General features: G+C 44.2%; 1 protein-coding gene across 1 annotated transcript; it reads right to left on the bottom strand.

The window, feature by feature from the left end:
- Positions 1 to 65,023: 65,023 nt before the first annotated feature.
- LOC309568075 (nicotinamide N-methyltransferase-like) lies at positions 65,024 to 138,199 on the bottom strand. The gene is made up of 3 exons (XM_082273645.1): positions 137,915 to 138,199; positions 133,114 to 133,321; positions 65,024 to 65,471 (listed from the first exon to the last, which is right to left on the bottom strand). The coding sequence occupies exons 1-3, from the start codon at positions 138,063 to 138,065 to the stop codon at positions 65,054 to 65,056; spliced, it is 777 nt and encodes a 258-aa protein (XP_082129771.1). The 5' UTR covers positions 138,066 to 138,199; the 3' UTR covers positions 65,024 to 65,053.
- Between the last annotated feature and the right edge of the window lie 5,088 nt (positions 138,200 to 143,287).

Here is a 143,287-nt window from a genome sequence, read left to right as displayed (position 1 = left end):
CAATCCGGTGGAGCTAGAATCCCCAAACTTTACAATATATATATTTTTTTTAAGTAGAGACACCAGAGACACCAGAAGATTGCGGTCATTGCAATATTTTATGTCAAACTATATTTGCGCAGCGGTCTTTCAAATGCAATTCTTTCGAAAAAAATAAACAGTTCATAAAAACAGTAAATTTATCCCAATTTGTTTTGTATAATGTGAAAGATGATGTTATGCCGAGTAAATAGATACATAACCTGTCATGCTGTAAAATTGCGCACGCTCGTGGAATGGTGACAAACTGTGGCACTTAAAAATCTCCATAGGCAATGCTTTCAAAATTTTTACAGGTGACCTGTTTAGAGTTACAGAGGAAGCTCTGTGCTAAAATGATTGCTCTCACTCTAACGATCGAGGCGATACCTCATATGTGTGGTGTGAACAGCGCTTACATATGCGGGCGCAACTGTGTTTGCTTCTGCATGCGAGCACATAGGGATGGGGCACCTTAAAACTTTGTTTTTTCTTATTTATTTTATTTTTACTTTTTATTTTTACACTGTCCCTTTATTTATTTATCACTTTTATTCCTATTAAAAGGAATGTAAACATTCCTTGTAATAGAAATAAGCATGACAGGTCCACTTTATTAAGAGATCAGGGGTCAAAAAGAATCAAGATCTCTCATTTACCCTTAAAAGTACCTTAAAGAGATTTAAACTCTCTATTTGTCCTGTTTACCATTATCACTGATAGTGAAAGTAAAAGAAAATCCCAAATTTTGGGTTGTCAAGTAATAGAGGAGAAACTTTCTAAAAGGGACACTAGTTCTGGTGACCTAGGGTTCCCCATAGAAATTCCCTTAATTTGCAGGGATTTCCTCTCTCATTTCCTGCTTGGCTATGGGACAGGAAGTGAAAGGAAATCTCCTAAATGGAACACAGATGCCAAAAAAAAATTAAAAAAAAATCAGACTAGGGTTATAACCCTCCCTTGCTCTATCCAAAATGAAAAAAATAGTTTTGCCTCTAAGTCTACTTTAAGCCTAAGAACCAGAAGTGATGTCGGAAGGTCGCTCCGGTCCTCCAAGGGCATAGAGTGGAGTGCGGGGCTACCTCTGCCTAGCCATCGGCTGCACTGGATTGGTTCCGGGCTTACCAATGGCTCTGGTAAGGGGCACCTTTCTCGCCACCTATAAAAGTGATCCCTTGGGGAATCCACCGCCAGGATTACTTTTATCTGAAAGCCTGCTGCCTAAGGGAAAAAACAATACGGGGTTATGGCAGCTGGCTGCTGCCATAAGCCAGGTATTTAACATCAAATTATTGAGGTACTTTCCCAGTTAGGTGGTGGGCAAGAGGAAGTACAGCCAAAGCTCATTCGACTGTACTTCTTCTATGGATCACAGGAGTGCAGCTCATTCTGCACTCCTGTGACCCTCTTTCAGCAGACAGCAGGCTGAAGCCCACTGTTGGCTGACGTCGTAGAGCATGTCCAGGCTCAGGCTCAGGCAAGATCGTGACAATGAAGTCAGGATCTGCCTACATGCCTGGACAGGCACCCGGCTTAGCCATCCAGTGAACTGCTGAAAACCTAGCTGGCTGCTCCCGTCCCCTTCACAGCCCAGCACTCCATTGAGAGAGGTAGGAGCAGAGAAGAGAGCGGTAACCAACAGTCAGCAGCTCACTGCTCAGGGAGCCCTGAGAAGCCGTGTTTGATCGCTTGGTTCTCAGTGTTAGAGCCGGCGGGGGACAGATGCTGCATCCACCTAAATAAGTATTGTTTGGGGTAATAAAAAACTCTTACTTCTCTTTTAAAGTGGAGGTAGAAGTTATTTCAGTAAAGAAAAGAAAAGAAAACCTGATAAGGTTTGTGGTGCTAACCTGTCTCTTTGCACTGTCTATACAGTCTCAGCACTCTGTCTCCCTAAATGTCTGAAATTTGCGCAGACATTTAAAGTGGAACTTCATGTTAAAAATGTAAAATGAGCGAACGGGCAGGATTATTAATGCTGAAGAGACATACTTTGTCTCTTCTGCATTAAATTTACTTACTTGCCTGTTCCACCCATCCAGTGTAAGTGGCCAGCTATTGATAACTGAAACCTGGCCACCCAAAGATGATAGCAGCCAGTGAGAAGCTCTGGGATGTCACATCACTGGACTGAAGGAAAGTATAGTTCCAATTTAAGAAAAAATGTCATCAACAGCCAGATTTTTCTTTAATATTCTATGCTGGCTCACTGATAGATTTGGGCGAACAGTCAAGCTGAGCAAAAGTTTGGAGAAAACCTGAATTTGCAGGGTGGTCGGTGGAATGTTCACCTGCCAAGCACCCTACAATGCGCTGCATACTGCACAGTTCATTTTAAGCCCTGACTGGGCAAAGCTTTGCCCAATCAGGGCGCAGTGAATATCTGGTTATTAAGGAGCGGGCCAGGAAGCCGGCCGCGGCGTCCTTAACAACTGATGAGTTATAAGCTGTCAATGGGCTTCCCCGCTGACAGCTGAATGAAAAAAAAAAAACATTGCCGGCAATAGAAAAATGTTTATAAAAATGGTGTTTGGGCCCCCCCAATCTATACCAGGCCAGCCAACGCCAAAAAAACAAAACAAAAACAAATGGTGTGGGGTTCCCCCCAAAATCCAAACCAGACCCTAATCCTAGCATGCAGCATGGCAAGCCAGGAAAGGGGTGGGATGAGCAAACGCCCCCCCCCCCTCCTGAACCATATCAGGACACATGTCCTCAAAATATGGGGGTTGCTTTGGGGCAGGGGGGCTCTGCCCACACCCCAAAGCATCTTGCCCCCATGTTGATGGGGACAAGGGCCTCTTCCCCACATCTCTGGGCTGTGGTTGTGGGGATCTGTGGGTAGGGGGCTTATCTGAATCTTGATGCCTCATTTAACAAGGTAGCCCCCAGATCTCACCCCCCCCCTCTATGTGAATGAGTATTCGGTACATTGTACCCCTACCCATTTATCAAAAAAAAAGTGTCAAAAAGAAATAAAAACACAGACACAGTTTCTTGACAATTCCTTTTTTAAATCTAAAAAAAACACTGTCCCCCAATGTAGATCTCTCATCAATCACGATGCCCGGCCGGTGATGTCACATGGGGCGGTGCCATCAAGTGACGTTGCTAGATGGCCCTGCCCCTTACCTATACAAGAACTGGAAAACAGCAGGGTCTTCAGTCAGCGGTTAGTCTTTGTTGCGGGCGGAGCTTTTTTTTTTGCTTTTTTCCTGTTCAGTGGTGGCGGCAGGCATCTAGATTCATGATGGCTCTACATCAGGGGACAAAACTGTGTGTGTGTGTTTTTTTTTTCTTTTTGACACTTTTTTTGGTGACTAGGTAGGGAGTACTGCTCGCTCGCCCCCCCCCCCCCCTTTCCTGGCCCGCCATGCTGTATGCTCAGATAAGAGTCTGGTATGGATCTTGGGGGAACCCCATGCCGTTTTTTTTAAATACAATTTTAACATTTTCCATGTGCCATTTTACAGGCAGACTAAGGGTCCCCCCTGCCAGGCTGTAAAAAATATATTTTTTAAAAAACATTTTTGCGTTGATACATGTGCCCCAGTGAAGTACCTGGGCCGCCATTTCCTTTTTATGACCAATAACTTGCATACAAGCCTTCAAAGCCTTGGATATTTCAAGTACGGGTCCCATAGACTTTAATGGGGTTCGCAATTAGAGATGTCGCGAACATAAAATTTTCCATTCGCGAACGGCGAACGCGAATTTCTGCAAATGTTCGCGAACGGGCGAACTGCCATAGGCTTCAATAGGCAGGCGAATTTTAAAACCCACAGGGACTCTTTCTGGCCACAATAGTGATGGAAAAGTTATTTCAAGGGGACTAACACCTGGACTGTGGCATGCCGGAGGGGGATCCATGGCAAAACTCCCATGGAAAATTACGTAGTTGACAAAGAGTCTGGTTTTAATCCATAAAGGACATAAATCACCTAACATTCCTAAATTGTTTGGAATAACGTGCTTTAAAACATCCAGTGTGTGTATACGATCAGGTATGATGTTGTATCGATCAGGTAGTGTAAGGGTTACGCCCGCTTCACAGTGACAGACCAAACTCTGACAGACCAAACTCCCTGTTTAACGCACCGCAAACAACCGCAAACAGTCCATTTGCACAACCGCAAACTCCCCATTTGCACAAGGTTGGATACCAAGCTAGCCATGTCCATTCCTTGTCCTCACTGACGTCATTGAAGGTCTCTTCCTCCACCCAGCCACGTACAACACCAAGGGTCCCCGAAAGGTGACAACAAGCCCCCTGGGACGCCTGCTGTGGTTGGTCTTCCACTTCCTCAAACCCACCTTCCTCCTCTGAATCTGACACCTCTCTCTCTGCGTTGCCGCAGGTCCAGCAATCGACGACGACAAGGCTGCTTCTGGTGGTGATGGTGACCACAACTCTTCCTCTTCATGCTCTTCTACGGCCTGATTCAGCACTCTTCGCAGGGCACGCTCCAGAAAAAACGCATATAGGATGAGGTCGGTGATGTTGCCTTGGGTTTGACTGACCAGGTTTGTCACCTCCACAAAAGGACGCATGAGCCTACAGCCATTGTGCATGAGCGTTCAGAAATGCGGCCAAAAAATACCCAGCTCCGCAGAGGCTGTCCTCTTTTTTTAAATTAAAAAAAATCTGTTCTTACCAGTTTAATCTCTGTTTTGTCCCCTATCAGGGGCCGGTGTATGGAATAGATTTTAGGAACCGGGAGATTGAAAAAGATGGTTGGCCGGTCCTCTTACTTCCAATTTGGGGCACTGCACGTGCGCCGTGCAATATGCTGTGCCACCCTATATGAGTGGTGTGTTAAGTAGTACTACTCTTATCAGTTTAATCCCTGTTACGTCCCATATCAGGAGCCGGTGTATGGAATAGATTTTAGGAATCAAGAGATGTAAAAAGATGGTTGGTCGGTCTCCTTACTTCCAATTTGGGGCACTGCGCGTGCGCCGTGCAATGTACTGTGCCACCCTATATGAGTGGTGTGTTAAGTAGTACTATTCTTATCAATTTAATCCCTGTTACATCCCCTATCAGTGGCCGGTGTATGGAATAGATTTTAGGAACCAGGAGATGGAAAAAGATGGTTGGTCGGTCCTCTTACTTCCAATTTGGGGCACGGCGCGTGCGCCGTGCAATGTACTGTGCCACTCTATATGAGTGGTGTGCACACAGTACAGTCTGTGGGCCTGTGGCCTCTCACACACAGGCAGGCAACTGCAATATATATATATATATATATATATATATATATATATATATATATATATATATATAAAATCAAAAGCAGACTGATGTACCAGCCCTAAAAGGGGCTTTTTGGGGTGCTGTCAGGATGCTGTCCTTACAGCAGATGAGTCTTTGAGGACTGGAGTGGACACAGAACACTGGCCTAGCTATTAGCTATTAATTCAGCAGCAGCGGCACTCTCCCTGCTCTAACTAACACTGCAGCTTCAGAATATTAGTGATACTATGCGTGCAAGGTGCTGTGCCACCCTATATGAGTGGTGTGCACACAGTACAGTCTGTGGGCCTGTGGCCTCTCACACACGGGCAGGCAACTGCAATATATATATATATATATATATAGAGAGAGAGAGAGAGAGAGAAAAGCAGACTGATGTACCAGCCCTAAAAAGGGCTTTTTGGGGTGCTGTCAGGACGTTGTCCTTACAGCAGATGGGTCTTTGAGGACTGGAGTGGACACAGAACACTGGCCTAGCTATTAATTCAGCAGTAGCAGCAGCACTCTCCCTGCTCTAACTAATACTGCAGCTTCAGAATGAATCTAAAATGGATGCTGTCCTTGCTTTTTTATAGGAGGTCGGAGGGTCTGGGAGGGAGGGTATGCTGATTGGCTGGAATGTGTCTGCTGACTGTGAGGTACAGGGTCAAAGTTTGCTCAATGATGACGTATAGGGTGCGGACCAAACATCGCATATGTTCGCCCGCCGCGGCGAACGCGAACAAGCGATGTTCGCCGGCAAATAGTTCGGGACATCTCTACACGTGAGTAATCTTGAGCTATGCAGCCCGAAGAAATGTGGCATCTTCTCCACTTCCTGGTCCTTGCTCCCGCTTGGAAGTTTGCACAAATCGTGAGAGACCAGGTGGATCACATGATATCCACACGGGAGCCAGGAGCTAATACTTGTTGATACACCCCTTACCACCATCAAAGAAAGAGGACTTTAGGCAAGGGCAGCCAATACAAGAACAGGGTGTAACAAAAAAGTCACCCAGTTGGCAAGCTGGATTAGCTGCTGATTCCCACCAAGCTTGCCAGGGGCTCCACTCAGCTTCTTCTTCAGATGAAGTATGCAAATACTTGTTCTGGAGGGTTTAGTCCACTATTTTGTTTCTCACTTACTTCAGGTCTGAAACCTGATCCCATCACCACACTCACAACTGTTTTCAGGAACAAAGCCCACCTTATTAAATAAAGAATGTTCACACAGAGTGCTGTTTTAACTATTTACTGTAGAACTTCAGGTTAATGCCTTGGCACATAACTTCACAACCTTCACATAGTTACAGTGTTGAACAGTTCAGAGCCACCAACCCAAACTCTTAAGGTCCATTCATCCTCCCAAATGCTCTTTCATGAATCCCCAGCAATGGGTCCTCACACAGTGTGTCTTCTCTTGGCCTACCACCTTTCCTGGCTACAAACCTACACCTACATGAATTCAGTGATAGCCATGTCCCATCCATCTTATGCCCAATGCCTCTCCCACACCAGAAAATAAAGGGGTACAACACTCCACCCACTACATCATCAGGGGAGTGTTCTCTGTAAAAAGATTTATTACACCTGCTTACAAGCAACCCCTGGCTGGGAACACTATTATTGAAACTAGATAGTGATTGCAGATGCTTTCTTTAAAACAGGGATGAAATTGAGGACACTTTTTATCTGGGGACTGCCTCTTAAATCTGGGAACTGTCACTAAACCGGGGACATCTGGTAACCCAACTTTAAACATCCTGCAAGTAGAGAAAAATATCTGCTGATCTTGTGGGCTAACAGTGCATAGATGTTTGTGGACTCAACTAGGGATCGACTGATTATCGGCAATGCCGATATTTCGGGGGCCGATATGCACTTTCCCTGATATTTTGGAATTGGCCCCTGAGGTTATCGATGTGGGCGATATTCCAGGAAAGTGCTGTACCGGAGTGATGCCTGCAGCTAGAGGCATCACCCTGGTACCAGCGTCCATAGCTGACGGTCGGCTGTCTTGTAATGACAACCGATGCAGTTGAGAAGCCGCTCGGCTGTCATTACAAGGAGCAGGAGGGGACGCCCCCCCTCCCGCCGCCTTGCGTGGCTCGTCTGGGTCTCCTACCTCCAGCAACATACCTCCACGGCCGCCGAAGAGAAGACCCGATCAAAGCCGCATTCGGCTCTGATCGGGTCTCCATGTAAAAACCTGACATCATGACATCACTTCCGGGTATTCGTCGCCAGATTCAAAAAATGACAGCATTCAAAACAGTCAAACTCGACTGTTTTGAATGCTTTTAAGTGCAGAGGAGGGGTTTGGGGGTCTTTTAGACCCCCAAATCCCTCCACAACTGTACCTGTGAAAAAAAAAAAAAAAAAAAATGTAAATGTCCGAACATATCGGCCAATACCGATATCCGATGAGCAAAATATTGGTATCAGTATCGGCACTAAAAAAAAGATATTGGTCAATCACTAGTTTCAACCCTCCCGTTTTTTGCTAAACTAATCAACCGCTCAGTACCAGGACAAGGTCACCCAGTGCCTAGGGCGAAAATGCCAAACTGCACTTCCCAAGAGTAAAGAAGTGGGGAGACTTAACGCCATGCACAGGACCATTTGTAATGGTTGTGTCATGTGCTAAAATAGTGTCCCACTACAGCAAACTGAACAGTTTATTAGTGGTGCAAATTCTGTCCTGCAGAAACATATAGGGCTAACAGTAGCAATAGAAAGCAATTCCCTGGAATTGGTGAGGAAAAATGTCAGTATTGTCACTGGAAGGAAACAATTCCAATGTTGCTGGTGTCACAATAAGGAAAAATCATCCCTGTGTTGGCAGTGTGCCCATAAGGAAAAAAATATTGCAGTGTCAGTAATGTCAATCGAATGAAAAAAAGTCTTGGTTTTAATGATGTCACTGGAAGTGAAAAATGTCCCTGTGACAGCGATGTCGCTGGAAGTAAAAAATGTCCCTGTGTCAGTGGTGTCACTGAAGGGAAAAAATAATTGCTTCCGTGTCTTTGGTTTCAATCTGATATTGCATTTGCTGGCAGAAGGAGTGCTGACAACATCTCCCTCTCTGCTAGAGGTCATTCCATATTTAACAGATAAATGCTACCGACAGGCTGCTGTAAAACTTCTGTTACCCTAGGTAACCACTTGTATCTTCACAGTACTCTACTCCAGTCCACACCAATGTCTTCATACCCCAAAGTGTTTAAGACCCACTCATTAGACTTTGTTTGCCATTTACTTTCATTACACCTCATTCAGTAACCTCAGACCAAGCAAGGACAACATTTTTTAAATGTTTTACTTAGAAAAGTGAAAAAGGGCAATTACAGAGTCGAAAATTCAAAGGCATAACTCTTCTCTAATTTCCCAATTCTAGCTTCAGGCTGTGTGCTGTCTCGGCATACCTGCAAAGGTAGTGTCCCTGTAACACAGAGTCCATCAGAGGCATTCATCCAGTGGCTTGGGTCTTCGGGGCGAACCCCAGGTTCCAATGACATTACATCCAGGTAGTAGTAAGCGACATTCTTCTGCTCCTCGAAGGTGTCATTCTTTGTCTCACTCCCTTACAGGCATCGGTCTTAGCTCTCTACTAGGCTTTTTTCAGGAACATACTGTTAGAGGGAACCAAATCCCAAACCGCACCGACCCATCCCCAGTTCCGGACCACTTTGCCTTATTTATATCACTGGATTAGTAGGCTGGACCCAGAAAGAACCCCCCAAAAGACCAAAGAACCAGGAAAGGCATTAACTCCTACCCTCTCGTTTGGGACAGCACCTGACTCGCTATTTTTCAACCTGCTTACATGTTGCAACAAGGAAAAGGGGGGCCAGTTAAAGGGGGCAGGTCCAAGATGATAAAGTGGGGCATGGCTCTGTAGGAGTGTGGCTGGTGGAATAGTTGTATCAGCAAGTAAGGCACCTGCACTGAGGAGGTGTGTTCTCAGTGTTCAGGAATGCACTACATGCAGAGTTCAAGGTTCAGGAGTGTGCTATATACAGAGTACAGAGATCAAGAGTGTGCTACACGGAGTGTGCAGAGTTCAAAAGTGCACTATGTACAGAGTGAAGGTCTCCGGAGTGCGCTACTTATAGAGTGCAGGAGTGTGTTATGTATAAAGTGCAGGGTTCAGAAGTGTGCTATGTACAGAGTGCAGAGATCAGGAGTTAGCTACATACATACCTTCCAACTTTCAAACCTAAGAATGAGGGACATTTGAGGGCGGTAGAGACCTGCGGCAAATAGTTGGAGTGGCTGAACTTCACAGTGGGAGGGGCTTAAAGGGCACGGGTTAAACAAACCCCAGGCTTGGATATGTGCTGGGGGGAGCTTTGGGAAGAGAGAAGACTTGAGCTAGAAGATGGGGTGGGGAGTGGGGGTATTTTGGGAGGGGAGAACCTGTGCGGATATATTCTGGGGGTGCCTTAGCTGGGGTGTTTTTTTGAAAAGTGGATGGCTGCGCTGGACTGACCTGCTCGATAGAGGGTCTGTGGGTGGGTGGTAGGTGAGAGAGGGCCACTTTGGGAAATTAACTCCCAATCAATCTGGCCAAACTGGATGAAAAAAGGCAGTGGACCCTTGTTAAGGGGTCTGGGCTGCTACCTTAACATACGGCCTAGTGGTCAATTCCAAAGTTTCTAGTGGTAGTCGGTTAAAGGAGCGCCCAAAATCAGCAATAAGAATCCCACTTAGGGGGGGCGCATGCGCGGCGCGGAGCTGGAAGGTCACTAGTTTCTCGGCTCCGTCGGAGGGGAGAGAGACAGGCTGCTTTCCCGGGGCTAATTTAACAATTTTTGCAGAAAATCTTACCAGCACCCCCGTGGGAACATCCCGTGCATGCCGTCAGCTAAGAAAAGTAATCGGGGACGTCCTCCGAAACACTCCATCTCCTCCGCACTAAGGAGATCACCAAGATGACTAAAGATGGCGCCCAGGCCTGTCCTTCGCAGCATGCAGAGACCTCTTCACCGCCATCCTCCTCCACAAACCCCGCAGCAGATCGTGAGTACTCTAATGGCATTTCTAAAGCGGATCTTGATGCTAGTCTCACATCGATGTATAACAAATTGGCAGACAAGTTTCAAACTGAGATCCATAAATCGACCAACACTCTGTCACAGGAGATAGCTGCTTTGGGGGGTCGCACAGATTTATTGGAGGCAAAACATGATGAACTGGCCATTGCACATAATGATCTCAGGAAGGATTTTGAGCTCTTGTCTGACAATTACGGTTTACTACAATCTCAAGTTGAAGACTTGGACAATAGAAATCGAAGGAATAACCTGCGCCTCAGGGGTATTCCAGAAACAGTGACAGAGCTGACCCCCGCAGTGTCCAAACTTTTCAGTGAACTACTTCCAGATAAACCTGCTTCTGCCTTCCTGTGTGATAGAGTCCAAAGAGCCTTGCGCCCTAAGCCTCCCCCTGATAAGCCCCCAAGAGACGTGGTGTTATGTCTTAAAGATTTCCTGGTTAAGGAGGACATCCTGCGTGTTTCCAGGAACACTCCAAACATCATGTTAGAAGGTTCCAGGATTCAAATCTTCCCAGATATATCACAAGCCACTCTTGAGAAACGTCGCAGAATAAAGGAGGTCACCACCATTTTGCAGACAGCAAGGATTCGTTACAGATGGGGCTTTCCCTTCAAACTCACAGTACCACACAACGGTTCTGTCTATGTGGTCTATAATTTAGCTGAAGGAAAGGAACTGCTCATTAAACTGGGCCTGCTGGATGCAGCCCCTGAAGCCAGACCACAAGCCACTCCGAGACCCTCACCTGTGTGGTCCACCCCAGCAACGAGAAGGGATCAGCGCAGATGGCAAAACCCCTTCAGGGACGGTTCCTTTTAACCCTACACTTACAAAATAAGCTCTCTTATTCTATTTTTTTTTTTTTTTGTAATGGAGGCTTTGCTCTGCTATGCTAATGAGATTCAGCATGGGCCCTCTTCGCAACAGGGCAGCTTATCACTTGATGGTGAGGTCATGTTGTGTCAGTGGTGCCCTTCAATGCTCTATACTTTTGAATTATACTGCTGATGGTTTGAAATCAATAGAATTTTATGACTAAGGTTCACAGTGGCCTTTCTCTCCCCCCCCCAGCTGGTTTGTCCCCTATGTGCTATTTCGTGGGTGCCTGTGCCCTTAATGGGAGCAGTTTGGGGTCTTACCCCAGGTCCCTGGGGTTCCAGGGCGCTGGCCCCTACGAATGGCGTTTGGACTTAATTGTCCTCCGTTTGGTTGTATTTTTGATGGGTTTATATGCAATGCCCATCTCCCTGAGATATTTTTTTATCTCTAAGAGTCTATAGGACTCCTGCTTGTATTGTTTATTTTTTGGTACTACAAAATAGTTGTTTTTTGAAAAATAGAAAGTCATCCACTCAGATCGTTACAACAATTTTATCGGTTTTTCCGTCAATTGGCCTGTCTGTGGTCTCTTGTCCGAAGATTGCAATACTTCTCATATTTATGATATCTGTACAATGCTATGATCAGATGGTTGCACACGAGTTGTTTCATACTCTTTTTTTTTACAGGCACACTTAATGTCTTCCTTAGATTATTGGGTTCAAGTTCAAATTTCATTCCCACTAATCGTCCAGTCTGGTATATGCCTTCTCTTTATCAAAAATGGGTCTTAAAATAATTTCACACAACGTCCAGAGATTCAATTCCCCAAACAAAAGACACAAAGCATTTAGACACTACAAGAGACTGGGCGCTGATATTATCCTCTTGCAATAAACACACTTTGCCACAGACAAACACCCAAAATTTTTTGACAAGTCATTTAGACAATTTCAGTATTTCACTTTTCGTAGTAAAGCTAGAGGGGTTGCTATTTTCATCCGTAACAATATAATTTTTGATATCTCATCTACATATTGTGATCCAGAAAGTAGGTTCCTGATCCTCAAAGGTACCATAGCAGGTAAATTGATTACAGTTCCTTCTCTTTATGCCCCTAATGAAGCTCAGGCCACATTTTTTAAGCACTTCTTTGAGATACTTGGCAGATTTGATTCACCTCACATGGTGGTTGGGGGAGACTTCAACCTCTCTGCTCACCCATCACTGGACAGGAGTAGAGTTACGCCCTCCTCCAAGGCTTTTCCTAAAACTCTTACTCGAGTCCTTAGTGACTTTCAGTTAATTGACGCATGGCGAGCCCATAATGTTGGTATTAAGGAGTTCACTTTTTATTCCCACCCTCACGACAGCGCGGCTAGACTAGACTATGTGTTCTGCACCCCGGTCTTGATGGCTAATTCTTCAGATGCCAGGATACACATCTGTCCCTGGTCAGATCATAAAATCGTGTCATTCGAAGCATGTGGGGTGGGTATGAAAAACTCAACATTTAATTGGAGACTTAATGACTCCTTATTGAACGACCCTTCATTTACAGCTCAGATCTCTTCCTCATTGGATGAGTACTTTAACATTAATGAGAATGATGGCACTCCCACAACAACAGTTTGGATAGCACACAAGGCAGTGATTAGGGGTAAGATTATCGCCCTAGCATCAGCTAAAAATAAAACCAGACTAACCGATATAAAATCCCTTACTAAAGACTTACTAAAGACTTAGATAGATTATATAATTTGCATAATCATGCTCCCTCCTCTGACCTGATGGAACAGTTCTCCGCCAAAAGGCGTGCTCTAGATGAAATTCTATCCAATGACACAGAAAAGGCTCTTAGGTGGTCCAAAGCCAAATTTATGCTTAATAGTTATTCCATGTCCACAATGTTTTGCCAAAAAACTTACACACGATTCGAAGCCCACCCATGTTTATAAACTCAGAAGACCTGATGGAAAAATGGTTTCTCACCCCAAGGAGGTACTGGAGGTTTTTACTAATTTCTATAAGGATCTACTATCAGTGTCCTTTGATGTATCTCTGGCTGAGTTTGACTCTTGGATTGGGAAATTACAGATCCCCTCCCTCTCAGTTTCCCAGAGGGAGGAATTGGAGATACTGTGCACGGATGATGAGATTTTGCACCTGATAAAATCCTTGAAGTCATCCACAGCCCCGGGTCCAGACGGTTTCTCCTCCTCTTACTATAAATGCTTTGCCCCAATTCTGACCCCTAAATTAACCAAATTATTTAACCATGTCTTACAAGGCGGTAGCTTCCCAGAGGAGATGCTATATGCAAATATGTCCCTCATCCCTAAACCCGATAAAGACCATTCTCTCCCACACAACTTTAGGCCTATCTCGGTTATGAATAATGACCTGAAACTGTTTGGCCGCTTACTTGCCAATAGATTAGCTAAACACATCTCCCAATTGATTAGACCAGATCAAACCGGATTTATTCCAGGTAGGCAACTAACAGACAATATTAGGTTAGTCTCTAATATAATTCTGGACGCCAACATAAGCAAATCTCCCACTTGCCTAGTCAGTCTGGATATCCATAAGGCGTTTGATAGCGTCAGCTGGGCTTATTTAGATCATTTGCTTCCGAGATATGGTCTGGGCGATGGATTCATCCATGGCTTCAGAGCCCTGTATGAATCCCCACAGACGAGGGTCCGCCTTCCGGGATGCAATTCAGACTTCTTTCACCTGAAACGGGGTACTAGACAGGGATGCCCCCTTTCCCCTCTTCTGTTCGCCTTGGCAATTGAACCCCTAGCAACTTCCATTAGAAACAATACTAAGATTAGTGGCTATTGTAAAGAGGGGAAGGAGTTCAAACTCAGTCTTTATGCGGATGATGTTCTTCTTTTTTTATCCCACCCCCATATATCCATACCTCAACTATTAGTGGAGTTGCATCAATTTAGCTCTATCTCAGGACTGGGGGTCAATCTCTCTAAGTGTTCTCTCATGCCGATCAACCTACCAAATTGGATGCAGATCTCCATTAGAGAGAGTTTCTCATTTACATGGTGTTTGAGATCATTTAAATATTTGGGAGTGCATATCACTCCTCACTATGATTCCCTATTTTTGCAAAATTTCCCTAATATGTTTAAAAAAATAAAATTATTGCTAAAAACTTGGTCTACATACCATATCTCACTCCTGGGTAGAATCTTAGCAGTGAAGGTGATTATACTCCCCAAGTTGTTATTTCTTTTCCGTGCCCTCCCCATCAATGTTCCAAAAACACATATTACGTCTTTTCAAAGAGATATATCGAAGTTTGTCTGGTGTGGGAAAAAATCCAGATATAATAAACATGTTTTGCATGCCCCTCAGTCTCTTGGTGGTCTAGGTCTCCTGGACTTTTGGCTTTATTACCTCTCTGCTAAATTTCAACAACTAGCTCAATGGAGTTCCAGGGACGATGATATCCCTTGGCTAGGTTTTGAACGAGCCACGGTTGCCCCTTGCTCTCTGCAAGCCATACTCTGGGACAATCCGTGACCGCCTAGATACAATACATTTCCCAATAAAATTATCAATCATTTACTTCAACTTTGGTCCAGATTGAAATCCCCTCTTGAAATGATATCCCGGGTCTCTCCTCTGACTTCCTTCATGAATCATATTGACTCTCCCTCTTTCCCACTAGTTGAAACAGACTTGGATCTCTAGAGACCTAGTTTCCCTTAAGGCCATTTCAGTCTGCAACACACTCTGTTCCTTTGATCAACTTATCCAATTGCACAAGATTCCCAGATCAGAGTTGGACCACTATTTACTCATAAAGGAGTTTTATCGATCACAGGGCTCCACATCACTGAACCCACCATTCACTGTATTTGAAAACATTTGCACCTCTTCTCCCAGAGGAAAGGGTATTATATCCACATTATATTCCCATCTGGTTGGCGTCTCTCTTCCAGAGAAGCAGGCTTATATGATTAAATGGGAAAAGGACCTTAACTGTACTTTTTCAACTCTAGAATGGAATAATATGTTAAGTAATCTACGCAAATGTTCGCGTTCTAGTGCATGCAGGGAATCTCCACTTAAACTCTTTACCAGATGGTATCTAACCCCTTCCCTAATACACTCTTTTTATGATTCAGTTTCACCCTCTTGTTTCAGAGGATGTTCAGAGGAGGGTACTCTGCTTCATCTCTTTTGGAACTGCAAATATCTGCGGCCCATCTGGGATCAGGCTCAAAAACTTGTATCGAAAATAGCTGGTTCAAGCATTTCCCTCTCCCCAAACATTTGTCTACTATTTATGAAAGCTCCTGGTGTCCCATGCCAGACAGGGAGACTGATCCATACATTGATGTGCTCCATTCACTGGATGATAGCCCTTAACTGGAGATCAGACACTTTGGTGTGGTCTCAGATACTCTCCCGTATGGAAAGTATAAAGCTATCAGAAAAAGTTTTTCATTCTGTACAAAACTCGATGCCAGTAATTCAGGCCAAATGGACTGATTGGGATTCTAACGGTTGATATGATTATAGCCTAGGTTATGGGCACTACGTTCATGTAACTGAGTCATACAGCATCCCTTATCCTCTCCTGTTATATTATATTTTGGCTTAACAGATTTGTTATTGCTTTTAGGCCAACCTCGTTTTGTAATACCTTTCTTATATGGTTGTAACCACTGTATATCTCTGTTTTGATATCTGTTGAAAATGATCTGTAATGCTTTATATGACTTTCTAATAAAAATCTTCTGAAAACAAAAAAAGAATCCCACTTAGGTCAAAAGATCGTCGTTTTATTGGTAGCAGAACGTGTTAAAGCCAACGCGTTTTGGCGAAACAGAGACTCCCCCTTCTTCAGCGCGTAAATGTTGCCGTTTAGCTGGGATGTGGACTTTTGCTAGAAGGTGGGGGAGAGGGAATATGTGATGAGTGGGCACTTTGGGAGGACAGTGGACTTGTGCTAAGAGATAGGGTGGAAATGTAATGGGGGGTTGCTTTGAGAGAAAAGAGGACTTGTGCTAGAATGTGAGGTGAAGGGGTCAGATATGTGCTGGCTGGGGGGGGGGTTCTTTTTGAGGAAAATAGACTTGTGCTAGAAGGTGGGAGGTGGGCAGCTATGTGAGGAGAGCTCTTTGGGAGGGAAGAGGATTTGTGCTAGAAGGTGGGGTGGGTGTGGATTTCAAGGAGTGGTGAAATTATTGACCATCCTTAGTTGGCTGACTACAACTGGATTAGAACGATGATCCATTCATCCATCCATCCCAGAAGGGATTTCTCCCTAAAGCACTGTCAGACCTTCTGTTATAGAGGTCTATGTTTCCGGTAAGAGCCTTTGATATCCTCCTTTGGTGGTGTGCACAACATTGAGGGTTGGAGGCACATGATCGCTGTGATTGTTGCTAGGTGCACAATTAGAGCATGTTTGTTTCATGCATTTGGTTGTTCTTTCATCATCTTTGAATTTTCATGAACTTCTTCAATCACCCACAGTATTTACATTTATTTATATTTTATGAACTTTCCAAATCACTTATTTATTAATATATTACACTCAATTTTATATCAATGTTGTACTTTATATTTAATTTTTGGTTGTGGTAGTAGTTATATTATATGTTTGTAGCACCCTGCAGGTAGGTGCTAGGTAAATGTATAGTGGGCCTTGTCTGCTTAACAGCAAGGCTGTGATTTATTTGGTTAGGGTGTCATGGTTTCCAGGTGTGTTCGCTGAGGGGGAAGTCTCCCCACTGGCTCCTGTGAGAGGCTTCTCATAGGGCAGTGTGGGAAGCCCAATCAGGGGACACATCCCAGCTTGTAACTACCCCAGAAGGCAGATTAGGCTGCAAGGGATTCTGGGAGTGGGTATAAGTTAGGAGGGAAGTGGGTGGCACGGTGTCTTTGGCAGGAGCAGAGTCCCAGGAGGGAGAGTACGGCTGTCTCTCCTCCTGTCTGAGGAAGCGGATATCTCGGGGTATCACCTGAGTATCCAGAGAGTGCTGAGAGAGTGCTGAGGGGGATCCGGTGTGCTGAGAACCTGCGGAGAGCAAGAGGGGTCCAGTCCTAGGAAAGCTTACACAGGTCGTGAGTACTGAGGATTGCCCCTGGGGGGTCTGCCTAGAGATGGAAAGGGACCGCTCCGGAAGAGGTCCTGGGATCCAGAGTCAGCAAGTTACAAAGGGGGTACATAGTCAGTGGACCCTGAAGAGTTCAAGTTATAAAGGGGGTACATATTCAGTGGACCCTGAACAGTTCAAGTTACAAAGGGGGCACCTGCAGCTGGGCCTTGGATTTATTGAGTGTGTCAGTGCAAGGACAGCTATACAGAGTTCTACTTCATGCTACCTAAAGCTGGTCAAAGCGGGGGACAGTATTCAGTGATTTATACAGCACAACAGTGTCAGGAGTTCTACAGTTTTCAGTCCTGAATCTTCTGGATTAAAAGTCAAGGATTCAGCACTTCTGTGTTCTACAAAGTTTCTTAGCGATAGTGGGTGCCAGGTGGCGTCAAGGAAGAGCCAACGGCCATTTTCAGGAGTAAAAGTACCAAGTGTAATTAGTTCAAGCCTCAAGGAGTATCCCACTCATTCCCTTCTCCCATCCCATTTAAATCAAATAAAAAACAACAAACAAAGATGCCGGAGTTGTCGCTGATTCAGTTATCACACGAGATTTACTTGTAATCCCTAGACAGTCCCGGAAAATCCGGGACGGTTGGGGGGTATGTGCATACAGAGTGTAGGGATCTGGAGTGCGCTACATACAGAATACAGGTTTCAAAAACTGCTGTAACTGACTATAAAGTACGAGCTGAAATTAGGCTTCGACTTGTTATGGATTTAAATTTGCTAGTACAAGAAACACTCCCTTCCCCCCAGACTGACAATGCTGCTGTTCAAATGAGCCCCCTGAGCACCATCATCCAGAGTGGGGGGAACTTTAATACAGGAGGTGTGTTATTGGCCAGATCACTAGGTGAAAACAGAGGGAAAATGCCTAAAAAATAAGAAAACAAATGCAGCCATAACATCTAAGGATTGGTAATCTGCAATATATTACATTTTTGATTTTGGGTTTATTACCGCTTTAATTAATTCATACATACAACTGCTGGATATAAAGTATAGTGAGGATTCATCATTTGAAGCTTCAAAAAATTGTCTCCAAAGACCATTATTATTTAGCATCAAATCCATGGATGAGGTAGAATTTTTGGCACAGAATCAATCTTGTGATGTTGACAGGGTGAGTTTTGCTTCTTTTGTTTAAACATTACTAAGTACTTATCATTCAGTATATATTTATTTTTGATCAGCTAGGTAAATTCATTTTAATGTTGTTATTAAACTCACAGGCCGGTCACAAGGAATTCAGCTGACAGAGCTGTGAGCTGTGATTACCAAGTCTTTTTTTTTTTTAATAAAAAAACCTTTGCAATTCAACTAACTATTCATTATTATCTATTTTATTCTAGACTATATGAAGGTAACTTGTATTATTATTTAGTCTATGTAAATTGTTCAAGATGTTCAAAATTTCAGAACAAAAGACAGTACCTCAGTAAAGCAATAAAAAAACTTACTGGAGACCGGTGTCCTTCTCACGCTACAGATAGAGTTAGTAATAACTAATTATACAGTAAAAACATTTATGAAAATACTTTTTTTTAAGTTTGGATAGAGTAAGGAAGGGTTAGACCCTTTGTGAAGTTTTTATTGCTGTCTGTGCCCCTGCTGGGAATATTTATAAGTAGGGGGCTATTGGTCCCGGTGACCGTTGTCCCTGAGACATCCAATGGGGAAACCTGGTCCTATGACAACTCTTTAAGATTCAGGAAGATTTTCTTTTATTGTTACATCTGCAGGACAGGAAGTGAAGGAAAACCTCTCCAGCTAGACCCAAACAGTAAATATACTTTGATATGAGTTTTACCCATCTCTATCCAAAAAAAGTCTTTGCTTTCCATACTCTTTACCTATAAAAGAATTTTAAAATTGAAAAAACATAAGTATATAATAACACAAGAGATCCAAGTCACCTCTCATGGTAATATTTACTTGCAGCCATTGCCAAAGTGTGTGTAGACAGGAAGTGGCTTTATATGGGCTGCAGGAGATCAGCAGCACCATGTAAGCAGGAGTTCCATTTTACTGTGTGACCACTGTCCTCAGAAGATGTGTCCTCTGTGCTTGCCCACCCCTGTCCCTTCATATAGTGGGAAGGGGATCTAATGTGGTTTCCCGTCTGACACAGGAGGAGTCTTTCATCTGGAGGAGGGAAGGAGGGACTTTCTCAGTTTAGCACATCATCCTGCCTGCATGCCTGAGCTAAGAGCTGATGAAATCCAAGAAGTAAATGTTACATGAATCATCTGCCCTTACTCAAGATGGCCATGACTAGAATTGCTAGGGGAGTGTTTTTCAAAAGGATTTCTCAATAAAATAAAGCATGAAGGTATGGATAGTTGGGGTTTGCTTTGCTTTTGGTGTGAGGCCAGGTAGCCGGAGCGCTGTGTGTGAGGGCAGGCAGTGGGAGATGAGCGCTGGTAAATGGGAGCAAGAGGAGTTAGAGCTGTGTGTGGCTATGGGAGAGGATCACTGGAGCTGGGACTGTGAGTGTATTGGGGGCTCTACTGGCATTGTGAATAATGTGAACTGTGAGTTTCTGGGAGCACTGTGAGTAGCTGGGAGCACTGTGCATAACGAGTGCTGTGAGTAACTGGAAACATTGTGAATTGATGGAAGCATTCCGAGTACTAAGGGTTGTTTGAACCTGGTTGCATTGAAAGGACTGAGGTCTGTGAGTATGTGGGGCATTGGGAGTAACTGGGAGAACTGGAGTACTGATGGCTGTAACTCAGAGCATTGCAGGTAACTTGGAGCATTGCAGGTAACTTGGAGAACTGTGAGTACTTTGGAGTATAGTGAGTCAATTATAACATTGCAAGTAACTTTGAGTACTGTGGGTAATAATACTGGGGAGTAACTTGGAGCATTGTGAGTACTTGGAGTACTGTGAGCAATATGGAGTAGTGTTGAGCGAACACGGACTGTATTATTGGGGTCCGTACCGGATAATTGTATTTTTGTTACCCGGACACGGACCTGAAAATTTTACTGTATATTCGGGTTTAAAATCCGTGTTCGGTAATTTTATTTCCTGTTTTGTATGTAAAGGCGGGCTTTTAATGGCGCGGTTTCAACAGCCAATCAACAAGCGTTTAACTGGTGTGCCATAGAAGCCAACACAGCCATGCTTACTAATGGCATGGCTGTGATTGGCCAGCTGAAGCATGTGACCCAGGTCTTTATACGCTAGAGACAGAGCGCGCTGTGCGCTAGTCTGTTCTAGTGTAGAGAGAGAGCACACACAACAGTGCTGGCTGCTGCTGATTAGGGACAGAGAGGAAACAAAAAACATTGTGGCTGAAAAGAATGTAGGGACAGGTCGGAGTGTAGGCAGGGAAAGATAAAAAAGCATTTTAGGGACAGGCTGGAGAGAGTAGGCAGGGAGAGATTAGGAGACACAGGACAGAACAATCCTCCATTAGCGATCTACATTGATTTTGCTGTGTGGGGGGTGGTGCAGTGAACAATCTTTTTGCCCTCACTTGAGCCCACTGAGGAGGTCTGTTGTGTGCAGCGTTTAGCTATATTTTACTACACAGTGCTGTTCTAATCTGCTATTTTTTTTAAATCAGGCACAAACTTTATTAAAGATGTCAAACAAAACATCAACACACAAAAAAAAAAGAACAGAAATACAGAGTCCAGAACACGAACAGTACTCAAGTGCATGAAAAAGCTTGCAGTAATAGCATACATGTTTACCAACATAAATCCCCATATGCGACAGGAAAATATACAATAGTCCGACCCAGCTGCCCCGCACCCCCACCAGATACAACAACCACAAGCAGAGCAGACATCGATCTCTCGTGTAACAATGGTCCCCGGGCCTCACCTCACCCCCGCCAGAAGATTGTTCAGGACCAACTCCACCGGGGCAAGCCCCGGCACAGCCAGCCAAGGAGCCCACAGGCGGTCAAATGTACCCACGCTGCCCCTATGTTGATATATATACTTCTCTAATCTAAGTGTGTCACCCATAGCCGCAACCCATTCCTTAACCAGTGGGGCCCTTGGTGAAATCCATCGCCTCAGTATCAATTTCCTTGCCTGAAACAGAGCTCGCCCGATGGCCTGCAGGGCCAGCTCTGGGGCCTGAACTCCACCAAGAACACCCAACAGACAAACCTTAGGGTCCTCCGGTATCGTAACCCCGAAGGCCCCCGAGAGCGTCGAGAGTACTCCCTTCCAATAGACATGAAGTTTGGGGCAGCGCCAAAGAAGATGCATTAAGTCTCCGTGGTCCCGCATACATCGACCACAGGTGGGAGAATCTCTCCTCCCCATCCTGATCAGCCGGGCTGGTGTGTAATGAGTCCTGTACAAAATGTATAGTTGAGACAATCTCTGAGCCACATTCAGAGAGCTCAGCTGCACAGCCTGTAGAGCCTCCTCCCATTGTTCATCCTCAAATACCCCCACATCCGCCTCCCACCGGGGAACCACTCGAAGAGGGTGCCGATCCATGAAGGAGCTCATTTCTAATCTGCTATTTAAAAATTACAAATTTAAAGGGGAATTTTTTTTTTTCCCTTCATAGCCTGCTGCTGACCGTGACATAAAACATAAGACACTGCTGTGTTCACATCTGCTATTGATTGAAAAATCACCAATTAAAGTGAAAAATAATTATTCATTTTTTCATTCATACGTTACTGTGACATACAGCCTTTACACACAGTGCTTTTCTCATCTGCTATTTAAAAATTACAAATTTAAAGGGGAGTCTGTGTTTGTACGTGTGAGATACACCATTTTGTATACTTTTTTCTATTCCGCTATTCAATATACACCCTTTTGGGGTGAAAAAAATTAAATTGCGGCATAGTCTGTATCGGTACGTGTGAGATACACTTTTAAATTTGTTTGGCACATCTCCTTCCACCGCAGAGGATTGCAGGGCGCTTCAGTTTGCCTCCTGTTCCGAACTCCTCCTACTCCACTTCCTCATCCTCATCCTCCCTTTAGGGTACAAAAGATTGTAATCGGGGCCTAGTCTGTGTTTGTACGAGTGAGATACACCGTTTTATATACTTTTTTCTATTCCGCTATTCAATATACACCCTTTTGGGGTGAAAAATATGAAATTGCGGCATAGTCTGTATCGGTACGTGTGAGATACACCTTTTAAATTTGTTTGACGCATCTCCTTCCACCGCAGAGGATTGCAGGGCGCTTCAGTTTGCCTCCTGTTCCGAACTCCTCCTACTACTCTTCCTCATCCTCCCTTTAGGGTACAAAAAATTGTAATCGGGGCCTAGTCTGTGTTTGTACGTGTGAGCTACACCGTTTTATATACTTTTTTCTATTCCGCTATTCAATATACACCCTTTTGGGTGAAAAAAATGAAATTGCGGCATAGTCTGTTTCGGTACGTGTGAGATACACCTTTTAAATTTGTTTGACGCATCTCCTTCCACCGCAGAGGATTGCAGGGCACTTCAGTTTGCCTCCTGTTCCGAACTCCTCCTACTCCTCTTCCTCATCCTCATCCTCCCTTTAGGGTACAAAAAATTGTAATCGGGGCCTAGTCTGTGTTTTTAAGTGTGAGATACACCGTTTTATATACTTTTTTATATTCCGCTATTCAATATACACCCTTTGGGGTGAAAAAAATTAAATTGCCGCATAGTCTGTATCGGTACGTGTGAGATACACCTTTTAAATTTGTTTGACGCATCTCCTTCCACCGCAGAGGATTGCAGAGCACTTCAGTTTGCCTCCTGTTCCGAACTCCTCCTACTTCTCTTCCTCATCCTCCCTTTAGGGTACAAAAAATTATAATTGGGGCCTAGTCTGTGTTTGTACGTGTGAGATACACCGTTTTATATACTTTTTTTATTCCGCTATTCAATATACACCATTTTGGGGTGAAAAAAATGAAATTGCGGCATAGTCTGTATCGGTACGTGTGAGATACACCTTTTAAATTTGTTTGGCGCATCTCCTTCCACCGCAGAGGATTGCAGGGCGCTTCAGTTTGCCTCCTGTTCCGAACTCCTCCTACTCCTCTTCCTCGTCCTCATCCTCCCTTTAGGGTACAAAAAATTGTAATCGGGGCCTAGTCTGTGTTTGTAAGTGTGAGATACACCGTTTTATATACACATTTTATATTCCGCTATTCAATATACACCCTTTGGGGTGAAAAAAATTTAATTGCGGCATAGTCTGTATCGGTACGTGTGAGATACACCTTTTAAATTTGTTTGGCACATCTCCTTCCACCGCCGAGGATTGCAGGGTGCTTCAGTTTGCCTCCTTTTCCGAACTCCTCCTACTCCTCTTTCTCATCCTCCCTTTAGGGTACAAAAAATTGTAATCGGGGCCTAGTCTGTGTTTGCACGTGTGAGATACACCATTTTATATAGTTTTTTCTATTCCGCTATTCAATATACACCCTTTTGGGGTGAAAAAAATTAAATCGCGGCATAGTCTGTATCGGTACGTGTGAGATAAACCTTTTAAATTTGTTTGGCGCATTTCCTTCCACCGCCAAGGATTGTGGGCGCTTCAGTTTACCTCCTGTTCCGAACTCCTCCTACTCCTACTCCTCTTCCTCATCCTCCCTTTAGGGTACAAAAAATTGTAATCGGGGCCTAGTCTGTGTTTGTACGTGTGAGATACACCATTATCTATACTTTTTTCTATTCCGCTATTCAATATACACCCTTTTGGGGTGAAAAAAATGAAATTGCGGCATAGTCTGTATCGGTACGTGTGAGATACACCTTTTAAATTTGTTTGGCGCATCTCCTTCCACCGCAGAGGATTGGAGGGTGCTTCAGTTTGCCTCCTGTTCCGAACTCCTCCTACTCCTCTTCCTCATCCTCCCTTTAGGGTACAAAAAATTGTAATCGGGGCCTAGTCTGTGTTTGTACGTGTGATATACACCGTTTTATATACTTTTTTCTATTCTGCTTTTCAATATACACCCTTTTGGGTGAAAAAAATTAAATTGCGGCATAGTCTGTATCGGTACGTGTGAGATACACCTTTTAAATTTGTTTGGCGCATCTCCTTCCACCGCAGAGAATTGCAGGGCGCTTCAGTTTGCCTCCTGTTCCGAACTCCTCCTACTCCTCTTCCTCATCCTCCCTTTAGGGTACAAAAAATTGTAATCGGGGCCTAGTCTGTGTTTGTACGTGTGAGATACACCATTTTATATACTTTTTTCTATTCCGCTATTCAATATACACCCTTTTGGGGGTGAAAAAAATTAAATTGTGGCATAGTCTGTATCAGTACGTGTGAGATACACTTTTAAATTTGTTTGGTGCATCTCCTTCCACCGCAGAGGATTGCAGGGCGCTTCAGTTTGCCTCCTGTTCCGAACTCCTCCTACTCCTCTTCCTCATCCTCATCCTCCCTTTAGGGTACAAAAAATTGTAATCGGGGCCTAGTCTGTGTTTGTAAGTGTGAGATACACCGTTTTATATACACATTTTATATTCCGCTATTCAATATACACCCTTTGGGGTGAAAAAAATTTAATTGCGGCATAGTCTGTATCGGTACGTGTGAGATACACCTTTTAAATTTGTTTGGCACATCTCCTTCCACCGCCGAGGATTGCAGGGTGCTTCAGTTTGCCTCCTTTTCCGAACTCCTCCTACTCCTCTTTCTCATCCTCCCTTTAGGGTACAAAAAATTGTAATCGGGGCCTAGTCTGTGTTTGCACGTGTGAGATACACCATTTTATATAGTTTTTTCTATTCCGCTATTCAATATACACCCTTTTGGGGTGAAAAAAATTAAATTGCGGCATAGTCTGTATCGGTACGTGTGAGATAAACCTTTTAAATTTGTTTGGCGCATTTCCTTCCACCGCCAAGGATTGTGGGCGCTTCAGTTTACCTCCTGTTCCGAACTCCTCCTACTCCTACTCCTCTTCCTCATCCTCCCTTTAGGGTACAAAAAATTGTAATCGGGGCCTAGTCTGTGTTTGTACGTGTGAGATACACCATTATCTATACTTTTTTCTATTCCGCTATTCAATATACACCCTTTTGGGGTGAAAAAAATTAAATTGCGGCATAGTCTGTATCGGTACGTGTGAGATACACCTTTTAAATTTGTTTGGCGCATCTCCTTCCACCGCAGAGGATTGGAGGGTGCTTCAGTTTGCCTCCTGTTCCGAACTCCTCCTACTCCTCTTCCTCATCCTCCCTTTAGGGTACAAAAAATTGTAATCGGGGCCTAGTCTGTGTTTGTACGTGTGATATACACCGTTTTATATACTTTTTTCTATTCTGCTTTTCAATATACACCCTTTTGGGTGAAAAAAATTAAATTGCGGCATAGTCTGTATCGGTACGTGTGAGATACACCTTTTAAATTTGTTTGGCGCATCTCCTTCCACCGCAGAGAATTGCAGGGCGCTTCAGTTTGCCTCCTGTTCCGAACTCCTCCTACTCCTCTTCCTCATCCTCCCTTTAGGGTACAAAAAATTGTAATCGGGGCCTAGTCTGTGTTTGTACGTGTGAGATACACCATTTTATATACTTTTTTCTATTCCGCTATTCAATATACACCCTTTTGGGGGTGAAAAAAATTAAATTGTGGCATAGTCTGTATCAGTACGTGTGAGATACACTTTTAAATTTGTTTGGTGCATCTCCTTCCACCGCAGAGGATTGCAGGGCGCTTCAGTTTGCCTCCTGTTCCGAACTCCTCCTACTCCTCTTCCTCATCCTCATCCTCCCTTTAGGGTACAAAAAAATTGTAATCGGGGCCTAGTCTGTGTTTGTACGTGTGAGATACACCCTTTTATATACTTTTTTTTATTCCGCTATTCAATATACACCCTTTTGGGGTGAAAAAAATTAAATTGTGGCATAGTCTTTATCGGTACGTGTGAGATACACCTTTTAAATTTGTTTGGTGCATCTCCTTCCACGGAATGGAATGAAGATCATGCAGGTGACCTGAGTAGTTTGGAGGAAGAGGCAGTGGTCGCACAGAGCCACCAGCACAGCAGAAGAGGGAGCTGGGTGCAGAAGCGGAGCGGCCGTGCCCTAGACACTATGCCTGCTACTGCCCAACGCAGCAAGGGACCGAGCGCACCAAAGCCAGGTCAAAGAAGTTCTCTAGCATGGAAGTTCTTCAGACAATGTGCTGATGACAGGACACGAGTGGTTTGCACGCTGTGCAATCAGAGCCTAAAGCGAGGCATAAACCTTCTCAACCTGAGCACAACCTGCATGATCAGGCATCTAAGTGCAAAGCACGAGCTGCAGTGGAGTATACACCTTTAAAACCAAGAAAGGTCTCTGGCTCCTCCTGCTTCCTCTTCTGCTGCAGTCTCGGCCTCTTCATCCACCTCTGTAGTGATACTGGCACCTGCCACCCCGCAAACAGACGATCTGTCAGCAACACCACCACCTGGGTCACCAACCATCTGCACAATGTCCCGTGGAAGCATTCAGCTTTCCATCTCCCAAACACTTCAGAGGAAGAGGAAGTACAGCCCTACCCACCCGCGATCCCTGGCCCTGAATGCCAGCATTTCAAAATTCTTGGCCTTTGAAATGCTTTCATTCCGTCTGGTGGAGACGCACAGTTTTAAAAGCCTTATGTAGGTGGCTGTCCCACAGTACGTCGTGCCCAGCCGCCACTACTTTTCCAGGCAAGCCATCCCTTCCCTGCACAACCAAGTGGGGGAAAAAATCAGGTGTGCACTGCGCAACGCCATCTGTGGCAAGGTCCACCTAACTACCAATACGTGGACCAGTAAGCATGGTCAGGGGCGTTATATCTCCCTAACGGCACACTGGGTAAATGCAGTGGCGGCTGGGCCCGAGGCGGATAGCAATTTGGCGCATGTCCTTCCACCACCGAGGATTGCAGGGCGCTTCAGTTTGCCTCCTGTTCCTAACTCCTCCTACTCCGCTTCCTCATCCTCTACCACCTCCTCATCCGGTCAGCGTAACACCTTCACCACCAACTTCAGCACAGCCAGGGGTAAACGACAGCAAGCAGTTTTAAAACTTGCCTGTTTGGGGGAAAAACCACACACCGCGCAGGAGTTGTGGAGGAGCATGAAACAGCAGACCAATGAGTGGTTGCTGCCAGCGAGCCTCAAGCCCGGCCTGGTGGTGTGCGATAACGGGCGACATCTCATAGCAGCTCTGGGCCTAGCCGGTTTAATGCACATCCCTTGCCTGGCGCATGTCCTGAATTTGGTAAATTACCCCGATATGTCAGAGCTCCTGCAGAAAGTGCGGGCCGTCTGTGCGCACTTTCGGCATTCTCACCCTGCTGCTGCTCGCCTGTCAGCGCTGCAGCGTAACTTTGGCCTTCCCGCTCACCACCTCATATGTGAGGTGCCCACAAGGTGGAACTCCACCTTGCACATTCTGGAAAGACTGTGCGAGCAGCAGCAGGCCATAGTGGAGATTCAGCTGCAGCACGCACGCGAGTCGCTCTGCGGAACAGCACCACTTTACCACCAATAACTGGGCCTCCATGCGAGACCTGTGTGCCTTGTTGCGCTGTTTTGAGTACTCCACCAACATGGCCAGTGCCGATGACGCCGTTATCAGCTTAACTATCCCACTTCTATGCCTCCTTCAAAAAACGATTCGGGTGATGATGGAAGAGGATGTGGCACAGGAGGAGGAGGAGGAAGAGGGATCATTTCCAAGGCTTTCAGGGCAGTCATTCACAAGTGGCTCCGAGGGTGGGTTCCTGCCCCCACAAATGCCAGGGACACAATTGTCCAGCAGGGGCACAGTTCTGGAGGATGAGGAGGAGGAGATGGAGGAGGAGATGGAACCATGTTCACAGCAGGGTGGCACCTAGGCCAGCTCATGGCCATCACTGGTGCGTTGCTGGGGGGATACAGAGGACACAGACGATACACCTCCCACAGAGGACAGCCTTTCCTTGCCTCTGGGCAGCCTGGCACACATGAGCGATTACATGCTGCAGTATCTCTACAACAACCGCCGAGTTGCCCACATTCTAACTTGTGCTGATTACTGGGTGGCCACGCTGCTGGATCCCCGTTACAAGGACAACGTACCGCCCTTAATTCACTCACTGGAGCGTGATCGCAAGATGCGTGAGTACAAGCGTACGCTGGTAGACGCGATGCTGCTGGCATTCCCACCTAACAGCCGGGCCACAGTGGAAGCACAAGGCCAAGGCAGAGGAGGAGGAGGAGGAAGAGGTCGCCAACGCAACCAGGGCACCGCCAGCACCTCAGAAGGCAGGGTTAGCATGGCCAAAATGTGGAAAAGCTTTGTCAGCACACCACAACAAACAGCAGCACCAGCAGCTCATATGGAACGTCTTAGCAGGAGGTAGCATTTTACCAACATGGTGGAGCAGTATGTGTGCACTCGCCTACATGTAGTGAATGACGGGTCTGCCCCCTTCAACTTCTGGTTCTCCAAATTGGGCACATGGCCTGAGCTTGCCCTTTACGACTTGGAGGTGCTGGCGTGCCCTGCAGCCAGTGTATTATCTGAATGTGTATTTAGCACGGCCGGGGGCGTTATCACAGACAAGCGCAGCCGCCTGTCCAGAGACAATGTGGACAAGCTCATATTCATTAAAATGAACCAGGCATGGATCCCACAGGACTTTTCCGTACCTTGTGCAGAATAGAGATGGATACCGGCCTTACCCAGCCATTGTTATATTTTTGATCTTTCTCACTCTTTTGGGGTGTACCCTAATTTAAATTGACTAAAAAAAAAGCAGTGTTGGCTACCTCGTCCCCCTCGACCGTCGCTTCCACCTACCCCGCCACATCCACCGCCACCTCAACCTCCCTCCTACTCCATATGGGCCTCGTCCTTCACAGATGAAGAAAATTGTTTTATTTTTCTTTTTTTGTTGTAGCTTTAAGTTATTTCCCTATCCACATTTGTTTGCAGAGCACTTGCCATGCTCTTAACTACATTTTGCTGCCATTTGCAGCACTCTAGCCCTTTCCATTGGTTTTTTAGAGCCATTTTAGTGCCTGAAAGTTCGGGTCCCCATTGACTTCAATGGGGTTCGGTGTCCCGGTTAAGTTCGGAAAAAGTCCGGGTCACGGACCCGGACTTTTTTTTCAAGTTCAGCCGAACCCACCGAACACGGACATCCAGGTGTCCGCTCAACTCTAATTTGGAGTAATCTGCAATATTGTAAGTATAGAGAGTATTCTGTATATAGTGGGGACATTGCCAGTAACTTGCAGTATTGAGACTAACTTGGGTCACTGTAACCTGAGACAGCAATTTGGGGCACACGAGTCGGTGCAAGTAACTTGGAGCACTGTGTGTAAATGGGAAATTGTGTGTAACTTGGAGAACTATGTGTAACTGGGCCATTGTGAGTAATTTGGAGCACTGTGTGAAACTGGGCCATTGTGAGTAACTGGGGCACTGAGAGTAACTGGAGTATTGTGAGTACCTGAGGAATTGTAAGTACTCGGAGCAATGCAAGTACAGAGGCATTGTGACTGGGGCATTGTGTGTACTCAAAGCACTAGGAATACTCAGGCAGTGTGTGTAATCTGGGGGCACTATGAAAACTGAGTATTTTAAGGTATCATTGAGTACTGGGGCACTGTTGGTACTGAGGCTCTGGTTGTATAAAGGCACCCCAAGTGAGAGCAGGAGGAGGGGACAACGGGGACTACATGATACTGAACAGGAGGAGAAGAAGCAGTGTAACCAGGGAGCCACTTATCCTGAAGGATGAAGACATATCTCCTTTCACAGTTAGAAATGGTGGCATTGTAGAGCAATGTTACTATCATAGGGGAATATAATTATCCAGATGGAACTGCTCACTCTTCTAAATGTCTTTTGGGACAATTTTATGTTTCAGTTGGTGGATAGCCCAGCTAAAAACAAGGCTCTGCTTGACCTACTGATAGCGGATGTGGAAGTAAGGGATACCTTAGGAAACAGCGATCACAAGGCAATTACGTTCACTGTAAATCATAGGAAAAGCAGACATGAGAGTAGGACATGTACATCAAATTTAAAGAGAGCCAGCTTTACCAAGCTGTGCTCCACACTCCAGGACGTTAAATGGGAGAATTTTCTAAAAACAAAAAAACATGGAGGAAAAATGGGAATACTTTAAGAACATTTGAATTAATTCCATTAGCCAGTGTACTCCATTGGATAACAAATATAAAAGAACTAAGGTTAAACCTGGGTGGCTAAATTGTAGTGTGAAAAGGCACATTAAAGAAAAAAAAAACCTGTGTGGTTAATTCTAACGTAAAAAGTCACATTAAAGAAAAAAACTGTCCTTTAAAAAATATATGGCAGGGAGGACATTGCCAGTGTTCCAACACTTCAAAGTATGTAACAAGAAATGTAAGATCAGGGCAGCAAAAATAGATCACGAGAGACACATAGTAGCTAAAGGGAGTGAAAAGAATCCCAAATATTTTTCAAATATATAAATAATAAAAATGCAAAGTAAGAGCATATTAGCTCCATAAAGGATGGTCAGAATAAGGTTGCTTTAAGTGATAGGGAGAAAGCAAATGTAATAAATACATTCTTTTCCTCAGTATTCACTGAGGAAAAGAAGGGGTATAATAGACAAGATGATATTGTTAGCAAAAAAGCAAGGAGTGTACCATGGTGGCTAACAGAAGCCAGTGTTCTTAAAAGACTTGAAAAACCTAATGTGAACAAATCACCAGGGCCAGGTGGATTACATCTGAGAGTCCTTAAAGAATTTAGCCAGGTCATTGCCAGACCTTTATTCTTAATCTTTAAGGACAGCTTATGGATCACAATGGTACCAGCAGACTGGCAGAAAGCTAATGTGGTGCGAATATTCAAGAATGAGCCAAGATACATACCAGGAAACTACAGTCCAGTCAGCCTTACATCTATTGTTTGTAAATTTTTGGAGGCATTGATATAGGGCCATATCCAAGAATTTGCTAATGAAACTAGTATCATAAGTGGTAACCAGCATGGGTTTATGAAAGATTGTTCTTGCCAGACTATCCTTTTAATGTAATGGAAGTGAGATATAATCTGGATAAAGGAAAGGACTTCTTGCTTATTAACTATGGCAGCTACCACTGGGCTTGGTGCAATCATGTTTCCTGATTTGCTGTGATTTTGGGCTATTTGACCCAAGGTTGTCCCTCTGCCCCGGGCGACAGTAGTTTAAGGATGGCCTGGAGGGGTTCCTGAATCCAGACCCCCTACAGTACTTAGATATATGTCAATACACCACCAGCATGTTCAACCCTCTTCAGGGTCCCTGCAAAGTGGGTTCTTGCTCCTCTGGGGTTGGGGTAAGTCCTTTTTAGAGTCTTGGAGAAAATTATAACATCTTCCCGGTAAACTAGTACAGTCTCAAAATTAAAGTCTACCAAGCATAATTTCATTAAGCGTTGAAAAGTGCTGGAGGCATTGCTTGGCCTAAAGGACATGTGGTTGAACTCAGACAGTCCCAAGGGCCTGATAAGCCAGTCTTTTCACAATCCTGATCTCTTACTGCCACTTTCCACTAGCCAATTGCCAAATCAAGGATAGAGAAGCACTTGGTATGCCACAATGACATTAGTGATCCTTCCACCCAGGGTAATGGGTAGGCATCCTGGTGGGTACAGACACTTAACTTGCCATAGTCCACACAGAATCACAGGCTTCCTTCTTTCTTCCCCACCAGAACCACCAGAGCAGCCCAGGAGCTGAAACTCTCCAGGATTACACCATTTCATAGCAGGCTGTGGAGCAAGTCCCTGGCCTCCTGGCACAGAGCTGGGTCAGAGAAGTGTTTGTGGAAGACATCAGGATCCCAGCTGGGCTCAGCTGGGGGCCTGCTGAAGAGAGAGGATGCCTGAGCTAGAGGCAAGAGATCTGGGGTCAAGAAGCTTCTCATACAGTATGAGTGAGTACTTAATTCAGCCATACGTTCAAGAGAGGTGACTGTGGAGTGGAATACCCCACCAGTCAGGTCCAGGTGCAGTCAGAAGTGAGTGCAAAACAACCAATGGTACACCAACTCCCAGTGACTGATCTAGAGCAGTCAGGTGCAGTGCAAGAAAGCCACACATTGTATTACTAACTTCTACCACTACTATTTTTCACCAGTACTACTTTCTATAAGTGCTTTACAGAACATTGCAACATACTGCTGTGCAATAAAGCTTGCAACCTGTTTCAGAGTAGCCAAGGACTTAGCAGTCCTCAGTTTTTGTGTATAAAGTTCTAAAAATGTCTTCAGTTCAGGATATCCCATCCTCCTATTTCCCATCAAAGTTAACAGTTCTCAAAAACACATAAAACAAGAAACAAAACCCCTAGTCTGTTTTTTGAGTCATGTGGCTGTGGGCAGCACTACACTTAGCTAGCACAGGTGCCTGAAGATAATTGGATCATTCAGAGATATCTAATCAGCCTCCAGTGTTAATAGCCAGCTTTAGAGCTGGACTGTTGGCATCTTGACTGGTTTGGTAAAATCTACCTTTATTTTCAGTGCTCAATACTTATAACATCACAGCTCAGCTATGAGACTATTAGCCCACTAGCAGGTGATCATTTGCATATCTGAATCTTGGTGTTTGCAAGTCTTAGTTAGGCAGCACTTCTCTCTGCTACAACTCAGGTTTTTTTTTTTTATCCAAAATATTTTTTATTAAATATCACGTTTTTTACTAAACACCATCTTTTGCCCACACTGTTGGCTTGGTGGTGAAAGTCCTAGCTGGGTTTTTACCCCCCTGTGCAATCCCCATAGTTAATAGACAATAAGGACTGTAGCTATCACTTTCAGTGCCATACCTATATTTTAATATGGAGCTAGATGTAGCACCTTAAGCAGGACCATCTCCATAAGGAAGAGAATACTCTAATCCTTTGTCTCTGTAATTCCATTGGCCCAAAGCACAGTATCGACAAATACATAAAATGAAATGCAAACCCAGTCAAAGAGTATCCTGGGTTTCTGTCATCATTTATGTTCCACTATTGTGCTTTACTTGTAAGACTCCATGTATGTGACCTCAATCATCCTGGCCAGAGAGTGCCATTACTAACTGCTTTACAGCATCTCGCCGAAGCAACTGCAGATCCTATTTTGGAGATACCTTGGCCAACCTCATTCTTTCTCTCTTTGATTTCTTAGTAAAGCCAGGAAAAACCTACCAGTGTCCTTCTATATCATCATTCTACAGATAGAAATACTTTAAAATAATAATGGATCAACCAAATTTTACTTGATATCAGGTCCTCATACCTAGTAATTTGAGAGAGGAAATTGTGAAAAACCCCCACTAGTCCTAGATCAAAGTGGGGGTGTGAGAAATGGGACTATGGCGGATCTGATATCAACAGTAGGAAGGTAAGCAACAAAGGTTGATTACAAAAATAGAAAAAAGTTTATTATACATCTCTTAAAAATAATATTAACAATAGATCAGCAGCACAATGTTGCGGCATGTTGACAATAGTGTGACATATCAAGAATGAACATTGATAGTTGAAGTTGCCATTTCAATGCATTTCACAAGTTAATTCAAGCTTCGTCAGGAATAAAGACAACTTTGTTCACCTAAATACAGGCTATGATTTATACAAGCCCTGCCCCTGATGCATCACACAAGGGAAAAGAAAGGGAGAAAAAAAAAGAAATACATATAGTGATATGTCAGTCAAACATTGAAATTTTGGTAGATAACTAGCCTTTATGGCATAAAACACATACATATCTATGCTTACCACACTTCATTATTTTGAATGGTTTAATCATTTACTTGACCACAGGTACCGCACAAACCAACATCCAATACCCCACAACCAAAAAAACCCCACGGGGGGCCATATTTTGTCCTCCCATAGGGATGGACCAATCTTAAGGGGACCCCACCACAGCAGGCAATAGGTGGATAAATCGTTCTCTAAAAGAAATGATACAATATCAACATAAATATCGGGTGATGCGAGTCTTGAGGTAAAAGTTAACTCCAAAATCTCTCTAAATGGGCTACTGCCCCCCATCTTCACATATCAGCCAAAATCTCCCTATAAACGTCATATTTACCCTAAATATCAAGTGGTCTACTCCACAGTGGATAGGTTAATATGTGGGGCAAGGGAGCCCGGGTTATCAATGTTTCATTGTTTACTATAATATCTAAGGATGATATTAGGGGATAAGCAAGATTAGAAGATATATAATGACAGGGAAAGGGATGTACACACAGTAGAATCCCATATGGCAGAAAATTTGGCAGTAAATTAAGTCATAGTCATCCAAAAGGACGGAGAGAATATTTGGGGCAAATCTAAATGATGTTCGGAAAGGCTCACTAAAAATGTATCAAAAATATTAAGTGATATAAATATTCCATAAGGTATTGAAGAACCTCCCCATAACTTACCCAGATCACAGGTCCCACATGTAGAGAGTCGAAAGGAGTCGGGGGGTTTTTGGTTGTGGGGTATCGGATGTTGGTTTGTGTGGTACCTGTGGTGAATCGAATGATTAAACCATTCAAAATAATGAAGTGTGGTAAGCATAGATATGTATGTGTTTTATGCCTTAAAGGCTAGTTATCTGCCAAAATTTCAATGTTTGACTGACATATCACTATATGTATTTCTTTTTTTTCTCCCTTTCTTTTCCCTTATGTGATGCATCAGGGCTTGTATAAATCATAGCCTGTATTTAGGTGAACAAAGTTGTCTTTATTCCTGACGAAGCTTGAATTAACTTGCGAAATGCATTGAAATGGCAACTTCAACTATCAATGTTCATCCTTGATATGTCACACTATTGTCAACATGCCACAACATTGTGCTGCTGATCTATTGTTAATATTATTTTTAAGAGATGTATAATAAACTTTTTTCTATTTTTTTTTAATCAACCTTTGTTGCTTAGCAAAGTTAGCTCATTGGATTGATATATTAGATCCTAAGGTACCTCATCCCTAGTCAGAATAGAGAGAGTATCGAACATTGGGCCACAAGTTGGGATTTTAAAGGGTACCGTTCTATAACCAATACAACACAAAATATGTATATGAGATTTGTCTAAAAAAAAGTTTTACTTTATTGTTCACATAGATTTCCCAACAACGGGACAGACAAAATAGACAATAGTGTTACAAGACAGTTTGAAAACATAACCATAGTAACAAACATATATTGATAAAATATCATAATAAGGTCAAATCCTTGAATATGTGGGCGGACTCATCAGAGGCCACAGCCGGCCTGGGTGTACCAGAGCCAGTGTGTATCTCTCTAATGGATCCAAACTCCACTACCCGACATGTTTCGCGGTATGTACCGCTTCCTCAGGGGCACAAGGGATAGAGCTTAATGATAAGCAACTAAAAAGATGACAAGAAAAATACAGAATTATTATACTTAAATATCAAGGTTATACTTTATCTTCGTGCCATTTTATTATTTTGAATATCAGTGTGTGTCAAGTATGGAGCGTTCGGCCGCAGCCCCTCCAACTTGTGACACATATACGTCATGTATTCGATCACACTTTAAAAAAATTACTTACATGAATACAAGCAATTTTTTTAAAGTATGATCGAATACATGACGTATATGTGTCACAAGTTGGAGGGGCTACGGCCGAACGCTCCATACTTGACACACACTGATATTCGAAATAATAAAATGGCACGAAGATAAAGTATAACCTTGATATTTAAGTATAATAATTCTGTATTTTTCTTGTCATCTTTTTAGTTGCTTATCATAAAGCTCTATCCCTTGTGCCCCTGAGGAAGCGGTACATACCGCGAAACATGTCGGGTATTGGAGTTTGGATCCATTAGAGAGATACACACTGGCTCTGGTACACCCAGGCCGGCTGTGGCCTCTGATGAGTCCGCCCACATATTCAAGGATTTGACCTTATTATGATATTTTATCAATATATGTTTATTACTATGGTTATGTTTTCAAACTGTCTTGTAACACTATTGTCTATTTTGTCTGTCCCGTTGTTGGGAAATCTATGTGAGCAATAAAGTAAAACTTTTTTTAGCTAAATCTCATATACATATTTTGTGTTGTATTGGTTATAGAACGGTACCCTTTAAAATCCCAACTTATGCCCCAATGTTCGATACTCTCTCTAACCTTTGTTGCTTACCTTCCTACTGTTGATATCAGATCCGCCATAGTCCCATTTCTCACACCCTTACTTTGATCTAGGACTAGTGGGGTTTTTTCACAATTTCCTCTCTCAGACAGAAATAATTTGTAGTAATAACAATTATATACTGTAGTATTCGAATATCTGAAAAGACTTACTTTTTATTTTGGATAGGGTAGGGATGGGTTAATCCCTTTGTCAGGTTGTTTTTGATTTCTGTGCCCCTGCTGGGAAGATTTATAAATAGGGGCTACCTGTCCTGGTGTCCATTGTCCCTAAGACAGCACAAAAGAGTGAGAGGAACTTCAAGAGAAGCTGATACTTAAAGCGATTGTGTTACTGTAATAATGACACTGGCAGGGAGGGGGTTAACCCTGTGGTGATCAATGGATTAAATGTATGCCTCATGCTTACTGACGTGTGTGGGGGGAGGGGGTTCTGTCACAGAAATAGAGATCGCAGGTTCAGCTATGCTGAATCCTGTGATCTCTCCCTGTCTGTCAATGTGAAGATCTGCCAGCTTAGTTTTCATAAGCAGGTGGGTCTTCTCATAGTTTCCCTGACGATTGGGGAAGGGAGGCAGCAATCACCGCCTCTCCTCCTCCTCCGGCCCGACTCCCGCGGTGTCTAAACACAGCAAGAGCTAGCCTCTGGTGACGCGTGAGCGCCACCGGAATCACTAGGAGTCCAACGACGTAGGTCTACATCACTGGACCCAGGGGAGCTGCACTGCCGCAGTAGGATTACTGTGAGCAGTCAGCAAGTGGTTAAGCAGGCTTCTGTGAAAATTGGGAGCCAATCACACAAGCAGGAAATTTGTTTCTGGGGGGTGTGGTCAGTATACATTCTGGGTACAGAATAACTCCAGGTAGCCATTTTGCATTGCAAATTCTGAAAATGACAGCAGCTGCAGATAAAAAAGGAAAGGTCATTTTTAATAACATTTAATTACAATATGATTTGTGTCGCAATTGTATATGCTATATTGTTTTTTCTTTATTTGCTGTTTTTTTTCCCCACAAAAGTGGAGTTACCCTTTAACAACCACTTCAAGTTTCACTTATTTAGTTTTACCTTTCCCATGTTGTTGACTAATCCCAGGGTTCTGTTTTTATTTATCTGGTAAATCCAGTTCCTTGTTGCCAGTTTTTGTTTGTTAAATTCTCATGACAGTCATGGGAAATTTATCTAACAAAGATCTGAATACTGCCTTTATTTTTGTAAAATAAACCTTCAGAATTCTATATATTATTCATTATTTTCTAATCTCTTTTGGCTTACTTTTAGGTAATTTAACTTTTTCTTTTTTAAGTAAAAACAGGAAAAAGTCCACAACTCCCTCTCAACTGAACAAAGAGATGGCATACTTACTTATCCCATCGTTTTTTTATCACCAGCAGGTTCCAGGTATCAGGCTACAAAATCCTGACAAGATGGAATAAAAACCCCCACAGTTCTCATTAAATTCTATGCATGCACTCCCCTATGAACCTGCTGGAGATATGGTGTGCCAATATTTGGAGTTGATTTAAAATTTAATAGAGTTAAAGCAATAGTTAAAGTAATTCTAAAAAAAAAAAAAAAAAAAAATATAACAAACATGTTATACTTACCTGCTCTGTGTAAAGGTTTTGCAGCCCCGATCCTCTTCTTTTTGGGTCCCCGCCGGCAATCCTGGCTCCTCCCCAGTGCTAAGTGTCCCCAATAGCAAGCCTTTAGAACTACTTTACTTATTTTAATAAACCTCCCAATTTTGGCTGATATTGTGACCTTTTATGATTTTGTAATATTTTACATGTACAGTATGTTAAATCTGATGATGCATTTTGGTATACTCATTATCCAAAGGTGGACACTGTAATTGTCCTGAAACATATTGACTTTCTATAGATAGATAAATAAGACACACAGTGGTGTTTAATAGATACATATTTAACAATATTATTTCAATATTGATCTCTATTAGGATTAAAGACATGCCTGGAGCTTGAAGGAAATTATAAGCAAAGGGCATACATGACAGGGTGGCAGGAAAACCAGGCAGTAGGGGTTAAATTGGTTGTTGGGATATGAGAGGTCAGGACTCTTACCTTATTGGCAGAGCAGACGAGGCGATGGAGAGGAGCAGGAGAGAGAGTAGTTGGAGGGGAGGAGTCAGGGCCGATCCTGGGCAGGTGCACGGGGTGCACCGCACCTAGGCGCCGCAAGCTGAGGTGGAGGAGGGGCGCCGAAGCTCCAGTGACAGGGCCGATGTTCTAAAATTTAATACACAGCTGACAGAGAGGAGGCAGCAGGACTGGTTGCTTAGCTGAGAGGAGGGGGGGCGGAGAGAAGACATCCTCGGGTCTGAGAGGAGGCGGGATGGATTGCTTAGCTGGGAGGAGACGGGACGGAGGTAGAGAAAAAATGTAATCAGCAAGCTCTGCATTATTACAATTATGCTCAACCTCCGTCCCGCCTCCTCCCAGCTAAGCAGTTCGTCCCGCCTCCACCACGCCTCCGCCTCGCCTCCTCTCAGACCCGAGGATGTCTTCTCTCCGTGCCGCCTCCTCCCAGCTAAGCACTTCGTCCCGCCTCCACCCCGCCTCCTCTCCATCCTGTCTCCTCTCAGCTAAGTAATCAGTCCCGCCTCCTCTCTGTCAGCAGTGACGTATTGGCACCGGCGGGGCGCCATTTTTAAATCTAAAGTAAAAAACTGCAGTGGCCCAGCAGTGGCACGCGCCTCTCATCACGGCCAGGCAAGACCCCTCCACAGCCTCAGACATCTCCCCCCCTGTACCATGTCCGCAGCCTCAGACATTTCCCCCCTGTTCCATGTCCGCAGCCTCAGACATCTCCCCTCTGTACCATGTCCGCAGCCTCAGACATCTCCCCCCTGTACCATGTCCGCAGCCTCAGACATCTCCCCCCTGTACCCAGTCCACAGCCTCAGACATCTCCAACCCTGTACCATGTCCCCAGCCTCAGACACCTCCCCCCTGTACCATGTCTGCAGCCTCTAACCATCTCCCCCCTGTACCATGTCTGCAGCCTCAGACATCTCCATCCTGTACCATGTCTGCAGCCTCAGAAACTCCCCCCTGTACCATGTCCGCAGCCTCAGACATCTCCCCCCTTTACCATGTCCGCAGCCTTTAACTATCTCCCCCTGTACCATGTCCGGAAGCCTCAGACATCTCCCCCCTGTCCCATGTCTGCAGCCTCAGATATCTCCCCCCTGTACCATGTCTGCAGCCTCAGACAACTGCCCCCTGTACCATGTCCGCAGCCTCAGACATCTCCCCCCTGTACCATGTCCACAGCCTCTAACCATCTCCCCCTGTACCATATCTGGAGCCTCTGACATCCCCTGTACCATGTCTGCAGCCTCTAACCATCTCCCCTGGTACCATGTCCGCAGCCTCTAACCATCTCTCCCTGTACCATGTTTGCAGCCTCTAACCACCTCCCCGTGTACCATGTCCGCAGCCTCTAACCATCTCCCCCTGTACCATGTCTGCAGCCTCCAACCATCTCTCCCTGTACCATGTTCACAGCCTCTAACCATCTCCCACTGTACCATGTCCGCAGCCTCTAACCATCTCCCCCCTGTACCATGTCCACAGCCTCTAACCATCTCCCCCTGTACCATGTCCACAGCCTCTAACCATCTCCCCCTGTACCATGTCCGCAGCCTCTAACCATCTCCCCCCTGTACCATGTCCACAGCCTCAGACATCTCCCCCCTGTACCATGTCCACAGCCTCTAACCATCTCCCCCTGTACCATGTCCACAGCCTCTAACCATCTCCCCCTGTACCATGTCATTTGGTGGGCACTGGTAGGCTGCATTTGGTGGGCACTAGTAAGCTGCATTTGGTGGGCATTGGTATTCTGCATTTGGTGGGCACTGGTAGGCTGAATTTGGTGGGCACTGGTAAGCTGCATTTGGTGGACTCTGGTAAGCTGCATTTGGTGGGCACTGGTAGGCTGCATTTGGTGGGCTCTGGTAAGCAACATTTGGTGGGCTCTGGTAAGCTGCATTTGGTGGGCACTGGTAGGCTGCATTTGGTGGGCACTGGTAGGCTGCATTTGGTGGGCACTGATGAGGCTGCATTTGGTGGGCACTGATGAGGCTGCATTTGGTGGGCTCTGGTGAGGCTGCATCAATGCATTGATCTCTCTCCTGCCTGCCCTGGTGATGCCGTTTTCTGTCGTTCTGCTAAGGAGGTTGGACGTTGGCAGTTGGGGTCCTTGACAAGGGTCCAAAACATGGTGTCAAACGATAAAGTGGTGGGACCCATCTCAGGAATTAAGTCCTATGGTTGTTCCGATTCAGTCTAGACTGACCGGGTAGTGTAAGGTGGTAGGGGTCTGTGGTCAGTTAGGATAGTCCTCGAGGCGATGTTTTGGTGGCTGGGGACAGAGCCTAACTTAATGGTACGACAGACTCCAAAATTGTGAGAGATGGCATCGTCAAGGATCTGCAACCATTCTTTGATCTGGATTGGTTTGACTGTTTTATGTTTTTTTGTTATTTGTGGTTTTGATTACTAAAAGGCTGAACCGGCCATTTAATCCCAATGCTGAGTTAGGGTTGCCATTTAAAGCTAAAGGGGGTGGTGGTGGGCACTGATCCAGGTAATATGGTTAAACAGGTGGTATCTGAACTACCCTAGTCATGCAAACTAACATTTCTGACTTCACAGCTGCAGTGCTTTCTGACTACCACTTATTGCCTGCAGATACTTTGTAACATTTGCACTCTGAGATGAATGCTGTTAATTTCAATCTACTCTCCCTTAGGGCTCTTTCACGCGGTCCGCCTCCGTAGGCGGATCCGTGTTGCTCAGCGGGGATCGATCCGCGATCCCCGCTGAGCCGGCGGGTGACAGCTCCGTCTCCGCTTGCAGAGCGGAGAGGGAGGTGTCTCAGCACCCGCTGCCCTCTATGGGGGATCGGATGAGAGCGGACCGCTTGTCCGCTCTCATCAGATCCGCTCCGCTCCGATTACTGAACGGATGGAAAAATAGGGTTTCACGCACAGGATCGGATGCGGATGGCAGCGGGTGTCAGCAGAGGTGTCTCCGCTGACATCCGCTGCCCCATAGAGCTGCATGGAGGATCCGATCAGATCTGCCTAAAAAACTGACAGGCGGATCTGATCGGATCGCCCGTGTGAAAGAGCCCTTATAACATTATAAGCTGTAATGAACATAATGGCTATATAATCGGTGAGATCTCTAACATTTGGTCTCGTCTGTACTGCAAAGTAATCTCTGGCCAACCCCAGCTTATCAAGGGCATTTTTCACAAAGTCCTCATTGTAGTTCAAATGATGGATCTCTTCCTCTCTAATAACCCAAAAAAAAAAGCAGCTTTAAGATCTTCCCTGGATTATTGATGTATTAATTTTCATTTTTCTTGATAAAATCCAGTATATCTATATGCATTACCAATGCAGTCAGCAATTGGCAACACCTCTGGCGAGGTTATGTTTTCCTGTTCCAAATAACATTTAATACCCTGCTTGATAAATTAATTTAGGTACATTTCTTTCTCCTGAATTTCCTCTCTAAATAAATTATTAAATGGACATTTTAGGTAGTGTTTTCAGTATTCTGCAAGTGAAGAGCATACTTTTTGGTTCAGCACTGAATTTATCAGCAACATCTGCAAGTTATTTTCAGACTTAACCACTTAAGCCCTGGAAGATTTTACCCCCTTCCTGACCAGGGGTTTTTTTGCGATATTTTACTGCGTGAATTTAACGGACAATTGCGCGGTCGTGCGACACTGTACCTAAACGAATTTCACGTCCTTTTTTCCCCACAAACAGAGCTTTCTTTTGGTGGTATTTGATCACCTGTGCGATTTTTTGATCATGCGCTATAAACAAAAAAAGATCGTAAATTTTGCAAAAATAACAATATTTTTCACTTTTTTTTATATGAAATTCCCCCCCCAAAAAATGTAAAAATCAAAATTTTTTAACATTTTCGGCCAATTTGTTTTATGCTACATATGTTTGGTAAAAAAAATCGCAAAAAGCGTATTTTGATTGGTTTGCACAAAAGTTATCGTGTTTACTAACAAAGGGAAAGATTTTTGTCATTTTTGGTGTTTTTTTTTTAACGAGTAATGGCGGCGATCTGCGATTTTTTTTGCGGTACTGCGACATTGCGGTGGACAGATCGAACCCTTGACTGACATTTTTGACACTTTTGGGGGTACCAGTGACATTACTGCAGTAATCGGTGCTATACATATGCACTGTTACTGTAAAAATGACACTGGCAGGGAAGGGGTTAACTGTATTGGACAGGGAGGGGTTAAGTGTGTCCTAGGGGCATGTTTCTAACTGTAAAGGGACATGGCTACTAGTGTAAAAACAGAGATCAATGGTTCTACATAGTAAAACCGTCTGATCTCCATTTTTACACAGGGGAGAATGACAGGCGGCTTGTTTACATAAGCCGCTCCGCCTTTCTCCCGCTCTACCGACGATTGGGTCCGCCGGTCACACGCCCGCACTCCTCCGTGAACGAGCCGAACCGGGCGCGCGCCTCAGCGGGCGCGCGCTCGCCCGCTATTGGCTCAAAGCCAAAACCCGACGACAGGCGAGCGACGTAGACCTACGTCACTCTGCCTGGCCGGGGCTGACTGCCGCAGTAAATATACTGTGCGCAGTCGGCAACCGGTTAAGGCCCGCACAGATGGGCCAAATGTCAGGACAGCATCAACTGGTTCAAAAGAAACCAGCTGACATTCGGCTAGTGTGTACAGCCGGGCTGGCTTCTGTTGAAGGGTCATGACTGAAAAAGGTCTGCCGATCAGTACCTGATCAGTGCTCTCAGCCAATGCCTGAAAGCGCTGACTGGCGTTTTCTCATGGGGGGGCCATCCAGTTGTCAGAACGCAATAGCTCAGCAGTGGAGAACAGAGCACTAACATTATCCCCTCTTCAATCCATAATGAATGCTGCTGCAAGACTTATCCACCTTACCAACCGTTCAGTGTCCTCCAACCCTCTCTGCCAATCCCTTCATTGGCTTCCACTCACCCAACGAATAAAATTCAAAGTGCTAACAATAGTTTACAAAGCCATCCACAACTCTGCCCCCAGCTACATCACTAACCTGATCTCAAAATATCAACCTAGCCGCTCTCTTCGGTCCTCCCAAGACCTCCTGCTCTCTAGCTCCCTTGTCACCTCTTCCCGTGCTCGCCTCCAGGATTTCTCCAGAGCTTCTCCCATTCTTTGGAACTCTCTACCCCAATCTGTCCGACTGTCCCCTAATCTATCTATCTTTAGATGATCCCTGAAAACCCTTCTCTTTAAAGAAGCCTACCCGGCTACTAACTAATAACACTGTTTCACCTGCTCCATCAGCTCATCCCCCATAGCTATTGCCTTTTGTATCAATTGACCCTCCCTTTTAGATTGTAAGCTCTAACGAGCAGGGCCCTCTGATTCCTTTTGTTCCAAATTGTAGTGTAACTGTACTGTCTGCCCTCATTTTGTTAAGCGCTGCGCAAACTGTTGGCGCTATATAAATCCTGTATAATAATAATAATAATAATAATTAATTCAGCGGCTCCTCCCAAGTTCTACAATTTTTTTTATGTTCAGTCCGCTGGGTTGAAAGAATTTTTTTTTTATTGTGTACCATGCTTTATAGACAGAATGAAAAAAGGAAACCCCCAGGTTTGTGGGACTATGAATGCGAATGATCACTTGGAAAAATACTGACATGTATATAAAAGAATATCAAATACTTTATTGTTTGTACATAAAAGATAACAAATGAGACAAAAACAATAACAATCACAAACTGTTTCTAAAAAGTTGCATGCAAGTACAGCGCATACATGGTATAGAAGATTCCGGGGTACATATGGTGCAGAAAAAAACGACCCTACGCGTTTCGGGTAAGAACCCTTCTTCAGGGGGTCAAACAAAATTCGGACCATGTAGTATCACCTATATAGGCAAAGAAGTAATGCTGTAAATTTATAGATATGTATACACTTTCCATTGGAGCATCTCAATGGTTAATACATACCACTTGGGTCTTCAATATACCGAGAGGAGCTGTGTGTAGCTAAAATCCGGTGGAACACAACAGAGGAAGAGAGGATGCCTGGTTTCAGGGCTACATGTGTTGTAGACAGGAGTACTTGAGAAATGTAGAAAGCAGGCTGTAGTATTGCAGATCAGTGGGCACCACAGTGATCAAAGCTGGTCCAGATAGAACCCCAAGAGGGGGATCGCCCAAGTAATTAATATGTAATAAAGTAAGGACCTGGGATATATAAAAAGTATACATCAATATAGCAATAAAAAAAAGAATTAAGAAGAAAAGGGAGGAGAAGAAAAGAAGGGCAGAATAATGATGTAATTCAAAAATATCTTTACCTGTGATATATGGGTTGCCGCACGGCGAGAGGTCATATAGGTCAGGATTTACGTAGTCAATGTCAACCCCATGTAGTAAGTATATGTATGCTTTATAGTATGATTATCTAATATATGGGAATAGAGAAGCGGAGGGGTAGGGGGAAGGGGAAAATGGTGATGTGATAAAAATTATATATGAAATACTGTAGTATTCAGTATGTGTATAATTGTTGAAATAATTGTTGAAATTGTTGAATAATATCCCAGAAAGGGAGAGAGTGGTAAATACTGAAACAAGAGATTGTGATCCCACAATTAGAGTAAGAGTATACTGAATACCCAAACCATAGTTTGTATTGCCAGGGTATATAGGGAGTACAGCTAAGATGAAAAAAATGTACAAAGACCTCCAAATCTCATCAGTGTCTATATGGCCATGATGTAGAAAAAAGACCAAGATAATATCATGTATTAATGAAGTCAGAATTCCCAAAATAGGGGGAGATTTTCAAGGCATCAATAAAAAATAAATAGGTATCTCTTGAAAGAGAACTGTATAAGAAGGAAGTGCCTAAATACAAAATATAGCAAAGAGAGAGACTGAATTTAAGTGGCCTGCAGTCAAGGCTGTAAGATGAGAGGGGTATATGCTCAAACATAACCAACCCGGTGCATAGATATATTCAGAGGAAAGGGAGAAGAAAATGTATCAGACGGTGTAATAGTAAGTACCTGAACAATGAAAATATAATGATAGACTTATTAGGAGTAATAGTCCAAAGTATAAGTTTGCTAAACCATGAGTCAGTTACCTGTGTGTCTGGCGTCCTCTGCACTAACTGCAGGGGATTGCCGGAAGATAAGGCGTCTGACAGACACCGGCGCATGAGCACCGATGTATGTGTCACGGCGCCTGCGCATGCTAGGACCAATGTGATCACTCGCCCGAGGAGCGCACGAAGTGCCCCCACAGGAAGGGGAGGCCCGCCCTGTGCTCCACGGGCGCCGACGCATGAAAGGCAAAACATTTTTTATTGTGTACCACGCTTTATAGACAGAAACATTTGAGGAAAGTTGGAAATGCTTGTCTGCTGAATTATTTAGTTCTTCAGTAAATTTCTGCTTGAGCTACTGAGCTATTTAAAGGAGCTCTAAATGTGGCTAGAAATCTTATTAGTAAATATTAAGTATGTGTATGAAATATTTCATATTTACCTGACTAAAAGTTGTACATCCCACTTTGGGGGAGGGAGGGGGGTTTGGGAAATAGCAATCCTAAAAAGCATATTGCACTAAACCCCTTGGAAAATAAGAGAACTAGAACTGTCAGTAAGTGAAAGAGTGAGTTTGAGAAATAGCTTGCCCAAACAAGGTATTGCACTAAACCCCAAGGAAAATAAGAGAACCAGAACCGTTGGTAAGTGGAACAGTGAGTTTTGATAATATAGTTGGCAGTTCCTCCACCCAGGACAGGGCCTCTTGGATAGAAAGGAAGTACTCCCTTCCTCAGAAACTATTCAGAAGACTAAACAAAGTAATTGGGAGCAGAGGAACTACTGCAATCAGCATATACCATTAGCTCTACGTATAAAGATGCACACCCATATGGAAATAATACAAATTTTATATAAGAAAAGGTTATTTACAGTACATACATCCAATGAACAAACAGGTATTATCAGCAAAAGACCCAACAATCCTGGTTGAATTTTGCACATATACCTGGGTATATAGTTATTAATAAAGATACTTCCAGATGAATGTTACAGCAAGTCCAGTTACAGGGGCCGCTGAGGAGGATTAGGATGCAGTGTCCATCCTGGTGTTGGAGACTTAACCACTTTAAGACCGGAAGGATTTGCCCCTTTAATGACCAGTCCCTTTTTTGCGATTCAGCACTGCGTAACTTTAACGGAAAATTGCGCGGTCGTGCGACGCTGTACCCAAATAAAATTGATGTCCTTTTTTTCCCCACAAATATAGCTTTCTTTTGGTGGTATTTGATGACCTGTGCGATTTTTATTTTTTTTACATAGTTGGTGAGGTTGAAAAAAGACATCAGTCCATCCAGTTCAACCTATGATGTGTGTGTGTGTTTGCTTTTAACCGTACATTGTATACCCCTGTATGTTGTGGTCTTTAAGGTGCCCATCTAATAGTTTTTTGAAACTATCAATGCTCCCTGCTGATACGACTGCTTGTGGAAGAGAATTCCACATCCTTACCGCTCTTACAGTGAAGAACCCCTTACGCATTTTAAGGTTAAACCGCCTTTCCTCTAGTTTTAGTGAGTGGCCACGTGTCTTGTTGTATTTCCTTACTCTGAATAGTTTGTTCCTTATGCTAGGGTCGTCAGTACAGTATTTGTACATTGATATCATATCCCCCCTCAAACGTCTCTTCCCTAGAGAGAATAATTTCAGTGCTTGTAGTCTTTCCTCATAGCTGATGTCCTCCATTCCCCTAATTATTTTTGTTGCCCTTCTCTGGACTCTTTCCAATTCCAGCACATCCTTCCTGAGGACCGGTGCCCAGAACTGGACAGCATACTCCAGATGTGGCCGGACCAGAGTCTTGTAGAGCGGGAGAATAATCTCCTTATTTCTGGAGTGAATCCCCTTTTTTATACATCCCAGTATTCTGTTGGCTTTGCTTGCAGCTGCTTGGCATTGCGTGCCACTGCCAAGCCTGTTGTCTACCAGTACCCCCAAGTCTTTTTCCATCCTAGACTCCCCCAGAGGTTCCCCCCCTAGTGAGTAGCTTGCTTTCTGGTTTCTGGCCCCCAAGTACATTACTTTACATTTTTCAACATTAAACCTCATCTGCCATGTAGTTGCCCACCCCGTTATTTTGTTCAGGTCCGCTTGTAAAGTTTCCACATCCAGCATTGAAGATATGGGCATGCTTAGTTTAGTATCATCTGCAAATACTGAGATTGTACTAGATATCCCCTCCTCTAGATCATTTATGAATAAATTAAACAGGATTGGTCCCAGGACCGAACCCTGGGGGACCCCACTTTCCACACCCGCCCAATCTGAGTACTCCCCATTAATCATCACCCTCTGGACTCTCCCCTGGAGCCAGTTCTCTATCCAGGTACTCACCTTATGGTCCATACCTACCTTCCTTAGTTTGTACAGTAAGCGTTTGTGGGGAACGGTGTCAAAGGCCTTTGCAAAGTCCAGATACACCACATCCACAGGCTTACCTTTAGACCACATCCACAGGCTTACCTTTTTGCGCTATAAATGAAAAACGAGCGGCAATTCTGAAAAAAAAAATTAAAAAAACAATATTTTTCACCTTCTGCTATATGACATTCTCAAAAAAAAAATTTTCAAATCTAAATTTTTAACATTTTAGGCCAATTTGTTTTCTGCTACATATTTTTTGTATAAAAATTTCAATAAGCGTATTTTGATTGGTTTGCGCGAAAGTTATCGCGTCTATTAACTACGGGAAAAATTTATGTAATTTTTATTGTTTTTTTTTTTTACTAGTAATGGCGGCGATCTGTGATTTTTTGCGGGACTGCGACATTGCGGCAGACAGATCGGACCCCTGACTGACATTTTTGACACTTTTGGGGGTGCCAGTGACATTACTACAGTAATCAGTGCTAAAAATATGCACTCTTACTGTAATAATGACACTGGCAGGGAAGAGGTTAACCCTATGGGTTAAATGTGAGCCTAGGGGAGTGATTCTAACAGTGGGGGGGCGTGGCTTTTGAAATGACCATAGAGACATGTGATTCTATATAGAAGGATCACATGAGCTCTGTGATCATTTCAGGGAAAAGAGCGGTCAGCTGTGTTTACAACAGCCGACTGTCCTTCTCCCTCAGCAGGAAGCATTCGCGGGTGTCAGACGGCAATTGGAGCCATCTGACCCGTGCATCGGAGTCCCCGCTGCCGAGTGGGGGAAGGAGCGCGCCGCTGGCGGCGCGCACTCACCCCCTAGCTTCCCGCGTGCGACTGACGGGTCCCGGCGGGTGGTCGGGAAGTAAAGACAAGTAAAGACAAGAACAACAGTGATAGGGAGATCCTTCAACTGTCATCCAAACAGCCTAAAACGCAGCTTCTCTGCAGCACAAACACATAGAGAGTTTCTAGAATATTGGCTTTTAGTTAAAGGTTTATCAAGATGTCCTTTAATTGTTGGAAGCTCTCATTAAAGTGGAAGTAAATGCATCACTTTAACAGTTTCAAAAAACAGTTACGTGCCAGAAATGTTACTGTCACATTGGATATGCTTTCAACCAAACTGTCAAACCATGCAATGGCTGGTGTCATAACTGATCACATGTGCAGCATCATAGCAGTTGAAGATTAAACAGAAGCCAAGATGGCCGCTTCATTGTCTGAAAATGATAGCTAGGTTTACTTCCACTTAAAGTTTAACAATAAAGGAAATTGTCATTGAATTTAGTATACAGGAGTGTTGGCTCTTGGTCAGTTAAATAGACGGGTTTAGGTTTGTTTTTCCCTATCTTGGGTCATTAGAAAGTTATAAACTCTGTCTCTTCCCAGCAGTAACACTTATGCTGGCCATACATGTTCAATTTTATTGTACAATGTTCTGTTAGAGTTACCAAAATCCATATAATATGAGGTCAAAACTAAACAACACTTTCAATTGTATCCTATAAGGCAGGTCTTTGTACTACCGTGTTTCCACGAAAATAAGACCGGGTCTTATATTAATTTTGGCAACAAAAAACACACTAGGGCTTATTTTCAGGGGATGGCTTATTTATTTTTGGTATGTAAAAAGACGATCTTAAAGGGATTGTTACCCTAAAATAAATAAATATCCTGATCCTAAAGCATGGTAGACAGCACAGTGCTTGTGTTGTGTCATTTAGCCCTCTTTATGTTCTAAAAAACCTGGAATAAAATAATAAAAAAAAGTTCTCTCCCCCTCTCTCTCTGTCAGCTCAGGAGTCAGCATTATGACATTCTGTAATCCCAAAAATAAACCTTGAATAAAGGCATTGTAAAAATATGTAATTGATTTAGTAATAAGATTATGTAATGTGCAGTGTGTCTCCTTTTGTAACTTTACTGTGGAAAATACCTTATTTATAGCGCTGCTGGGCACTCACGTGACCCTCCGGAGCTCTACTTTCCCTCTCCGAATACTTCAGAAGGAGGGGCTGAGATCAAGGATTTTACTAGGGCTTATTTTTGGGGTAGGGCTTATATTGCAGCCATCCCTGAAAATCATGCTAGGTCTTATTTTTGGGTTAGGGCTTATTTTCAGGGAAACAGGGTACATAGTAGAAGGTAATTCTAAAGAAAATTGTGCAGAAAACTGTAAGAAAATTGTAAAATGTATGGCCAGCCTTATATGTTCTGAAAGCCTTGTAAATATAAAACAGTTTCAGTTTAAACAAAAAGTTGAGTTCTGTCTGGGTCCAGGTCATACCAATACAACCCATTGTTCTGAAGCTCAAACAACATTTAAAACTCTCAGTAAATGCTGAGTCTTTCTGTATTAAAAGGTTTATCTGGAGGTTGTTCAGTATAATTCATTGAAAAGTTATATGTAATAATTTCAGGCTCTGAAAAGTGAAAACCAAAGAATTTAAGCATGGTTTTTAATTTTTTATAAAAAAAAAAAAAAGGAACTAGCTCACAGCACCCTAACACCCTTTCCTTAGTCCCTGCTGCACTTATACAGTATAATATGACCTCCCACACCAGCCAGTGTAACAGACCCCACAATTGGAGTTTTCACTGCACAGCTCTTGGGGCTATGTACTTTCACAATGCATGCAATGGGGAGCTGTCAATGGTTAGCATGGCCACATGACCAAGCTGACTAATGGCAGTCTCTTCTGAGCCTTCTGTCTGCCAGGATGTCCCAGAAAAAATGAGATTCTCATTGGTCATCATGGTCACTTGACCAATGTTGGCCAACTCTCCATTGCATGCATTGTAATGGTGCCCATAATACATAGGTGCAGCAGGGACAAGGGGTGGGAGGTTGCTGTGAGCTAGTTCACCTTTTAATTTATTTATAAAAAGCTTTTAACTAATCCCAGAGTTCAGTTTATTTGTATCTATGATCAGCTCCTTTGACCATGCTGTTCGCATAGTGGTGCATTTCCTAGCTGACCTTTTTATCCTCCTGTATATCACCATAGGTCATAGAAAATGAAGACTGTAGCTGCTGTCAATTTCAGTGCTATTTTTAAGATGACGCTGAATGCAGAACCTCAAACATGACAAACTGAATGAGGTAGAGAATACTTTGTTATTCCTGATAAGACTAGGCTGGGGACTATTGCATTTTGTATTCACCTTTATTTCTGCTCCTTTACATACTGTAGTTATGCGGTTTAGGATATTGAAAATAATACACAGTTTATCCAGTTGAATTTATTTGGTGTGATTTTTATTCTCTAACAATCCTAAAAGCCTTGTATATTCTGCTATGTGAAGAAGACATCTAAAAGTATTTTGAAGTATAATTCTTTACTTGCATGGCTCCAGCTACAATGCCTGCCTTGAAAAAATATTTATACCCCTTGATATTTTCCATATTTTGTCATGCTTACAACCAAAAACGTAAATGTATTTTATTGGGATTTTATGTAATAGACCAACACAAAGTGGCACATAATTGTGAAGTGGAAGGAAAATAATAAATGGTTTTCAATTTTTTTTACAAATAAATATTTGAAAAGTGTGGTGTGCATTAGTATTCAGCCCCCTTTACTCTGATACCCCTAACTAAAAATCTAGTGGAACCAATTGCCTGCAGAAGCCCCCTAATTAGTAAATAGAGTCCACCTGTGTGTAATTTATTCTCAGTATAAATACAGCTGTTCTGTGAAGCCCTCAGAGGTTTGTTAGAGAACCTTAGTATTTAAACAGCATCGTGAAGGCCAAGGAACACACTAGACAGGTCAGAGATAAAGTTGTGGAGAAGTTTAAAGCAGGGTTAGGGTATAAAAAAATATCCCAAGCTTTGAACATCTCACCGGCACTGTTCAATTCTTCATCCAAAAATGGAAAGAGTATGGCACAACTGCAAACCTACCAAGACATGGTTGTAAACCTAAACTGACAGGCCAGACAAGAAGAGCATTCATCAGAGAAGATGGAGTACTGTCTTTAGGACCTGGAAGCCAGCTCTCCTTCCCTCCATATTGCTCCCCCTTTGGACTACCTTTGGGTGTCTTTGGAGAGCTTCTGTATTGGTGGGACGCGGGAAGTCCCTCCACCATGCTGGCGCGATGATGTCTGTAGCAAATATGCGGTGTGGAGGCGCTGCACGCGCACGGTCCGGGAGGCCACCCATGGACTGAGCTCTATCAGTCTCCCCTATCACACACAGCTGCAACCTATTGAGGTGGGTGGTGTAACGGGGAGGGAGACACATAAAACACAGAGGCTTTATTCAGCTTATCAGTCTGCTGTATGCTCTTATGGAGGACACTTTGTTTACACCATGCTGTTGGTAGCCAGGTAGGCATTTGTGGGACATAACAGTTTTTAGTCGCTATTGATCAAATAGAATTTCCTGTGGATTACCCATATCATGCACTGAGATGATTTATTCTTAACACAGTCTTTATGTGTCTCTAGATCTGCCAGACTTCTTAGTTTTAAGTTTACAATTGTGACCACAGGAAAAACTTTTTGATTCTATTGATGATCATCCATTAGTACTGATGTATTTAGATCCCATTACAGAATGTCCAATCACAGTTTATATGTGGTGATGGGCATCGTGCTGGGGAAGGCATAATTACTCTACTAGCCCCCTGCAGGATGCATTCAGAACTGGCCACGTTGAATGTACAGTATTTTTGACACCCACAGAACTATTATATTGGTTTCAGGCCAAATATATTGACATATACATACATACTTATTTTGCCTTTTAGCTTATATTAACACTACTAATATTTATTGTGAGGTCCCCCCCTATCATAACTGGTCCACTGATGCAGGTAGGCTGGACACTCTTTTAACATGTCTTTATACACATGCTTCAGAATCTCTAAGTTATAATTATCACATGATATCTCTTTGGAATGTAGGACCTTGTCTGCTAGGCCTCAATGTTTCCTGGTTTTCCAAGCTGAGTGCAGTATTTCCATTGATACTTCTCTTCAATATTGATCTGTATTCAGGATAACATGTGTTTCCTCCAAAGTTGGGCAGAATAGGCAGGCGTTTTTGAGACTCTGTTTTTAGTGATTCATGGAATCTTTATTGTTGCACCTTGTGAATATTTGTAAGTTTGAGATTTAGTAATTGATATGTGTACTGTTAATGTATGTATGTTTCTGACCTATGTATGTACATTGTGGAAAATTCTACCTCCTAAAGCCCTGATGAAGGAGTTGCACAGCCTCTGAAACACATCGGGTACAATACATCAGTCTATAGTATTGTTGCACACTCTAGTTCGTGTAATTTCAGTTACTTATTCCATGTATATTTTGCAATTCTTGTTTTTAATTGATAAATTATTAATAAAGCCTGTTTTTATTAATATACTCGTTGTATGATTTAAGTGCCTACAAAGTTCCATAGCAGGGGAATTTCCAAACCTACGGAGCACTGTTCAATTCATTATTCAAAAATGGAAAGAGTATGGCACAACTGCAAACCTACCAAGATATGTGCATCCACCTAAACTGTCAGGCCGGGCAAGGAGAGCATTAATCAGAGAAGAAGCCAAGAGGCCCATGGTAACTCTGGAGGAGCTCCAGAGTTCCACAGCTCAGTTGGGAGAATCTGTCCACAGTACAACTATTAGTCGTGCACTCCAAAAATCTGACCTTTATGGAAAAGTGCCAAAAAGAAAGCCATTGTTGAAAGTCATAAGGCGTTCTGTATGCAGTCTGCAAGAAGCCATGTGGGGGACACAGCAAACATGTGGAAGAATGTGCTCTGGTCAGATGGGTGGCTGTGGATGTAGTATACTTGGATCTTGCAAAAATGTTTGCCACCGTTCCCCACACACGGCTAATGTGTAAGGTAAAGTCTACAGGCTTGGAAAGATCAGTTTGCAAATGGATAGAAAATTGGCTAAAAGATAGTATTCAGAGAGTAGTGGTTAATGATTCTTACTCTGAATGGTCTAAGGTTATCAGTGGTGTACCCCAAGGTTCAGTGTCGGGACCCTTACTTTTTAATATCTTTATAAATTATATAGGGTCTGGGATTAAAAGTACCATTTCAGTCTTTGCAGATGACACCAAGCTTTGCAGTGGAATAACTTCTTTACAGGATGTCTCCAACTTACAATCTGACCTCAATGCACTGTTTCATTGGGCAACTATGTGGCAAATGAGATTTAATGTTGATAAATGTAAAGTTATGCACTTGGGGGGCTAAGAATATGCATGCATCATACATACAAGGGGAGTAGAACTGGGGGAATCGCGGGAATAGCGGAGAAGGATCTGGGTGTTCTGGTAGATCTTAAGCTTAATAATAGCATGCAATGCCAAGCTGCAGTTTCCAAAGCAAGCAAAGTTCTTTCTTGTATTAAGAGAGGCATGGACTCCAGGGAGCGAGATATAATTTTTCCCCTGTACAAATCATTAGTAAGATCTCATCTGGAATATGCAGTTCAGTTTTGGGCACCAGTTCTTAAAAAGGATATCGGGGAACTGGAGAAAGTGCAGAGAAGGGCAACCAAACTGATAAGAGGCCTAGAGGACCTCAGCTATGAGAAAAGATTAGAGGAACTGAATTTATTCTCTCTTGAGAAGAGGAGATTGAGGGGGATATGATCAACATGTATAAATACATAAAGGGTCCATATAGTGAACATGGTGTTGAGTTGTTCACTTTAAGGTCAACACAGAGGACAAGGGGGCACTCTTTATGTCTAGAGGAAAACAGATTTCGTCCCAAATATGGAAAGGTTTCTTCACCGTAAGAGCTGTGAAAATGTGGAATAGACTCCCTCCAGAGGTGGATCTGGCTAGCACACTAGACTGCTTTAAAAAAGGCCTGGATTCTTTCCTGGGTGTACTTAATATAAGTGGGTACCAATATTTATAGGTAAAGTTGATCCAGGGACAATCAGATTGCCTCTCGGGGGATAAGGATTTTTTTTCCCCTGCTGTAGCAAATTGGATCATGCTTTGCTGGGTTTTTTTGCCTTCCTCTGGATCAACTGCGATATAGGATTGTGTATATGGGATTGTATGGTTGGGTTTTCATTACTTTTTTTTTTTTATTGGTTGAGCCAGATGGACTTGTTAAGTGTCCCCATCGGAGTGCCTCCTTACATCAGTGTCCCCATCAGAGTGCCTCCTTACATAAGTGTCCCCATCGGAGTGCTCCCTTACATTAGTGTCCCCATCGGAGTGCCTCCTTACATCAGTGTCCCCATTGGAGTGCCTCCTTACATCAGTGTCCCCACTGGAGAGTGCTCCCTTACATCAGTGTCCCCACTGGAGAGTGCTCCCTTACATCAGTGTCCCCATCGGAGTGCCTCCTTACATCAGTGTCCCCATCGGAGTGCCTCCTTACATCAGTGTCCCCATCGGAGTGCTCTCTTACATTAGTGTCCCCATCGGAGTGCCTCCTTACATCAGTGTCCCTTTATGTGTCTGGGTCAGAGTTCCCCTGTATGAGCCCCGGTTAAAGTGCCCCTGGTCAGAGTCCCCCTTTAATAATGCGGTCAGAGTCCCCCTTAATAATGCGGTCCGAGTCCCCTTTAATAATGTGGTCAGAGTCCCCCTTTAATAATGCGGTCAGAGTCCCCCTTTAATAATGCGGTCAGAGTCCCCCTTAATAATGTGGTCAGAGTCCCCTTTAATAACGTGGTCAGAGTTCCCCTTAATAATGCGGTCAGAATCCCCCTTAATAATGTGGTCAGAGTCCCCCTTAATAATGTGGTCAGAGTCCCCCTTTAATAATGCGGTCCGAGTCCCCTTTAATAATGCGGTCAGAGTGCCCATTTAATAATGCGGTCGGAGTCCCCCTTTAATAATGCAGTCAGAGTCCCCCTTAATAATGCGGTCAGAGTCCCCCCTTAATAATGCCGTCAGAGTCCCCCTTAATAATGCCGTCAGAGTCCCCCTTAATAATGCCGTCAGAGTCCTCCTTAATAATGTGGTCAGAGTCCTCCTTAATAATGTGGTCAGAGTCCCCTTTAATATTGCAGTCCGAGTCCCCCTTAATAATGTGGTCAGAGTCCCCCTTAATAATGCGGTCAGAGACCCCCTTAACCACTTTACCACCGGAGGATTTTGCTGTCTTCCGTCCAGGCCACTTTTTGCGATTCGGCGCTGTGCGACTTCAACTGACAATTGCACGGTCGTGCAACGCCGTACCCAAACGAAATTTACGTCCTTTTTTTCCCACAAACAGAGCTTTCTTTTGGTGGTATTTGATCACCTGTGCGATTTTTACTTTTTGCGCTATAAACAAAAAAAGAGCGTTTATTTTAAAAAAATAACATTATTTTTAACATTTTTTATATGAAATTCCCCCCAAAAAAGATGTAAAAACCAATTTTTTTAAAAAATTTTGGCCAATTTGTTTTCTGCTACCTATGTTTGGTAAAAAAAATCGCAATAAGCGTATTTTGATTGGTTTGCGCAAAAGTTATTGCGTTTACTAACAAAGGGAAAGATTTCTGTCATTTTTGGTGTTTTTTTTCTTAACGCGTAATGGCGGCGATCTGCGATTTTTTTGCGGGACTGCGACATTGCGGCGGACAGATCGGACCCTTGACTGACATTTTTGACACTTTTGGGGGTACCAGTGACATTACTGCAGTAATCAGTGCTATATATATGCACTGTTACTGTAAAAATTACACTGGCAGGGAAGGGGTTAATTTTATTGGAGAGGGAGGGGTTAATGTATGCCTGGTGCTTACTGACGTGTAGGGGGGGGGAGGTGACTGAGTGAGTCATGGACAGATCGGATGTCCAGCTATGCTGAACACTGCGATCTGTCACTCCCTGTCACTATGGAGATCCGCCCGCTTGTGATTACACAGGCGAGCGGATCTCCACACTAGATCCCCGGCGATCGGGGCAGAGCAGCGGCGATCGCCGCTGCTCCTCCCCTGGCCCGACTCCCGCTGTGAATGAAAACAGCGGGAGCGAGCCTCCGGCGGCGCGCAAGCGCCGCCCAGAAGGGGGAGTGTCTGATGACGTAGTACTACGTCGTCAGACGATAACGAGCCACTCTGCCGCAGTAATATTACTGTGGGCGGTGGTAAAGCGGTTAATAATGCGGTAAGAGTCCCCCTTAATAATGCGGTCAGAGTCCCCTTTAATAATGTGGTTAGAGTCCCCTTTAATGTGCCCCGATAAAAGCTGTGTTTGTGTTCTCTAATTTTACAATATTACCATATATATATATATATATACAGTAATACCTTGGTTTGCGAGTATAATTCGTTCCAGCAGCTTGCTTGTAATCCAAAACACTTGTATATCAAAGCAAGTTTTCCCATAAGAAAGCATTGAAACCCAGATGATTCGTTCCACAACCATTTAATTGTATAAATAAAGATATGCTGTTATTATATATAAAGTACATTACTGTACAATATAAGTATGCCATCTCCTCTGTTAAATAACATTATGTGTCCCTGTGTCCGTACTATATATAACAGATGCCGATTTATACTGTATTAGAGCGTCTCTGGCACTGTGTGACTCCTCAGCCCTCTGCTTCTCTCCTCCCCTCGTCCTCAGATGATGTCAGCAGGAGTGATCGGCCCCTCCCGCTGGGGAGAGCAGAGAGACGAGGCGAGAGAGTGAGAGACAGAGAGACGAGGAGTCATATACAGTAAGCGCAGGGAGACACTCTGAAACTGTATAAATCAGCATCTTTATATACAGTACAAGCACTGGGACACATAATGATATGTAACAGAGGGCATTAACAGAGGGGATGGCATGCTTATACTGTACTAAACTGCTCGTATATCAAGACAGTGCTCGCATATTAAGACAGAGTTTAAAAAAAAATGTTGCTCGTCTTTCAAAACGCTCGTAAACAAAGTTACTCGCAAACCAAGGTTTTACTGTATATATGTGACGGAAGTGTAGGTAAGACAGAACGCACATGGAGAGCAGGAGTGCCAACAAAGCCTTTTATTGAACGGTAGCGGGTATGTTCACAAAGAAAGGGCCAAACAAAGGTGCCCAGGGTCAGACCCAACGTGGGTAGGACAGAGTTGCAGATAAACGGGTTAGTCCATAACAAGGGGCTCCCAATAGAATGGGCAAAGTCCTGGCCAGCGAGGGATTGGGCCACACACAGATCAGGGCAAACAATGAGGTGACAAAGTTCAGGCAGAGTTCTGGTAGGCCCAGTGTTAATCCACTCACCAGCAGGCAGATACAGGATGAATCCAAAATCCAGGTTGTAGGAAGGGACAGGGTAAATCCAAAATCCAGGTTGTAGGAAGGGACAGGGTAAATCCAAAATCCAGGTTGTAGGAAGGGACAGGGTAAATCCAAAATCCAGGTTGTAGGAAGGGACAGGGTAAATCCAAAATCCAGGTTGTAGGAAGGGACAGGGTAAATCCAAAATTCAGGTTGTAGGAAGGTTTGAAGAGGCCCACAGGAACCAATAGGGGATTCTGTGTTCTCTGGCCGCAGCTCAGAGCCACACAGTCTTCCAAACAGCAGAGATGAACTACACACAGGAGAGACTCTCACTCAGCTAAATATATTAGGACTTGTGTCCCAGCAGGTGGGCCAGGCAACTCCCAGCCTGGCGTCCAGTTGCCCCAGCAACCAGCCCCGCCCCCCTCTTTTTGAGCCCACACAAGGAATGTGTTCATTGTCCACAGTGAGCATGAAGGCGGAGAAGCAGACATTCAGGCACCTTGCTGGGGAGGGGAGAGGGACAGCACAGTGGGGGGGCAGGCAAAGGAGTGAGCAGCCAGGGGGGAGAAAAGAATCCCATGCTGGGGAAGATAGTAAAGTACTGGGGGTGCAGAAGAGAGGAAAAGAAGGGGGGGGAAGTAGGGTCCGTGACAACCCCTCCCCCTTTTATTTTACAAGTGCCGACAGGGGGACCTCGGCAGGTCTCCTTGGAGGCACTTGTGGTAATAGGCTCACCTACTGAAGGTCCTGCTGCCGGGTATGGTGGGACAAGGGGATAAACACTGTAGACTCCCTGAGGAGGATTGGGCGCCATGGTGGTCAGCCAGTCACTGGGAGGTTGGGGTAGAGGTCCTTCCGCTGGGGCCAACTCTGGGTAGTTGACTGGGCGACTGTGGCTGGCGGATGTGGTGCGACGGTTCTGAGGGCAGCTGGCCTGAAGATGCCCAGGTTGGTTACACCTATAGCACCGGAATTTGCTCAATGTGGGGTCAGAGTCTAGTTCCTGTTTAAATTTCTCACGGTCCCAGGTCAGGGTGGTATTCTGGTCAGGGTTGGTAACACTCACCGGATCCAGGGCAGAAGGGGAGTCCCGTTGGGTTTTCTCGGCAGGCAGGCCGTGGCTGGCTTGGCTCCTGGTCACAGCTCCGACGTATTGGCACTGTAGCTCTCCTAAATCATTTCCAAGCAGAATGTCCGCAGGTAGTCCAGCCATGATTCCAATTTGGCAGCGCTTTTCCCCAAACCCATAGTCAAGGCGAACCAACGCCTTGGGGATGTGTTTCGTAGTACCACCTGCCATTTCAATAAAGAACCCGGGGCCTGGCTTGATGGCTTCTGGTTTTACCACGCGGGGATCAGCAATGGTGAGGAAGGCCCCAGTGTCCCGAAATCCCGTAGTTCTCTCTCCATCAATCAGGACCTCCTGCAGGTGGCGCTGCCTCTGCTCTGGGTAGGATGGGACAAGGGGATGAACACTGTAGACTCCCCGAGGAGGATTGGCAACAGTGGGGGTCAGCCAGTCACTGGGAGGTGGGGGTAGTGGTTCTTCCTCTGGGTTCAACTTTAGATAGTTGACTGGGCGACTGTGGCTGGCAGACATGGTGCGACGGTACTGAGGGCAGCTGGCCTGAAGATGCCCGGGCTGGTTGCACCCATAGCACCGGCGGTCCAGAAATGGCCCAGAAGTACGAGGTCGGTAGGAAGGGGCTGTGGATGGTGTTGGGGCGACAGGGCGCTGGAGGAGTGGCAGGGGGTTGCTGGGAAGTGGTCTGCCTGTGTTCTGGGCTTTGGGCGGCTCGACTACCAGTCTCTTCCAATGGGGTTTAATGGCAAGGGCCTCATCTGCCAGTGCAGCAGCCCGCTCAAGGGTGCCAGGGTCCCTCTCCTTCACCCACTCCCGCACCTCTGCTGGGCATTTGGCAAAGAATTGTTCCTTTAGAAAGGCCTGGACAACTTGTTCAATAGTAAAGGCCTGCTCCCCCTCCAGCCAGCGTCTGCAGGCCTGCGAGATTTTGTGCGCATACATCTTGAAGGAAGGCTCAGAATGACAGGAGAGGTCCCGGAATTTGATCCGGTGGGTTTCTGAAGTTACCGCGTAGTGTTCTAGTATAGTCTGTTTGATCCTACTGTAATCTCGATTCCACTGTGCGTTCATTGTCCGGTAGGCAGCAGCCGCACCCCCTTCCAGCAGGCCCACTAGGTGGCGTACCCAGTCTCCACGGGGCACCTCCAGCAGCTGACATAAGTGTTCGAAGTCCTGGAAGAACCCTTCCACATCCCCTGTAGCTTCACAAAATGGCTTGAAGTCTTTACGAGTCACCCTTGGCCGATCAGGCCCACCGACTCGTGGGCTGGGGAGAGGGTCATATCCCCTGAGGCCTCTCATGGTTTCTCGCTCATGAGCCCTTCGGATAGCCTCCCGTTTGTCATCCAAGGTGGCCCCGGGCCCCAGGATAGCCATCTCCTCTTCGTACCATGTGATCCAAGGGCTCCTGGGACTTGAGACGGTGGATGCACTCTGTTCATTCTCTGACGGCGGAGCATTCAAGCTTTCAGTTCTCTGAAGGCCGGCTTCCTCAATGGCGGTGACCAGCTCTTCTTTGGACAGGCCCCTGTAGGTAAGGCTTAACTCCCGAGCCTTTTCTTGCAAACTTGCCACAGTCCAATTTCTGTACTCCCCACCCTGCGTTGGGTCCAGTGTGAGGGGGCTGCTCTCCATCCTCTTCAGCGTTCTGATCCCGCCGCTGCCAACCAGTGTGACGGAAGTGTAGGTAAGACAGAACGCACATGGAGAGCAGGAGTGCCAACAAAGCCTTTTATTGAACGGTAGCGGGTATGTTCACAAAGAAAGGGCCAAACAAAGGTGCCCAGGGTCAGACCCAACGTGGGTAGGACAGAGTTGCAGATAAACGGGTTAGTCCATAACAAGGGGCTCCCAATAGAATGGGCAAAGTCCTGGCCAGCGAGGGATTGGGCCACACACAGATCAGGGCAAACAATGAGGTGACAAAGTTCAGGCAGAGTTCTGGTAGGCCCAGTGTTAATCCACTCACCAGCAGGCAGATACAGGATGAATCCAAAATCCAGGTTGTAGGAAGGGACAGGGTAAATCCAAAATCCAGGTTGTAGGAAGGGACAGGGTAAATCCAAAATCCAGGTTGTAGGAAGGGACAGGGTAAATCCAAAATCCAGGTTGTAGGAAGGGACAGGGTAAATCCAAAATCCAGGTTGTAGGAAGGGACAGGGTAAATCCAAAATTCAGGTTGTAGGAAGGTTTGAAGAGGCCCACAGGAACCAATAGGGGATTCTGTGTTCTCTGGCCGCAGCTCAGAGCCACACAGTCTTCCAAACAGCAGAGATGAACTACACACAGGAGAGACTCTCACTCAGCTAAATATATTAGGACTTGTGTCCCAGCAGGTGGGCCAGGCAACTCCCAGCCTGGCGTCCAGTTGCCCCAGCAACCAGCCCCGCCCCCCTCTTTTTGAGCCCACACAAGGAATGTGTTCATTGTCCACAGTGAGCATGAAGGCGGAGAAGCAGACATTCAGGCACCTTGCTGGGGAGGGGAGAGGGACAGCACAGTGGGGGGGCAGGCAAAGGAGTGAGCAGCCAGGGGGGAGAAAAGAATCCCATGCTGGGGAAGATAGTAAAGTACTGGGGGTACAGAAGAGAGGAAAAGAAGGGGGGGGAAGTAGGGTCCGTGACAATATATAATATACACAGTACAAAATGTCAGCTTCACAGAGTAATGAGATGCCTCCTACTCTCTCTCCCTCTACTTATCTGCTATGTAACCCCGATGGTGTACACAGAGCCTATGTGTGCTGCTGAGCAGATAACTTCTACTGTCTGATTGGTAGGTGGGAGTGGTTTATGCAAATTACCCACAGAACTGCAGAGCTGATCACATGCTGAAGTGCCATGCTGTATTTATTCTTTTCTAATATATATATATATATATATATATATATATATATATATATATATATATATATATATATATATTGTGCAGAATGAAATGTAAAGTCTTTAATATATATGTGCATTATGAAGTTCATTGAATACAACATTTAAATGGCTTTTATTGTTCATGACAGAATTCATCACCGTCATGTGAAAAGGCAGTTGTTATGGGCTGGCAGCAGTGACTGCCGGCGATTCACTCAGATGTGGCTGTGGGTTGTGACCCACAATTTGGGAAGTCCTGCCCTAACAGACTGAAGTAGGGTGGGCCGAAGTCTCTGCGCTCCCAACGGCTCTCCGTGGGGCACATGTGCAGTAGCGCAATCCCACGGACACAGGGACTGGACGCAGAGACACTTGGATTTTATTATTATAGATTTACTGTGATATGGAAACCCAAGATCATCAGCCAAGCATATTGGAAAAAGCAAGCAGTCCTTTTTACTCTCAAAAACACGGCAACAGAAAAAGCACCTTATCCCCTGGAAGCAAAAATAGCCTAAAAATAGCAAAAATAGCCTATCAATTGCTGGTGCAAAAATAAATACTTGGCTCACTGCCAGTCACATTTGTCCCCTTTCAGGGTTTTTGAAAGCTCTCGGATGTCTAAGAGGTTTCCAAAGAGTATGTCTTTAGAGTTCAGCAACTTTGTCTCAACCACGCGGTAGCCCACATTGCTCATTTAGCGGTGTTCTCCTCTACTTCATTTCAAAGACAGGTACTGAGCATTTCCTCTTCCTTTTCCGAACTCGGGTTAACCCTTTCAGGGAAAAAATCCCTTTGATCAGGGTTGGAGGTTCTTTCCCACCCAAATATCTCTCCTGAATCTCCCAATTTTGCCAATCACCGTAAGGGAACCGTAAGTCAATCCTTTCCATTCTTATTGGACTACCCAGAAGCTCTTTACCCTGCATGGGTGAGAACTGAAAAATGTCTCTCCCTTCAAGTAATCTCAACCCAAATAGCAAAGAGATATACCTGCCATACAGGACCCATCCCTGCCATCCTATACAAAACGTATTAATTTATTCTCCCCATATTTTATGTCCTTATAAACAATTAAAAATGTTTAGGTATTGAACCCGATAGTGTTAATTATTTTATGTTTTTTTATATACAAACCCGATTACAAAAAAGTTGGGACACTGTAAAAATTGTGAATAAAAACAGAATGCAATGATGTGAAATTTTCAAATTTCAATATTTTATTCAGAATACAACATAGATGACATATCAAATGTTTAAACTGAGAAAATGTATCATTTTAAGGGAAAATATGTTAATTTTAAATTTCATGCCATCAACACCTCAAAAAAGTTGGGAAAAGGCCATGTTTACCACTGTGTGGTATCCCCTCTTCTCTTTATAACAGTCTGCACACGTCTGGGGACTGAGGAGACAAGTTGCTCAAGGTTAGAAACAGGAATGTTGTCCCATTCTTGTCTGATACAGGCCTCTAGTTGCCCAACTGTCTTAGGTCTACTTTGTCACATCTTCCTCTTTATGATGCGCCAAATGTTTTCTATGGGTAAAAAATCTGGACTGCAGGCTGGCCATTTCAGTATCCTTCTACGCAGCGAGGATGTTGTAATTGATGCATGTGGTCTGGAATTGTCATGTTGGAAAATGCAAGGTCTTGCCTGAAAGAGACGACATCTGGATGGGAGCATATGTTGTTCTAGAACTTGGATATACCTTTCAGCATTGATGGTGCCTTTCCAGATGTGTAAGCTGCCCATGCCACATGCACTTATGCAACCCCATACCATCAGAAATGCAAGCTTCTGAACTGAGTGCTGATAACAACTTGGGTTGTCCTTGTCCTCTTTAGTCCGGATGACATGGCATCCCAGTTTTCCAAAAATAGCTTAAAATTTGGATTCGTCTGACCACAGACAAGTTTTCCACTTTGCCACAGTCCATTTTAAATGAGCCTTGGCCCAGAGAAAATGCCTGCGCTTCTGGATCATGTTTAGATATGGCTTCTTTTTTGACCTATAGTGTTTTAGCTGGCAACAGTGAATGGCACGGTGGATTGTGTTCACTGACAATGTTTTCTGGAAGTATTCCTGAGCCCATGCTGTGATTTCCAGTATGGTTTTCCGGCCTTGACCCTTACGCACAGAGATTGTTCCAGATTCACTGAATCTTTGGATGATATTATGCACTGTAGATGATGATGATAAACTCCTTTCTGATATTGCTCCACTATTTTTCGCCGCAGAATTGGGGGAATTGGTGATCCTCTGCCCATCTTGACTTCTGGGAGACACTGCCACTCTGAGAGGCTCTTTTTATACCCAATCATGTTGCCAATTGACCTAATAAAATAAGTTGCAAATTGGTCCTCCAGCTGTTCCTTATATGTACATTTAACTTTTTCGGCCTCTTATTGCTACCTGTCCCAACTTTTTTGGAATGTGTAGCTCTCATGAAATCCAAAATGAGCCAATATTTGGCATGACATTTCAAAATGTCTCACTTTCAACATTTGATATGTTAACTATATTATATTGTGAATAGAATAAAAGTTTATGAGATTTGTAAATTAGTTCATTCCTTTTTTACTCTCAATTTGTACAGTGTCCCAACTTTTTTGGAATTGGGTTGTATTATCTATAGATTATATCTGATATTGTACATTTATGAAATCTTAATCCATATTCTTGTGAAAGGGACACTGTAAACGTCCTGAAATGCATTGCTTCTCAAGATAAAAAGATATTTTGTATACATAAAAGGTTTACAATATTGTTTCAAGACAAGTAAATCCACATTAACAGTATATTCTGAATGATCTTTATTAAGATAGCGACATTTGTTAACACAATTTAACAAAGAATAATAAAAACAAAACATTGTTGACTTTAGCACAGCTGCTGTGATTTCTGACTGCCATTAGTAGGTCATTAAATAATTCTATTTGCTGCCTGTAGATTGTGTGTAACATTTACACACTGAGATGAATTCCATTGGCTCCAATCATCTACTCCCCTTTGCGTGCTACAACGAATATAATAGCGCTATAATCAGTGAGATCGCTGTCATTGCATCTCCTCTGCACTGAAAAGTAATCAATGCCTAAACCCAGCTTATCAAGGGTGTTTTTCACAAAGTCCTCATTATATTTTAAAAAATTGATCCGTTCCTCTCCAACAACCCCAAAAGTTATATCTAACATCCCAATGATGATCAGCTGGCCTCCTGGTTTTATCAGCTTTAGGATCTTTTCCAGGTTCCTCGTGTATTCATCTTCATTTTTACTAATAGCTTCCAGTAACCATGCACTCATAATGCAATCAGCAAGTGGTAATAACACCGGTAAGGTTATGTTTTCCTGTTCAAAATCACATTTCAAAATCTGTTTGATTGATGATTTTAGGTGCATTTCTTTCTCCTGATCGCTGTAAAAATAAAACAAAAAAAAATAAAACCATAATATGGACATTACAGGAAAGTTTCCAATATAAGTAAGGCCACTTTCACACTTGGAGTCCGTTCAGGTTTTTCAGGCGGATCTGAAGGGATGCCCCATGCATCTCTATGGGGCATCGGATGTCAGCGGAGACATGTCCGCTGACATCTGATCCGATCTGTCAAAACCGGATGGATGGAAGCCCTATTTTCCATCCGTCTGGCGGATTGGAACGGATGAGAACGGACAGACGGTCCATTCTCATCTGATTCCCCCATAGAGATGCATGGGGACCTGACAGCACACAGAGCGGAGACAGAGCTGCCATCCTCCTGCTAGGCAGGGGATCGGCGGATCGATCCCTCGCTAAGAAAAACTTAAAACTGACAGACTCCCTGTTTGAAAGGGGCCTAAGAGTTTATTTCTGAAGTGTGATGATCAATTCTGCCAAAATTCAGTTAGGCTGTAATTTGGCAAATTAAAAAAAGTTGTCGAACTAGGATTTTGAACTTGAATTGCAATTAAGTCAATATAAGATCATATTTTATATTTAACTTAGATCCTGTGGATGACTACTAGACAAGCTTTTGTCACTGAAATGTCATGCTTGTGTTTGCTTGTTGTTTCTTGAACTGGTAAGAGAATTGGGTTGATTTACTAAAGGCAAATAGGCTGTTGAGTAAAGTTGCACTTTACAAGGGCATTTTCTCAGTGCTTAGTCAATGAGGTGACATTTCACTTTGCAAAGAATACCCAATAATGTGCAAGGAAGCCAGCACACCACGGATCTTCAAGTTAAATCCAAACAATTTTGTCAGGCTTGTGACGTCATCAGGATTCCATCCAGGATTGTGTTCAATGGGAATATGGATCTTCACCTACAGCAGCTCCCTTTACCATAAGGCAAGCAAGCCTACCGGTACTTGGTTGCCCCCACAAATTATACACAATGCTTTAGAGCCTGGCTACCACCCCGGGGCAGGCACGAACTGAGAAGAGCAAACAGGTACTTGCGGTTGGCCATCAGGCAGTGTGATTCAATGATAGTCTAGGTAAAAGGTGGGCAACGTTCAGAATAGTCAGAGTCAAATCTGTAGTCAAAAGGCAGGCGGAGTTCTGAGCATATTCAATATCCAATTCAAGGTCATCCACAAAGGAGTCCAAACTAGCAGACAAGGCAGACAAACAGAGAGCTTAGAGCATATGTTAAATGCAAACATGAGACTGCAGGCTTGGCTGGCTTAAATCAGGTTTGGTCTCCACCCAGAGACTGGCTAAATAAATTACCTTGCAGGTGAATAAGCAGACAGGGAGAATGTATCACAACCAAAACCAGGATGCTGATATGACACCAGCAGCTGTAATGGAGCAGAAGCGCAACACGCAACTGTTGTCTGTGATTGCATTTCAATATATATATATATATATATATATATATATATATATATATATATATATATATATAGTTTTTTTTTTTTTTCAAAATATGCCTTTGACTAAATACATTTGTCCTGTCTTCAGACAGATTCTTTTCTTTGTTTCTTTCTCTTTTTGGTTCTTTTAGGTATAATTATTTACATTTTTTTCTGTATTGGCATTATTGGCACATTTTATTTACAATTGTTTTTATTTTTCTTTGTATAATACTTGTGTTTGCTTTTTGTACCCAAATGAATGGTTATAGATAATTGTTTCCAAATGATCAGCAGGAGAGTGTCTAACATCAATAAGTAGCTACAGGTGTGTGGTCAATTGACTACCTATAATGGCTACAGTTCCGATACTTCACCAGTTATGAATAAGCACATGATCCGAGTGTGTTCAGGGTGCCAGGAAACCAGACCACACGGGCAGTTGCGTCGGCAGGGGGCCTGACCCAGGCTACAGCCCCGAGTGGGTCCCCAAAAAGCCCCGTGTCATGCCAAGTCCCGCCTCTTGGACCAGCTCCTATGATGGATGTTTTACTGGTCCAATGCCAGGACATGTAATGTGCATCATAGGAGCTGATCCAGGAGGCGGGACTTAGTGTGGCAACAGCCACATGGCACCGTGTAAGCAGAATATCCCTGCTTAGTGTAAACTGGCTGCTCTCCTCTCCCCTCCCAATGCACTGGCAAGGCTGCGCTGATAGGCACTGGCACGGCTGAGTTAATGGGCACTGGCAAGGCTGCATTGATGGGCACTGGCAAGGCTGCATTGATGGGCACTGTCTGACCAGGCTGCATTGATGGGCACAGGTAAGGCTGAGCTGACGGGCACTGGCATGGCTGCGTTGATGGGCACTGGCAAGGCTGCGCTGATGGGCATGGGTGAGGCTAAGCTGATGCACACTGTGATCAGGCTGTGTTGATGGGCACTGGTAAGGGTGCGTTGATGGGTACTGGCAAGGCTGTGCTGATGGGCACGGGTGAGGCTGAGCTGATGGGCACTGTCTGATCAGGCAGCATTGATTGGCACAGGTGAGGCTGAGCTGATGGGCACTGATCTGGCTGCATTGATGGGCACTGATCAGGCTTCATTTATGGGCACTGATGAGGCTGCATTGATGGTTTGATGGGCACTGGTGAGGCTGCATTGATGGTCATTAGTGAGGCTGAGCTGATGGGCACTGATAACGCTGCATTGATGGGCACTGGTGAGGCTAAGCTGATGGGCACTGATGAGGCTGCATTGATGGGCACTGATGAGGCTGCATTGATGGGCATTGGTGAGGCAGAGCTGATGGGCACTGGTGGGGATGCATTGATGGGCACTTGCGAGGCTAAGGTGATGGACATTGTTCAGGCTGCATTGATGGGCACAGGTAAGGCTGCACTGATGGCCACTGATGAGGCTGTATTGATGGGCACAGGTGAGGCTGAGCTTATGGGCACAGGTGAGGCTGAGCTAATGGGCAATGGTGAGGCTGCAATAATGGGCACTGGTGAGGCTGCATTGATGGGCACCGGTGAGGCTGCATTAATGGGCACTGGTGAAGCTGCATTGATGGGCACAGATGAGGCTGCATTGATGGCACTGGTGAGGCTGCATTGATGAGCATTGGTGAGGCTGAGCTGATGGGCACTGATGAGGCTGCATTGATGGGCACAGATGAGGCTGCACTGATGAGCACTGATGAGACTGAGCTGATGGGCATCGGTGAGGCTGCATTGGGCACTGGGCATTGTGCATGGTGGGACATTGGGCAGGGGTGAGGAGGGAATTGGGTGACGTGTGGGCTGGACCTACTTTAAAATTTGAGAGGGGGTTACAAATTTACCTTCGGGCTAAAGCCCCTGGTCTTTTTCCCACCTAGCAACACCCCTGCACACGGGGACGCAGGGAAAATAAAGCAGTTTAATGGAGCAAACAACAATAAATGCACAGCAAGAGTGAAGCAGCGAGATCAGGAACAAGCCTGGGTCAAGTCCAGAAGTGGGTAGACATCCAGGCCAGGGTTGAGTCCAGAAGCAGGTAGTCTGCTAATGTGGGGTTGTTTGCTGATGCAGTGGTTGTCTGCAGATGCAGGGTCGAGAGCCAGGAGAGTCATCAGCCAAACAAGGTCATACACAGTGGAGCACAGAGAACAGAAGACTGCTAGCAGAGATGTACCTTGGAGCACAAACGCAAGGGCAAGGACTGCAACCCATCAGGTGATAAGGTGATAAATATAGTCAGGTGTCCAGCATCATCACTGTGTGACACCCAGGCAGCAGGCAAGTGATGATGCAATCAGTTTATAAGGAGGCAGCAGTCTGCACATGTCCAAGATGGCTGCCAACAGGAAGGCAAGGCAAGACCTTGACAGAGCGTAAAACGCATTAACAGTTTGTCCTGCTTTGCCTCTCTGCCTGTGATGACAAACAAATTTATTTGTATTACTCCTGTGGTGGTGTACGACCAATTTTCTCTTCATTTTGGGTGGCGAGCTGGGGCGAACACCCACGCTGGTCTGCAATCATATGCTCACCTAAGCGGTATAAACACGCTCTTTGAACAATTCAGCTCTTGCTTCTATACCTGCACAATGAGTTTGGATTCACATACATCTAACAATCAAGATTTTGGAGAGCAAGATTCAGGACACCAGCTGAACGTTAAGACACCTGAGAGACAATCCCTTCAGAGCCAATGCACACGACACTTTCATCAATAATTTGGATGGAAACACTGGCTCAATCTTTCTTTTCTTTACTCTTTCAGGAATTGGAAAAATCCATGAGCAAAGAAATCAGGGCTTATTGAAACTCTAACACACTATCTGAATATCTAGCATTGGAACGTGTACCTAGGGGCTTACATATAAAGAAATTCCCCACAATTTAATTAAATGACTATAAACAAAAGAAAAAATGAACCAATACATTATTCACCTACTCCTCTGCCCTAATGAATATTATTATAATGTCTGAAATGAAGGAGATTGAAAATCTACAAAATAAAATCTCTGTTGTGCAAGCTGATATCTGACCACTGCAAAACATGGCTGGGTTTGCTTGGATAAACAATTAAATGAAAAACTGAATCAGTTTGAAAAATAAATAATTGAAACTAAAAAGAGAAGATGATGAGAGATACATTAGATTACAATACAAATTCCTTGTACATATGAAAACGCTGGCGGGCTTGGAGCCACTCAACTGGTAAACATGTCAGTTTCTCGGATACTGAGACAGAGTACATGGAGGACTCAATGGTGATTTCAGACTCAGATCAATTGTCTATGCAACCAACTAGACCAAGACATTATAATGGAGCATAAAGTACACCGATTGCCCCAAAAAAATGGGACAAGGAAACCAAAAGCACACAGAAGAGCTTGCAATCGGGATACAGGACATGGAGGGGGTGTAAACAGGGCAATTTTGAGGCTGATATAGACAGGCATGGGGAGACTGCTCTATCAGTCAGAAGGGACTGCTCCCCTTCCTGAGTAGATCTTGCGCCATGTGCTCTTATTGGTTGTGTTATTGGTAGGTTCTTGCTTCATGTCTGGAGACTTTATCTCAAACTTTAACATTTAATAGAAAACAATTTGTTACCCCAGCTCTACTGCCAATGTGGAAGTTCATGAACTGTAATCCAGTGCTCTAGTCAGGGCGTTCAGGTCCCATAGGTAAGATTCTTGAATCAGGAAGGCTGGCAACTGGAATGCTCTTACATAAAAGTACTTTATTTGTTACATGGGTACACAGGTACAGGTTATACGCGTACATGGGTACACAGGTACAGGCAGACGTGTTTCGGCTATGGAGCCTTCATCAAAGCACACATATTTGATCTAAAAACTGTTATTTATGGCAAAACAAGCCCTCAAGAGGGGCGGGTATGTCCTAATTAGAAACAACCAAGTCAATTTAAAATACATGGAGAAAGGGAAGAGACACAGCAGACATATGAGAGACACAGCAGACATATGAGAGGCATATCATAGACATTTATAACATGTTTTCATATTATTCTAAGTAATGTAGAAAAACAATAAGATTCATGTTAAAAAGATTGTCATTTTTAGATTTTTGATTTTCCTTTCCCAATACTGTTCCCCAGTCAGTGACCAAAGCTCTCTTTTCGGCTCGTCTTAGAACTTTGTGCGAATAGCCACTTTCTCTAAAACTTTTTTACATTTCTGTGGCTTCTTTTTGGAATTGTTCGATGTCAGAGCAGTTTCTTCTGATTCTCAGAAACTGACTTATCAGGATGCCATTTTTAAAGGGTTTAGATGGTGACTTTCTGCATGTAACAATGTATTGGCTGCTGTATCATCCTGAATGTACCTGTGGATAGACGGTTTCCTACAATAGAGATGTTTAGGTCTAGAAAGGGAATCTCCTTAGAATCAAAGTTAAATATCAATTTGATATTTTTCTCATTAGCATTAAGGCTCTCAATGAAGTCCTTTAACTGAGTTTCTGTTCCATTCCAAAGTATCAAAATATCGTCAATGTACCTTAACCACTGTAAAAAATGGCCAAGGTACATTGGCGATTGATAAACATCCTCCTCGCAAAGCCCCATATGAAAACATGCATATGCTGGGGCCCATGGGACTCCTATAGAGGTTCCACGTATCTTTTGATAGCTTACTCGCATAAATTGGAAATAGTTGTTATTATGGAAAATTCCAACAGTTTGTGGATAAATTAATTTTGGGCTCCCATCTCTGGAGAGTGGAATTCCAGGAAATGGGCTACTGCCTGCAAACCCCAATTGTTCAGAATTTGGACGTGAATAATGATTCCACATCCATGACAACCAAAAGTATTCACTCTGGTATCACTATGTTTTCAATCCTAGAAAGAACATCTCGTGTATCTTGTATAAAGGATGGTAAAGTACTCACCATATCCTTTATCATATCATCAAGGTGTTTACTGATACGTTCTAACGGACCATTGACTGCTGATACAATGGGTCTTCCAGGTGGTTCAGTTGGATTTTTATAATTTTGGGTATTATATAGAAGGTTGGGATGTTAAATGTATCAACCTTCAAGAATTCATATTCATATTTGGAGAGTAAGTTTTCTTCGAAAGCCCATAGTAATTGACGGTTCAATTTAACAACTAATTCCGGAAAAGGATTTCCATGCAGTTTTAAATATGTTTCCTAGTCATTCGGTAGTCTTTTCATCCCATTTTTGTAATTCTAATGATTCATTAGGACTACATTACCCCCTTTGTCATTTCTCTTTATAATGACATTGTTTGCTTTGCGTAATTGGCTGAGGCCTTCTGTTCATTCTTGCTGAGGTTGTCTTGAGTATTCAACTCCCAGTTAATTGATTTAAGATCAATTTGGACTAAATCCAAAAATAAACTTACCCATTTATTCTTACTGAGATTGTGATTTCATTTAGATCTAATTCCTAATTTTGCTTTTCTCTTTCAGGAGTTATTTGCTACTTAATTTTCCACTTCTTCAATTTCCTAATTTTCCTCAAGTAATTCTATCAATTCCCTCAATGCCTGTGTTTCTCTGTCACTCTGAGCTGGATGTACTGTATATTTATTTGATGCTGATCATACATCATTTTCAGAAGCACTTTTCTATGAAAGAGGTTGAGGTCTTTAAAGATCGTTTTTAAAGGAGCAGTTATTTACTGATTTTAATGAGGCTTAAAGTGAAACTATAAAAATGAAAAATTCTTTCAAATATTGTGCCTGGAGGTGTCCCATGAATGTGCCTGTAAAGTAGTGCATCTCTATGATGTATGTAGCCTGCTGCAGCAATACTGACATTTCTAAAGGAAAAAATGTAATTTACAAATATACATATAGTACAAATTTCAAATGGCATGTACTTACATACAGGTGCATAAAAATTGGGCCTTGGTTGTTGGTGGTGCCTGAACACCGTAACCCCTCACAGTTACTCTTGCTGGCCGCAGGAACGAGACCTGCTGGCAAGAATTCCATACAAATTTGAAATTGCATGTACTTGTCATGGTGTTCAAGAAGATCAACGAAAGGTCCCAGAGATTGAATCCGTATTACACTTTATGAAGATAGTGGAGACACCGACGTACAGATCACCAGATACAAAACAAATGGCTGCTTACCAGAGCAAGTTGGTCCCTCAACCTAATGAGTCGACCAATTAAGCTTATATGTAGTACCAAGGTTGGCCACCGGATGTCTCCTTACAGACCCAAACTCGACCTCTACCTCGTATGAAACTTATGTGTAATACCACAGTGGGCCACAGGGTGTCTCCTTAAGGGCTCATACACGATATCCACATCACGATGTTAAAAAGAAAGAAATGTATACAGGGACATAGCGTAACTCCATATGAGATTTAGGTTTATTCAAATAAAAGCAGGTAGTGCACTCACGTTTTAATAGAACATCAAGGCATATACTGTAGAAAACCAGGCTAAGAGTGAGCAAACATCTCTTGCGGTTTCGGAATTGTCGGTAGCCGGCTGTAGGGGGCGTGGTTGCGTGACGACTGACTCACCCGACCAGTTTCGTCACACGTATGACGTCATCAGGGGTGTAAGAGCCAGCCGTGACTACCACGCCTATATACCCCCAAAATTCGCGGCAGGTGGGGCCGCATAAACCTCGTAATTGTGAGTGTAAGTAGGGTGGAAGTAGGGCACCGGATGTGGTCCCAGTAAGGGCGCAAGTGATTCGAGGTGGCGTGGGGACCTCCGGCGACGGGCGGGGCCGTGCAGATCTCGCAGAACACGAGTATTTGCAGGGCGGGGCCGAGCGCCGGAAGTAATCCGATGTGGTGTGGGGAACTTCCGGCGGCGGGCGGGGCCGCGCAGATCTCGTAGGATACGAGTATGTGCAGGGCGAGGCCGAGCGCCGGAAGTGATCCAACTGAGGCGTTTAAGTCGAATGGCGCGTAAGTTTTAAGACAATATATCCTACGTGTATCAGCCCGTGAGATTTCTCTTTTTGCGTTGGAACCCCTCCAATGAGGAGTGTGTTTATCAATTGCTGTAAAGAATGTATGTTTGGGGTTTTTGTGATGGCACAAACTATAGTGTTTAGACACACTATGTCGAGGGAACCCTTTTTTTATGTTCCCCACATGTTCGCCGAGGCGTACCTGTAGGGCCCTGGTGGTGCGGCCAACATACTGTTTCCCGCACTTACATAGAATCATGTAGACTACATTTTTAGTGCTGCGGGTGATGAAAGAATTGATGGTATATTCTTTACCAGTTTGGGTTGAAAGAAATTTTTCAATCTTTCTTCCCTTGAAGCTGTTGATGGCGCAAATATTACATCTGCGGCACGGATAGTAGCCTTTTAGATCGGCAAAAAAGGTCGGTTTCCTAGGTATTTCTATAACATTACGGGCTATTTGGTGTCTAAGGGAAGGTACACCTCTATATACCACTACAGGCTGGTCGGGGAGAGTGGGGCCAAGGATGCGGTCGTTTTTTAGTACAGGCCAATGTTTTCTAAAAATATTTTTAATAAGATAATGTTGTGTGGAGAAGGTTGTTACGAAAGTATCTTTGAATCTATTCTGTTCATGGCCATCGCGCCTTCTGGGGACTAATAGAGTATTACGATCTATATTGGCCACCTCCTTTAGAGTATTGTCTAAAGATTGCCTATCGTATCCCTTGTCCAAAAATTTATCTCTCAGATCCCCAGCCTGTTTAAGAAATTAGTTGTGGTGGGTGCAATTCCATTTCAAACGTATAAATTGACTCTTTGGCACGCCCGTGAGCCATGCCTGGTGATGGCAGCTATCTTTTGGAATAAAACTATTCCTGTCTGTTTTCTTAAAATGGGTCCTCGTGACAAGTGCATTATTTTGTACCTCTAAAATGAGGTCTAGGAAAGTAGAGGAACTACTGGTATATTCAAGTCTGATACCTTTATCATTAAGATTGAGGTTTACCAGGTCGAAAAAGAAGGCGGGTGTAGTGGACATGGGTATCTTTAATTTATCGAAAAAGGTGTTTTCCGAGGAGGAGAAACTGGTCCTTAATAAGGGCCTTAAGTTTGCACATCCTAAGACATTGAATAAATTCAACACCTTTATAGATATACAAAAATATATAAGAAAAATGAATGTAAAAAGATACCTAATCACTAATCCCACCCGTTCAACCTTGATCAATAATGACAATGGATATGTGCATTCTACATTGTCAAACGCCTCTCTATTCACCCCCCCCCCCCCCGGGGGAGCCTTTTCTTCGGTCCAAGTCTTCAGAGATTTAGTAATTAAAGATGTAGAGAAAATCTGCATCAAAAAACCACCAGCTAATGATGCATTACAGGTGGGACTACAACACCTCTGTAATGACAAAAACATTGTTATCCGCCCCGCCGACAAGGGCGGGGGGGTAGTTGTTATGGACAAACACGATTATGTTTTGGAAATGAAAAGAATTTTAGATGACAGGGACACATATAAAGTTCTGAAAAATAACTCACAAATTTAAAGGGGAACTCCAAACCCTTATTGACAAAGCACACAATGCAGGTATTCTTAGTAAAAAGGAGAAAGCTTTTCTCATCCGTTCCGCACCAAGATTAGCGGTCATATATTTTCTACCGAAGGTTCACAAAGACCCTGTAAAACCCCCAGGGCGTCCCATTATTAGTGGGATAGATTCTTTGTGCTCCAGAATTGGAAAATATATTGACGAATTTCTCCAGCCATTAGTTTTAAAAATGCCTTCGTACCTAAAAGATACGACTCACGTTTTAAATCTTGTACAAAACCTTACTTGGAGGGAGGGATATATACTAGCAACAGCGGATGTTAATTCGCTTTACACAATTATATCCCACCACCATGGCCTAGAGGCAGCTAAATACTACCTTGAAATGGATGGCTCAGTACCCATAGAACAGAGAAAATTTGTTCTACAACTACTTAAGTTTGCCATGACGCATAATTTCTTTTGGTTTGACCACACTTTTTATTGCAGGATCGCGGAGTCGCCATGGGCGCGAAATTCACGCCCAGTCTTACGAATTTGTTCATGGCGAAATGGGAGGAGGACGTCGTCTTTGGTAATCGCCCCCCCCCCCCAATTGGTCCTATGGCGGCGATACATCGACGACGTCCTCCTCCTGTGGGTTGGTGTAAGATTCTGGTACCTCTGGTACCCTTAATTTCCATTTCCTTTCAATATGCGTTCCACCTTTCTAATTAGGTGGTACGCATACACCTTTAAGACGGATGACGTCATCGCCGAGCGCCGCAGAGCGGCTATTTCAACCGCCGGCATTCTCTCTCACGTTGTTCGCTCAATCCTGCCTGTGTGTCTACATGCTTACAAGCTTGTCTTGCTGCCGGAACCTCCAGCTATTTGCTTTTACCTGGAACAGACCGGAACCTCGCTACTGATCCCCGTATCTCGCTACCGGATCACTCCCTCACTACTGGACCCCTCTACTACTAAACCTTACTAGTGATAAGTACCCCACAGGGGAATCCTCCATAACCTTACTTACACTATCTACCTCTGCACATTAAGGACTGTTACTATCTATGCATACTAATTCTATCATCTGCACTGTTACATAGATTGCTAGCTCTTGAGTCTACTACCATCTATCCTTGCACTGGATTAGTCTATCCTGTATTTGTCATCTGCTGTCCTTACCACCTGTTACCATACTCGATTACTAACCTATCTGCATTCTACCTGATACCATCTAATACTCTCCTGAACATTTCTATCAAGTGCTTACCATCTCTGTCACTGTTCACACCTGTCCCTTCAGCACATCATCTTCATACTATCATATACATCCTATCACTCCAGGAACATCTTATTGAGTGTGTATATCTGTATGCTGAAGCTGACAGGCCCACAGTGATGAGTCTGGAGAGTTGGATCTGGTTATTCAACACATCTCTACATGACTACTGAGTGGAGATTCTGCAGCTGCAAATCCAGCCTACTACAAAAACGCAGGAGCGTTACAGTTGGCGACTCCGCCTCCTTAGAAAATTTCATGGTAAACCTCAATCTTAATGATAAAGGTATCAGTCTTGAATATACCAGTAGTTCCTCTAATATTACTTTCCTAGACCTCAATTTAGGGATGTTCATGAGTGATGAGTCAGATTGTTGGCTTACATATCTGGTCAATCGTCACAATCTCACTTCCCAAATACCAAAAGGTGTGTTTCAATTGTTTCCCTAAATATATATTTCTCTCTCTCTCGCTCTCTCATGTAATTGTATATATATGTATGTATTCCTGTATCTAAACATTCTAAATAATGACTAGCAAACTTGAAGAGAGAATTTTATCAATTCACATATATACACACCTACATACATACATACATGGATTTGGGCTGTTTAGGTCTCTCTCCTCCTCCTCATTTCTATTTCCCTTGTTTTGGCAACTGAGCATGCTCCAAAACACACAGGACACACACAGTTAATTTTTTGACTGGGCGTTACCATTCTGGGTGTGTGTTTGCTTTGATTATATATAGCTCACTCAGACATCAGGAAAGATTTGACCTACGAAGAGGTCCAATATATTTGTGTGTCACATGCTTTATGGTTAACATTTGTGGGCCTTTGTTATTTATGGAGGTGAGATTTGGCTGTGTTGTGTGTTGACTCTCTGTAAGTATTTATTGCTGTTAACATAATAGTGTATTGTTCTGTCAATCTGCACATGCATCTGTTGATTATGGGCTCTTTGTCGATGTATATGGTCTAAATGTTGTACAAAGGTTGTTTTTGTTTGAAAAATACAAATCAGTGGCTTCAATGGGATACTGTGGAGACTGTGCCAAAAATATGTCATGTGAAATGTTTGAGCTGTGTATTTGTGTAATAAACAGCATGTTTCCAATCTTTTTTTCAAATGTCTTCATGTGTCTAAATAAAGTTTTCTGGTGTCCACAAATGTATGTATTTGTATTTCTTTTTGTAAGTTAAATATGCTTAATGGTTGTGTATGTTGGCTATTGTTCGCGAATTCGCTAATATATAGGGTTGAGCGAACACCTAGATGTCCGTGTTCGACGGGTTCGGCCGAACTTTAAAAAAAAGTCCGGGTCCGTGTCCCGGACTTTTACCGAACTTTTCCCGGACACCGAACCCCATTGAAGTCAATGGGGACCCGAACTTTAAGGCACTAAAATGGCTCTAAAACACCAAAGGAAAGGGCTAGAGTGCTGCAAATGGCAGCAAAACGTAATTAAGAGCATGGCAAGTGCTCTGCAAACAAATGTGGATAGGGAAATAACTTAAAACAACAAAAAAAAAACAGAAAAATAAAACAATGTTCTTCTTCATCTCTGAAGGACGAGGCCCATATGGAGTAAGAGGGAGGTTGAGGTGGTGGTGGATGTGGCGGTGACATAGGCGTGCGCACAGGGTGTGCTGGGTGTGCCTGGGCACACCCTAATCACCTAGGGCACATAGCATTGCCAGTGAGGAGATGGGAAAGATCTCCCTGGGACCTGCTCTGCTCTATTTCTCCTTGCCTACAGGTACATGGCCCCGATACATTACTCTCCCTGCTGGCAAACACATGCATGTGTATTTCAACTTTGGGGTGCACACCTTAATGCAATAGGCTGCGCACACCTATGGGCGGTGTAGGTGGAAGCGGCGGTGGAGGAGGACCAGGGCCGGATTAACAGCATCATGGGCTTGGTGCTGAGGATTTTGAAGGGCCTTAAGGGCCGTGCCTTGCCATGCACCCAGAGGAGGAAGGGTGCAGCCATGCATGCCTAATTCAACATGGGATGCTGTCTCTGAAGCCCATAAACACATCCATGCATCGCCAACTGTCCCTCCTTGTCCGGCCTTCACGCTGTGTGGGGAGGTTCTGAGGGTGCTGCCTGGGGAAGCGAGCATAGAAGCCAGACTTCTGTGTTTACAAGTGACAGAAGAGCGGTAACAGTGAATATGGCCAACCCGGGGCCTATATAAAAGGTAGGGGCCTGGAGCTGCAGCTCCAATAGCCCCTACATTAATCTGGCCCTGAGGAGGAGGACGAGGTAGCCAACACTGCTTCTTTTCAAAAATTTTAAATGAGGGTACACCCCAAAAGAGTGAGAAAGAGCAAAAATGGAACAATGGGTGGGTAAGGTCGGTATCCATTGCTATTCTGCATAAGGTACGGAAAAGTCCCGTGGGATCCATGCCTTGTTCATTTTAATGAACGTGAGCTTGTCCACATTGTCTCTGGACAGGCGGCTGCGCTTGTCTGTTATAACGCCCCCAGCCGTGCTAAATACCCGTTCAGATAATACACTGGCTGCAGGGCACGCCAGCACCTCCAAGGCGTAAAGGGCAAGCTCAGGCCATGTGCCCAATTTGGAGACCCAGAAGTTGAAGGGGGCAGACCCGTCATTCACTACATGTAGGCGTGTGCACACATACTGCTCCACCATGTTGGTAAAATGCTGCCTCCTGCTAAGACGTTCCATCTGAGCTGCTGGTGCTGCTGTTTGTTGTGGCGTGCTGACAAAGCTTTTCCACATTTCGGCCATGCTAACCCTGCCTTCTGAGGTGCTGGCGGTGCCCTGGTTGCGTTGGCGACCTCCTCCTCCTCCTCCTCTGCCTTGTGCTTCCACTGTGGCCCCGCTGTCAGATGGGAATGCCAGCAGCATGGCGTCTACCAGCGTGCGCTTGTACTCGCGCATCTTGCGATCGCGCTCCAGTGAGTGAATTAAGGACGGTACGTTGTCCTTGTAACGGGGATCCAGCAGCGTGGCCACCCAGTAATCAGCACAAGTTAGAATGTGGGCAACTCGGCGGTCGTTGTGGAGACACTGCAGCATGTAATCGCTCATGTGTGCCAGGCTGCCCAGAGGCGACGAAAGGCTGTCCTCTGTGGGAGGTGTATCGTCCGTGTCCTCTGTATCCCCCCAGCCACGCACCAGTGATGGCCATGAGCTGGCCTGGGTGCCACCCTGCTGTGAACATGGTTCCATCTCCTCCTCCAGCTCCTCCTCCTCCTCATCCTCCTCATCCTCCAGAACTGTGCCCCTGCTGGACAATTGCGTCCCTGGCGTTTGCGTGTGCAGGAACCCACCCTCGGAGCCCCTTGCGAATGACTGCCCTGAAAGCCTTGGAAATGTTACCTCTTCATCCTCCTCCTCCTCCTCATCCTGTGCCACATCCTCTTCCATCATCGCCCGAATTGTTTTTTCAAGGAGGCATAGAAGTGGGATAGTTAAGCTGAGAACGGCGTCATTGCCACTGGCCATGTTGGTGGAGTACTCAAAACAGCGCAACAAGGCACACAGGTCTCGCATGGAGGCCCAGTTATTGGTGGTGAAGTGGTGCTGTTCCGCAGAGCGACTCACGCGTGCGTGCTGCAGCTGAAACTCCACTATGGCCTGCTGCTGCTCGCACAGTCTTTCCAGCATGTGCAAGGTGGAGTTCCACCTTGTGGGCACGTCACATATGAGGCGGTGAGCGGGAAGGCCGAAGTTACGCTGCAGCGCTGCCAGGCGAGCAGCAGCAGGGTGAGAACGCCGAAAGTGCGCACAAACGGCCCGCACTTTCTGCAGCAGCTCTGACATATCGGGGTAGTTTTTAAGGAACCTCTGCACCACCAAATTCAGCACATGCGCCAGGCAAGGGATGTGCGTCAAACCGGCTAGGCCCAGAGCTGCTATGAGATTTCGCCCGTTATCACACACCACCAGGCCGGGCTTGAGGCTCGCTGGCAGCAACCACTCATTTGTCTGCTGTTCCATGCTCCTCCACAACTCCTGCGCGGTGTGTGGTTTGTCCCCCAAACAGGCAAGTTGTAAAACTGCCTGCTGTTGTTTACCCCTGGCCGTGCTGAAGTTGGTGGTGAAGGTGTTACGCTGTCCGGATGAGGAGGCGGTAGAGGATGAGGAAGCGGAGTAGGAGGAGTTACGAACAGGAGGCAAACTGAAGCGCCCTGCAATCCTCGGTGGTGGAAGGACATGCGCCAAATTGCTATCCGCCTCAGGCCCATCCGCCACTGCATTTACCCAGTGTGCCGTTAGGGAGATATAACGCCCCTGACCGTGCTTACTGGTCCACGTATCCGTAGTTAGGTGGACCTTGGCACAGATGGCGTTGCGCAGTGCACACCTGATATTTTCCCCCACTTGGTTGTGCAGGGAAGGGATGGCTTGCCTGGAAAAGTAGTGGCGGCTGGGCACGACGTACTGTGGGACAGCCACCGACATAAGGTTTTTAAAACTGTGCGTCTCCACCAGACGGAATGACAGCATTTCAAAGGCCAATAATTTTGAAATGCTGGCATTCAGGGCCAGGGATCGCGGGTGGGTAGGGGGGTACTTCCTCTTCCTCTCAAGTGTTTGGGAGATGGAAAGCTGAACGCTTCCACGGGACATTGTGGAGATGGTTGTTGGTGACCCAGGTGGTGGTGTTGCTGACAGATCGTCTGTTTGCGGGGTGGCAGGTGCCGGTATCACTACAGATGTGGCTGGAGCGGCCGAGACTGCAGCAGAAGAGGAAGCAGGATGAGCCAGAGACGTTTCTTGGTTTTGAAGGTGTGTACTCCACTGCAGCTCGTGCTTTGCACTTAGATGCCTGATCATGCAGGTTGTGCTCAGGTTGAGAAGGTTCATGCCTCGCTTCAAGCTCTGATTGCACAGGGTGCAAACCACTCGTGTCCTGTCATCAGCACATTTTCTAAAGAACTTCCACGCTAGAGAACTCCTTTGAGCTGACTTTGGTGCGCTCGTTCCCTTGCTGCGTTGGGCAGTAGCGGGCGTAGTGTCTAGGGCACGGCCGCTCCGCTTCTGCACCCTGCTCCCTCTTCTGCTGTGCTGGTGGCTCTGTGCGACCACCGCCTCTTCCTCCAAACTACTCAGGTCACCTGCATGACGTTCATTCCATGTGGGGTCGAGGACCTCATCGTCCTCCACATCATCTTCCACCCAGTCTTCACCCCTGCCCTCCTTGTCGGTCTCCACAATGCTGAACGCCGCAGCAGTTGGCACCTGCGTTTCGTCATCATCGGAGACGTGCTGCGATGATCCTTGCATGTACTCATCTTGAGAAATAAGTGGTTGGGCATCGCTGCACTCAATCTCTTCCACTTCTGGGGCAGGGCTAGGTGGATGGCCCTGGGAAACCCTGCTGACAGAGTCCTCAAAAAGAATAAGAGACTGCTGTATGGCTTGGGGCTCAGACTGCTGGCCTGATTTGCAAGGGGGTGAGGTGAAAGACGGTTGGACATTGGCTGCAGGTGCCAACTCTGACCTTTCTGCAGTAGACTGGGTGGGAGACAATGTGAAGGAACTGGAGGCACTGTCAGCAGCAAACCAATCTACTATCGCCTCAACTTGTTCTGGCCTCATCACTTCTAGGGGCGTTTGATGCCCTACCAAATACTGATGCAGGTTCTGTCGCCTACTCACACTTGAGGAAGGTGTTTCACTTGTGCGTGTAGCTGGCACAGATCGACCATGTCCTCTCCTTGCAACAGGAGCTCTACCAGCAGCACCACGACCCAGGCCACGGCCCTTATTTGACGGTCTCCTCATATTTCTGTAATTTAAGATCTTGCCCTAGAAAGGTTTTTATTGAATAGCGGAATAGAAAATATGATCCAAAAAAAGTGTATGTATATCACACGTACACAACCACACTAGGCCCCAATTACTATTGTTTGTACCCCTAAAAGGCTAGATGAGGAGTAGGGGGAGTATGGAACAGGCAGCACCCTCAAACCTTCAGAAGTATGAGATGAACCCCAACAACTTGGAAAGGTGGATCTCTCTCACACGTACCGACACAGACTATCCCGCAATTCAATTGATCCTCAAAGGTTTTTATTGAATAGCGGAATAGGAAATATGATCAAAAAAAGTGTATGTATCTCGCACGTACACAACCACACTAGGCCCCAATTACTATTGTTTGTACCCCTAAAAGGCTAGATGAGGAGTAGGGGGGGTATGGAACAGGCAGCACCCTCAAACCTTCAGAAGTATGAGATGAACCCCAACAACTTGGAAAGGTGGATCTCTCTCACACGTACCGACACAGACTATCCCGCAATTCAATTGATCCTCAAAGGTTTTTATTGAATAGCGGAATAGGAAATATGATCAAAAAAAGTGTATGTATCTCGCACGTACACAACCACACTAGGCCCCAATTACTATTGTTTGTACCCCTAAAAGGCTAGATGAGGAGTAGGGGGGGTATGGAACAGGCAGCACCCTCAAACCTTCAGAAGTATGAGATGAACCCCAACAACTTGGAAAGGTGGATCTCTCTCACACGTACCGACACAGACTATCCCGCAATTCAATTGATCCTCAAAGGTTTTTATTGAATAGCGGAATAGGAAATATGATCAAAAAAAGTGTATGTATCTCGCACGTACACAACCACACTAGGCCCCAATTACTATTGTTTGTACCCCTAAAAGGCTAGATGAGGAGTAGGGGGAGTATGGAACAGGCAGCACCCTCAAACCTTCAGAAGTATGAGATGAACCCCAACAACTTGGAAAGGTGGATCTCTCTCACACGTACCAACACAGACTATCCCCCAATTTAACTGATCCCCAAAGGTTTTTGATTAAATAGCGGAATAGAAAATATGATCCAAAAAAAGTGTATGTATATCACACGTACACAACCACACTAGGCCCCAATTACTATTGTTTGTACCCCTAAAAGGCTAGATGAGGAGTAGGGGGAGTATGGAACAGGCAGCACCCTCAAACCTTCAGAAGTATGAGATGAACCCCAACAACTTGGAAAGGTGGATCTCTCTCACACGTACCGACACAGACTATCCCGCAATTCAATTGATCCTCAAAGGTTTTTATTGAATAGCGGAATAGGAAATATGATCAAAAAAAGTGTATGTATCTCGCACGTACACAACCACACTAGGCCCCAATTACTATTGTTTGTACCCCTAAAAGGCTAGATGAGGAGTAGGGGGAGTATGGAACAGGCAGCACCCTCAAACCTTCAGAAGTATGAGATGAACCCCAACAACTTGGAAAGGTGGATCTCTCTCACACGTACCAACACAGACTATCCCCCAATTTAACTGATCCCCAAAGGTTTTTGATTAAATAGCGGAATAGAAAATATGATCCCAAAAAAGTGTATGTATATCACACGTACACAACCACACTAGGCCCCAATTACTATTGTTTGTACCCCTAAAAGGCTAGGAGTAGGGGGAGTATGGAACAGGCAGCACCCTCAAACCTTCAGAAGTATGAGATGAACCCCAACAACTTGGAAAGGTGGATCTCTCTCACACGTACCAACACAGACTATCCCCCAATTTAACTGATCCCCAGAGGTTTTTGATTAAATAGCGGAATAGAAAATATGATCCCAAAAAAGTGTATGTATATCACACGTACACAACCACACTAGGCCCCAATTACTATTGTTTGTACCCCTAAAAGGCTAGGAGTAGGGGGAGTATGGAACAGGCAGCACCCTCAAACCTTCAGAAGTATGAGATGAACCCCAACAACTTGGAAAGGTGGATCTCTCTCACACGTACCAACACAGACTATCCCCCAATTTAACTGATCCCCAAAGGTTTTTGATTAAATAGCGGAATAGAAAATATGATCCCAAAAAAGTGTATGTATATCACACGTACACAACCACACTAGGCCCCAATTACTATTGTTTGTACCCCTAAAAGGCTAGGAGTAGGGGGAGTATGGAACAGGCAGCACCCTCAAACCTTCAGAAGTATGAGATGAACCCCAACAACTTGGAAAGGTGGATCTCTCTCACACGTACCAACACAGACTATCCCCCAATTTAACTGATCCCCAAAGGTTTTTGATTAAATAGCGGAATAGAAAATATGATCCCAAAAAAGTGTATGTATATCACACGTACACAACCACACTAGGCCCCAATTACTATTGTTTGTACCCCTAAAAGGCTAGGAGTAGGGGGAGTATGGAACAGGCAGCACCCTCAAACCTTCAGAAGTATGAGATGAACCCCAACAACTTGGAAAGGTGGATCTCTCTCACACGTACCAACACAGACTATCCCCCAATTTAACTGATCCCCAAAGGTTTTTGATTAAATAGCGGAATAGAAAATATGATCCCAAAAAAGTGTATGTATATCACACGTACACAACCACACTAGGCCCCAATTACTATTGTTTGTACCCCTAAAAGGCTAGGAGTAGGGGGAGTATGGAACAGGCAGCACCCTCAAACCTTCAGAAGTATGAGATGAACCCCAACAACTTGGAAAGGTGGATCTCTCTCACACGTACCAACACAGACTATCCCCCAATTTAACTGATCCCCAAAGGTTTTTGATTAAATAGCGGAATAGAAAATATGATCCCAAAAAAGTGTATGTATATCACACGTACACAACCACACTAGGCCCCAATTACTATTGTTTGTACCCCTAAAAGGCTAGGAGTAGGGGGAGTATGGAACAGGCAGCACCCTCAAACCTTCAGAAGTATGAGATGAACCCCAACAACTTGGAAAGGTGGATCTCTCTCACACGTACCAACACAGACTATCCCCCAATTTAACTGATCCCCAGAGGTTTTTGATTAAATAGCGGAATAGAAAATATGATCCCAAAAAAGTGTATGTATATCACACGTACACAACCACACTAGGCCCCAATTACTATTGTTTGTACCCCTAAAAGGCTAGGAGTAGGGGGAGTATGGAACAGGCAGCACCCTCAAACCTTCAGAAGTATGAGATGAACCCCAACAACTTGGAAAGGTGGATCTCTCTCACACGTACCAACACAGACTATCCCCCAATTTAACTGATCCCCAAAGGTTTTTGATTAAATAGCGGAATAGAAAATATGATCCCAAAAAAGTGTATGTATATCACACGTACACAACCACACTAGGCCCCAATTACTATTGTTTGTACCCCTAAAAGGCTAGGAGTAGGGGGAGTATGGAACAGGCAGCACCCTCAAACCTTCAGAAGTATGAGATGAACCCCAACAACTTGGAAAGGTGGATCTCTCTCACACGTACCAACACAGACTATCCCCCAATTTAACTGATCCCCAAAGGTTTTTGATTAAATAGCGGAATAGAAAATATGATCCCAAAAAAGTGTATGTATATCACACGTACACAACCACACTAGGCCCCAATTACTATTGTTTGTACCCCTAAAAGGCTAGGAGTAGGGGGAGTATGGAACAGGCAGCACCCTCAAACCTTCAGAAGTATGAGATGAACCCCAACAACTTGGAAAGGTGGATCTCTCTCACACGTACCAACACAGACTATCCCCCAATTTAACTGATCCCCAAAGGTTTTTGATTAAATAGCGGAATAGAAAATATGATCCCAAAAAAGTGTATGTATATCACACGTACACAACCACACTAGGCCCCAATTACTATTGTTTGTACCCCTAAAAGGCTAGGAGTAGGGGGAGTATGGAACAGGCAGCACCCTCAAACCTTCAGAAGTATGAGATGAACCCCAACAACTTGGAAAGGTGGATCTCTCTCACACGTACCAACACAGACTATCCCCCAATTTAACTGATCCCCAAAGGTTTTTGATTAAATAGCGGAATAGAAAATATGATCCCAAAAAAGTGTATGTATATCACACGTACACAACCACACTAGGCCCCAATTACTATTGTTTGTACCCCTAAAAGGCTAGGAGTAGGGGGAGTATGGAACAGGCAGCACCCTCAAACCTTCAGAAGTATGAGATGAACCCCAACAACTTGGAAAGGTGGATCTCTCTCACACGTACCAACACAGACTATCCCCCAATTTAACTGATCCCCAAAGGTTTTTGATTAAATAGCGGAAAAGAAAATATGATCCCAAAAAAGTGTATGTATATCACACGTACACAACCACACTAGGCCCCAATTACTATTGTTTGTACCCCTAAAAGGCTAGATGAGGAGTAGGGGGAGTATGGAACAGGCAGCACCCTCAAACCTTCAGAAGTATGAGATTGTGTTCACTGTACCCCACAAAGATTGAGTTCACTGCACCCCACAATGATTGTGTTCACTGCACCCCACAAAGATTGTGTTCACTGCACCTCACAAAGATTGTGTTCACTGTACCCCCCAAAGATTGTGTTCACTGCACCCCACAAAGATTCTGTTCACTGTACCCCACAAAGATTGTGTTCACTGCACCCCAAAAAGATTGTGTTCACTGCACCCCAAAAAGGATGTTGTTCACTGCACCCCAAAAAGGATGTTGTTCACTCCACCCCAAAAAGATTGTGTTCACTGCACCCCACAAAGATTGTGTTCACTGCACCCCAAAAAGATTGTGTTCACTGCACCCCAAAAATGATTTTGTTCACTGCACCCCAAAAAGGATTTTGTTCACTGCACCCCAAAAAGGATGTTGTTCACTCCACCCCAAAAAGATTGTGTTCACTGCACCCCAAAAAGATTGTGTTCACTGCACCCCACAAAGGATTTTGTTCACTGCACCCCAAAAAGATTGTGTTCACTGCACCCCAAAAAGGATGTTGTTCACTGCACCCCAAAAAGGATTTTGTTCACTGCACCCCAAAAAGATTGTGTTCACTGCACCCCACAAAGGATTTTGTTCACTGCACCCCACAAAGATTGTGTTCACTGCACACCAAAAAGGATTGTGTTCACTGCACCCCAAAAAGATTTTGTTCACTGCACCCCAAAAAGATTGTGTTCACTGCAGCCCAAAAAGATTGTGTTCACTGCAGCCCAAAAAGATTGTGTTCACTGCAGCTCACACACAGAAAAATGGATGTGGATCACTGACACCTGCCTATCTCCAATCCCACACCACACAGCAATATCGATTGTAGTTTGTAGAACACAGTTTCCCTAAAATTCAGCAGACTCTGTCCCTAACAGGATTGAGAAGAGATCGTAGATCAGGATTGAGTGCAGACCCCACCCCCCACACAGCAATATCGATTGTAGTTTGTAGAAGACACTGACCCTATAATTCAGCAGACTCTATCCCTAAAATGCCTACAACTCGCCCTGCCTAAACACTCCGACATGTCCCTCAATTCTATCCGGACACAAATGGTTTTTTCCTGCCTATCTTTCCCTAATCAGCAGCCAGCACGTTGATGTGTGCTCTGTCCCTGAATCTAAGCAGCATAATGACGCCGCTGCGGCTGCCTCGAACTTATAAAGACTTGGTCACATGCTTCAGACGGCCAATCACAGCTACTGAGACATTTGCAGGCATGGCTGGGATGGCTTAAGGCACACCAGTTAAACGATTGTTGATTGGCTGTTGAAAGCCCGCCATGAAAAGAGCGCCAAAGCATGCAAAACCCGGAAATAAAACGACCGAACACGGATTTTTACCCGAACATACAGTAAAGTGTCCGTGTCCGTGTTCGGGTACAAAAAATCCAATTATTCGGTACGAACACGAATAATACAGTCCGTGTTCGCTCAACACTACTAATATACAAACCCGCGTTCTCACATTTATACATTATACATTGAAACCGGAAACAAAACTTTTGGTGCGTGCACACGTTTCCGGAAATTGTCTAGGCCCTCTCGCAAGTGTGTGCATCATTGCTCCTGCGCTCTATACTGCCGAAATAGTGGCATTTGTGTGTAAGGTAAGGAGGGGGTGTGAATGTGCGGGGTGCGGGATGGGGGATGGTGGCTGGGGGGATGGGTGGGTCGCTCGCTTATCTAGCGGGTGTGCAATAAACTTTTGGTCTGCTGATCTGCGCATGCACTTTCTGCCTATTAGACGTGATCTAGAAGCTTCCTGTTATAGAAACTTCCTAGATGTGAACCTGTTCCCTACACATGTATATATGTGTATATGTGTATATGTGTATATGTGTATATGTGTATATATGTATATATGTATATACACACACACACAAAATATATATTATAGAAAATATATATATTAGAGACAATATATATATTAGAGACAATATATATATATATATATATATATATATATATATATATATATATACTATGTATATATTATATACAATATATACATTATATACAATATATATACATTATAGAATATGTTATATACCATATATTAGTGTATATAATAGGGAACAGGTTCACATCTCTGAACTTTCTATATAGATATAGATAGGCATACCCTGCTTTAAGTACACTCACTTTATATACACTCGTGAGTAAGGACACAGCTTGTTCAGCTTGGCATGACACTGCTCACAAACCATAAGTGACAGGGATAACAAACTTAGGGAGCAACGAGAGGGTACCCAGGACTGCAACATATCCATTTTGTGGCTGGCCAGCTTGCCTAGGTAATCTATCATGTCATAGTCCTGGATCCCCTTAACATGCTCCCACATGGTTTGGGAGCAAGGCCATGTCAATGTGGCCAAAATTTACAATGGAGCTGGTGTATTTTCATGCATTGAGAAAAGAAAAAAGGGATTGCTTCACTTTAAGTACATTTTCAGTTTACATACATGCCCTGGTCCCATTGTGTACTTAAAGTGGGCTATGCCTGTATATAGATAGATTTGATTAGTTTCAACTTTTACACAAAATGAAACACAATTATCTGTGACAGATTGCTCTAACGCTTTGGAATCTGTCTAGATAAAGACAAATGTATTGACCCTTTTCATATATGCAAGATTAGAAACATTATATTCCCTAAATACATAATGCCAAAAATTATTGCCTTACATACATCCATACACACTGCAAGCTCTGCACCGTTTGTCTTGTCTGACACTCTTACCATCATAAGCTGGATCTGCACACAGCAGCTAATTGGTTCACCTGAGATGGAATCAGTGATCACAAAAATCTGGAATGGTCATGTCTTCAAAGGATTGCCTTGAACAAATCACCTCTAAAAGAAACACATGAGTGTATAATCACTTGTCTTAATGGATCACATTCCCAACACACCCATCTCACACTGCCATATGATAATGAATGGGGGTGTCCATTGCAAGTTAAATACACCCCCAGATCCCATTGCTTTGTTAATTGACATATCTAACTGGAATCTGATGGCACTGCTGTGAACCACTATGCCATCAAATTCTGCTGGGGACCTTTAAAAAGGATTATGTGTGATTGTGTGGATAATTATGCCACCTTAAATTCGCATCTCCCACATACCATGTGCAACTCTTGCAGGAATTGCGAATCAAGGATAATTCAGCACAGCATAATGAACAGACACATTGAGGAGTGTAGGAACACACCGTCAGATTCCCCGATCACACTCTGGGGTTTTAACTCCTCCATAATTTTGCCACTTTGGAAACCAAGTGCTTACTTGATGTATACTTTTTAGACGGAACTCCAATTTCTAATAGGGTGATATCATTGCATGAGATTTCCCCTCACTTCCTGTCTTAGTGTCACCAAGACAGGAAGTGAGGGGAATATCACTGTGGGGAAATAGCTTGCAATTGTTGCCTTATAATGTCCATAGTATATATAAAAGGAAAGAATTGCTGGCTATATCCCCACGGGAGATTCCCTCACTTCCTGTCCTGGTGACACCAAGACAGGAAGTGAGGGGAAATCTCCTGCAATGATATAACACTGTTACATGTTCTAGTTATGTAGCAAACTTAAGAATATACAAAGCAAACATCTTTTTTTTCCCATTTTGGCAAAATCATGGATTAATTAAAAAACTATCTTTGTTTGTCCCGTGGCTTGCAGGAAAAACATTTTGCCTTGATTCCACCATCAACACAGACAGGGGAAACCCTCCTGCGGAGCCATTGTGTTCTCCCGGTGCTGCCCCTGCCAGGAAAACACAGTGATTATTGCTAGTGGCTACAAGAGATGCTAGCGATAAGTGTGTGAAAATCTGACAGACTGGTTGTACGTTGTCCTCAAGGTGAACGATCAATCAACTTAGGTACCTTCAGCCTGGCTATACATAGTTTAAATCTGCATCTCAAATGAAGCAATCCCATTTACATATAACACTCCATAAAGGAGAATGGAGGGGCTTATCAGGTCTGCGTCAAAAATTAACAGCCACACCCAATCAGACAGCTCATGTTAAAAGGGACCTGAAAAGCAATCTGCATGGCTTGCTTTTCCAAGCATTGGCTAGTTGAGTGAGCCTGGACTAATAACAGTCACTGTAATGCTACCCATACTGCTGTCCTTTTAACATGGTGACAAAAGTTGATACCTATGCTACACGTGTGTAAAGTTACTTTCACCCTGCTAAATGGACAGCAATAAGGTTGTAAATACAGTGACTGCCTGTCCCCCCCTGATGGCGGCCCTGGGTGTGTCATGAAAGGCCAATTGAGAAAATGGCTATATCATGTAGAGGAAATCACCAGTGTGGGGCAACCTATGTCATGGAGGTAGATTTGGACATCGATGTATATGTATCACCAGAAATGGAATTCTTTGTTCTACAATATCTCAAAGACGACCTAGCATGTTATTTGAAGACTGTACTATTTTGGACATACTTGGACTCAAACATACACTGCTCTTTCCACAGCTCCTCCTCCTCTGGGGGTATGATAACATAAATATGCATCTTCACCAAAAGCACAAGATGATGTGTCGTGTCCGGATGAGGCTGCAGCGGAGATTCCAGTTCCAGGCTGAGATGGTGGATCTGCAGCGGGCCTGGAGTGATGCCAAAAGGCGCTCACCCAGGCTCCTGCTAAAGACTGTGGAGCAAATCTCCGGTAAGTAAAAATATACATTACATGTGACCAGATAGGTTACAATTTTTTGGGTAGGTGGACATGTGTTTAGCTATGCAACAACACTAATACCAACACCCCCCCCCCCCCTCCCTCTCGCTCCTACCTTTCCTACCTCCATCAAGTTTCTCTTCACAACCTTTAATACTACTATGTACATTCGTATTTTTTATGTTTCTTTTTTTTCTTCTGCTTCTAGCCAAAGCGGACGGCCGGCACCCTCTTGTGCTTTTGGTGAAGAAGGGGAGGAGGAGGACGGCCACACTCCAATATGCCTTACGAGACAGCGAGCCATTTGAGCAGCTGAAAATTGTGGATCGTAAGTAGAAAATAAAAATGGTAGAAATTTCAAACCTCTAATCACATTTTACAGAGCCCCCTTTACATCGGAGTCTCCAGACTTACTATACTGTAAGAGGGAAGTGTGAAGACTCTGATGTAAGGAGAGTTCTGGGAACCATTATTTGAGGGGGGAAGCTGGGGACTCTGGTGTAAAAGGGAATTCTGTGGTCCCCAAAGCTCCCCCATACATCTGAGCTTACAGAGACCCTCTTACACTTCCCTTCCTCAGTCCACCACAGTCAAGGGCACAACAAGTCCCACTGCAGAAGGCTACCTGCTTGGACTTGTAATGCTCTCTGTAGGGGAATGAGGAACTACTGCCTGCTATGCTAAGACTTGTAGTGCCCTCTGTTAGGGACTAAGGATTCCTCAGTCCTCAACATTCTAGGGCACTATAAGTCTCAGCATAGTGGGCTGTCATACCTCAGTCCCTCACAGCTCGGGTCAAAAACAACACAGTTAAACATCTAAAGGACAACTCCAAACAAAACTACCAATAATGGACAGAGTCCATATGCTCTATAATGTCAAAGACCCGCTACCACTCACCTTCCACCTCCGGTGCTGTCATTGTGTAGGGCAAAGGGCTCCATCTACACCATGTTTGGCTTTCAGGTCAGATAGGCAGGACTTGCTCAGCTCCACTCTCTTCCCTGGCAATTGACTCTGGCGTCATTGTGGATCTTTCCTCCTCTAGAAAACACCCAGGGGCCCTCTCCTTGTCCCCCAGCCACCCAGGGCCTTCTTCTCCTCCTCCTCCACCAACCATTTTCAGACTCTTCCAACTTCCCTGGGGCTACTCAACCCCTTTGCATAGTGGACACCACAAATCTATGACCAGCCTGCAAAATATCAAGTCTGGGCCTGGTTACCTGTATGTTCCGGGTCCAGGGCGGAGCTCTCCTCCCAGAGCAACAACTGATGATAGCAGAGTGAGTTGACCGGCCAGTCACTTCCTACTGGTGCAGGTACACACCTACCAATTCCTCCACATCTTAGGATAACATGATCAGACGGCCAATCCCCAGTCAGAGAAGGAGGAGTAAGTGTCAGCGGACAACAGACACCTGGCAGACGCAGTGAAGGGACTGCAGCACACTGCTGCAAATTTTAGATCCGAGGATTGAAAGCAATCTTTTACTTGGGAGATTTCCCTGACTGCGCCCTTCGAAATGTTGGTGCTCCGCCACTGGCCGCAAGGCCCCTGTAGGTGCGAGGCCTTAGGCGCCCGCTTAATTTGCATGGTGCCCTCCTGTTTTAAAACATGGTCAATGCATCTCATTGGTGTAAGTGCACTTCTATGTTCTGAATTGTAGGGGCATTGAGTATGGTGCTAGCATGATGAGAGGTTACTGCCTATTTGTGTCCATAAATAATATATAATGTTTTTCTTTTATTTTAGAAACCAGTGATGAGGATGTGGAGGCTCAGCCTTCTCAGGCCCACTGTAAGTAATGTGGATGTGCTGGTGTGTTGTGTATTAGGTCTAACTTGGAGGAATGATTGTTTGTTTTGTTTTCTTTTGTGGTTGATGTCGCTTCAGCAACAGAGGAGCCTCAGGCAGGGCCAAGTCGCCTGGATCCGGGCCAGGAAAAATCTGTTGGCCAAGAAGAGGCCAATTGGTCGGACTCAGATGAGGACCTGGGCTCTCCTCAAATGGGAAGTAAGTATTCTACATGTGTTTGTGTGTTCAATGTGTCCTGGGAAATATAAGGGCTGTAATATATATATTTTGCCATTGGGGTTATGTAGCAGCTGACATTGAGGATGTTTGTTGTGGAGGACTGGGGAAGAGGGGCCGCTGCTTACCCAGTCCAATGTAACTACTACCTTCAATGTTTCCCAACTACTTTCTGTGTGCCTTTATCAAATAGCTTTGGTTCAAGGATTGTATTTGTGTCTTTGTGTTTCTAGGAGATACGACGCCATCCCCCCATGAAGGGACACCATCCCCCCATGTAGGGTCTCCCCCATCCTCCCCCACTCCAGGCTCCCCTGAACTAGTCTGTAAGTACCTAAAATTAGATTCTCACATGAATTGTCTGTGCTAGGATGATGTGTATCTAGGATAATCTAAGTTGGAGTCAAAGCAAGTGTAGTTTTGCTATATGTGACAGGAAGGTTGGTCATGAAACACTCTTGCTTAACCTTCATGTTTGAAAGGTGGTTTTGGGGAGCATTACAGGACATGTTATCTTTTGTAAGTTATCTCAAGCCACCCTATTCTAAATTGGTGTTAGTTTCTCTACATTGGAAATGGTGTGCTTTGTACTTGTAAATTTTTTGGGGACATTGTAATTTAATCATGTCCTGATTTAGTCAACACTGAAAATGTGTGTTTATCAATCTTTCATAAATACTCTTCCTCTGTAATGTACCACATTCCAGTTCACAATTTGTGTTCTTTTTGTGCAGTTTCTCCAGAGCCAGCAACGCCATCCACTTCGGGGGCCCAAAAAAAACCTGATGATGGTAAGTTGTGTGCTTTTCCAGTAATGTGTCTACTTAGTAAGTGGAGAAATGCTAACTGTGTATGTCCCCGATCAGGCTTCAAGTTGTTCTAAAGGCAGCAGGTTCTTTATGTGAATGCATTCTATGCATTAGTATTCCAAGTGATAGGTGTGCATATTCCCCCTAAGACTTACTGGGACCATTTTCTTACTGTCCAAAATTTTGCACAAATACTTGTCTGGAACAGACTCCCCCTCCTCCTTAACTGAGGTGACAGCATGCCAATATTGCCTCCTGATGCTGTCACTCCTAATCATTGAGACCATCGGAAGGGAGGGGGGCAAGGCTGGCTCACAGCCTAGTGCCTGAACAGGCACAGGGTGCTTGGCTTCATCTCATGTGCCTCCATAGCAAGCTGCCTGCTGTGGGGTCAACCAACAGGAGGGAGGTGCCTAGAGGTGTGTACAGGGGCCATGTAAAAAGGAGGATTGTTATTTCTCTCGTCCCCAAAAACCTAGAGAGTGTAAGTCTAACCTGATTCGTTTTCCGCAGCCCTCCAAAAATGATATGTTTCCAACACTTAGAACAGGCAGGGCTGAGGCACAAAAAACATCCGAAAAACACAATCAGCACAAAAGCAGGGAGTACGTATCCTTAACGCTACAAGCTTCACCCAGTAGAATGACGCTTGCACTGTACAAATCTGCATCACCACCATATCAAAGTCTAAATAAAACTTTCAGGGAAATGTGGAGGGGTAATGAGTGGGTGTTAGAGCGTTTTCATGACTGCGTAACCTACAGTTAGCGTGATTCGATTTTTAGATAAATTTTTTCTTTTCTCTTAACACAGCTGGGATGGCGGAAAAACAAAAAGGGGAGCAGACATATCTACTCCGGCCACAACTGGCCCTCCGAATTCCAAAGGGTAAGTCTCTACTATGTGTCAGGTTCAATCTATAGACAGTAAGAGGGAGAGAGAACGCTCCACAAACTCCAATGGTGATAGAGATAAATGTGTGCACATGTATCGTGTTGACCAATTGAACCCAAAACACCTTACATTCTTCTAAATGATTGCTTGTGTTGACATGAAGAAAAGCCTTTTACTTAGCTTTGGTGGAACTGCTACTAACATTCCAAGCCATCTTATGTAACCTTTTGAACAATTTGCTGTGAAAGTTTGAGTTTAAGGTTTACACCAGCAATTTAGCATATTTGCTTCAGAGTGTTGATAAAAGCCAACCAATAGACTCCTAAGCATATTTGTTGAGGCACATTAATTACAATCGTTGTTTGGATCATTTTGCCTAAAACTAATTGTCATGTCTTTTTCTACCCAGGGCACACCCACCTCACCTATGAGGTCCTTTTAGATTATGTCACATGGTGCATCGACAGAATTTTAGTTTTGGAAAACATTTATGGGGCGGATCCAGACCCTGAGGAGCCATTTGTGAGGAATGTCACCCCGTTAAAAAGATCGTAGTTTTTTTTAATTGGTTTTGTTAATTGTACACAGCAATGTCACATTTCTCCCTTAAAAAAAAAAAACAAAAAAAAAAAATATATAAAAAACCCTTTTTTTTGGGACCAAAAAAAATATAAAAAATCAAAAAACCCTTGTTTTTGGGACCAAAAAAAATATAAAAAAACAAAAAACCCTTTTTTTTGGGACCAAAAAAAATATAAAAAATTAAAAAACCCTTTTTTTTGGGACCAAAAAAAATATAAAAAAACAAAAAACCCTTTTTTTTGGGACCAAAAAAATTATAAAAAAACAAAAAACCCTTGTTTTTGGGACCAAAAAAAATATAAAAAAACAAAAAACCCTTGTTTTTGGGACCAAAAAAAATATAAAAAAAGAAAAAACCCTTGTTTTTGGGACCAAAAAAAACAAAAATGTTTACAAAAAAGCCTTGTTGTTTTTGTCAACCAAAAAAAACAAAAAGGTTTACAAAAAAGCCTTGTTGTTTTTGTCAACCAAAAAAACCAAAAAGGTTTACAAAAAAGCCTTGTTGTTTTTGTCAACCAAAAAAACCAAAAAGGTTTACAAAAAAGCCTTGTTGTTTTTGGCAACCAAAAAAAACAAAAATGTTTACAAAAAAGCCTTGTTGTTTTTGGCAACCAAAAAAGCCAAAAAGGTTTACAAAAAAGCCTTGTTTTTGGCAACCAAAAAAACAAAAAATGTTTACAAAAAAGCCTTGTTGTTTTTGGCAACCAAAAAAACCAAAAATGTTTACAAAAAAGCCTTGTTGTTTTTGGCAACCAAAAAAACCAAAAAGGTTTACAAAAAAGCCTTGTTGTTTTTGTCAACCAAAAAAAACAAAAATGTTTACAAAAAAGCCTTGTTGTTTTTGGCAACCAAAAAAACCAAAAAGGTTTACAAAAAAGCCTTGTTGTTTTTGTCAACCAAAAAAAACAAAAATGTTTACAAAAAAGCCTTGTTGTTTTTGGCAACCAAAAAAACCAAAAAGGTTTACAAAAAAGCCTTGTTGTTTTTGGCAACCAAAAAAAACAAAAATGTTTACTAAAAAGCCTTGTTGTTTTTGGCAACAAAAAAAACCAAAAATGTTTACTAAAAAGCCTTGTTTTTGTGAAACTACAAAAAAATTGTAAAACCAAAAAAAATGTTTATATAAATAAAATAAAAGTATGTTGCTCGTTGCAACACAAATGTTACATTGGCAATTTAGTTCATTCTATTATATATTTTAACCACTTAAGCCCCGGAGGATTTGGCTGCTAAAGGACCAGGGGTTTTTTTGCGATTTTTTACTGCGTGACTTTAACGGACAATTGCGCGGTCGTGCGACGCTGTACCTAAACGAATTTGGCGTCCTTTTTTTCCCACAAACAGAGCTTTCTTTTGGTGGTATTTGATCACCTGTGCGATTTTTTGATCACGCGCTATAAACAAAAAAAGAGCGTAAATTTTGCAAAAATAACAATATTTTTCACATTTTTTTATATGAAATTCCCCAAAAAAAAAAGTAAAAATCAAAATTTTTTAACATTTTTCGGCCAATTTGTTTTATGCTACCTATGTTTGGTAAAAAAAATCGCAAAAAGCGTATTTTGATTGGTTTGCGCAAAAGTTATCGCGTTTACTAACAAAGAGAAAGATTTTTGTCATTTTTGGTGTTTTTTTTTTTAACGCGTAATGGCGGCGATCTGCGATTTTTTTTTCGGTACTGCGACATTGCGGCGGACAGATCGGACCCTTGACTGACATTTTTGACACTTTTGGGGTTACCAGTGACATTACTGCAGTAATCAGTGCTATACATATGCACTGTTACTGCAAAAATGACACTGGCAGGGAAGGGGTTAACTTTATTGGGAAGGGAGGGGTTAAGTGTGTCCTAGGGGCGTGCTTTCTACTGTGTAGGGACATTGCTATTGGTGTAAAAGCAAAGATCAACCGTTCTACATAGTAGAACGGTCAGATCTTTACTTTTACACAGGGAGAACTGACAGGCAGCTTGTTTACACAAGCTGCTCTGTCTTTCTCCCTTCACAGGAGCGATCGTAGTGTGGCCGGCGGACATCGAGTCCGCCGGTCACACGCACTGACTTGCCTGTGAACGAGCCGCGGCGGGCGCGCGCCTCGGCGGGCGCGCGCCCGCTCGCTATAGGCTCGCAAGTCAGTGACAGGCGAGTGACGTACCGATACGTCACTCTGCCTGGCCGGGGCTGACCGCCGCAGTATATAGTCGTGCGGCGGTCGGCAACCGGTTAATATATTTTTTGTACGCTACAGTTGGTAGACACCCACATGTGTTATTAAAACGTTTATTTTATTACCAAAGTTTTCTTTTTGGTGTACACATCGAATGTCTTTTGTGTTGTATTTGTTTAGTCGAGTGGTGTGGTCTGTAATTGTTAGTATGCTGGCTTTGGTTTATGTTAGCCTTGAGACTTGTTTTGAAGCTACATTTGAAAGGAGACCTTTTCTTGGGGCATTATGTGAACATTGAGTTTTCAAAATTTACATGAAATCATATGTTTGGAGATAGAGAAGCACGTGTGTATAAATGCCTACATTAACCAGGGCCATTACTTGGCCACCAACACTCCTAAAAAACCAAAGATTAAAAACAAACTAATCATTTTGCATAAAATTTAATTTCATCCCCAAAAAAAACACTATAATAAATCATATTGTGCCACCCTCAAATTAAACAAATAAATGGGCCAACAAATTGGCCAATGTAACAATCATTAACAAAACTAACCAAAATAAAATAATAAAAAAAAAAAAATTAAGTTGGTGGTGGTGGTGGTGGTGGTGACTGAAGCAGTGTGGTGAGCACTGTTAAGGTTCCTGCCATCAAATGGTGGGACAATAGTCCCATCTGGTCTGGGGTTAGCCGTAGAGTTCTGGTCAAGTGGCCCATTAGGATCAGATCTTGTGTCTGAGGCTGCTGATGATGCAGGGTGTTGAACCCTGGAAATGTCCCAGACTGAAGATCTTGTGCCAATAGTCTAATCTGCTCTGTGCTCAGCCGAAGAATTTGGGGAACGTGTGCCATTACCATGAGATGGGATAGTTGCTGCCCCGAGGCTATTTGATGCTGCTGGTGGTGCAAGGGTTGTGAAGATGTGTGGGGAGTGGTGGTTGATTGGTTGTTGTGGTCCACGGTGCGGGGGGAAACGACATGTCGCATTGGTGAGAAAAAAGGAGGACGGCCTAGAGAGGAGTGAAGTGATAAAGGTGTGTAGGGAATGTAGTCAGGTGGAAGGGGTATTGTGGAACCAGTGCGCATTGAGGTTGTGCAGGAGGATTGCTCATTGAGGGGTGTGGGAGTCCGAACGGAGTGTGAAGTGCTAGGAGTGGCTACAGGAGGAATTGTCCCATCCCCAGCTGCCTGACAAGTGGCCAACACTGGCATTACCCTCCCACTACCACAACCTGCAGTGGCAGGTGAGTGAGATGTTTGGGAGGGCTCTGCCAATGGGGCATCTTCAGATCCAAACAGGCATTGGCGTGTGGCCAGCACCTGAGTGTCAACACTTTGCCGATCCCGTTGATGCTGGTCTGCTAAACTTACCAAGCTGTTACGCATATCCTGTTGAACCTGTACCATTGTTGCTACAGATTCCTGTATGAGCCCGAGCAGATGTACTACCTCAGTAGATTGCTGAGTACGCCTCCTTAACTCATTTTGGATCCGATACTCATCAAGCAGCCTCTCGGCTACATCCAGCATAGATGGACGAGTTTGGGTAGGTGACAATCCCTCTGCATCTAAGGCTACCTGAAAGCAGAAGAAATAGACCAAATCATTATCAAACATCATGACTAAATATTTCAGATTAGTTTGACAAATTAACACCCCAAGCAGAACATTGAAAAGTTTGATGTGCTTCTAATAAGTACTTGTTCATTGTAAGATTATCCAAGCTAGCAACACTTCTGATAATGGGTACATATTATATTGGTATGACTAATATGACAAAGGCAAAAAAGATTCAACATGAAGGTGTTCCCAATTAACCCTGGTGTGGTAGGTTGTTTATCCTTTTGGTAAATCGGTTACTAAACCAATGACTTTATACATCTACGTATGTTGTCTAAAATCTTGCCATCAATCGGCTACAGGACAACCCAACCAAACGATACCCATGAATTTGGACCTGGAAAATCAAAGACTGGCCGGACTTTAAAGATCCTGGATGTTTTTGGAAAATTAGTGCCACGCCAAATTATAACATAATTCCCTGATGTTCAAGATAGAACTCTTGTTGTGCTGGTGCATCGTCAGAATGTCATAGCACTAATTTAACACACACAATGTAAGCCACATCTAGCCCAAAATCATTACTACCATTGAAATGTTACATGTGCACCTTGTTCCCTTATATCACATACCACAGCACTGGATGCAGAATCGTCGCCAGCTCCTGATCCAACTCCAGCTGCTACGTCAAGAGGGGCCTGATGTTCTTTTAAAAAAAAAAAAAAAAAAACATGTTTAGTACATAACCTTAGGCAGTAATGATTATGGCCAGATTGCCCTCCTAGCTTCAGGAATGAAGCATTGAGGCCAAACATTCAAAAGTGCTTTCCTGGGCTCATAGGACACTTGCTAAACCCTCCCAAAGGTTAAGAAGGCTTGGTCTGCCTACTAATGACGGCACCCATTAATGCTGTCAACTGTGTTTTGCAGGGTAAACATCTAAAAGGCAACACTCTTTCATAAGAAAAAACATGTGTGTTAATGGGGTTAATAAGATTGCAAAAAACATTATTTGGCTAGACATACCAACACCTTCCTCCAGGCCTTGCTGCACTGGGTGTGTTCCCTGCTGCGGATCTTCTGTAAAGGACATAGCAATATGAGCTATCTTGGCAAAAAAAAAAACATCTACATTGTTTGGCACAGTATGATATTGGACCTACCAGGAGGAGGGTCAGCACTGATGTCAACACCTGTGAGTCCATCTGGTTCGCCAAGCTGCATGGGCTGTGGAGGGGCTGAGATCCGTGCTACAGATGAACAAATTGCAGGTTGGGGAAAACAAAAAAAGGACAATTGGAAGGGCAAGTATCAAATTCTATTCATGTCACACATAGGATAGTAGTTAATCTTTTCCAAACAACTCACACAATTGACATCCAAGATAATATCCTACCTCGGTGCAAAGCATCCGAATCTAAGTCCTCTCTGGGAAAGATGGTATCGGGTCCTATGATCTTCAAGAAAGGTAATTGATAATCCCAGAGAGAACTTCGTGCACGTTCATCCAGCCGACCTTGTCGGTCATAAAGACCCTCCGCAGCCCATGCAATTAGCTTCTTCCGAACGGACCCACAGATGTCGTTGACCTTCTTCCGCAAACTGTCACGGTGGCGAGGTGCTTCACCCAGTGCATTTACAGCATCCCGGATTTCATCCCACAATCTGTTCTTCTCTGTTACTGAGTAAGACGCGGCCCTGGTCCCATGTATCGCCTGATATCTGGCCATATAGGCGTGGACCAGGGCACAGCACTGATTGTGGGTGAAACGGGGAAGCCGGGGTAATGTGGACAAGCTGACTCTGGTAGACAGACCCTCTCCAGGACTACTGTCAGAAGAGCCAGCTTGTCCACTTGGTGTGTTACCACCTCCCCCGGCTTCCTCCTCCGGGATGGGGATGGTGGACTCCCTCATGGATACAGCTGGAGCCTCCCTCACACCAGAGCCAGACGATCTGCCCACCCTGCCCCCCCTGCCCCCCCTGGCCACCCTGCCCCTTCTCATGCTTCCAGTGGGTGGGGCCATGGGAGCACGAGGTGGGCAGAGAATCTGGCTGTCCAGCAGCAGCAAAGAGCCCCAAACTCCTAAATCTGAAATGACAAAAGAGAAAACAGAAAAAACATGATTTGCAGATTGCTCTTCATATACAGTATAATTAGTGAACAGTTACAGAACACACTTACCTAATGGCACAAACAGACTTGGTGGTGGTGGTGGTGGTAGTAGTGGGCAAAGAGCAGAAGAGGCTGCAAAGAAAAGGAAAAACACCACATAAGAAAACGCATATGGGTAGAAATCACACGAGGCCCTCCAAAAACTTACCTAATGGCACAAAGACGGTGGTGGTGGTGGTGGTGGCAAAGAGCAGAAGAGGCTGCAAAGAAATGGAAAAAAAAACACATAAGAAAACGCATATGGGTACAAATCACACGAGGCCCTCCAAACACTTACCTAATGGCACAAAGACGGTGGTGGTGGTGGCAAAGAGCAGAAGAGGCTGCAAAGAAATGGAAAAAAAAAACACATAAGAAAACGCATATGGGTACAAATCACACGAGGCCCTCCAAACACTTACCTAATGGCACAAAGACGGTGGTGGCGGTGGTGGTGGCAAAGAGCAGAAGAGGCTGCAGAGAAATGGAAAAAAAAACACATAAGAAAACGCATATGGGTACAAATCACACGAGGCCCTCCAAACACTTACCTAATGGCACAAAGACGGTGGTGGTGGTGGTGGTGGCAAAGAGCAGAAGAGGCTGCAAAGAAATGGAAAAAAAAACACATAAGAAAACGCATATGGGTACAAATCACACGAGGCCCTCCAAACACTTACCTAATGGCACAAAGACGGTGGTGGTGGTGGTAGTGGTGGTGGCAAAGAGCAGAAGAGGCTGCAAAGAAATGGAAAAAAAACACATAAGAAAACGCATATGGGTACAAATCACACGAGGCCCTCCAAAAACTTACCTAATGGCACAAAGACGGTGGTGGTGGTGGTGGTGGTGGTGGTGGTGGTGTTGGCAAAGAGCAGAAGAGGCTGCAAAGAAATGGAAAAAAAAACACATAAGAAAACGCATATGGGTACAAATCACACGAGGCCCTCCAAAAACTTACCTAATGGCACAAAGACGGTGGTGGTGGTGGTGTTGGCAAAGAGCAGAAGAGGCTGCAAAGAAATGGAAAAAAAACACATAAGAAAACGCATATGGGTACAAATCACACGAGGCCCTCCAAAAACTTACCTAATGGCACAAACAGACTTGGTGGAGGGGGGGTGGTGTAATCCTTTATAGGCAAAAGGAGGCTGCAAACATTAAACATACATGAGAAATCGCATGACCTACATACGTGCACATAATAAATTACAGTTATCAGGAAAGCAAAAATGGTGTCTTTGGAAGCTGGGAAGGTAAGGGGGCAGGTTTAGATGCCAAATCTAGACTGCACACCTTTAACAAACATGAGAAAACACATGTCCAAACCACATGCACATGGGGCCAACTGCCAATGATTAAAAGACACTTGAGGGGTTCCCAAGCTATTGTGGGTTGGAGGGGATTCACCATAGACAACTTAAGCACACCCAAGATAAGTACAAATTCTCTCCTTCCTTTTTTTTGGGAGAGAGAGATACAATTGTCTTACCTCCAGATAATGTAGGTTGTGGGTCACAGGGTCTTGCTAGCACATAAGAAACATCGATCTATAACATCCAGCAGCCATATTGGCCATGTGCTCCTTTTATAGCTGGCTCACAGGTGTGATAATTAGCGGCCGTTTCTATATATATCTGCACATTCGCGAATTTGCGCGTTCAAAATGGAGGACGATATCCCAGACGCATTAGATGGTGCAATGTTGGCATTTATCGGTGCCTTGTTTGAGGAGGCCCTAGCACAGGAGGCAGCAGAAGGTGGGGAAGCTGCAGCAGAAGGTGGGGAAGCTGCAGCAGCAGCAGCAGCACCTCCAGCAGCAGCACCTCCAGCAGCACCTCCAGTCCGTGTGCCCTTACCTCGCCAGCCACGCATTTTTGCTCCAAGGATCTATTTGGACAAGCTGCGGGATTCTGATGTCAGGAGGAAATTCCGGCTCGAGCGAGGAACTATTCTCCACCTCTACCAGCTCATAGCAGACAAAATTGACCCGGACACACAGCGCGGCCATGCGGTGCCGGGCATGGCCAGATTGCTGGCCACTTTGTATATTTTAGGGCGTGGCAGCTTCCAAGCCACTTCGGGAAGTATCATGGGCATTAGCCAGCCCACAGTTTCAAGGGTGTTCATGTTGGTCATTAATGCCATAGTCGATATAGTGCCCAATTTTATCCACTGGCCACAGAATGAAAATGAGTGGAATGAAGTCAAGTTGGGTTTCTACCTGCGGGCACACATGCCGCAAATCCTAGGGGCAATCGATGGCACCCACATAGCCATTAGGCCACCAAGGAGCCACGAAAGTGAGTACCGGAACCGCAAGCAGTACCACTCCGTGAACGTCCAATTAGTGTGTGACGCCAAACAGCGCATCATGAGTGTCAACACTGGTCACCCAGGGTCGTGCCATGATTCCAGTATGTTAAGAACCAGTACTCTGTACGAGGTGTTTGAAAGTGGACAAATGCCCCAAGGGTGGCTTATTGGTAAAGTATTTTGTCTTAACAACATAAACTGTAAGATTACATAGACATAGGAATAAGCTACATCGGTGTACACCCTGATTTAAGCAAAGCCTACCTAAAATGGATGTGTTAGGAGTTGTCAGGCTGTTCACACACAACCAGATCAGCAGCTTAGCAGCTCACAAAAGAAAGATTTGCAAAGTTGTCTTTGAGTCCAATGAAGGTGGTTAACCAATGTGTAAATGGTGTCCTCTAGCCACCCAAAGAAAACCTACAAATGATTCCAATGGTATTGCCATATCCCCAAAGTACTTTGCATAAGTGAGTCAATATTGGTTTCCTCACTCTAGTTGCAGATATATTCCAGAAGTAATACCTAGGCTAATGTAATAGGAACAAAATAGGGGCCAAGTTGGAACTTGCAAGAGAAACCCACCACTTTGTGTGTCCTTTTTCCCATTTGTATTAGTGATTTAGGCAGTTAGACAGAGTTGAGATGTTTCATATGAGTTTTTGCAAACAGACGAGCAGGTTGTTTAGTAAAATGCCTAATTGTCTCCCATTTTGAGGAGTCATCTAAAGTCACATGATATGAAGAACTAATGTATATTTTTCTTATTTTTCAGGGGATGCTGGTTACCCGCAGCTGACGTGGCTGATGGCTCCAATCAGGTACCCCCAGGGCCGAGCAGAAATGAATTACAACAGGGCCTTGCGGAGAAGCCGGAGTATCATTGAGTTGACCATAGGTCTTCTCAAATCCCGGTTTCTCTGCTTGGCCCGGCCTGGGGGTGAACTCCTGTACTCTCCTACAAAGGCTTCCAAGATCATCCTGGCGTGCTGCGTGTTGCACAACATGTGCGTTGCCCGGGATGAATCTTGGGAGCTGACGGAGGAGAGGGAGCCAGAGGTCCGTCAGCCGGCGGCCCCCAGGCGGCGGAGCACCGCTGCAGGTTTTGCCACCCGGAATACCCTGGTTGCTAGCCACTTTACATGTAAGTACTGTAACCGGTCAAGATAGGGCATGTGTATTAATTAGATAGTTAGCAGAGGTGCCACTCACAGGGAGACAGAGGGTCATTATCATCTGCCAATGATACTTGCCATTGTAGATAAAGTGTAGTCAACATTGGTAAAATTGTGTTACTTGAGCAAAAACATGCACCTCTAACCATAAACATGTTGGTATTGTGAATAGTGTAAAGGGCTGAGAAGAGCTGGCAGGTGTTTATTTGTGTCTATGGCACCTGTGTAGTTATTGATAACATGAACAGCTGCTTGGTATCTTATGGTGTTCTAATTTTCCAGAACGTCAACATCTTGGAATCATGGCATGTACCATGAGAAGCCTGTGGTGATGGGCTGTCTGGCGTCACAGGTGTGTATTCAAATGTTTACATTAATGATTTCTGGTTTGTGTAAGTTGGCATAAAATGTGTTATTTCACTCGTGATGTCGAAATTAAATGAAGTTCAGAATGAAGCAAACAGGCATTAAGATGTGATTTTCATAATGAAATGTCTTATCCTTTGTTTTATTTTTCCAGGAGTGGTACTGCTTGCGGGTGTAGGTGGTAGAAACCCACCTTGATGGACTCCACTCATCTTCTTTTGTGGTCAGTGGATATTTGGTAAGGCACATGGCCAATGACCAACATGAACACCCTGGAACTTCCAAAGTGGCTTGGAAGCTGACCAGCAACCTTGCCATGCCTGTCCCCTATGAGCTGGTAGAGGTGCAGAATGGATTCTGAACTCTGCCTGAAGTTGTGGAAGACATCAGAATCCCGTAGCCATGGAGCAAAGATCGTGGTCTGGCGCTGTAAAGGCACACGGACTGGAGAGTGACAATATTATTTTGCTGCATCCCTCCTTATGCTGTCATTCTCAAATAAATAAAGACTTTAGAATTGAACATGTGTTTTTTTGTTTTGTGTGGGTGCCTACAGACAAAAGGGCCATCCACACTGTAAGATTTAGAGAAGACTTTATCCTTCAGATTGACATTTTCTATGTAGTGCAAGGGCCTGCCTGATTGCATCCAAATTGAAAGTGTTGAGGTTTTGGGGGGGGCGTGGCCAGCGCGGGATAGTGATGGACGCTTGAGCTCTAGCTCCGCCAGCCGATGACTCCATCCAGCGCCATCCCCAGCGACGTGAACAGGATTTTCACCCTCATCTGACTCCGGCTGCTTGTGGCTACATACCGCGATGTCCCGCAAGAGGAAGGATGTAAAGGGACCGAAGAAACTGACGGCGTTCTTCCCGATGCCGGCCCGAGGCGGTCGACAAGATGGCGCCGGCGCTCCGGGCCTTGCCGCCTCGGGGAAGCAAAGGGTCCATTATACCGACCTGCCGGAAGATACAGCCCCTTCTGGCACCCAGCAACCAGGTACCCTTTCTCCTTTCGCCTCTGCACCATCCAGCCCTGCATGTACAAGCCCGGCCAAATCTAAAATACGGCTGGATCCCGCAGACAAGGCCTCACAGCCTGGGAGCTCGAGTAACCCACTACTGCCCATCTCCCTGGGGTCCTCTCCCTTCGCTGCCTTCCCCACAGCTGGCCAACCTATCATGGACACGGCATTAAAGGACATGATGTATGCCCTCCACACCTCCCTCCAGGCAGATATAGTCTCCCTTGCTACTAAGTTTTCTGCTGAAGTTCTCTCATTAGGGGAAAGGGTTCACACTGTGGAATCCTCTGTATCTGAGATTGTGACTACAGTAAATGATTTGGTGGAAGCGCATGAAGAAAATTTGGATGAGCGACAATGGCTGAAAGCTAAAATCGCAGATCTGGAGGACCGCTCCAGAAGGAACAATCTTAAGATCCGTGGCATTCCTGAGACTGTACTTCCTGCTGAGCTACACAAATTTGCCACTGATGCGTTTTTAGCGATTTTACCTGGAGCGACTCCCCTGGAGCTGACGATTGACCGTATCCACAGGGTTCCTAAACCCCCTTTTCTCCCGCAACATGTGCCACGCGACACGTTGCTCCGTGTGCACTTCTACCAAACCAAAGAAGCTATCCTGAACAAGGCTAGGTCCTTGGGCAATCTACCTGATCCCTACTCCGCTATACAAATTTTTGCAGACCTGTCTAAGCATACTCTGGACACACGTAGACAACTTTCTACTATCACCAAGGCTCTGCGAAACCACAACCTGCCGTACAAATGGAAACACCCCTCCAAGATTTCGGTGGAGAGGAATGGAGAATCATACATGATCACCACGCTAGATAGGGGCATATCCCTGCTCCACTCATGGGGCATCATCCCCGACCCAGTACCCCCCCCGGGAGCGAAAAAATCCCAGAGCAGAGTTCCCCCACAATGGCAATCCATGCCGCAACGCACCTCGAGAGACACTTGATTGACTGGGCTCGCAATCCTGTTTTTTTGTTTTCTCTCTCCGGACTTTTTTCTGGAATCCTGTTCCACTCCCAGCTTGTCGTCTAGAGGCGTTTAGCCCGTTTGGCTGTTGAACTGTTCTCACCCCCGACTGGAGACGGCTACCCCAGCCTATGGTTTCCTTCTGCTTTTGTGTTCTATGTCTGTATTGTCTGGTCTTGTGTTGTTCCTTTTCTCCCTCTTCTGCAGGTGTAACAGACTCTGATCTGCCTCGAGAAGATGTGTCTGTCCCCGGAATCGCCGGGAAACCCCTCAAGATCCGCATTTCTGCAAGATTCCTCTACATGACTACAGGAGACTACACTGTCAACTCCCGACTCTCCACTCATCCATCTAACTACACTATGTCTATCGATGGTTCCGTGAGTACTGATCCCTCGCACTCACCTCCACGCACACATGACGGTTAAAATTCTATCTGTCAATGCCAACGGCCTCAACCACCCAGCTAAGCGCACTTCTTTGTGGCGCACTGCCATTAAGAACAGAGCTGCCATTGTTAGTGTACAAGAGACTCACTTCTTAGACCAACATGCTCCCCTCTGCTCCCATAGAGAATACCCCTCGGTTTTCACAGCCTCTTGCTCTAAGAAACGGAAGGGTGTACTAATGGCCATACACAAGGACTTGGATTTCGAATTAATCACCTCAGTCACGGACGCCAACGGCAGATACTTGATCATAGTCTGCTCCATTGATGGATTTACAGTAACTTTGGTCTCTATATATGCTCCCAACGTTCACCAACTCCGGTTCCTGAATAGAACCATGACTAAAATCCGTTCGGTCCAAAAAGGCCCCTTGGTGCTGTGTGGTGACTTCAACCTCCCCCCAGACAGATCTGTGGACACTTCAGCTGCCACCACCAGATGCCTTCCGTCTTTGCAAAATTTCATCCACAAGCATGACCTATATGACATCTGGAGGTGCCATCATCCCTCCGATAGGGAATTCTCCCACCACTCTGTGGTGCACAACACGTATTCGCGTATTGATGTCATCTTGTCTGATTTGACTTTACTCCAAAGGGCAGTGGACTCAGAGATAACCCCGATCACATGGTCCGATCACGCCCCAGTGAGTGTTGAACTCTCACTGTCACAAAAACCCAAAGCGACAAAACCCTGGAGAGCTAATGCTGCTCTGCTCAAACGCCCGGACAATGTCGATTTTCTGAAAAACTCCCTAATCGAATTTTTTGAGACCAATCAGGGGTCGGTATCTGAGTCCGCGACTCTTTGGAACGCCCACAAGGCATTCAGTAGAGGGGTACTCATTCAATTGCAGCGTAGGACTAATAGGAGACGCTCCCAATTGGTAGATAAACTCACGAAAGATATTGCCACTCTGGAAACCCAGAACCAGACCAAACCCTCCACTGACTTAAAATCCAGACTCTTGACGCTCAGGCGAGAACTCCGCTCTCATCTCCTAGACACTTACGAACGTAACCTCCAAAGAGCCAAGGCGACGTACTACGCCACCAGCAACAAAGCTGGCAAGCTTTTGGCTGCCAAGCTTAAGGGACAACGTACTAAAACTAAAATCAAATCCATCGTCCACCCCCATACGAACGAACGACTGCACGACCCTAGGGACATAGCTAACGCTTTCAGCAGCTACTATGAATCCCTCTATAACTTGAAGGATTCTGTACCCTCCCCCCCCACCTCTGACCATATAAAGCAGTTTCTAGATAGTATTTCACTACCTTCCCTCTCGCCCGTACAAACCACACAACTTAACGCCCCCTTCACAGTGGAAGAAGTTCAGGCAGCCATAGGGTCCTTGCCAACTGGGAAATCCCCTGGCCCAGATGGTCTAGTAAACGACTACTACAAGAGCATGACAGACATACTGGCGCCCCATCTGTGTGCGGTGTTCAATGCTGCCGCAGATACCTCAGCTTTCCCGACGGAGATGCTTGAAGCTACCATCGTGACCCTACCCAAACCAGGCAAAGACCCGTCAACCCCACAAAATTTCCGTCCCATCTCCTTGCTCAGTTCTGATATTAAAATTTATGCCAAGGTAGTCGCTAATAGACTGATGCCACTGATGCCAAGCCTAATACACGAAGACCAATCGGGTTTCACGTTAGGTAGACAATCTGTTGACGCGACCAGAAGACTTATAGATGTTATCCACGCTGCACACTCCAATAGAATGCCTTCTCTGCTCCTATCTTTGGATGCAGAGAAGGCATTCGATAGAGTCCACTGGGGATATCTCCAGGAGGTTCTCCGCAGATTTGGTATAGATGGCAGAATGCATGCTGCTATCCTGGCGCTATACTCCCACCCGACGGCTCGAGTCCTGGTCGACACATCCCTCTCCTCACCTTTCCAAATCACAAACGGCACACGGCAAGGGTGCCCCCTATCGCCCCTGGTTTTTAACTTAGCCATTGAGCCCCTGGCCCAAAAAATGCGTACAGACCCCTGCATCACCGGGATTCATGTGGGACCTCAGGAACACCGCATCAGCTTATTTGCTGATGATGTTATCCTGATGGTATCGAACCCAACATCCTCCCTTCCACGAATCAAATCTATTCTTGCAGAATCCGGGGAAGTCTCATTGTACAAAGTGAACGAGGCTAAATCGACTATGTTAGACCTTGGTATCGACGGAGTAACTAGAAACCTTCTCACTAGATCGTTTCCATACAAATGGGCGGACGACGGGGTTACTTACCTAGGCATAACCCTCACCAGATCCACCAACCTCCTGTTCCAGGCAAATTTCCTCCCCTTCAAACTCCAACTATCGAAAGAACTTAAGAACCTAGCGAAATTTGAGTTGACATGGTCGGGGCGACTAGCCGCCTTTAAGATGTGTACACTACCCAAACTGCTGTACCTTTTCAGGTCAATTCCCATCCCCATCCCCAAATCGTTCCTACTGGCTTTGCAGTCGATGGTGTCCCGCCATTTATGGCAGGGAAAGCGTGCCCGTTGTGCGAGGGGGATATTAATGAAGTCTAGGGAAGCAGGGGGAGCCTCTGTGCCCAATCTGGAAGAGTACTACCTGGCATCCGTCCTTTCGCAACTTCGCCCATGGTTCCAGAGCTACCAGACACTGTCTGGGGGAAACTGGAACAACATCTAGCTCCTCGCGGAGACCTCGTCTCATGGCTCTGTAGTAGGCAAACTAGGGACAAGGTCCCGGCGTACTTGCCTCCGACCGTCAGAGCTTTGATCGCGGCATGGCTGCAACTGACACACTCGCGATGGAAATGCACCCCGCTCACGACTATTTCTCTACCTCTACTTAGCCTCCTCCAGGTAGTCCCAGATATGAATCTGGGTCACTGGACAGACCATGGAATCACCACTCTAGACGCCCTCTATACTGGTGGTATCCTTAAATCTTTCCCACAACTGTCTTCGGAGTTCCATATCCCCAAGACCGAATGGTATAGACATGTCCAAATCAAGTCCTGCCTGAAGCGCAATCCCCAATTCAGGGCCAACATCCCGAAGAGAATTTGGGAGTTCCTCACGTCTTCTTCTCAGAGGGCGAAGGGTATCTCCACTATCTATCCTATTTTAAGCGAAAAAGGCGTTTTCTCCAAGTCTCCTCCCCTGCTCAAATGGGAACGAGATTTGGGGGAGTCCTTCTCCCCTCAACAGTGGTCCAAGGCCCTATCCCTGAGTAGTAAAGCCTCCTTGAGTGCCTCCATTAGAGAAATGCACCTTAAAATTCCACTTAGATGGTACCTCACACCTGACATAATAGCGAAGTTCCATAACGACACTCCTCCGACATGCTGGCGTTCCTGCGGCAAAATAGGCACCATTAAACATCTGTTGTGGGACTGCCCACCAATCCGCGCCCTCTGGTCTGAAGTTTTCCAGCTGCTAACCTCCATTACACAGCTACCCCTGAACCCGACACCGGAACTGGGACTTTTGAACTTGACCATAGAGACTATCCCAAGACCGCTCCGTAAACTAGTTCTGAACGTCCTATTCGCAACTAGACTGAGTATTACTAGAAAATGGAAGAATAGCCAACCCCCTTCCCTCCAGGACATCGTCCACACCACCCAACTGCACCACACGTACGAGTTGCTTGTAACCCCCAATTGTGAGTCTTACCGTAAGGAAAAGGACTTATGGTCCAACTGGGACCACTGGTATAATCTGAATATTTGTGTGTAATTTAATTGATGGCCGCTAGATGGCGCACTCCCACTGTTATGTGATTTCCAATGGAATAGAGTGAAGTAGTCATGCTCCAACCCCCCATTTGGTACCTGTTATGGATGATGTAAGCTTTTCAGTTTAAGGGATCCTGTTTTACGATTATTACTTGATTGCTGTTTCACAAAAGCTGTTACACGTATTATTATTATACATACCTGCTTATTGTTATACCCTGTTGTTTGAAAAATTTTCAATAAAAAAGATTTGAAATGAAAGTGTTGAGGTTTGAGCTTATATTATATGGTTTGGTTAAGTCTACAGGAAAAAGTCTAGACAAATTGTTAGTGTATGGCCCATTAAGCTGCCAAGGCTGGAGTTTTGCACTTTGCATGCTGCTTGTACTGGTGATGTGAGGGGTTGTAATGTAGAGTAGGGATGTGACAGTGTTGTGTTGAGGTGTGAGGCAAATGTAGTGTTGGACTATGAGGGTCTGTGTTGTTGAAATATGGAGAGAGTCCAATATCAGACACCTATGTTTATTGGTCAAGAAATTGTAAGAACCATGGTAAATATGTAAAGAATTGCATCTCGATAAAACTAGGACCACACTCATAAAATCAAAATTGTGTTGTTTCCATTGATGTGCTTGAAATTTGGGTAGGACACCCCCCCCCCCCCCCCCAATTCAAGATAGTTTAAAAAAACTGTTAAAAAAATGAGAGTGAAAAGAGATCCCAAGTGTAGTGATGTGATTTGAACCCATGACGTTGTTAACTGCAGTGAAGTTGCAAAGTACTTAGCTATTGTGCAGAATAAAGCTGTATGGTGGAAAAAAAGGAGTGTGTTAAGGCTAAAAAGCACATATAGCTAAAGAACTAAACATTGTATGGAATGTGGGAAGAAGACCATGGTAAAATTGTGAGGTTTCATCTTGCCCTGAAGTAGGGTAGGGGTTTGGTCACTTGCCTTTGGTACTTTCAATCATAAGATCGATTTGACACACAGACAAGATCAAAAAACCACTTAAAATGGTGTAAGCTTGCAAGCGCTTCTGAGTGTAACATTATTTAGCAATATATATGATGTAATCCGTTACATTTTAGCAATATAAACAAAAAAAGAAAATAAAAAAGGTAGGTGGAGATGGTAAGCCTCGAACCTACAGCAGAGGGAGATGAATTACAGACGTGTGATGTGTGCACTAATCCACTAGCCCACATCGCTATGTGAAACTGCTATAAGCACGAAGACATAAGTTTGCGAATTGGCGAAGCCGCGATCGTAAGTGAATCCCGCTGACGGCGGAATTCATTATTGCTGTTTCACTAGCCAATTCGCCGCAGCGCCAGTTAATTGATTTGAACGCGGCGAAACTGAAACACGTCATAGATGTTTGAAGCTGCAGTTTCTTTAAATCCGGCCCCCCGTGTCTAAACACTATAGTTTGTGCCATCACAAAAACCCCAAACATACATTCTTTACAGCAATTGATAAACACACTCCTCATTGGAGGGGTTCCAACGCAAAAAGAGAAATCTCACGGGCTGAGACACGTTGGATATATTGTCTTAAAACTTACATGCCATTCGGCTTAAACATCGAGTGGGACGTCAATAGTTTTATTAATAACAGTTAATTGACTCTTCTGGCGCTGTACATACAAGTCTATGTATAATAATAATTTTTTTATGAACATTTTTTATCTATATTTTAATGCATTTTATGTTATTTACTGTAACCTTTTAATAATGTGTTTTTATACCAACATAAGGAAGTGGTAATATATTGCTGTCGGTGGTGATTATTAGAGGGAACAAACATCTCTAGGTTTTAATTTATTTATATAATATCGGGATTAAGCACCTTGATTGAAATTTACATGTGTTAATTTTTATCACTAAAAAAATTTTTTTTACCATTTGTAGTTTTGCATTTGACCACAAGATGGCATTGTTTTTTTATAAAAAAATATTTTTTCACTATAATATATATTTATATAGACACTATTAATTTTAGCCATGCACTTAAAAAGTTTTGCATTTTAAACAATCCCATAATTATATGATTATTAGTTAAACACCACTCTTTCATAGTCATAACAAATGGCATTGGATAAACTAGTCCTGCTGGAGTCCCCTCCCGCTACTGATGACTACTTCCGCCCTCAGTTGGATCACTTCCGGCGCTCGGCCTCGCCCTGCACATACTCGTATCCTACGAGATATGCGCGGCCCCGCCCACCGCCGGAAGTTCCCCACACCACATCGGATTACTTCCGGTGTTTTAAAATTTTCTCGAACCCGTGAAAAAATCGGACCTCGTCACTTCCGGTTATGGGAGTCTCAAGTGCGCATGCGCACAAGACATTATCTTGGTTTGGTAAACTTATAACACAGAGCGGCCAGTTGAATGAGAGGAGGCGGGGCTGAGGTGGGACGGAAGACACCGCCGCGTCATCTGCAGAGCTGAATAGAGGAGGCGGGACGGAGGTGCGGCCGTGTAATAAATGCAGGACTTTAGCGACTCCTTCTGTTTTATTATCTTTACTAATTATCGTATTATTTATCCTTAGGATTTCATTACATTTAGTATTTCTTATTTTGTATTATAGAAATACTAAATGTAATGAAATCCGAAGGATAAATAATACGATAATTACTAAAGATAATAAAACAAGGAGTCACTTAAGCCCTGCATATATTACACGGCCGCACCTCCGTCCCACCTCCTCCGCCAGCTCTGCATATGTGCCTCCCTCCCTGATGTCTCGATGACGCGGCGGTGTCCTCCGTCGCACCTCAGCCCCGCCTTCTCTCAATCAGCTGTCCGCTCTCTGTTATAATTTTTCCAAACCTCGAAAAATGTCTCCTGCGCATGCGCACGGACGACTCCTATCAGCTGTTTTGTGATGCTCTGTCACCGGAAGTGACGAGGTCCGATTTTTTCATGGGTCCGACAAAATTTTACAACACCGGCGCTTGGCCCCGTCCTGCAAATACTCGTGTTCTGCGAGATCTGCACGGCCCCGCCCGTCGCCGGAGGTCCCCACGCCACCTCGGATCACTTCCGCCCTAACTGTGACCACATCCGGTGCCCTACTTCCGCCCTACTTACACTCACAATTACGAGGTTTATGCGGCCCCACCTGCCGCAAATTTTGGGGGTATATAGGCATGGTAGTCACGGCTGGCTCTTACACCGCTGATGATGTCATACGTGTGACGAAACCGGTTGGGTGAGTCAGTCGTGACGCAACCACGCCCCCTACAGCCGGCTACCGACGATTCCGAAACCGCAAGAGATGTTTGCTCACTCTTAGCCTGGTTTTCTACAGTATATGCCTTGATGTTCTATTAAAACGTGAGTGCACTACCTGCTTTTATTTGAATAAACCTAAATCTCATATGGAGTTACGCTATGTCCCTGTATACATTTCTTTCTTTTTAACATCGTGATGTGGATATCGTGTATGAGCCCTTAAGGAGACACCCTGTGGCCCACTGTGGTATTACACATAAGTTTCATACGAGGTAGAGGTCGAGTTTGGGTCTGTAAGGAGACATCCGGTGGCCAACCTTGGTACTACATATAAGCTTAATTGGTCGACTCATTAGGTTGAGGGACCAACTTGCTCTGGTAAGCAGTCATTTGTTTTGTATCTGGTGATCTGCACGTCGGTGTCTCCACTATCTTCATAAAGTGTCATACGGATTCAATCTCTGGGACCTTTCGTTGATCTTCTTGAACACCATCTTATGTACTTTAATTGCTATGGACTTCATTGGGATTTAAAACACCCTTTTCACATTTCGTGCACCTTTTGTTCTTGCTTTGTTATTATATGCACATATGTTATTGGATTATCTAAACGTCATTATCAGAATAACACATTTTTTTTTATTTGGGTAATTTATTTGCAGCGCAGCACATTTTTTGACTTTATATCACGTTGGTTTCTCTATGTTTCCTTTGTGCAGCAGCTCACTTTTGTAGTTTTGTTCACCAGTCATTTCTTTGATTAGCGCAGAAAATCACACCATTTCACATGTACTTGTCATACAGGTGCCAAAAATTGGGCCTTTGGTATTGGTGGTGCCTGAATACCATAACCAACCCCTCACAGTTACTCTTGCTGGGCGCAGGAATGGGACCTGCTGGTAAGAATTCCATACAAATTTGAAATTGGGTGTACTAAACAGGTGCCAAAAATTGGGCCTTTGCTGTTGGTGGTGCCCGAACACCGTAACCCCTCTCAGTTACTCTTGCTGGGTGCAGGGCATAGGCACAGGGCCTGCTGTTAAAAATTACATACAACATTTAAATTGTATGCACCTATCATACAAGTGCAGAAAAATTAGGCCTTGGGGGTTGGTGATGACCTAAACCAAAAACATTGTTCGAAGCTAGCAGAATCAAGGTAGAGGAATAGGATAGGCCGCAAATACTATCAGTTACATCAGTATCAGGGGCTTGATAGCTCTTGTTGATCCAAGACTAGTTCATTTTGATAAAAAGTCAGGTGGTCAACAGAGTCTGTATATATTTTTTTCTTTCTCTTATTATTATTTTTATTTTTATTTATAATTATATTTTTTCATTTACTATTTTATATCAGGTAGAGTATATATATGTATATATGTTTTTAGTTGTATATCTATGTATTATTATATTCAATATATTGGCTGTATAATATATAAAGTTAAGTATTGTATGGATTTATATACCCATGATGGCTAGTTCTTATTAGTATATTGTATTTTTTAGTTATTTTTAAGGTAGCCTTTTAAAATGTGTACAAGCAGCTTTATAGTGTGTCAATAGCCCCATGTTCCTGGTGGAGATTCGCTCAACATCGGTGTTTTACCTCCTTTCGGACACTGAGTGAAGCATCTCTCCTCTTTCCATATATACCCGGCAGTATGATCTTGTAACGTTCATGCGTTTTTGTTAATGGATGGATTTTCAGCTGCAGAATTATCACACTCAGTAGCCTTGTAGAGATACTGTTGAATAAACCTATCCAACTCTCAGGACTTCATCACGGTGTACAGCCTGTTATGCAATATACATATACTCAATCAGATGTTTTAGTGGAGGGATAGAACATATGAGAATGTATAGATGAGAGACAGGTTGTATGGTGATTACTAGGAGTAATATTAGGAGAGTTGCAGGTGATGGTAAGCAGATAGGTTCTGATGTCTAGTATAGTGCAGATGGTAAGAGGACACAGATGGAGTATACTTAGACAGAGTAACCTAGTGCAAGGATAGTTGAAGGTAGTCCCAAGAGCTAACAGTCTATGCAGATGGTATGGAATAGATAGATAGGTAGTCCTGGTAGTTGCAGTAGATGACAGTAGGAGATTGGTTAGTAAGGAATCCCCTGTGGGGTACTTATCACTTAGATAGGTTAGTAGTAACAATGTCCATAGATAGAGAGGTGATCCCGTAGCGAGATACGGATCAGCGGCGAGGTTCCGGCATCAGTTCAGCAAAGGAAATGTCAGCAGCTCCGACTTCACAGGAGGAGGTGCGGTGAACATGTGGTTTGAACGAGCGATGAGTGAGAAAAAGCCGGCGATTGAAATAGCCGCTCATAGCGGCGCTCGGCAATGATGTCATCCGGTCTTAAAGGTATATGCGTCTCTTGTTACACAAGATGGGACGCAATTAGCAAAGGAGAAATATGGAACAAGGGTACCAGAGGTACCAGAACATTACAGTACCCCCCCCTTAAGGCCGGCTCCGGAAGGCCTCTAGAACTGGCTTTTCTGGATATTTCGAGTGGAATTTGCGAATCAGTCTAGGGGCATGTATATCGGAGGTATCCAGCCAGGTGTCATCTTGGGGCCCATAGTTCTTCCATCGTACAAGATACTGGAGTCTTCTTCTATTGAAACGGGAATCCAAAATTTCTTTTATCTCAAATTCTTCTCCACCTTCCACTTGTACAGGAGGTGGAGGTGAGATAGTAGGCCTTATTCCTTGGTTAGGAACATGGGGCTTCAGTAGAGACACATGGAAGACAGGATGTATCTTAAGGTCTGCTGGTAATGTGAGTTGTACTGCAGCTTTTCCAATAAGCTTCTCTATTGGGAAAGGTCCCAGAAATAGAGGTCCAAGTTTTTTACTAGGGATTTTTAATCTCGGATTTTTTGTAGAAAGCCAAACAAGATCCCCAATGGCATATTGGGGAGAGGGTTTCCTACGGAGGTCGTAGTACCTCTTTTGTTGGCTATGAGCATGTGATATGGTATTGTTGAGTAATCCCAGAGAATCCTTTATCTGGGCAAGATAATCAGATGCCACTGGATTACTTGATGGCAAGATACGTGGTGGAAGGAGTGTGGGATGAAACCCGTAATTTAGGTAAAATGGACTTTGTTTAGTAGTGCTATGAGTCGCGTTGTTATAGGCGAATTCCGCCAGCGGGAGGAGATCTGCCCAATCGTCCTGTAGATACGAAGTATAGCAACGCAGATACTGTTCAATGCACTGGTTAACTCTCTCTGTCTGTCCGTTGGTCTCAGGGTGGTATGGAGAAGTAAGTTTACGCTCTATTCGTAGTATCTGACATAGAGCTAGCCAAAACTTTGAGATGAATTGTGAACCACGGTCAGACAGCAATGTTTTTGGAATACCATGTAACTTAAAGACACGTTTCACAAGTAATTCCGCTGTTTGTTTGGACGAAGGTAGTCTTCGGATAGGAGTAAAATGTGCCATCTTGGTCAGATGGTCCACTGATACCAAGATGGTGTTGAATCCTTTGGAAGGTGGTAGTTCCACTATGAAGTCTAAGGATACCACTTCCCACGGAACCTGGGGTATCGGTAAACTACAAAGTAACCCCGATGGTTTCGTGTTGTCGATTTTAGACCTTGCACAGATATCACAAGATGAAACAAACTTTTTTACGGTTGTCTTCATGTCTGGTCACCAAAACTGCCTAGTAAGTAGATTTAAAGTTTTAGTCATACCCATATGTCCTGCCATAGGTACGTCATGCGACAATTCCAAGATTTTGGTTCACATAGTAGGGGGTATGTATAATTTTTCGTTGTAATAGAGGAAGCCTTCTGCGTCAGTAGTTAGTTGTGGTGGAGGTGAGTCCAGTCCTATGCTGTGCAAAATCTCCTCCTTCAGGGAGCGAATGACACCGATAATACGTTCAAGTGGTATTATAGGAACTGAGGGAACCTCGGTAGAATCTTTCTCGGCTAGTCGTGAAAGTGCATCCGCTTTTTTATTTTTGTCTGCGGGCGTATAAGTCACTAAAAAATTAAATCTCAGAAAGAATAACGACCACCGAACCTGTCGGTGGGAAAGAGTTCTATTAGTCTGAAGGTATTGAAGGTTTTTGTGATCAGTATATATCAGGATTGGCAATTGAGTGCCCTCAAGTAGATGTCGCCAATTCTCTAATGCCAGTTTTATGGCTAATAACTCCTTCTCTCCTACTGGGTAGTTCACCTCGGGGCTGCTTAATGACTTTGAGAAGAAAGCAACTGGGTGAAGAGGTGAGGTGTTTGTTGGTCGTTGTGAGAGAACTGCTCCTACTGCCATATTTGATGCATGTACCTCCAAGATGTATTGAAGGGATGGGTCTGGATGGCATAGTATGAGGGCAGTAGTGAAGCTTGATTTCAGCAGACAGAATGCTCCATCTGCTTCTTTTGACCAATTAAATGGTTTCTTCGTGCTTGTGAGTTGTGTGAGAGGTTTCACAATCGCAGAGAAGTTCTTAATGAATTTCCTATAGTAGTTAGAGAATCCTAGGAACCTTTGCAATGCTTTGCGAGCGGTTGGCACAGGCCAATCTAGAATGCAGGATATTTTGCTCATGTCCATCTTGATTCCATCTTTTGATATAATATATCCTAGGAATAGTACTTCTTCTTTATGAAACAAACATTTTATTGATTTAACATATAAGTTATGTGCAAGTAGTCTTGACAACACAAGTCTCACATGTTTTATGTGCTCAGGTAAGGAATGAGAATAGATGAGTATATCGTCCAAATATACTACAACACAAACGTCAAGCAAGTCTCTGAATATCTCATTTATAAACCGTTGGAAGGCTGCGGGAGCATTACATAGCCCAAATGGCATTACAAGGTACTCAAACAGTCCGTATCTGGTTCTGAATGCCGTCTTCCATTCATCCCCTTTACGGATTCGAATTAAATTGTATGCCCCTTTTAGGTCTAATTTTGAAAAGAGAGAAGCTCCACGCACCTGTTCGATAAGTTCAGGAATAAGAGGTAAAGGATAACGATCCTTTATTGTAATGGCATTTAATTGTCTGAAATCAATGATAGGCCTAAGGCTAGAATCCTTATTGCGGACAAAGAAGAGTCCAGCAGCAGTGGAGGAAGTAGAAGGTCGAATGAATCCTTTTGCCAAGTTCTCATCCAGATACTCCTTAAGATGAGAGAGTTCATCCTGTGAGAGAGGATAAACATGTCCGAAGGGCAACTTGCTATTAGGGAGTAGATCGATACAACAATCATAGTCCCTATGAGGAGGTAGCATTTGAGCGTTTTTTTCAAGGAAAACCTCCGATAAGTCCTGATAACACTTGGGTATAATGTCATCCGGCACTACAGACAGGATCCTATCATATGTGGGGAGATTACACGTCGTTTCACAATAGTGAGAAGAGAACGCTAGCGTTCTTGTTTTCCAATCGATGATTGGTTGATGTATGTGTAACCAGGGAAGTCCCAAAATGATTGGGAAATGTGGTGATGTTAACACATCAAAGGTGGTGGTCTCCACATGAGACTCATCAGCAGTTACAAGGAGTGCCTGTGTCTGACTGGTGATAGGACCAGAGGATAGGGGGGTACCGTTAATAAAACTAACGGAGACAGGTTTGGGTTTTGAAACAATAGGTATTTTATTAAGGGAGACAAAACAAATGTCAATGTAGTTTCCACAAGATCCTGTGTCGATCATAGCCTGGGTGGTGATCCTAGTTTGGTCCCACTGCAATGTTAAATGAACAAAAAGATAAGGATTAGAAAAGGAAGTTGTGAGTCCGCCTAGCAAGACATTTGAACACTCACCCTCTTTTCTGCGGACAAGGGGACATCCGCTTATCAAATGATTCGGGGATGCGCAGTACATGCAGAGATGTTCGGTCTTCCTTCTGGCACGTTCAGAAAGGGTCAGAGGTGGGCGTATCATTCCTACCTCCATAGGAGTAGGGTCAGCAGGCAACATCCGAGAAGGACTGGAAAATGGTGAGCCCATCTTCTCAGCCTTTCTTTCTCGTAGTCGTCTGTCAATATTGATACTGGTCTGTATCAGTCCCTCCAGAGTGCCAGGTAAATCCGCTCGGGCGAGCTCGTCTTTAACGGCCTCAGATAGGCCGAGTCTAAACTGCGTTCTCAAAGATGTGTCGTTCCACCCTGAATCAGGGGACCATCTTTTAAAATTTGCCACGAAATCTTCAACGGGTCTCCTTCCTTGTTTCAAGGCCCGTAACTGGGTATCAGCGGTACTCTGCTTATTGGGGTCTTCATATAAACTAGCGAGTTGTGCTAGGAATAGAGGGTAAGAATTAAGGAGTGGATCATCCTTTTCAAAGAGAGCGTCTGCCCAGGCCCGGGGTTCACCCGTTAAATAGGAGATGATGGTACAAACTTTAATTTGGTCAGTGGTGTAGGTTAGAGGTTTTAACAAAAAAAATAAACGACATGCGTTTTTAAATTCACGAAATTTGCTCCGATCACCAGAAAACACTAGAGGAGGGTTTATTTTAGGTTCATGGGGCTGAGTAGCAGAAAGCTGTGTGAGACGGCCAACCTGCTGTCTCAAGGTCTGATTTTCGTTTTGTACCTCTGTAAGCGCAAGGATCAATGCATCTACTTGCTGTTTTAATTGTAGTACATGAGTTAGTAATTCTGCTGAATCCATATTTTTTTAAGGCTCGTTCAATCTGTAACGTTCATGCGTTTTTGTTAATGGATGGATTTTCAGCTGCAGAATTATCACACTCAGTAGCCTTGTAGAGATACTGTTGAATAAACCTATCCAACTCTCAGGACTTCATCACGGTGTACAGCCTGTTATGCAATATACATATACTCAATCAGATGTTTTAGTGGAGGGATAGAACATATGAGAATGTATAGATGAGAGACAGGTTGTATGGTGATTACTAGGAGTAATATTAGGAGAGTTGCAGGTGATGGTAAGCAGATAGGTTCTGATGTCTAGTATAGTGCAGATGGTAAGAGGACACAGATGGAGTATACTTAGACAGAGTAACCTAGTGCAAGGATAGTTGAAGGTAGTCCCAAGAGCTAACAGTCTATGCAGATGGTATGGAATAGATAGATAGGTAGTCCTGGTAGTTGCAGTAGATGACAGTAGGAGATTGGTTAGTAAGGAATCCCCTGTGGGGTACTTATCACTTAGATAGGTTAGTAGTAACAATGTCCATAGATAGAGAGGTGATCCCATAGCGAGATACGGATCAGCGGCGAGGTTCCGGCGTCAGTTCAGCAAAGGAAATGTCAGCAGCTCCGACTTCACAGGAGGAGGTGCGGTGAACATGTGGTTTGAACGAGCGATGAGTGAGAGAAAGCTGGCGATTGAAATACCTGCTCATAGCGGCGCTCGGCAATGATGTCATCCGGTCTTAAAGGTATATGCGTCCCTTGTTACACAAGATGGGACGCAATTAGCAAAGGAGAAATATGGAACAAGGGTACCAGAGGTACCAGAACATTACAGATCTCCCTGTAGCACCTGAAGAAAGAGTGCGTATGTCCGTTGCGGACCTAGCGCATGCTCAGAAACGCATCATGCCTTCCGGGCCCCGGGACACCAGCGAGCATCACGGACGTGACCTGTCCTCCCTCCTCTGCAGCGTTAGCCTGTGCCAGATGACCGGGACACATCGGGACTAAGGTTGGCCACCTTTTCTCCTGCTCCCCAAGTGTTAGGCATACCGCGCTTTCAACAGAGGGATGGCACCACCTGGTGGATCTTTTTACACACTTGTCCATGACCTGATGTTTGTGAGTTGCTGCTTATCTTTTACTTCTATTTACTTTTATTAAAGCAGTCTGCACCCCGAGCGCTTTTCCTGTTTTTGTTTTTCAACCTCTGCAGCAATGCTGGCAGCACGCATACATCTATTTCCAAAAGACAACCTCTGGATATGACGCTGAGCATGTGCACTCAACTTCTTTGGTCGACCATGGCAAGGCCTGTTCTGAGTGGAACCTGTCCTGCTAAACCGCTGTATGGTCTTGGTCACCGTGCTGCAGCTCAGTTTCAGGGTCTTGGCAATCTTCTTATAGCCTAGGCCATTTTTATGTAGAGGAACAATTCTTTTTTTCAGATCCTCAGAGAGTCCTTTGCCATGAGGTGCCACATTGAACTCCCAGTGACCATTATGAGAGAGTGAGAGCGATAACACCACATTTAAAACACCTGCTCCCCAATTCACACCTGAGACCTTGTAACACTAACGAGTCACATGACACCGGGTCGGAAAATGGCTGATTGGGCCCAATTTAGACATTTTCACTTAGGGGTGTACTCACTTTTGTTGCCAGTAGTTTATACATTAATGGCTGTGTTAGATTCTGTCTCTTCATGTAATCCCAGACAGAGGTAATGATATTGAGATCAGGGCTTTGGGGGGACCAAACCGTTACTTCCAGGACTCCTTGTCCTTATTTACACTGAAGATAGTTCTTAATGACATTGGCTGCATATTTCAGGTATCTGCTTGTATTGTTTAGCATTAGGACACCAATGACCCTGACCAAATCTCCATCTCTATTTGCAGAAATGCAGCCCCAAACTTGCAAAGAACCCCTATCATGTTTCACTGTTGCCTGCAAACACTCATTATTGTACCGCTCTCCAGCCCTGCTGGACCAGCTACAGCCACATATTTTAAATTTTGACTCACAAGTCCAGAGTCCTATGTTTTCATACAATGGACATGGAAACAAGACTAAGCAACGCAACTATGCAAGAAAACATAGGAACTGGAGAACCTAAATTAACCTTTTAAAACTTCAGATACAAATAACAAGATCTATATTTACCTTCAGTCCAGCAATATCCCCCATAGTACTCTTTTTTCTGCCACTTGATGTCCTCGATCTGTAGCCAAGATCATTCACCCCACTTCCTCTAAGCCTAGGTTGTCCTGGACAGCCTTGTGACTGGACAGTAATATGAGAAGCATCAAAGTGACGGCCTTGTCTCTCTGTTACTCTGCTGTCTCCTTGTATCAGTATGCTATTTGTCAACACATGAAATGATTGTGCTGCTTTTTCCTCTTGCACTCCAGCCCTGCTGTACAGAGACTACACGAGGCTGATACCAGGTCAGTTTCAGCTACTTACACTGCTTGCATTTAAAAATACATTTACATTCACACTTGTGTGACTTGTCATGCAACTTTGGACCCCAACGTGGCATGACAAGTCGCACCCTATCTTTCCCAATGAGTAACGTTCATATCTGCACAGCGACTTTAAAGTCGTTTCTGCACTACTTTGGTCTGACTTTCATGCTTGAGGGTCATAGACTTCAATGTAAACCCTCAAAAGTTGCATGAAAGTGGCACCTATATAATATACATGCGACTTGTGTGCGACTAGTGAAAAGAATGCCGGCAATGAAAAATAAATTTAAAAAACAGTGCCCCCCTATACCTGAAGGGTCTGGTTTAGATTTTAAGGGGAACCCCAAGCCAAAATGTAAAAAACAAACAGCGTGGGGTCCCCCCAAAATCCATATTAAACCCTTCTCTGAGCATGTAGCCCGGCAGGTCAGGGAATTGAGGTGGACAAGCAAGCGCCCCCCCCGTCCTGATCCATACCAGGCCACATGCCCTCAACATGAGGGGGTGCTTTGGGGCATGTTGAGGGGGACAAGGGCCTTTTCCCCACAACCCTGGCTGGTGGTTGTGGGGGTCAGTGGGCAGGGGTCTATCATAATCTGGAAGCCCCTTTAAACAAGGGGGCTCCTGATCCCACCCCTCCCTCATGTGAATAAGTATGGGCGTGCAGAGCAGTAATCGGGGACGAGGCTCGTCCCTCTGACAGAGCCAATCCCCGATCTAGGTAAAGAGCCAATGAAATTGGCTTTTTACCACGTGACCGGCTGTGTCCAATCACAGCCGGTCACAAATGTCAACAAAGATGAGGGTAACTCACTGTTACCAGGCTCTTCTCCTCACACACCGATCCAGTGTGATGAGATCTGCAGTGAGTTACCAGAGTATTACCAGAGTATTGTGGAATTACTTTGCCCTGATTGCCCCCACCAAATAAAGAGGACCTGTCACCTGCCCATCTGAGTACCTGTCACCTGCCCATCAGAGTATCCGAGTACCTGTCCCCTGCCCATCAGAGTACCCAAGTACCTGTCACCTACCCATCAGAGTACCCGAGTACCTGTCACCTACCCATCAGAGTACCTGAGTACCTGTCACCTACCCATCAGAGTACCCGAGTATCTTTCACCTGCTCATCAGAGTACCTGCTGCCTGAAGTACCCGAGTACTTGCCGCCTGCTCATCGGTACCCACTCATCAGTACCCATCCGTACCTATCAGTATCAGTACTGATCATCAGTACCCATCAGTACCCATCAGTATCAGTATCAGTATCAGTACTACTCATCAGTACCTATCACCTGCCCATCAGAGTAACCGAGTACTTGTCACCTGCCTATCGGAGTACCCGAGTACCTGCCACTTGCTCATCAGTACAAGAGTACCTGTCACCTGCCCAGCAAAGTACCCAAGTACCTGTCACCCTTCATACAGCTACCATGTCCAAGTCCAAAAAGGTTTTCACTGCCGAAGAGGCCTGTCAATTATTATCCCTGACAGATGAGAGCAGCGGGGAGCTCTCACTTTCCGATGCCGAAACCCTTTCTGAATCTGGTTCAGAATTTGAGCCCTTTGAAGGCTTTACATCCAGCACTGAATCGGAGGAGGAAGAAGTTCGGCCTAAAAGACGCCGCACTGAAAACCATGCAGACACCAGCAGCGCCAATGGCCAATCGGCAAACGCCAACGGTGCTGGACCCCAGGAGAAGATGCCCAGTACAAGCACTGGAATTTCACACCAGCCCCAAAGAAGCAGAGCCCAAATGCAGCTTCCGGGTCAGCTACAATCCCCCCTTCACAGCACAGCCAGGTTTGCAGGTCAACACCCAAAATTTTGTTCTAATTGATTTTTTTAATTTATTTTTCCCTATGGAGTTCCTTCAAAGCATCTTCGACCAAACAAATCTTTTTGCCCAACAGTTCATAGAGAACAACCCCACCTCATATCATGCCCGCCCTTTTGAATGGAGACCCCCTAACAGTAGAAGAGTTCAAAGTGTTTTTCGGCCTTACCATCAATATGGGGGTTACAAAAAAAAAAAAACGAGCTGCATTCTTATTTGTCCACCAAACCCATCCACCATATGCCAATTTATTCATCAGTCATCACCCCCCCAGAAATCATTCGTTCGGATTGTGTCAGCAGACTTCATGAGCACCATTTCCCTTTCCATATCCCACCATCAGAAACCGGAAGACGACGCCAAAAAAAGTGTCGGGTGTGTAGCAAAAGAGGAATTAGGAAAGACACCAGTTTTCATTGTACTGATTGTCCCTCCCAACCTAGCCTATATGCATTGGAGAATGCTTCAAAATCTATCACACTGCCCTAAACTTTTAGTCCATATTTCAATCAGACTACCATTTTCCCTTTTTCAATTTTTGTGCCTGGACAATCCTTTCACTGTCGCTGTCTAGGTTCCTGCCTGCTGCCTGGACCACTGCACTGCTAAAACCACTGGTAATTTTTTGTTTGTCCTTTGCTCAGCAGAATGTATTTTGGTATGTATTATGCTATGAGTTAGGGGCCTTCAACAATGTGATAGGTTGTCAGGAATTTATGTGTGTGATTTATGTCCCTAGCCACTTGCCAACCGGCCAATGTACATATACGTCCTCCGTTTAAACCTAAATACCGGTGTTATGGCAGCAGATAGCTGCCATAACCCTGGTATTTTTTTAAGCGGTGGACGGTTGGCTTTCCGATAAGGGTTGTCCCAGCGGCGGATTCGCCACGGGATCCCCCTTCCCCCCCCTCCCGCTGCATCCCGGTCCTTTTCCCCGCTTCCCGGACCTGCCGGCAGCGGGGAAAACGATCCGTTCCCGGATCCTCACAGACAGGATGTCGAGTGAGGGCAAGCTTGCCCTCACTCGACTCTATGGTCTTGGAGGACCGGAGCTACGGCAAACGTCGTTGCCTAGCAACCGGTTTAAAGGTCCCTTTTTTTTTCATTTTATTTTAGTTTTTTATTATTTTTTTTTCTATCTTTTAGTGTACTTGTGAGATCTGAGGACCTTTTGACCCCAGATCTCACAAAAAAGAGGTCCTGTCGTGCCTCTTTCTATGCAATAGAAATAAAAATGATCAATTTTTTTTTTTATAAAATAAAAAATAATAAATAAAATAAATAGTAAAAAAAAAAAAAAATTAAAGCACCCTGTCCCCGTTAGCTCGCGTGCAGAAGCGAACGCATACGGAAACCCCGCCCACATATGTAAATAGTGTTCAAACCACACATGTGAGGTATCACCGCGATCGTTAGAGCAAGAGCAATAATTTGAGCCCTAGACCTTCTCTGTAACTCTAAGATGGCAACCTGTAGAATTTTTTAAAATGTTGCCTATGGGGATTTTTAAGTACCAAAGTTTGTCGCCATTCAGTGAGCGTGTGCAATTTTGAGGCATGACATGTTGGGTATATATTTACTCGCGTAACATTATCTTTCACATTATGGAAAAAAATTGGGCTAACTTTACTGGTTTCTTATTTTTTACGGTGTGATAAAAAATCTTGCAATAATCTCCATTTTATTCTCTAGGGTCTCTGCTAAAAAAATATATATATATATATATATAATGTGTGGGGATTCTAAGTAGTTTTCTAGCAAAAACAACTGATTTTAGCTTGTAAACACCAAATGTCAAAAATAGGCCTAGGCAAGGGGCTAGGATGCATGATGGTGCTCCTTGGATGTTGGGCCCCTCTATATGGCTAGGTTGTGAAAAAGTCTCACACATATGGTATCGCCATACTCAGTAGGAGTAGCAGAATGTATTTTGGGGTGTCACTTTTGCTTTTTACATGCTATGTGTTAGAAATATCCTATAAATTGACAACTTTGTGTAAAAAAAAAAGGTTTTAATTTTTTTCCCACATTTTCCAAAAACTTGTGGAAAAAAAAGACCCATAATGCCTCATAGAATATACGTTGGAGTGTTTGCTTTCCAAAATGGGGTAATTTTTGGGGCTTTTCCATTGTCTTGGTGCTCTAGGGCCTTCAGAAGTGTGATAGGTAGTCCGAAAATGATGTGTGTAATTTATGCTCCAAGAACGCCTGAAGGTGCTACTTGGATGTGGAGTCTCTTTATGTGGCCAGGCTGTGTAAAAGTCTCACACATATGGTATCGCCATACTCGGGAGGAGTAGCAGAATGTATTTTGGGGTGTCATTTTTGCTATGTACATGCTATGTGTTAGAAATATCCTATAAATTGACAACTTTGTGTAAAAAAAAAAAATAGGTTTTCATTTTTTCCCACATTTTCCAAAAACTTGTGGAAAAAAATGGCATGTTCAAACCAGCCATAATGCCTCATAGAATATACGTTGGAGTGTTTTCTTTCCAAAATAGGGTAATTTTGTGGGCTTTTCCATTGTATTGGTGCTCTAGGGCCTTCAAAAGTGTGATAGGTAGTAAGAAAGTTTTATGTGCTAGAACGCCTGAAGGTGCTACTTGGATGTGGAGTCTCTTTTTGTGGCCAGGCTGTGTAAAAGTCTCACACATGTGGTATCACCATACTCAGAAGGAGTAGCAGAATGTATTTTGGGGTGTCATTTTTGCTATGTACATGCTATGTGTTAGAAATGGCTTATAAATTGACAACTTTGTGGAAAAAAAAAAGAAAAAAAATGTTTTTCCTAATTTTCCCAAGAATTGTGGGAAAAAATTATAACTTCAAAAAACTCACCATGCCTCTTACTAAATACTTTGGACTGTCTACTTTACAAAAAGGGGTCATTTGGGGGGTATTTGTACTGTCCTGACATTTCAGGGCCTCAAGAAAGGAGATAGGCCGTCAGTACATTTGGTGTGATCAATTTTCAGTAATTGGTACCATAGCTTCTAGACTCAATAACTTTCACACAGACTAAATAATATACACAAATTTAGGTTAATTTTACCAGAGATATGTAGCAGTATAAATTTTGGCCCAAATGTATGAAGAAAAATAATTTTTTTGCAAAATTTTATAATAGAAACTAAAAAAAAGTGGTTTTTTTTTCAAAAATTTTGCTCTTTTTTTGCTTATATCACGAAAAAAAAAAAAAAAAAACCCAGTTGTGATCAAATACCACCAAAAGAAAGCTTGATTTGTGTGAAAAGAAATTATAAAAATTTTGTTTGGTTACAGTGTAGCAGGACTGAGCAATTGTCATTCAAAGTTTGAACGTGCTGAAAGCTGAAAATTGGTCTGGGTAGGAAGGGGGTCTAACTGCTCTGTATGGAAGTGGTTAAATACGGTAACTAAGGGACGGGGCCACCCGGTGACATCACCGGGGGGCACCACTGCCTTGTGACCTCACTGACCCAGCATGGCCTCGGTCGATGACATCACAAGGGGGTGGTGCCACACAGTGATGTCACCAGGTGGCCCCGCCCCTTAGTTATTTAAGAGCTTTCAGATGGTGGCGCTGGCAGATGGCGGTAACCTTCATCTGTACTGGAGTTTTTTTCTTTTTTTTAGGTCAGCAGTGGCGACGGGTGTCATGATTGATGATGGATCTACACCGGGTGCATTGTCAAAAACTTGTGTTGTGTTTTTATTTTATTATTTTCTTTTTTTTTTTCACATGGGGAACTGGGATCTGGGGTCCCCCTTGTTGAAGGAAGCTTCTAGATTACAATAAGCCCCCATGCCTGCAGAACCCCACAACCACTGGCCAGGGTTGTGGGGAAGAGGCCCTTGTCCCCATCAACAAAGGGAAAGGATGCTTTGTGGGGGACCTGCTAGGCTGCATGCTTGGATAAGGGTGGGTCAGGTATGGATTTTGGGGGGATTTTGGGGGGAACACCACAATGTTTTTTTTTATTTTTTTTATTTTGGCATGGGGTTCCCCTTAAAATCCATACCATACCATACCATACCATGCCATACCATAAGGGCCTGGTATTGATTGGGGGGGGCTCTTTTTTAATGTACTTTAACATTTCCAGCATTCTTTTGTTTACATTTAGCTGTTAGTGGGGAAACCCGCTGACAGCTGATGAGTCATTGGTTGTTAAGGATGCAGCCGTCTTCCCTGCCGTTCCTTAGCTACCAGCTATTCTTCATACAGAATTCAAATCATTCAGAAAATTTGGAATTCGTTATAAAAATATTGTTCGTTAAAAACCAGGAGCAGTGCCATGTCAAGCTGAACAAGATTTCCCATAGAGCTAGTGTATTGACATGCATTGAGACGTGAAAAAAGGTATTGCTTCACTTTAAGCACATTTTCGTTTTACATACACGCTCTGGTCCCATTGTGTACTTAGAAGTGGGGTATGCCTGTATATAAATGACAGATTTGGCTTTTAAAGTAGAAGTCCAGTGGAATAATAAATAATTAAACCTGCTCCCACCCCCATTCTCAGCTCTATATTGTCTATACTTACCTATTCTGAAGGCACTCTGGTCCAGTCACGTGTTCTCCCAAGCAGCCAGCTTCACTGAAGAGCAGCAGGGGCTGGTGTATGCAGGGCGCAGGGGCGCCGCCCACCTATCCATGCATCCGGCCCCCTTATCTGCATGCAGAGGGGCCGGATGCATGAAGTACAATGGTATTTTTTTTTTACTTGGCATCACCTGATTAGAGCCAGAGGCTCTAATAGGGCGATGCAAAGGGTGGACCCGGGGCGCAGAGCAGTGCGTCCCGAGCCCATCCATTGTGTGACAATAGCGAATGAAAATTCGCTATTGTCACACCGATCCTCCTCCTGGGCAATCAGGAAGCACGTCCGATACGCGCTTCCTGATTGGCAAACCCCTTGCCATTGGCCGAGGAGGAGGCGGGACCAGAAGGACTCGTGGAGTCGCGCCGCCGGTCACCCCTGACTCAGAAGAAGCCACCCGCCGCTGCTGCTGGAAGGACTTGCGCCGCCCGCCGCCGCTGCTGGAAGGACTCGCGGAGACCCGCCGCCCTCCGCCGCTGCTGCTCCAGGTAGGTAAGGGGGCACGCACACTGATCTCTGCATTGGGGGCATGTACTCTGCATTGGGGGCATGTATGCTGGTCACTACATTGGGGGCACGCACGCTGATCTCTGCATTGGGGGCATGTACTCTGCATTGGGGGCATTCACTCTGTATTGGGGGCATGTACTCTGCATTGGGGGCATGCACTCTGTATGCTGGTCACTGCATTGAAGGGGGCATGTACGCTGGTCACTGCATTGAAGGGGGCATGTACGCTTGTCACTGCATTGAAGGGGGCATGTACACTGGTCACTGTATTGAAAGGGGGCACGCTGGTCACTATGCATTCAATAGGGGGCACGCTGGTCACTGTGCATTGAAAGGGGGCACGCTGGTCACTGTGCATTGAAAGGAGACATGCTGGTCACTGTGCATTGAAAGGGGGTATGCTGGTCACTCTGCATTGAAAGGGGGTACGCTGGTCTCTCTGCATTGAAAGGGGGCACGCTGGTCACTGTGAATTGAAAGGGGGCATGCTGGTCTCTCTGCATTGAAAGGGGGAACACTATACCTTAATTATTGAAGGCCCCTTTCACACTTTTGTGACCTCAAAGTCATGCAATTTTTTACAGCGTTTTTTGCCGCAAAGCAATGCCTATTACATTTTTCTGTTTGCGCCCCCCACCCCCCAAAAAAAAATTTTGAGCACCAGCCGCCACTGCTGAAGAGTAGAGTTTGCCAACAATAGCTGCAGTGCCTGGGTGGTGGCATCCATAGTCGACTGTCCCTCCTCTACACTAAAGAAAGTGCTGAGAGATGATCATGTGACTGGACTGGAGTGTCCTCAGAATAGTTAAAGTAGAATTATAGGCAAAACTTTTTTTTTTTTTCATTTTGGATAGCGCAAGGGAAGAGTATAACCCCTGTCAGATTTTTTGTTACCATCTGTGTCCCATTGCAGAATTTTACCTTCACTTCCTGTCCTACAGCCAAACAGGAAGTGAGAAGAAATCCCTGCAAATTTGGGGAATTACTTCGGGGCCCCCCAGGTCAACAGAACTAGTGTTCTCGTTGGAAGAGTTCCCCTGCATTACTTTGCCTGGGACAACCCAAAGTTTGGGGTTTTTCTTTAACTTTAACTTTCAATGATATTGGTAAACAGGACAGATAGAGATGGAAAATCTCCCTAACAGGGGCACAGACTGCAATAAAAACTGACAAGTATTCTAATCTCTCTCCATTCTATTCAAACCTTAAAAAAGTTTTGACATTAGTTACACTTTAAAGGGGTTGTAAAGTCCCATGCGTTAAGGTGAAAACCCTTAATGCAGACCTCCCCTCCCTTTTCTTACCTGAACCCGATTATTCCATCGACGAGCACAAGCCTGCTGTCTTCGGTTCTCATTGGATAGATTGTTTGCAGCAGGAGCCATTGGCTCCCGCTGCTGTCAATCAAATCCATGAAATGGGAGCTGGGGCCGGGCTGAGTCATGCTGTCTGTGTCAATGGACACAGCAATGGGACTCGTAAGCGTGCCCGCACGGGTGCCCCGAATGGAATGCGGCTTTCCTTGGGGGCACCCAATAAGGAGGAGGAGCCGGGAGCACCATCAAAGCACCCCAAAAAAGGAGGATCAAGGCTGCTCTGTGCAAAACCCTTGCACAAAGCAGGTAAGTATAACATGTTTGTTATTTAAAACAAAACAAAAAAAACCTTTACAATCACTTGAAGTATAGATATCTTTGCTTACAGGGTAGTTAGTAAAGAGCTTACAATGGGGGTGGGAGCGGGGTTAAGTTTAGATAGGATTTGACTGGACTTGATGTGAACTTTTCAAATACAATAGTTCAAAGTTAACTGACTAAAAACTTTAAAAAATTGTTTCAATATAAAAAAAAAATATTAAATGAAATATAGTAAAAAACAATTGAAGTTGCCTTTAAAGAAACAATCTTCTGCAATCTAAAATACAAAAGTCAAAAAGTGAGGACTCATTATGGGACAAGTCACCTCGTTCCATCGAACTCAGCTGTGGCTGATGATGTATGCGACCAATCATATGCTCCGGTACGGTCATGTAGCCATCTGGTCAGTTCCATGATACACTTCTCTTGGAATTTTAATATGACTATTTTTATGAAGGTATTAGAGGCAGAAAAGAGATGGTGAATGATAGAACCAAGGCTGATGTCAATCAAAAATGTACCCTTAAGTCGACCTGCAGGGATAATACAGATTCAGGTGTTATTTTCCTCAAACCTAATATTACTGCCGAAAAAGAGATTTCATCTTTTCATTAAATATGGCATCTAATGGCACTTCTAGATGAATATAGCTTTAAAAAAGTGTTAGTGGAAAGTCCACAATGGGACAATTGTGGGGGAATTGGGACAATGCGATACCAAAAAGTAAAGGTAATGAAGAAATTATGAATTTTATTAACCATTTCCTGACTGCCGCACGACTATTTACGTCGGCAGTCAGCCCCTCACAGGCAGAGTGACGTAGATCTACGTCGCTAGCCTGTGAGGGTCTAGGGAGCGAGCGCGCGCCCCCGGAGGCACGCTCCCGCGTGGTCACGGACCCCCCCGATATCCGCCGGTCACTCGGCGATCGTCGCTGCAGAGGGAGAAAGGCAGGCGGCTGATGTTAACAAGCCGCCTGTCATTCTCCCCTGTGTAGAAACAGTGATCATACGGTTCTACTATGTACGACCGTTGATCACTGTTTCTACAGCTCAAGCCACAGCCAATCACAGTTAGACTCACGCCCCTAGGGACACACACCACCCCTCCCTCTCAAATAAAGTTAACCCCTTCACTACCAGTGTCATTTTGCAGTAACAGTGCATATGTATAGCACTGATTACTGCAGTAATGTCACTGGTAACCCCAAAAGTGTCAGAAATGTCAGTCAAGGGCCCGGTTTGTCCGCCGCAAAGTCGCAGTACCGCAAAAAAAATCGCAGATCGCCGCCATTACTCGTTAAAAAACAAAAATGACAAAAATCTTTCCCTTTGTTAGGAAACGCAATAAATTTTGCGCAAACCAATCAAAATACGCTTTTTGTGATTTTTTTTATCAAACATATGTGGCATAAAACAAATTGGTCGAAAATGTTAAAAAATTTTGATTTTTACATTTTTTTTGGGGGGGGGGGGGATTTCATATAAAAAATTTTTTAAAATATTGCTATTTTTGCAAAATTGACGCTCTTTTTTTGTTTATAGCGCATGATCAAAAAATCGCACAGGTGATCAAATATCACCAAAAGAAAGCTCTGTTTGTGGGAAAAAAAGGACGTCAAATTCGTTTAGGTACAGTGTCGCACGACCGCGCAATTGTCCATTAAAGTCAAGCAGTGCCGAATCGCAAAATAGGCCCTGATCACGAAGGGGGTAAAATCTTCCGGGGCTTAAGTGGTTAATTGTAAAAAAAAAAAAAAATCATATTTTAGAGTATTACTTTTTCATCTTTAAGTGTAATTAATTCATTACCTTTACTTTTTGGTATCTCATAGTGCCAATTCCCCCACAATTGTCCCATTGTGGATTTTCCCAGGGATAGATGCCTCCTTTATTACCACTTTTAGATTTTTAGATTTTGGAACCTAGCTGCTTTGAATTTAAAAAATTGTTCCGTACCAATATATCATATTGCTGTGGGATTGGCTGCTAAGCCCAGCCACCATTATATGTCACATGATTCTCCATACAGTACATGAAAGTGCCAAATTAGCAAAGAGCTGAGATGTAGTGCAGGTAGGGTGATTATAAAGGGGTCAGGGGGCCATTTGCAGAGACACAGTCACTTTGCTCTATATTTGATCTGATTATTTAAAGATAGAAAACAAGTATGATAATGTTTGTGAAATGACCCTTACAAGCAAATACATAAAAAATGATATTATAATGACAAAGAGTGACACATGCACCAGATAAATGAGAAACAAACCATTATTTGCTTTTATTTCATCAAGAAGTGGTTCCATTTTTTTAAGTAGAGAGGGACCTTGGGATGAGAGCAGAGAGGGACTCCGAGGATGAGAGCAGAGAGGGGGTCCTGGAATGAGAGCAGAGAGGGGACCGGGGGATGAGAGCAGAGAGGGGAACAGGGGGATGAGAGCATAGAGGGGGTCCTGGGATGAGAGCAGAGAGGGGACCCTGGGATGAGAGTAAAAAGGGGACCCTGGGATGAGAGCAGAAAGGAGACCACTGGGATGAGAGCAGAGAGGGACCCCTGGGATGAGAGCAGAGAGGACCCTTAGGATGAGAGCTGAGAGGGGGTCCTGGGATGAGAGCAGCGATGAGGTCCTGGGATGAGAGCAGAGAGGGACCCTGAGATGAGAGCAGAGAGGGGGCCTTGGGATGGGGACAGAGGGGGGGGGCCTGGGATTAGAGCAGAGGGGGGTCCAGGGATGAGGACAGAGAGTGGGGTCCTGGGATGAGGACAGAGAGGGGGTCCTGGGATGAGGATAGAGAGGGCATCCTGGGATGAGGACAGAGAGAGGGCCCTGGGATGAGGAAGGAGAGAGGGCCCTGGGATGAGGACAGAGAGAGGGCCCTGGGATGAGAGTAGAGAGGGACCCTGGAATGAGGACATAGAGGGGGTCCTGGGATGAGGACAGAGAGGGGGTCCTGGGATGAGGACAGAGAGGGGGTTCTAGGATGAAAGCAGAGAGGGGGCCCTGAGATGAGAGCAGTGAGGGATCCTGGGATGAGAGCAGAAAGGGGACCCTGGGATGAGAGCAGAGAGGGACCCCTGGGATGAGAGCAGAGAGCGACCCCTGGGATGAGAGCAGAGAGAGGACCCTGGGATGAGAGCAGAGAGGGTGTCCTGGGATGAGAGCAGCGAGGAGGTCCTGCAATGAGGACAGCGAGGGGTTCCTGGGATGAGAGCAGAGAGGGACCTTGAGATGAGAGCAGAGAGGGGGCCTTGGGATGGGGACAGAGAGGGGGCCCTGAGATTAGAGCAGAGGTGGGGGGGGTCCAGGGATGAGGACAGAGAGTGGGGTCCTGGGATGAGGACAGAGAGGGGGTCCTGGGATGAGGACAGAGAGAGGGCCCTGGGATGAGGAAGGAGAGAGGGCCCTGGGATGAGGACAGAGAGAGGGCCCTGGGATGAGGACAAAGAGAGGGCCCTGGGATGAGAGCAGAGAGGGACCCTGGAATGAGGACATAGAGGGGGTCCTTGGATGAGGACAGAGAGGGGGTCCTGGGATGAGGACAGAGAGGGGGTCTTGTGATAAGGGCAGACAGGTGGTCGAGGGATGAGAGCAGAAATGGGGTCCTCAGATGGGGGAACAGAGGGGGTCCTGGGATGAGGACAGAGAGTAGCAGGTAGCATTTCTTTGATTTGGGGACAGGGGATCAAGAGGATATGTGCTAGGGGCAGGGGGTTATTTTGGAGTAGAGAGGACCTGTGCTAGTATGTGGGGGGGTCAGGTTTGAAACCCCCCCCCCCCCAACTTGCACAAGTACTCTCCCCTTCAAAAGCATTCCCCCAGCCCATATCCTCTTGCACCCCCTCTCCCATCACTTCTGCATGTGTGCATCCTAGTTACCTGTCCACCTCACCCTCCCCTCCTTTATCCATAAATTATGCACAAAACTCAGAATATCACAGCCCCATACACAACAAACTGCAATGCACATTTTTTTCTGCTTTTACCACATCAACTTCATGGACAATGTGTTCACTTGCTGCCTAATATATCCCACCAATTTTCAGATGCCATTGTAATGAGATATTTTATTTTACCTGTCAATGGTCATAATGTTATGGCTGATCGGTGTATTGGCCTACATTAATGAGAAATTTGATTTTTATTTTTTTTTTATTTTTTCATTGAATATGTTTTATAGCAGAAAGTAAAAAACCACAGAGGTGATCAAATACCATCAAAAGAAAGCTCTATTTGTTGGAAAAGAAAGGATATAAATTTTATTTGGGTACAGAGACTCACGACTGCGCAATTGTCAGTTAAAATAACGCAGTGCCGTATCGCAAGAAATGGCTTGGTCATGAAGGAGGGTAAAACTTCTGGAGATCAAGTGGTTAAAATATTTTTCTTTGGATCAGGCTGCCACTATTAACCTCTCCACCTCAAGTTAGAGTTGGTACTTTCTCCAAAAGCGTATCCTGGACTTGCTTACACCAGGAACATTAATTGCCCAATAGCAGACTTTATTAATGTAATAATACAACCTCAAGGGGCCATTGGTTGCTCCAGAGGAAGCCCAAACTTTTTATTGTGATAATAATATAATGATGTTGATCTTTGTTATTTAAATACAGGCTATTTTAGGTACATCAGTGATATAAAATCTCAATCAAATCCATTTATTGCAGATTCTAATGCCCCGTACACATGTGCAGATTATCTGCAGACTTTTGTCTGCAGACTTACCAAAACCATATAATACGAGGTCAAACCTAAACACTTTCAATTTGTATGCAATCCGGCAGGCCCTTGCACTACATAGAAAAGGTAAATCTGCAGACAAAAGTCTGCAGATAATCTGCACGTGTGTACGGGGCATAACACAAAAAAATGTGGAAAAGCCCAAAGTGAATAATTTTTTCCTTAGAAATAGCTTGATTTTTGAGCAAGAAGTAAAGCCTTCCCCCCGCTAGCAGCAATAGGAATCTCTAAGGACAGCGCAATGGGGGCTCCCACTCCTGACTGGCACCTCCTCTTACTTCAATTAACAAACACAAGTAGGAGCTTTCAGAGTGATACTTTAAAACTTTTTTTTTAACAAAATCTGTATTTGTATCTTGTTAAAAATATCAATATATGCTGTACATACCGGTGCTGATCTGATAGTAAAGATTTGCCATTGGAAATTTTAAAGAATCGTTTGCAAAGACCATGTCCTCCTTATTAGAGAAATACAAATCCAGATGACTTCTGGAATCCATTCCATGTATGTGATAGAATTTATGTGTTGTGGAATCCATCGTTCCTGCAATGCTGAACAAGCCACTCTTCACCTTTTTGACTTCTGCTTTCCACTAAACATTACAAATGTTGGAGCTCAATTTCTATTCAATTGAAATAAGGTTCTCACATTTTAATTCAATATTTTCATAATTATATTTATGAAGCAGTCATGTGGATACAGCAGACTGAGGTATGATTGCCATTTGAGTTTGCATATGTTAAATAGTGAAGAAAGAAGTTATTTCAGGAAAGAAAGAAAGGAAGAAAGAAAGAAAGAAAGAAAGAAAGAGTAGCGCTGCCCCTTTAGAGGTCGCTGAGTATACAGTAGCTCTACCTTGGGTCTCCTTCTCATTATGCTGTTGCCAGATACCGGCATTTTTACACACAACCAGGTGCGCACACACTCTTCCGCTTGTTGTCTCCAAAGACCAGACTAAGGGATTTGTTTTTGGTAGTTTATTTGGAGAACTTGGATAGGAGAAGGGATTAGTGGGATACTCCAAATTCAGTTTTTTACACATGAGGACAACTTTCACTTGGCCTCACTTCCTGAAACTGAACAGCAGATATTCTGCTAAACCATACAGCACTTGTATGGGAGGAATAAGTCCTTTGCTTGAGTTAGCAGCAGACTCAGTTAACTCTGTGTCCTCAGGACACTATTAAGTACCGTATTTATCGGCGTATAAAACGCGCTGGCGTATAACACGCACCTCAATATTTGGAGAGAAATTTCAGGAAAAAAGCTTCAATTTAAAAAAAAAAGGCTTTGAACTCAGAACATTTATTTTTTTTAATCAAATGACATCTCACCAGTGCCCATGAATGCAGCTTCATCAGCAGTGTCCAGCAATGCATCCTCATCAGCAGTGTCCATATATGCATCCTCATCAGCAGTGTCTGTCCATTATTATGCAGCCTCATCAGCAGTGTCTGTCCATTATTATGCAGCCTCATCAGCAGTGTCTGTCCATTATTATGCAGCCTCATCAGCAGTGAACTATCTGAATCTGTTTTTAAAAAAAGCCGGGAAGCAGCGCCGAGAGCAGAAGGGGCGGGCCGGCCGAGGAGAAGGAAGGACGAGCTGTCATAAGAGCAGAAGGGGGCGGGCCGGGCCGAGGAGAAGGGAGAACGAGCGAGCACAGTCATCGGAAGTCCCGCCTCCTCTGCCGAGACGTGTGACGTCTGTCATAGGCGGGACTTCCTATGACTGCGCTCGCTTCTCGTTCTCCCTTCTCCTCGGCCCAGCCCGCCCCCTTCTCCTCTTATGACAGCTCGTCCTTCCTTCTCCTCGCCCGGCCCGCCCCTTCTGCTCTCGGCGCTGCTTCCTGGACTTTTTTTTTTCATATCGGCGTATAACACGCACTGCTGCTTTTTCCTCCATTTTTAGGAGGAAAAAGTGCTTGTTATACACAGATAAATACGGTATCCCCTTTAGCTTACACCCAGCCTGCTGACTGTCTGGCACCAAGAGGGGGATTTTAACAGCAACACTCTCTAGGATCCCTGTGGGAAGTCTTTACTCACAAGGCCCTGGTTGCAGGTCACCTTCCTCCATGATACCAGACAAGATCCATGGACATCCTCCCTCAGTCAGCTCTCAAAATAATCCCTGGGTTTCAGTTTCTCTGTTTCTGGCCCTCGGATCGACCACCTGAGGTCGCATGGCAGCCGTTGCTGGGGAGAGGCATCCGCCCCCCTCCACCCCTTGAACCCTGCTCTCCAACCAAAGACCAAGAGCCCCATGTGCCCCATATATAAGTACAGTCACTCAGCATGCACTGGGGCACCTTCCATGCCTATTGCCCAGGGCTGTACAGATATCTCCTGCTCTCATCTGCATGGTTTCCTCCCACAGTCCAATACACTCTCTCAGTATTGGATCAGTGTGGAACATCAAGCCAGGATGAGCAGCATCAGAGCACACTGGGCAGCTTCTATCTAACAATCACAGCTCTCTGTTACACAGACCGCTCCTAGATTTACATGGCTGTGTCCCTGTAAAGCAGAAAAACCAAAGACTATATACACCTACACTAGCACCTATCTAGGAGGGTGCTACAAAAAAAAAAGAAAAAAAGAAAGAAAGAAAGAAAAAAGAAAAAAACCTATATCTCTTTAGTTATTCAAGTCAAAACAAAAACAAGGCTGGCATATTTGTACAAGCGATAAAATCAACAACATTTGATATATGGCCACAATACCACATCACAAACCACTTTTATATTTTTGAACTACAATAAATTCAAACTAATGCAAACAAGGACATCTAAAATAATGGAGGCCTACAAAGAACACTTTAAGACATAACCTAAAAAATGTAAAACAAAACACAACAAAAAAAAAGAAGAGAAAAATGTTGTACAATTATAAAAAATGTAAACAATCGCGTGAGATACAATATTCCTGTTAAGGGCCCCTACTTGATTCTTGTTACATATACCTAACTGTACAGGAAGGCCATTATCCAATTGCATCAGGTCCTGATATGAAGCAGAACGGCTATAAGCTGTTCAAGGGAACCAAATATTGTCAAATGTACCCTCTCTATTATGGATAATAACTGTCAATTGCCCCACCTTATACATTTCCTCAACTAATACATTTTAATTTATTATAAAATAACTAGTAATTAACAAAATACATTTTCCTATACCGCATTTGAATAGATGGTGGTGTCGTTGATTTTTAATTGCGCAACCAAAGAAAATGTGTAATGTTTTAAATGGCAAAAGTTAACAAATGGGGTTATTTCCTAGAATCACTGAAGTAAGGTGACATATCGTTTTACAAAATTCCTCCCAAAACGGACGGAGTAGTGGACAGTCCCAAAAAAATATGAGATAAGGACCCCGTGCCTTGCCAGCAACACCGGCAAAAACTGAAAACCTGAGGGGGAATATTTGTTAAGTGCAGGAACACGATACCAACATGTAGGAAGTTTACAGCTATATTCCGGAAACCTAATAGACAATGAGGCCCGAAGTAAAATTGCCCTCCTGATCTGAAATTTATAAACAGAATTTGTAACTCAGATTTTCACTTATGAATTAATGGAGGGACATAGTCATCCCAATCAGCAATTTGCCAACTATCGAGAGCAGGTGAGAACCAATTGACAAACTCTGACACTTAGGGCCTAATTCACTATAACGCCACTAGTTTTAGTTTCTACGGCGGAAGTGCGGGATTTACTCCTAAAATAAATTCAGTATATCGTGTGGGAAAACGTAATCACGAATGCAAATTCACTATAGGCAATATACGGCAGCGAGGGAGTAAATAAGTAGTCGTGCTAAAAGTACCACTATTGCACATAGAAATAATGTTTTGAGCATGATAGCATAGCTGAAATGTTTCTTAATGATGTGGTATATTGTTTGAACATGATCTGCTTTGAAGCAGTTTTAAAAAGTGATGTCTAAAAATAAATTTCAAGGAAAGTTTGAGATGAAAAAAATTCTCCCACAGTCTACGAATATGAAGCAGCACATGTGTGCATGCCCAGACCATAAAAATAGTTTCAATCCTACTCCTTGGGAATCTTAAGCAGCCGTTATAGTGAATTTGGGAATTTGTGAATGGTAAAAACACGTAAGCAACTGCAAAAATAGGCGTAAGGTATGTAAAAGCAAGTGTCATCCATTGATGCAAATTGTACAACTGTTATTTACACAAATGCATACGTTTTAATTTTGTTATGAATTGTTGAATTCCTAAAGACAATTGTCCTTGCTCGCTTTCTATCCCTTTTTATTTAGTAAACTGTAATATTTTCATGTTTTTTGCAACAGATATTATTCTCTTTCGTTCTCTACATATATACAGTATATATATATATAGAGAGAGAGAGATACTGCCATGTGAATTTTGTATGCCCAGTGACTTTGGGAAATATCTCTTGTTACACTGAGTATGCTCACAACCTTTGGTTTTTGAGCCATATCTCTGGATACACTGAGCATGCTCAAACACTTTGCTGTTTGACATCTGATAATTAAATGGTAGATAATGCACTCCTTGCTCTCCATCCCACATAAATCTTAACCAAAACTCCCACAGCTGTCTTCACAAATCACAAACAATACCATTGCTTATGCAAATTTAAAATGAGTAAATATTTTGTGTGTTGTTTAGTATTTCCAAATGATAAGCTTTTTCACCACAAAAATATAATATGTGCACCAACTTCATTAATCCAATTAATTCAATTCAAAATGCCATTACCAAAATGCAGAGGGTAACACCACTATTCTACACTTACACACCAATATTCAAAAAATATCACAGAATAAATCAAGCAACAGAACTCCTGCCTGGTGTAATTACACCACCTATAGGTAAATGACCCAAGAAATGTATTTTTTTCTTGTAGGAGGGTTCCACCAACATTGAAATCTTTGCCATATGTGTTCTACGGGGAAGGACAAGAAGCACACTTGTGAATTCCCCACCAGCACCAATTGCAGCCTCTTACCAACAGAAAAGCCTCAAAATGATAGATGGTCCTATAGGAGCATTCTGACAGTAATCAGACATACCCAGCCTTGGACCCAGATGGCATATCACAGAAACAGGTTGCTCAATGGCACTCAGGACTTCCAGGGTACATGTGCATTGATTAATTTTAGGCACCCCAGGGACTTAGGGCTGTTTAACATCACAAGGATGGAGGCTCCATGCATGTGGCAGCATGGCGGCTAACTGGTTAGCACTTCTGCCTTGGAGCACTGGGGTGGCTGGTTCGAATCACAAACCTTTCACTACCTAGCTAGAAGTTTCTCTGTTGTTCCCACAAGGTATTATATTTCTGACCGGTTTCATGTAATGGAAATCCAAGAAATTACATTCTAAAGAAAGTGACTGTGGTTTTGCACCCAATCTACAACTGTGTGTTTGTGGGCAGATATGGATGTGTGATCCCGCACTGAATGTGTTTGGTCAACAATTTGAGGGAAGCAGTTGTCATTTCCTTGTTTGTACCCTCCACATGGCCAACAACTTACAACTTGAATAGTTTTGTTTTTGTTATAACTGATCATGGCCCGAGCCTGGGACATTTGTCTTTTTTCTGTTTAACCTGCACAATTACATATGCTGTTGCATTCTTTCATTTGCCAAGAGTGTGTGTTCCTGTGAGAACTTAAGACATGAAGAGACAGAATTAATTACACTGGTGGGTGTTTCCTTTACTGGGTGGGTGTAGGTGTGCTATCAATCCAACCTATTTTATATAAAG

The sequence above is a fragment of the Pelophylax lessonae genome, assembly GCF_965119305.1.
Source record: "Pelophylax lessonae genome assembly, chromosome: 12".
Classification (NCBI taxonomy): Eukaryota; Metazoa; Chordata; class Amphibia; order Anura; family Ranidae; genus Pelophylax; species Pelophylax lessonae.
The sequence above is the reverse complement of the archived record's forward strand: the minus strand, read 5'-3'. Positions and strand labels throughout refer to the sequence as shown.

Coding starts and splice junctions, on each gene's coding strand:
- LOC309568075 (XM_082273645.1), bottom strand. CDS start 138,065: ATGGATTCCACAACACATAAATTCTATCACATACATGGAATGGATTCC. Junction 133,322..137,914: donor TTACTATCAGATCAGCACCG/GTATGTACAGCA, acceptor TTATCCCTGCAG/GTCGACTTAAGGGTACATTT. Junction 65,472..133,113: donor GCTGAGTTCGATGGAACGAG/GTGACTTGTCCC, acceptor TTATTTTTACAG/CGATCAGGAGAAAGAAATGC.